Source organism: Oncorhynchus tshawytscha, linkage group LG16 (genome assembly GCF_018296145.1).
Source record: "Oncorhynchus tshawytscha isolate Ot180627B linkage group LG16, Otsh_v2.0, whole genome shotgun sequence".
Classification (NCBI taxonomy): domain Eukaryota; kingdom Metazoa; phylum Chordata; class Actinopteri; order Salmoniformes; family Salmonidae; genus Oncorhynchus; species Oncorhynchus tshawytscha.
In genome coordinates, this window is record NC_056444.1 from 16262007 (window position 1) to 16406185 (window position 144179).

At 45.1% G+C, this 144179-nt stretch overlaps 7 protein-coding genes and 1 pseudogene across 13 annotated transcripts in view; 7 read left to right on the forward strand and 1 right to left on the reverse strand.

Annotated features, from left to right (window-relative positions):
• Nucleotides 1-2793: 2793 nt before the first annotated feature.
• ythdf3 (YTH N(6)-methyladenosine RNA binding protein 3) lies at nt 2794-18792 on the reverse strand. Of its 2 annotated transcripts, none has more exons than XM_024374389.2 (5): nt 18327-18786; nt 17575-17599; nt 17080-17159; nt 14396-16096; nt 2794-4113 (listed from the first exon to the last, which is right to left on the reverse strand). In XM_024374389.2, the coding sequence occupies exons 1-5, from the start codon at nt 18348-18350 to the stop codon at nt 4090-4092; spliced, it is 1854 nt and encodes a 617-aa protein (XP_024230157.2). In that variant the 5' UTR covers nt 18351-18786; the 3' UTR covers nt 2794-4089. The 2 variants fall into 2 exon arrangements, 1 of the variants encoding a protein (XP_024230157.2); XR_006079029.1 differs by lacking the exon at nt 2794-4113 and adding an exon at nt 11897-13257 and having other exon boundaries at nt 13518-16096; nt 18327-18792.
• Nucleotides 18793-19801: 1009 nt separating this feature from the next.
• LOC112215392 (palmitoyl-protein thioesterase ABHD10, mitochondrial) lies at nt 19802-27489 on the forward strand. 2 transcript variants are annotated; one of them, XM_024374392.2, is made up of 5 exons: nt 19802-19958; nt 20960-21143; nt 21406-21517; nt 26350-26487; nt 26660-27489. In XM_024374392.2, exons 1-5 carry the CDS (start codon nt 19835-19837, stop codon nt 26999-27001), a joined length of 900 nt encoding a protein of 299 aa, XP_024230160.1. In that variant the 5' UTR covers nt 19802-19834; the 3' UTR covers nt 27002-27489. The 2 variants fall into 2 exon arrangements, with proteins under 2 accessions (XP_024230160.1, XP_024230159.1); XM_024374391.2 differs by lacking the exon at nt 19802-19958 and adding an exon at nt 20134-20433.
• A 2543-nt stretch (nt 27490-30032) lies between these two features.
• tagln3b (transgelin 3b) lies at nt 30033-33846 on the forward strand. 3 transcript variants are annotated; one of them, XM_024374393.2, is made up of 5 exons: nt 30033-30386; nt 31224-31574; nt 31806-31980; nt 32425-32527; nt 32640-33846. In XM_024374393.2, exons 2-5 carry the CDS (start codon nt 31395-31397, stop codon nt 32779-32781), a joined length of 600 nt encoding a protein of 199 aa, XP_024230161.1. In that variant the 5' UTR covers nt 30033-30386; nt 31224-31394; the 3' UTR covers nt 32782-33846. The 3 variants fall into 3 exon arrangements, with proteins under 3 accessions (XP_024230161.1, XP_024230163.1, XP_024230162.1); XM_024374395.2 differs by having other exon boundaries at nt 31227-31574; XM_024374394.2 differs by lacking the exon at nt 30033-30386 and adding an exon at nt 30586-30866.
• A 1089-nt stretch (nt 33847-34935) lies between these two features.
• On the forward strand, nt 34936-36124 carry LOC112216486 (annotated as a pseudogene).
• A 576-nt stretch (nt 36125-36700) lies between these two features.
• Nucleotides 36701-69514, forward strand: spata13 (spermatogenesis associated 13). Of its 3 annotated transcripts, none has more exons than XM_024374398.2 (14): nt 36701-37264; nt 48132-49775; nt 52390-52431; nt 54046-54489; nt 57278-57428; nt 59991-60121; nt 60540-60719; nt 63105-63302; nt 64082-64261; nt 64524-64756; nt 64881-65010; nt 65896-66274; nt 68585-68659; nt 68765-69514. In XM_024374398.2, exons 1-14 carry the CDS (start codon nt 37256-37258, stop codon nt 68950-68952), a joined length of 3984 nt encoding a protein of 1327 aa, XP_024230166.1. In that variant the 5' UTR covers nt 36701-37255; the 3' UTR covers nt 68953-69514. The 3 variants fall into 3 exon arrangements, with proteins under 3 accessions (XP_024230166.1, XP_024230164.1, XP_024230165.1); XM_024374396.2 differs by having other exon boundaries at nt 36702-37264; nt 52390-52449; XM_024374397.2 differs by having other exon boundaries at nt 36703-37264; nt 52390-52449; nt 59994-60121.
• Nucleotides 69515-69612: 98 nt separating this feature from the next.
• On the forward strand, nt 69613-85419 carry tmprss7 (transmembrane serine protease 7). Its single transcript, XM_042298838.1, has 18 exons — nt 69613-70101; nt 77327-77552; nt 77667-77797; nt 77941-78008; nt 78098-78288; nt 78363-78398; nt 78522-78750; nt 78858-78982; nt 79517-79623; nt 79708-79814; nt 80211-80347; nt 80781-80888; nt 80998-81105; nt 82317-82433; nt 83052-83244; nt 83500-83768; nt 83850-83986; nt 84156-85419. Exons 1-18 carry the CDS (start codon nt 70048-70050, stop codon nt 84321-84323), a joined length of 2511 nt encoding a protein of 836 aa, XP_042154772.1. The 5' UTR covers nt 69613-70047; the 3' UTR covers nt 84324-85419.
• A 28829-nt stretch (nt 85420-114248) lies between these two features.
• On the forward strand, nt 114249-132353 carry LOC112216487 (suppressor of tumorigenicity 14 protein). The gene is made up of 15 exons (XM_042298839.1): nt 114249-114381; nt 114914-115018; nt 115177-115396; nt 117493-117633; nt 118404-118503; nt 118694-118803; nt 119167-119300; nt 122495-122599; nt 122741-122851; nt 127144-127257; nt 127390-127509; nt 127884-128067; nt 130763-131034; nt 131307-131443; nt 131591-132353. The coding sequence occupies exons 1-15, from the start codon at nt 114255-114257 to the stop codon at nt 131756-131758; spliced, it is 2148 nt and encodes a 715-aa protein (XP_042154773.1). The 5' UTR covers nt 114249-114254; the 3' UTR covers nt 131759-132353.
• Nucleotides 132354-138926: 6573 nt separating this feature from the next.
• The window catches only part of LOC112216488 (vascular endothelial growth factor receptor 1-like), a 99242-nt gene continuing 93989 nt past the window's right edge, over nt 138927-144179 (forward strand). Inside the window, 1 exon segment of the mRNA XM_042298638.1 lies at nt 138927-139207. Within this exon segment, the coding sequence (XP_042154572.1) occupies nt 139150-139207 (58 nt within the window). The 5' untranslated portion in view covers nt 138927-139149.

A 144179-nucleotide genomic window follows, 5' to 3' on the forward strand; every position in this document is an offset into this window, starting at 1 on the left:
AGAGGGTCCTCTCTCTCTCTCTCCCTCTCTCTTTTCCCTCTCTCTGCCTCTCTCTCCCTCACCCTCTCTCTCTCTCTTTTCCCTCTCTCTTTTCCCTCTCTCTGCCTCTCTCTCTCTCTCTCCCTCTCTCTTTTCCCTCTCTCTGCCTCTCTCTCTCTCTCTCTCTCTCCCCCTCCCTCCCTCCCCCTCCCTCCCTCCCTCCCCCTCTGCAAAGATCACCCTTGGCAAGCCGACATTAATTGCTCAGACAAAGGTGTCGTTTGCACAACAAGTGTCTGTACTCTCTATATAATCGCTTGTGGAGGGGTTGGAGAAGCTGTTGAGTAACAAGGTGCTATTGTGCCTTTGATACAAGGAAGATAAATCACAGAATATAGAACCTACAGCATTACTACACATAGCATTACTACACACAAGAGCACTGCACATAGCACTGCACAAAGGAGTTAATGGGAGTTAAGTTGTAAATGATACAATGGCGCTATCTGGTGGCCATATACTGAAACACAACGTTCATGTACCTCATGGATAGCATAGTCCAGCAACATACTGTATATAATCCTGAAAATGGGGCAGATGTGATGCGGTTTGAAATAAATTATACTACTTCCTTATTACTTCCATAAATATAAATAATTATTGAAAGATTTTTATTGTGCTACTTCGTATTAGAGAATGCATTAGATAGTAGCAACTAAGAGATACAAGGTTTCAAGGAAATGAAACATTATGAAGAAGCGTCCAATGGCCGACTATTAATTCAATAGTCAAAGTGAGTGATTTACCAGGAACTCCAGATTAACCTACACATGCATGCTACCCAGACTATTTGAATTGCCCCCCAGCCCCTCTTCTACGCTGCTGCTACTCTCTGCTATTATCTATGCAGTCACTTCAATAACTCTACCTACATGTACATATTAAGTATCTGTATATATGCAGTGTGTATGTATATATGTATGTATAGTTTGTACTATTTGCAATGTCTCCCATGGATTAGCCTTAATTTCTGACGAGAAATTGACGAGTTTCACAGGAAAGTTATTTGTTTCTGGCCATTTTGAGCCTGTGATCGAACCCACAAATGCTGACGCTCCAGATACTCAACTAGTCTAAAGGACAGTTTTATTGCTTCTTTAATTAGCACAACAGTTTTCAGCTGTGCTAACATATTTGCGAAAGGGTTTTCTAATGATCAATTAGCCTTTTAATATGATAAACTTGGATTAGCTAACACAACGTGCCATTGGAACACAGAAGTGATGGTTGCTGATAATGGGCCTCTGTACACCTATGTAGATATTCCATAAAGTAATCTGCCGTTTCCAGCTACAATAGTCATTTACAACATTAACAATGTCTACACTGTATTTCTGATCAATTTGATGTTATTTTAATGGACAAAAAAATGCTTTCTTTCAAAAACAAGGACATTTCTAAGTGACCCCAAATTTTTGAACAGTAATATACAGTACCAAAAGTTTGGAATAACCTTCTCATTCAAGGGTTTTTTGTTCTTTTTTCTTTTTTCTACATTGTAGAATAATAGTGAAGACATCAAAACTACGAAATAACACAGATGGAATCAAGTACTAACCAGAAAGGGTTAAACAAATGAAAATATATTTTATATTTGAGATACTTCAACCAGGACAATGGCCCAAAGAGGGTGCTAGTGAAGATATCAGAACTAACATCAAGTAGCAACCAAAAACAACTCGAATGAACTTATCCTCTGGTAACAGCAGAGGTAACTCTGGTAACAGCAGAGGTAACTCTGTGGTGGTGCTCATGAGAGCCAGTTTCGTCAAAGCGCTTGATGGTTTTTCGATAGATTGACTGATGTCTTAAAGTAATGAGGGACTGTTGTTTCTCTTTGCTTATTTGAGCTGTTCCAGCCATAATATGGACTTGGTCTTTTACCAAATAGGGCTTTCTTCTGTTTACCTCTGCTACCTTGTCACATCACAACTGATTGGCTCAACTGATTGGCTCTGATTGGCTCATTAAAGGAAAGACATCCCACAAATGAACGAGACACACCTGTTAATTGAAATGCATTCTAGGTGACAAAGGGTGGCTACATTGAAGAATCTCAAATATATTTTGATTTGTTTAACACTTTCTGCTTACTACATGATTCCATGTGTTATTTCGTAGTTTTGATGTCTTCACTATTATTCTACAATGTAGAAAATAGTAAAAATAAAGAAAAACCCTTGAATGGCTAGGTGTGTCCAAACTTTTGACTGGTACTGTACATATTCAAACAATGATACAGTACATATACATTATTTTCATTGTTGGACATAAAAGACATAAATCACCAGGAAATCAGCTAAAAGTTATTTTAATTTAGGAAATATGTTCCCAAGTATTCCCACGCATAATAGAGACGTGAATGTATACAAATGTAAGCAAGGTTTAAAATGATTATGTTTAAGTCAAATATTATATCTGTTTGGGCTTCTTGCCATCAATTTGCAGTCTACATATTATTTGTAATTATGTTCCAGCCCACCAACCATCTGCTCAAAAAAAGAATTGTCCCGCAGTTGAATCTAGCTGATGATCCCTGCCCTACAGTATCAATCTTGATGGAGTGGAGGAAGCCATGCTAGAGTGTTGGGGCACAGCCTGTGATGTGTCTTGGTGTCAGTAAAATTGATTAGGATCATCCAAGTGCAGAAACAGAAAATGGATGACAGAATGTATGACAGGGTTATTGCTCACACATTGATACAATCACATACACACAACAGACCGCAAGAAGACACATCGCAGAAGCGTTTGTTATGCTAAACATGGGTAATGTTTATTTTTCGCTAGTGAATCACCTTGAGGAGAAACGCTCACTTCCTTGGTGATGTTCAGCTTTTGGGATACCCCTCTGTAACCAAGCAGCAATCGGCAGTAGGCAAAAATCACTCCTAACCACTGATCCAGGACCAGATATATTTTCATACCCCTAATGGTTTAGGTTAGGAGATGGGGTAGAGCATCTGGTCCCAGATCTGTGGTTAACAGTAACTTATACCTGGACCCAGGAACACCAGGGAGGGTCATCCCAAAAGCATTACAGAGTTCTTCAGAGACAGAGAGCCTGAAGCTTGTTCAGTCAGGTGAAACATTGCACAACACTGCTGATAGAAACGTAATGTTTAAAGCTAAAACAATTTCCTGTTCTCATCTACATGACAGAGAATCATATCTATTGGACACATTTTCTATCTGAATGGTGTGTAACATTGCAACCTCCTGAACAGGCCCCAGCTTTAGCCTGAAGATACTGACAGCTACCAAGGCAACCGTTACCGTGGAGCAGATTTCTCCTCAGACAAATGGACTTCAGAATGACATAATAATCAGGAGAGAAAAAACAAACATGTGCATTAACTGGCATTCACCCAGCCCAGCTCACTACATCATCCACCTCATCTTTTGGTACACAGAAACAAAGGGGCGGGAGTAAGGGGGGTCCATCTAATGATTGGCATGATTATGGCCGTTTCCTGTCGTTCCCCTCACCTGTCAATCAATCACAAGCTGAGTGTAGATTCAAGTAAAATATTTTGTTATACATGTTATATGTTTGAATCTCTTCTGAGGGCGCTAACGCTCATCGAGGGGGAGGGGAGAACACATTTTCTTCCCCAATATTTTGGAGGCATTAAAAAAAAACGAAACAAAAAACTACAAGTCTGGTAAAATCCTCAGAAAAACTAACTACACTGGTTAGTCAGTTATTACAAACAGAAGTCCAGAAAGAGAGATATAAGTGAGATATAAGAGTTATTAGAGAGTAAAGGGTATTGGTAGAGGCTGCTTTAGGTGGACTGAAAGTGCTTAAAGAGAGACTTTAAAGTGAGTAATGGTCTTTATGTTTCTTCAGAGACAGGAACACTGGGGTAGATTGATGCACCAGAGAACTGACACAGGTGAGTCCATCGTCGTGTTCACATCGTGAGATATGGCCTCTGTGTCTTCAGCAGAAAAGATGACAGGACCCTTTCTTCTGCGTAGTTAGGCTAAGTATTTAAGGTCATACGTCGTTAGTGTTGTACCTCTAGCAAGGAGTTCTCTCTAAAGTTACTGTTGATTTCTATTCCGCTCCTGTGGAGAGGGAGAGAGGGGGAGGGACAAAATTAGAGGATATTTAAGTGGGAGAAAAAACAAATGGAATGGTGTTACAAAACATACTCAGGGAAATGTATTTTTTTGACTCCGTTCATGTGATGAAAGCTCTGTGATAGGATTTGGCCCTTGGATGTAAACTAACGGAAGAAATGCTTCGCTTCACAATTTGTCCCACAGTGGTGTCTACTGAAGATTTCCATAGAGTTGAGTTTCTGCATGTGGAACTCAAAACCTACTTTATTTCATCCTTATTAACACCAGCTGAAATGACCCCCCCCATCTCTGCCCTTCCTCCCCCACTTCCAATCTCCATCTCTGCCCCCTCCTCCTCCCCTCCAATCTCCATCTCTGCCCCCTCCTCCTCCCCTCCAATCTCCATCTCTGCCCCCTCCTCCTCCCCTCCAATCTCCATCTCTGCCCCCTCCTCCCCCTTCCAATCTCCATCTCTACCTCCTCCTCCAATCCCCATCCTTGCCCCCTTCCAATCTCCAACTCCACCCCTCTCCAATCCCCATCTCTGCCACCTCCAATCCCCATCTCTGCCCTTCCAATCCCCATTTCTGCACCCTCCTCCCCCACTTCCAGTCCCCATCTCTGCTCCTCCCCCCAATTCCCATCTCCATCTCTCCGCCCCCTCCTCCCCCCCTCCAATCCCCATCTCTGCCCCTCCTCCCCAACTTCCTCCAATCTCCATCTCCCATCTCCATCCCCCCCCTCCCCTCCCCTCCAATCCCCATCTCTGCCCCTCCTCCCGTCCAATCCCCAACTCTGCCCTTCCAGTCCCCCCAACTCTGCCCTTCCAGTCCCCAACTCTGCCCTTCCAGTCCCCAACTCTGCCCTTCCCCCCAACTCTGCCCCTCCTTCCAATCCCCATCCCCCCTTCCAGTCCCCATCTCTGCCCCCTCCCCCCAATCCCCATCTCTCCATCCTCCCCTGTCCATCTCTCCTCCTCCAATCTCCATCTCTGCCCCCTTCCAATCTCCCTCCACCCCTCTCCAATCCCCATCTCTGCCACCTCCAATCCCCATCTCTGCCCTTCCAATCCCCATTTCTGCACCCTCCTCCCCCACTTCCAGTCCCCATCTCTGCTCCCCCCCCCCAATTCCCATCTCCATCCCGTCCCCCCCTCCTCCTCCTCTCCAATCTCCATCCCCCCCTCCTCCTCCCCTCCAATCTCCGCCCCCTCCTCCTCCTCCCCTCCAATCTCCTCCCCCCCCCTCCTCCCCTCCAATCTCCATCTCTGTCCCCTCCTCCTCCCCTCCAATCCCCATCTCTGCCCCTCCTCCCCAACTTCCAATCCCCATCTCTGACCCCCAATTCCCATCTCCATCCCGGCCCCCTCCTCCTCCCCCTCCAATCTCCATCTCTGCCCCCTCCTCCCGTCCAATCCCCAACTCTGCCCTTCCAGTCCCCAACTCTGCCCTTCCAGTCCCCAACTCTGCCCTTCCAGTCCCCAACTCTGCCCTTCCAGTCCCCAACTCTGCCCTTCCAGTCCCCAACTCTGCCCTTCCAGTCCCCAACTCTGCCCTTCCAATCCCCAACTCTTCCCTTCCAATCCCTAACTCTGCCCTTCCAGTCCCCATCTCTGCCCCTCCAATCCCCATCTCTGCCCCCTCCTCCCCCACTTCCAATCCCCATCTCTGCCCCCCCCCCATATTCCCATCTCCATCTCTGCCCCCCCCAATTCCCATCTCCATCCCGGCCCCCTCCTCCTCCTCCCCTCCAATCTCCATCTCTGCCCCCTCCTCCTCCCCTCCAATCTCCATCTCTGCCCCCTCCTCCTCCCCTCCAATCCCCATCTCTGCCCCCCTCCCCCCAATTCCTATCTCCGCCCCCCAATTCCCATCTCCATCCCGGCCCCCTCCTCCTCCCCTCCAATCTCCATCTCTGCCCACTCCTCCTCCCCTCCAATCGCCATCTCTGCCCCCTCCTCCTCCCCTCCAATCTCCATCTCTGCCCCCTCCTCCTCCCCTCCATTCCCCATCTCTGCCCCCTCCTCCCAATCCCCAACTCTGCCCCTCCTCCCAATCCCCATCTCTGCCCCTCCTCCCCCAATTCCTATCTCCGCCCCTCCTCCCCCCAATTCCCATCTCCATCCCGGCCCCCTCCTCCTCCCCTCCAATCGCCATCTCTGCCCCCTCCTCCTCCCCTCCAATCTCCATCTCTGCCCCCTCTTCCCAACTTCCAATCCCCATCCCTGCCCCTCCTCCCCCAAAACCCATCTCCATCTCTGCCCGTCCCTACCCTCTCCCCTCCAATCTCCATCTCTGCCACCTCCCCTCCAATCTCCATCTCTGCCCCTCCTTCCTCTCCAATTCCCATCCCTGCCCCTCCTCCCCACTTCCAAACCCCATCTCTGCCCCTCCTCCCCCCTTCCAATCTCCATCTCTGCCCCCTCCTCCTCCCCTCCAATCTCCATCCCTGCCCCTCCTCCCCACTTCCAAACCCCATCTCTACCTCCTCCTCCAATCCCCATCTCTGCCCCCTCCAATCCCCATCTCTGCCCCCTCCTCCCCAACTTCCAACCCCCATCTCTGCCCCCTCCTCCTCCCCTCCAATCTCCATCTCTGCCCCCTCGTCCTCCCCTCCAATCTCCAACTTCCAATCCCCATCTCTGCCCCCTCCTCCTCCCCTCCAATCTCCATCTCTGCCCCCTCCTCCTCCCCTCCAATCTCCATCTCTCTGCCCCCTCCGCCTCCCCTCCAATCTCCATCTCTGCCCCTCCTTCCTCTCCAATTCCCATCCCTGCCCCTTCTCCCCACTTCCAAACCCCATCTCTACCTCCTCCTCCAATCCCCATCCTTGCCCCCTCTTCCAATCTCCAACTCCACCCCCTCCAATCCCCATCTCTGCCCCCTCCTCCCCAATTCTCATCTCCATCTCTGCCCCTCCTACCCCCAATTCCCATCTCCATCCCGGCCCCCTCCTCCTCCTCCCCTCCAATCTCCATCTCTGTCCCCCTCCTCCCCAACTTCCAATCCCCATCTCTGCCCCCTCCTCCCCAACTTCCAATCCCCATCTCTGCCCCTTCTCATCTCCATCGCTGCCCCTCCTACACCCCAATTCCCATCTCCATCCCGGCCCCCTCCTCCCCTCCAATCTCCATCTCTGCCCCCTCCTCCTCCCCATCTCTGCCCCCTCCCCCTCCCCTCCAATCCCCATCTCTGCCCCCTCCTCCCCAACTTCCAATCCCCATCTCTGACCCTCCAATCCCCATCTCTGCCCCCTCCCATCCCCATCTCCACCCCCTCCAATCCCCACCGCCACTCCCTCCAATCCCCATCTCCACCCCCTCCAATCCCCATCGCCACTCCCTCGTCCCCATCTCTACCCCATCCTCCCCCTCCAATCCCCATCTCTACCCCCTCCAATCTCCATCTGTACCCCCCCTCCCTTCCTCCCCCCTCTCTCCATCTACCAGAAGGTCTGTCTGGTTGTAGTCATTTTTATGAGCAGGCAGGAAGGCCAATAAATCATGGCACAGTTAATCACTATGATGAAGAGGGGGAGATGGAGGAAAGAGATGAGGAGAAAGAAAGAGAGAGAGAGAGAGTAGGAGAGAGAAAGAGGGAGTAGGAGAGAGAGAGAAAGAGGGAGTAGGAGAGGGAGAAAGAGAAAGAAAGAAAGAGAGTAGGAGAGGGAGAAAGAGTGAGAAAGAGAAAGAAAGAGGGAGAAAGAGAGATAGAGAGAGAGAGAGTAGGAGAGCGAGAGGGATAGATAGATAGAGAGCGAAAGAGGGGGATATATATACACACAGTTGAAGTCAGGAGTTTACATACACCTTAGCCAAATACATTTAAACTCAGTTTTTCACATTTCCTGACATTTAATCCTAGTAAAAATTCCCTGTTTTAGGTCAGTTAGGCTCCCCACTTTATTTTAAGAATGTGAAATGTCAGAATAATAGTAGAGAGAATTCATCACATTCCCAGCAGGTCAGAAGTTTACATACACTCAATTAGTATTTGGTAGCATTGCCTTTAAAGTGGGTCAAACGGTTCAGGTAGCCTTCCACAAGCTTCCCACAATAAGTTCCTCCTGACAGAGCTTGTGTAAATGAGACAGGTTTGTGGGCCTCATTGCTCACACACGCCTTTTCTGTTCTGCCCACATATTTTCAATGGGATTGAGGTCAGGGCTTTGTGATGACCACTCCAATACCTTGACTTTGTTGACCGTAGGCCATTTTGCCACAACTTTGGAAATATGCTTGGGGCCATTGTCCATTTGGAAGACCCATTTGTGACCAAGCTTTAACTTTCTGACTGATGTCTTGAGATCTTGCTTCAGTATATCCACATAATTTACCTCCTCATGATGCCATCTCTTTTGTGAAGTGCACCAGTCCCTCCTGCAGCAAAGCACCCCCACAATACGATGCTGCCACCCCCGTGCTTCACGGTTGGGATGGTGTTCTTCAGCTTGCAAGCCTCCCCCTTTTCCTCCAAACATAACGATGGTCATTATGGCCAAACAGTTCTATTTTGGTTTCATCAGACCAGAGGATATTTCTCCAAAAAGTACGATCTTTGTCCCCATGTGCAGTTGCAAACCGTAGTCTGGCTTTTTTATGGCAGTTTTGGAGCAGTGGCTTCTTCCTGGCTGAGCAGCCTTTCAAGTTATGTCGATATAAGACTTATTTTACTGTGGACATAGATATGTTTGTACCTGTTTCCTCCAGCATCTTCACAAGGTCCTTTGCTGTTGTTCTGGGATTGATTTGCACTTTTCACACCAAAGTACGTTCATCTCTAAGAGACAAAATGCTTCTCCTTCCTGAGCGGTATGACGACTGCTTTATCCCATGGTGTTTATACTTGCGTACTATTGTTTGTACAGATGAACGTGGTACCTTTAGGCATTTGGAAATTGCTCCCAAGGATGAACCAGACTTGTGGAGGTCTACAATGTTTTTCTGAGGTCTTGGTTGATTTTCCCATGATGTCAAGCAAAGAGGCACTGAGTTTGAAGGTAGGCTTTGAAATACATCCACGGGTAAACCTCCAATTGACTCAAATTATGTCAATTAGCCTATCAGAAGCTTCTAAAGCCATGACATCATTTTCTGGAATTTTCCAAGTTGTTTAAAGGCACAGTCAACTTAGTGTCTAAACTTCTGACCTACTGGAATTGTGATACAGTGAATTATAAGTGAAATAATCTGTCTGTAAACAATTGTTGGAAATATTACTTGTGTCATGCCCAAAGTAGATGTTAACAAACTATGGTTTTGGCAAGTTGGTTAGGACAAGAAATTTGTGGAGTGGTTGAAAAACGAGTTTTAATGACTCCACCCTAAGTGTACGTAAACTTCCGACTTCAACTGTGTGTGTGTGTGTGTGGGTATATATATATATATATATGTATAAATAAAAGAGAGCGAGATCAGGAGGACTGGAATGGTCGTGCTCTATTAACTCCTTAAAACCATGAGAAAAGCAGGTCTTTCAGTTTACTCCCCAACTGTTCATTTATTGACATACACAAATACAGGCCTGGCTGCACAGTGCATTCTAATACTCACACACACAACAACACACACATCACTTCCAAAATTCGTTGTCAAGCAAAGTTTGTACACAAAGTTGTGCTTATCCAAGCTATAAAAACACAGTAAAACTCAAAACAATGTACGGACTTGACAAACTTCAGGGCTTTATATAGACTAATTCTCCCATTTCCCAGGGAAAACAGTGGTCCCTTTGAGGGAAGGAAGGTGTCAGTGTCAGTGGACACAGCAAGGGAACGCCCCAGTGAGACCTGGGCCTCCAGAGTAACTCTATCCCCAGTAGGGATACTCTGTCTGGTGCTGGGGCTGAAGCCTGACCTGGGTGGCTGGGGAAACAAAGGCCTCCTCAGTGTGTCTGTGCCCACAGAGACCATCCTTTATTCACTCACCTGAGGCTACCACATCCACCCACGCACATCCACCCACGCACGCACATCCACCCACTCACGCACATCCACCCACGCACGCACATCCACCCACGCACGCACATCCACCCACTCACGCACATCCACCCACTCACGCACATCCACCCACTCACGCACATCCACCCACGCACGCACATCCACCCACGCACGCACACCCACTCACGCACATCCACCCACTCACGCACAACCACCCACGCACGCACACCCACCCACGCACGCACACCCACTCACGCACATCCACCCACTCACGCACATCCACCCACTCACGCACATCCACTCACGCACATCCACCCACTCACATCCACCCACTCACATCCACCCACCTACTGAAGGGTTTATTATGACGTATTTGTTATTACTTTTCTTTTCTTTTATTTCTCTATTTTCTTTCTCTCTGCATTGCTGGGAAGGGCCCGTAGGTAAGCATCATTGTTAGTCTACACCTGTTGTTTACGAAGCATGTGACAAATCAAAATTGATTTGACTGCCATATTGCCACATTGACACACACATGACCCTGACAAACACACCTCTGCAAATATTCCAATCCACTGATCTATATTGAACAAAAATATTAACACAACATGTAAAGTGTTGATCCCATGCTTCATGAGCTGAAATTAAAAGATCCCAGTAATGTTCCATCTGCACAAAATGCTTATTTCTCTCAAATTTGTTTACATCCCTGTTAGAAAGCATTTCTCCTTTGCCAAGATAATCCATCCTCCCGACAGGTGTGGCATATCAAGAAGCTGATTCAACAGCATGATCATGACAGGGTTGCACCTTGTGCTGGGGACAATAAAAGGCCACTCTAAAATGAGCAGTTTTTTCACAACGCCAGTTTTGAGGGAGCATGCAATTGGCATGCTGACTGCAGGAATGTCCACCAGTGTTGTTGCCAAATAATCTAATGTTAATTGCTCTACCATAAGCCACCATGAACTTCATTTTAGAGAATTTGGCAATACATCCAACAGGCCTCACAACAGCAGACCACGTGTACCCACGCCAGCACAGGACCTCCACTTCCAGCTTCTTCACCTTGATGGTCTGAGACCAGCCACCCAGACAGCTGATGAAGGAAGAGTATTTATGTCTGTAGTAAAGCCCTTTTGTGGGGAAAAACTAATTCTGATTGGCTGGACCTGGCTCCCAAGTGTGTGGGCCTATGCCTTCCCAGGCCCACCCATGGCTAAGTCCCCTTCCCATGTGAAATCCATAGATTAGGGCCAAATTTTGTTCAGTATCGGTCTTTATCCTCAACCCTGTATACAACCTCAGTCTCTACAGTTAGCATCAACCCTCTGTCTGGGACAACATACTGCAGACCGCTCCACCTGACAGCCCCTCAAAGTGAGAGAAGAGAGGCCTAACAATGGAGGTCAATTAACCTTGTCAGGATGGGGAGGGTGAGGTGAGGGAGGAGGATGGGTTCTATCAGGTCCTGGGCTGTCATGTAGAGGGGTCAGGGCTACAAAAGCAGCGCCAGCCGCTTGCCCCACGCTAGGCTACACAACGCTACCTTGGCTTCAGTCAAAACACATTTCCTACTGACAGGTTGTTTTCAGTGCTCCTGAAAACATGGACTTGAAATATTTATGAGTGTTACCCGGTAAATATTAACAAGGTCAGGAACCAAGAGTCAGTACACCAGCATCAATATAGAGCCAGAGAGGGAGAAGGACAGAGGGAAGGAGAGATAGATAGATGGGGAGATAAAGGGAGAAGGAGAGCAAGGGGGAGGGAAATGGAGAGACGGACAGAGAGTAGGAAGAAGAAAAATAAAAGGTTGTGTGTGGGGGGGGGGTTCTTAATGGTCCAATCCTGCCATTTTTTTTTATCTCAATATCAAATAATTTCTGGGTAACAATGAAGTACCTTAATGTGATTGTTTTCAAAAAGAAACAAAAATATCTTCTTTGCAAGGAGTAATTTCTAAAGCAAGAATTATGCTAGGACTATCTGGGAGTGGTCTGAGTGGGGAGGGGAAAACAGAAAACTGGCTGTTATTGGCCGAGAGGTTTGGAACTCCTTATTGGTTTATTAACTCATTTACCACCTGGTGATGTCATCAGGCAGGCCAAAACTCCACCCCACCAAAACAGGCTGACATTTCAGTTGGTCTTTTCAAACAGCTCTTACACTAAAAGGGCATTATCATCATTTTCACAATTTCACAGTACTATTCCAACCTCAGTGTAGAAATATACATAAAACACAGGGATATCACATTTTGACTGCACTGGGCCTTTAATATAATGAGATTAGAATATGTATTTTTAATTAAGAATGTGTTTCCTAGATTTCCTAGCTGGTCCATCCTATAACAATGATAATAATTAGCTGGGTGCTTATATTTGTCTTATTTCACACATGTACAAGTGTGTATTATACTCATGTGTGAATTGGAATTGTCTCAGTTCTCTGCCTTCAATAGGTTGTATGTATATTATTGCTCAAAGTGTGTCGGCTTGCGTAAGTAAGAACCAGTGAATAATGTAATTGTTTCCCAAAACATTGTGGAATAACCCCGAAATATAAACAATGTTAAAACGGAACCCATAGAAACCCAGTGATATACATTAGGCATATAGAGTGGGGCTGTACAGCTAATGAAGCAAGAGGAGCCCGTCTCTGCCAGAGGCCTGGTGTTCAAAGGTAGATCAGAGCCACTTCTGCCTTTGTCTGAGAGGAGGTATGTGAGGAATGCGGCCAATTTCAGGAAACCCCTGCGTGTCCCACTCTCCAGTTCCGTGGGCGAATCATCACTCTAATAGAAGCACACAGTCACACAAAATGGCTGCCAGATCAGATAGTGTTTCCTGGTTGGACCAATGCAGAGATGGTCAGGCCTGAGGGATGAGCTGCTAATTCAACACATGAACCTACCTCACCACCTTAGAGTAATGGCACTAGTAGAACCCACCACCTTGGACTAGAGTAATGGCACTAGTAGAACCCACCACCTTGGACTAGAGTAATGGCACTAGTAGAACCCACCACCTTGGACTAGAGTAATGGCACTAGTAGAACCCACCACCTTGGACTAATGTAGTGACACTGGTAGAACCCACCACCTTGGACTAATGTAATGACACTGGTAGAACCCACCACCTTGGACTAATGTCACTAGTAGAACCCACCACCTTGGACTAATGTAGTGACACTGGTAGAACCCACCACCTTGGACTAATGTCACTGGTAGAACCCACCACCTTGGACTAATGTCACTGGTAAACCCACCACCTTGGACAAATGTCACTGGTAGAACCCACCACCTTGGACTAATGACACTGGTAGAACCCACCACCTTGGACTAATGACACTGGTAGAACCCACCACCTTGGACTAATGACACTGGTAGAACCCACCACCTTGGACTAATGTCACTAGTAGAACCCACCACCTTGGACTAATGTAGTGACACTGGTAGAACCCACCACCTTGGACTAATGTAATGACACTGGTAGAACCCACCACCTTGGACTAATGTCACTGGTAGAACCCACCACCTTGGACTAATGTCACTGGTAAACCCACCACCTTGGACAAATGTCACTGGTAGAACCCACCACCTTGGACTAATGACACTGGTAGAACCCACCACCTTGGACTAATGACACTGGTAGAACCCACCACCTTGGACTAATGACACTGGTAGAACCCACCACCTTGGACTAATGACACTGGTAGAACCCACCACCTTGGACTAGTGACACTGGTAGAACCCACCACCTTGGACTAGTGACACTGGTAGAACCCACTACCATGGACTAGTGACACTGGTAGAACCCACTACCATGGACTAGTGACACTGGTAGAACCCACTACCATGGACTAGTGACACTGGTAGAACCCACTACCATGGACTAATGACACTGGTAGAACCCACCACCTTGGACTAATGACACTGGTAGAACCCACCACCTTGGACTAATGACACTGGTAGAACCCACCACCTTGGACTAATGACACTGATAGAACCCACCATCTTGGACTAATGACACTGGTAGAAATGGATTGTTCGAGTAGACAAGAAGCCTACAAACTAAGAGAGCCCAGATGATAACCGCTGTTGACCACTGACCAGTATTACACTGTATGTCTGAGTGACCATCTCACACACATACACACTCTGCTGCCAGCTGATACAATAGGGCTGTGTTTGTGTGTGTGTGTGTGTGTGTGTGGTTTTACTATCCTTGTGGGGACCAGAAGTCCTCACAAGGATCGTAAAACAAGGAAAATTCAGACAAGTGCGGCCACTTCGCCGGTCCCCAAAAGGAAAAGGCTGTGTGTGTCAGCAGCACGGTTCTCTCACCCTCCGCAGGGCCTCTTCCTCCTCCTGGCGCTTCTCGTAATGTGCAAAGTCATCAAAGATTGAGGTGGTATGCTTGAAAGTGGCAATAATTTTAAGCACTTGCTTGGCCTTTTCCAGCGGCACCTCTTGAGTGTCCCTGGAGTTGGTGACGGGCTTGTTGTCATTGTTCTCCAGTCTGATGTGCCTCAGCTGGCTGTTGGGCACGTCCTTCACAAATGCCCACTTCACCTCAAACTTGCCCTTCCACTTATCCTGAGACCAGACGCCTGCGTAGGCGTTGTAATCCACGGGCGAGCGCATCTCTGCCACGCCGCAGAAATGACCGCTGCCGTTGACGCTGAACAACAGGTAGAGGGGCCCCTTGGCCCCCAGCGAACGGTAGGCGCCGTCCAGGCGCTTGTTGCCGTGCTCGGTGCTGCACCAGATGGAGTACTTGATGGAGCGGTGGATGTCGTCCTCAGAGTAGCTCTTGATGATGAACACGCGGCCGTTCTTCAGGTTCCAGTCAAAGTCTTTGGGGTTGTAGTTGTTGAGGGCCCGCAGTTTCTCTAACACCGGGTGCACCTCCCCGGAGCTGGGAGAGGCACTGAGGGGGACCCCACCAACACCCATCCCAAAGCCTTCCGCCCCTCCTTGGTTGAAGGTGCCCCTGTTCCGGGGTGCCACCCAGCGGTTCTGGGGTGGGGGTTGGGGATGTTGGTGTTGATGCATAGGTTGAGGGGGGCCAGGCTGGGAGGAAAAGTTCTGGTGGGTGTGTTGGTGGTGGTGAGGGGGGCCTGGAGGCATCTGCTGGGGGTGTTGGGGAGACTGGAGGGACTGCAGCTGAAAGGGTTGGTGGTGCTGCTGGTGCTGATGTTGGTGCTGGTGTTGGTGCTGGTGGGGCAGAGGGCTCTGCAGCAGGGGCTGGGGCTGGCCCATCAGGGTCTGCTGCACCATGGTCTGAGGTTGCATCATGGCCTGAGCTAAGGGGGGCTTGTTGACGGAGCCCTTATCGTCCCAGGTGCCAATGTTCATGTTGTGCTTTATGGGCGGCGGGGGAATGGCAGGGGCTCCCATCCCCATGTTGGCTTTGGGCTTGACCTTGGGTTGGGGCTTGGCCGGCTTCCTGGCAATGGCTGCCCAGGACGTGGGTTTGGGGGCAGAGGAACTAACCAATGGAGGGATGTTATTGGCCGCCATGCTACTCATGCCCAACGTGCCCCCAAGGGGCGAGCCGACAGTCTTGGTGACGGCGGCGCCCATGTCCAGTTTTAACCCAGTCATGCCCTGCTCGATGCTGCTCAGTACCGGGACCTTACTGATCTGGGCGTCACTGCTGAAGCCTGCCTGTCCATCAGCTATAGCCCTCCCCAGGGAACTAGGGGTGTAACCATAACTATTACTATAGGCATTGCTCTGTGTGGACTGGCCCTGAGAGACACTGGTGCCCCAGGTGGAATAGTCTGCGTTTCCAGGGAAGAAGTTGAAGCCGTGCTGGCTGAGGAATGGAGGGGTGTTGCCCAGGGCGCCCGGCTGGCTGAACACCCCGTCGGGGATAAAGTGGTGCTCGCCATTGCTCATCTGTCCATAGGTGGTCAGGTAGGGCATGGGGGGGTCCCCCGCAGTGGACCAGGGGGCCTCCCCCAGGGAGTAAGGGAAGCCGATGGAAGGAGCATAGTAGCTGGGTATGTAGGGGTCGGACATTGGTGGGTAGCTGTTATTCTGTAGATGGGGAGAACAGTGGTCAGTTAATGGATGACCTTAGTGATAGAAGCTAAGACTAACCTAATCTTGCCCATCTCTGCTCAAAAGCGTAACTAAGAAATAAATTAGCGTTTCTTCAAAGGAGCCAGACTGGCTTTCAGAGGAAAAAATGGATGCTAGCTCTATAAAATGTCTGTTTCCCTTAACAAGAAGTGAAGACAGGAACAGTATTCAAATAATCTGTCAGTTGTTGTTGTAATAATTGTCTGAGTTTGTATAGATTAATTTCACAAGTAAATTGGCATGGCCAATGGTGGGTTTGTTTTTGGCTACATTTCACTAGTCTTTTTAATCAACAATAATTTCCCTCACAGCTCATTTTTTAAATGGAAAAGTTTTTTTTTTAAAGAGCTGTGAGTTAGTTATCTATCAATGGCTTCTTAATTACATAGACTTACTATACAGTGTTTTCATTCAGAGGTAATACTCTATACACCAGACATCCTCAATAGGCAGACAGTAGTCCGTATCCAGACACAGAACAGGGTCAACACAAAATAATAATTAAAAAATAACATTAAAATTATTTCAGGGTAACAAGTAAGTACCTTCCTATAATATATTTCCATTCAAATGGGCAAAAATGGCTATTTTAGTAAAAAAAAAAAATCTCAAGCAAGAATTTTGCTATGACTGTCTGGGAGGGGAAAACTAGCTGTTATTGGCAGAGGTTTGAAGCTCTCTTTGTTCACATGGGTCGCGAGATGGGGGTTGGTTACTATGCCGATAAATGACACCTTTGCCACCTAGGAAATCTGTGTGACCGGACCTTGTCAAGTAGTATTTGAGTACCCCTGCTATACACCCTCATATGAAGCCTGACCCTGTATCACTATCAGACACAATTATGAGGGTCCATACAGATCATAAGGCTAACCCTCTATACACTATGAAATGTCAAGCTGCATGGCTGATAGGCTAGAATTGGAATTCACACACACCTGATTTGTCTGGCTGCTTAGGTAAGGTTCAAAGTCTTCATCGTTTACTCCCTCCTTCTGATGCATTGATCCGTTTTGTACTGGAGAGGGAAAATGTTTTTCTTAGGTTATTCTTTAGATGTGATAGAACCATAAAGGTCCCTCAGCTAAATTCAACTATTGTGTTTTTACAGATCTACAAACCAATAATGAACAATTGATAAACTACTTATAAACCCCCTTACATTCCCATTACGTAGTTGGGGTATGACAATATAGATGATAACATCACCCAAGAATATGACAAGAACAGTGGTGAATGGTTATAGGGCTAAGTGAGTTAGTTTACCTACTTTTGGCTGATGACACCAGGTCACCAGATCAAAACAAAGGTGGTTGAAAGGTAATCAGAGCAGTTATTTAATTACACTCTTTAGTTAGTACAGCAGTTCGTTTGACTGTCATCAAACTCCACAACAACCATGCCATCGTAGAAGAATAAGGTGACAAACATACCTTTATTTCCTTGTCCTTTGGGTCTCTGACATCAGAATGGATGAGTGCAAACGTGATAGGGAAGAGAGATTTATCAGATTGTGCATGGGCCTATTAGGGAACTGTTTGATAGGAAGAAGAGTGATGGTAGCAAACATGCGAGGTGAGCTAGGCCTAAGCTACTGAAATACATGCAATGATTCCATAACAGTGGCTGTATATCACCGACATATTCAAGCGCATTCAGTCCTAGCCTATCGATCCAAGGCTTCCTTTGCATTATTTTCAAACGCACCTAACATCCAGTAAACGTGCCGCATAGACAAGTACAAAATACAGCAACCGGCTCAAGCTGGAGTTTGTTGCAGCCGGTACGCTACTTCAAGGTTCGGCCTACATAGCAGCTAGCTATCATATATCAAATACTTTTGTCTGTGTTATTTAGCATGACCACCGCTCTGAATGATAGCAGTTTGTTGCAGCCGGTACGCTACTTCAAGGTTCGGCCTACATAGCAGCTAGCTATCATATATCAAATACTTTTCTCTGTGTTATTTAGCATGACCACCGCTCTGAATGATAGCAGTTTGTTGCAGCCGGTACGCTACTTCAAGGTTCGGCCTACATAGCAGCTAGCTATCATATATCAAATACTTTTCTCTGTGTTATTTAGCATGACCACCGCTCTGAATGATAGCAGCTGGCGAAAGTGTTGACAAAGTTCATATTGCAACGACACACGTCACGACAGTGGGTTGTCCAAAAATACGCACCTGATCGACGGTGGTTCCAGACATCCTCCAGGAGCCGAAACGGAATGCGGTTTGTGACTGTCCACGGTTTCTCCTGCTTCTGCACTCCGATATTTTTTTCTCGGCTCGTCTCGGGTTATCCAATCTCTCTGTGTATGTAGAGGCGGTGTTTTTCTCCAGTCGTCAGATCGCTACAATCTTTTCTCGAGCGCCGAGGATTGCTTCTTTGTATCTGCCTTTGTATAGCCTATATGTTTCCAATCTAATTGACGTTCGGCTAAAATATATCACTCACTCTGAAACTGCCTAATGCCCGATTGGAATACACTATTCCACAACGGCGGATGTGCTATTACTCTCGCTTCCGTTCTATTGCTCCATGACCTTCCGCCTGTGACGTTCTGAGTCATGTTACAGACTTACAGTCATATTTCACATGACATGTCTCAGAAGATTTCCTCTTTATTCTAGTCTACACAACAGACGATTGTTTCACATGTTGAAATAAATGTGTTCCCTGTGTTGTGACAAACTGTGTAACTTCAGGCAGATCTGTCTCTGTCTGTTCAATTTAATTTGAATATGTCTCTCTCCAGATCTATGCCTCGGCTAAATAAAGATTACATGACATTTTTATTGCATATGACATTCATGAAAGGCTTAATTGAACCATTTGCCTACCAGTACATACAGGTCTCCTCGTGGACTTGGATGGCATCCTGTATATACCATTCTACAGGATTCTACATGTAGTCATTTTCCTGAATTATAAATTGTAGGCTATTGTGGATTTATGGACAGGTGCAATAGCCTATCTCAAGCTCTTATACCAAACCCAAAGACCCAGAGATGAACGTTTACCACATAACAGAGAGATTGGGAGATGTCCTTAAAACAGAAAAATTAACCCAGGGTGCATGTACAACACACACAGGCGGTGTCAGAGGAAGGCCCTACAAATTGTCAAAGACTCCAGCCGACCTAGTCATAGACTGTTCTCTCTGCTACCGCACGGCAAGTGGTACCGGAGCACCAAGTCTAGGTCCAACAGGTTTCTTAACAGCTTCTACCCCCAAGCCATAAGACTCCTGAAAAGCTAATCAAATGGCTACCAAGACTATTTGCACTGTCCCACCCCATTTTTTTAGGCTGCTGCTATTCTCTGATTATTATCTATGCATAGTCACTTTAACTCGACCTACATGTACATATTACCTCAATTACCTCAATTAACCTGTGCCCTGCACATTGACTCTGTACTTATACCCCTTGTATGTAGACTCGCTACTGTTATTTTACTGCTTCTCTTTAACTATTTGTTCTTTTTATGTTTTACTTATCTATTTTTTTAAACTTAATACTTATTTTTCTTAAAACTACATTGTTGGTTAAGGGCTTGTAAGTAAGCATTCACTGTAAGGTCTGCGCCTGTTGTATTCGGTGAATGTGACTATTACAATTTGATTTGATTAGGGACCTCCGTTGTAAAAGAATAACGATCCGTCTGGCAACATTGGTATTCTCGCGATATGTTCTCAGTGGGTGGGAAAGCCAGAAATATGGCAGCCGTCGTGCTGAGGTCCTGCCGCAATGGACTTTCTCACATTTTGAAGAATGGAGGAGTCGCTACTATCTTGCCAAAGACTTTGGGAGGTGAGTATGATACTGCAGTTCACAATGTAACGATTTCACTGGCAAATGTATAGGCTACGGAATTATGCCGCGTTCAAAACAACTGGGAACTCGGAAAAATACGAGGTCAAATCATTACATCAGTGATGTTCAGCTTGGAAAGTCGGAGCTCTAGAAAGAGGCTCGAGTTATCGAGTTGGAGTTCTGAGTTGGATGACCGTTCAAAATATTTTTCCCAGTTGGAGGTCGTTGTTTTCGAGGTCCCAGTTGTTTGTACGCTCGGAAGTCAAATGTTTCCAGTTGTTTTGAACGCGGCATTAAAAGGTACAGGTGGGGGGAGTGGCAGACGCAGGACCCGTCATCTGAATGTATTGGTTAGCTCGTGCGCACATAAACTGCGCAGCATCTGCGCATATTCTAAGATCTCGCACATTGGTGGTAGGAATACTCTTCCGAGCGGCGCTATACCGGACTGTTCATATGTTGTTGAGATTTGGTAAGGCGCACTCACAACAAAAAAACGGATTATTCAACATGAGCGTGTTTGCAGGGAACAGTTTTCCAGTTTTAAAAGGAAGGGTAGCCTAGTTTTTAGACCATACAATTAATGCAAATGCTGGTAAATTAAGTATAGCTTTTATCAAACCATTTCGTTTTAATGTTCTAGATGGTAATGGTATCCTAATGTTCTCTTTCTTGTATTGAGGTAAGTAACACAATTTTGTACTTGCATTGCATCATAGGCTACTCCATATCTGTCTCTGTTCAGTCGGTTTGACTCACTGGTTATGATGTCAACAATGCCTTGCCCCACAGCACTGGCCCAGTTCTATTTTCAAAATATTACATAAGACTGCCATAGCTGATCATTCCTTGCCTTGACTTCATGTTGATTTTATCCTTCAAGAGTATTGCATGAATCACCCATATAAAACCTACAATTTTACAAGACACACTCCATTCTCATCTTTTGCATTAAATAACTGTTTATACATGTGTGTGTGTGTGTGTGTGTCCAACAGGGGTGAGACAGAAGTCCTATGTGCAGTATGTGACAAGGCCAGAGCTCCCTAAGCTGGCCTACCGCAGGGTAAAGGGGAAGAGTCCAGGCGTGGTCTTCCTGCCTGGGTATGGATCCAACATGAACGGCCTGAAAGCTGAGGCCCTGGAGGAGTTCTGCAGGTCACTAGGACATTCATACCTAAGGTACTGTACATTACACGGTCTCCTTAAGGCCATGCAAATGTAATTTAAGACCCTAAGGCCATACACATGAGGTTCATTACCTGAATAGACTCCCTAGCCTATACGTTAGGAATGTTATGCAAATAGACGACCCTCTAACGTATGTTACTCAGATTCTGTACTCTCTCTGAATTATTATGCTAGCATAGTACATATTGTCATGTGTTTAGTTGTATTTCTAACAGTGGTCCTCCAGGCTCATGTTGTGTTTGTGTTTCCCCAGGTTTGACTACACTGGCCATGGGTTATCAGAGGGGGTGTTAACTGACGGGACCATCGGCACCTGGAAGAAAGACGTTCTCTTTGTGTTGGATGAATTAGCAGAGGGCCCACAGGTGAACTAATTCTCCACTGGTGGATCTATAATCATTTCTATACTAGCCTTTTGATAACCCTCATATCCATATGCATGTATTTATGTATGCATTTATTGTGATTACAATTCGTATTTGATAGGATTTTTGGGACATTTTTCATGTATGTGTTTAAGAGCTAAAATAATAGTTTGACTTTATAACCCAGTTATAGACCGTCCCATTATAGACCGTCCCGTTATGACCTAGTTATAGACCGTCCCGTTATAACCCAGGTATAGACCGTCCCGTTATAACCCAGGTATAGACCGTCCCGTTAAAACCCAGTTATAGACCGTCCCGTTATAACCCAGTTATAGACCGTCCCGTTATAGACCGTCCCGTTGTAACCCAGGTATAGACCGTCCCGTTATAACCCAGGTATAGACCGTCCCGTTATAACCCAGTTATAGACCGTCCCGTTATAGACCGTCCCGTTACAACCCAGGTATAGACCGTACCGTTATAACCCAGGTATAGACCGTCCCGTTATAACCCAGTTATAGACCGTCCCGTTATAACCCAGGTATAGGCCGTCCCGTTATAACCAGTTATAGACCGTTCCGTTATAACCCAGTTATAGACCATTCCGCTATAACCCAGTTATAGACCGTCCCGTTATAACCCAGTTATAGACCGTCCCGTTATAACCCAGTTATAGACCGTCCCGTTATAGACCGTCCCGATATAGACCGCCCCGATATAACCTAGTTATAGACCGTCCCGTTATAGACCGTCCCATTATAACCATTATAGACCATCCCGTTATAACCCAGTTATAGACCGTCCCGTTATAACCCAGTTATAGACCGTCCCGTTATAGACCGTCCCGATATAACCTAGTTATAGACCGTCCCGTTATAGACCGTCCCATTATAACCATTATAGACCATCCCGTTATAACCCAGTTATAGACCGTCCCGTTATAACCCAGTTATAGACCGTCCCGTTATAGACCGTCCCGTTATAACCCAGGTATAGACCGTCCCGTTATAACCCAGGTATAGACCATCCCGTTATAACCCAGTTATAGACCGTCCCATTATAGACCGTCCCGATATAACCTAGTTATAGACCGTCCCGTTATAGACCGTCCCATTATAACCATTATAGACCATCCCGTTATAACCCAGTTATAGACCGTCCCGTTATAGACCGTCCCGTTATAACCCAGGTATAGACCGTCCCGTTATAACCCAGGTATAGACCATCCCGTTATAACCCAGTTATAGACAGTCCTGTTATAACCAGTTATAGACCGTCCCGTTATAACCAGTTATAGACCGCCCCATTATAACCCAGGTGTAGACCGTCCTGTTATAACCAGTTATAGACCATCCCGTTATAACCCAGTTATAGACCGTCCCGTTATAGACCGTGCCGTTATAACCAGTTATAGACCGTCCCGTCATAACCAGTTATAGACCGTCCCGTTATAACCAGTTATAGACCGTCCCGTTATAACTCAGTTATAGACCGTCCCGTTATAACCCAGTTATAGACCGTCCCGTTATAACCCAGTTATAGACCGTCCCGTTATAACCCAGGTATAGACCGTCCCGTTATAACCCAGTTATAGACCATCCCGTTATAGACCGTCCCGTTATAACCCAGTTATAGACCATCCCGTTATAACCCAGTTATAGACCGTCCCGTTATAGACCGTCCCGTTATAACCCAGGTATAGACCGTCCCGTTATAACCCAGGTATAGACCATCCCGTTATAACCCAGTTATAGACAGTCCCGTTATAACCAGTTATAGACCGTACCGTTATAACCAGTTATAGACCGTCCCATTATAACCCAGGTGTAGACCGTCCCGTTATAACCAGTTATAGACCATCCCGTTATAACCCAGTTATAGACCGTCTCGTCATAACCAGTTATAGACCGTCTCGTCATAACCAGTTATAGACCGTCCCGTCATAACCAGTTATAGACCGTCCCGTCATAACCAGTTATAGACCGTCCCGTTATAACCAGTTATAGACCGTCCCGTTATAACCAGTTATAGACCGTCCCGTTATAACCAGTTATAGACCGTCCCGTCATAACTCAGTTATAGACCGTCCCGTCATAACCAGTTATAGACCATCCCGTCATAACCAGTTATAGACCGTCCCGTTATAACTCAGTTATAGACCATCCCGTTATAACCCAGGTATAGACGTCCCGTTATAACCCAGGTATAGACCGTCCCGTTATAACCCAGGTATAGACCGTCCCGTTATAACCCAGGTATAGACCATCCCGTTATAACCAGTTATAGACCGTCCCGTTATAACCAGGTATAGACGCCCCGTTATAACCAGTTATAGACCGTCCCATTATAACCCAGGTATAGACCGTCCCGTTATAACCAGTTATAGACCATCCCCGTCATAACCAGTTATAGACCGTCCATAACCCAGGTATAGACGCCCCGTTATAACCAGTTATAGACCGCCCCGTTATAACCCAGGTATAGACCGCCCCGTTATAACCAGGTATAGACCGTCCCGTTATAACCAGTTATAGACCGTCCCGTTATAACCAGTTATAGACGCCCCGTTATAACCAGTTATAGACCGCCCCGTTATAACCAGGTATAGACCGCCCCGTCATAACCAGTTATAGACCGTCCCGTCATAACCAGTTATAGACCGTCCCGTTATAACTCAGTTATAGACCGTCCCGTTATAACCCAGTTATAGACGTCCCGTTATAACCCAGGTATAGACCGTCCCGTTATAACCCAGGTATAGACCGTCCCGTTATAACCCAGGTATAGACCGTCCCGTTATAACCCAGTTATAGACCGTCCCGTTATAACCCAGTTATAGACCGTCCCTGTTATAACCCAGGTATAGACCGTCCTGTTATAACCCAGTTATAGACCGTCCTGTTATAACCCAGTTATAGACCGTCCCTGTTATAGACCGTCCTGTTATAACCCAGTTATAGACCGTCCCGTTATAGACCGTCCTGTTATAACCCAGGTATAGACCGTCCCGTTATAACCCAGTTATAGACCGTCCTGTTATAGACCCTCCTGTTATAACCCAGTTATAGACCGTTCCTTCAATGACATTGATATGTAAAAATATGTTCTGTCAGTTTTACCTTCCATAATAGTTAATACATTTGTGGTGGGGGAGAGAGATTCTCTCTGAATGCTCCAAGACTGCCACTTCTCCTCAGTAGTCATAATTGATGCTTCCACCTTGTGCTATTTTTTGGCGGGATAGTTTTCAAAACCTATGAAGATGTCCAGTGAAAGCAGAAATGCAATTTGTTGACAACACCGTACATTATCCCGAATGCTCATCAATAAAAATATCTGTTAAATTCGCTGCTCTGTTTAGCTTGTTTACAGTGGGTTATTTAATAGGGAACTGTCGGAGGCGCTCTCATATTGTTACATCATTTAATTCAGATAATTAAGGCTTGGTTTCATCAGAGGAGAGAATCTAGTTTCTCATGGTCTGAGAGTCCTTTAGGTGCCTTCTGGCAAACTCCATGCGGGCTGTCATGTGCCTTTTACTGAGGAGTGGCTTCCGTCTGGCCACTCTGCCCTAAAGGCCTGATATGGTGGAGTTCTGCAGAGATGGTGGTCCTTCTGGAAGGTTCTCCAATCTCCACAGAGGAACTCTAGAGCTCTGTCGGAGTGACCATTGGGTTCTTGGTCACCTCGCTGACCAAGGCCCTTCTCCCCCAGTTGCTCAGTTTGGCCCGGCGGCCAGCTCTAGGAAGAGTCTGGGTGGTTCCAAACTTCTTCCACTTAAGAATGATGGAGGCCAAAGTGTTCTTGTGAACCTTCATTGCTGCAGACATTTTTTGGTACCCTTCCCCAGAGCTGTGCCTCGACACAATCCTGTCTCCGATCTCTACAGACAATTCCTTTAAACTCATGGCTTGGTTTTTGCTTTGACAGGCACTGTCAACTATGGGACCTTATATAGACAGGTGTGTGCCTTTCCAAATCATGTCCAATCAATTGAATTTACCACAGGCGGACTCCAATCAAGTTGTAGAAACATCTCAAGGATGATCAATGGAAACAGGATGCACATGAGCTCAATTTTGAATCCCATAGCAAAGGGTCTGAATGCTTATGTAAATAATGTATTTCTCCTATTTTTAATACATTTGCGAACCTTTCTAAAAAACTTTTTTTACTTTGTCATTCTGTGGTATTGTGTGTAGATTAATGAGGACTTCATTTGATTTGATCTATTTTAGAATAAGGCTGTAATGTAACAAAATGGGTAATAGGTCAAGGCGTCTGAATATTTCTGTAAGCACTGTATATGCTGTATTTGACTCTGCTGTGGTGTTTTTAGTGACACATGTTTCCACAAGGGGGCACTGTGTCACACAAATGTAAGAGCATCTCACCACCATGTAAAGTTCACACCATTCAATCATTATGAGAGTATCATAGCCTCCATGCCAGGATTCAAAGCTGTCTTAGACATTAATCAGGCACACAGCTAGTGAATGACACCATTAGCAGGGCCAGACTCACCAATGGATGATATTACTCCCAATGTGCCTGTGATGATGATTTACAGTCAAGGTTAGGACTATATGTTGTTGTTACGATTAGTGGTTAGAATCACATTTGTGTTTACAAACTGCTGTTCTTCTCTCCATTGTAGCGATTGCTAGATACTGTCACACATGGTGCTTCTCTACGGAGTCAGTTCAAATGGAAGAGAGGAGACAGGCGAAACAATCCATATTAAACTATTGGTATTTCTATGTACCATTGCTCCCTATCTTAGGTCTAGGCATCTTTAATGTAATCATGTCTTTCCCCTCTCTGTTTAGATCATGGTGGGGTCCAGTATGGGCAGCTGGCTCATGCTGTTGGCAGCTATCGCCAGGCCGGAGAAGATTGCGGCTCTGGTGGGGATCTCCACGGCAGCAGACCATGTCGTCACAGCCTTCAAGTCAATGTCTCTAGAGGTGAGAGAGGACATCATGAAATAAACCCTGGATTACTATGAATGACATTAACTAATGTGAATTCCATTTCTATTCAGGCAATTCAGGCGTGTTGTTAATTGAAATTCAATCATCTGTGTGAATGTCAATTCATTTTTAGATTTAAAATATATTTGATCCCATTTCACCACAGGTGCGTAAGGAGATTGAAGAGAAGGGCGTGCTGACGATGCCCAGCAAGCACAGAGAGGAGGGCGTCTACACATTCACCATGGACTTCCTGAAGGAGGCGGAGAACCACTGTGTCCTCCAGAGCCCCATCCCCATCACCTGCCCCGTGAGGCTCATCCACGGCCTGAAGGATGACGACGTGCCCTGGCACATCTCCCTGCAAGTGGCCCAGCGCGTCCTCAGCCCAGACGTGGACGTCATCCTCCGCCGCCACGGTCAGCACCGCATGGCCGAGAAGGACGACATCAAGCTCATGGTCTACACCATTGACGACCTCATAGACAAGCTGACCACGCTCGTTTGAGTCGGTGGAAGGGTTAGGGAAGGGGGGGTGAGTTGGAACCCCCCCCCCATTGGAGCTGCTCCTACCTCCCAGCCATATAAGATCCCTTTATCCCAGCTCTCCCACTCTCCCCTTACCCTTCCTCCCACTCTGCCCCTGGTCAGTTTATCCTAATTATGCTGTTACAAAGAGAAGGAGAGAAACGAGGATCACCGAAAGTACAAACTGATGGAACGAGGAGCACGTCTGTCAATAACCTCAGCCAGGTTCTTGATGCGTGCCTTGGGGAGGGAGTGTGACTTTTACTAGTTCCAGTTTACTCTGTGCAGTGTTGTTTTGGTCAAGCTTTCTATGGGCCATGCTGCCACTGCTGCTGCTGTTTGGTTGACAGAACATGCTGGTCCTTTTGCCAGACCCCAGTAGTTTTCCTGTGCCTTTTTACCATGTCTCACCCCGTTGGGCCAATAAAGCCTCTGCACACCAGAGTGGAGTGCAGGTCTTGTCTGTTACTGTGCATGCAGATATATGAGCTGTTATTGAGTTAATACAATCCACACAAACGACAAGCTCCGTCAAACTGCCTCCTATGCAGATGCACTGTGACATCGTCTTTTCGTTAGGACTGAGCATCACACTATCTCAAAATAGCAAAAGAAAACCCTTCAAGTTAAGCGGAAACTTCAAATAAAGGTTAATACTATGAACACCACATCCCAGAGGCCCCATAGAATGTTCAACTAACCACCAAAGATTGCCTTGTTTCATTTATTTTCATAATATACATCCCATTGGTTTGGTGTAATGAAATGCCTGGCCCTGTTGGAGCCAATGGGCTGTTGATTAGCATGTTGTTGGTCATTGGACTGTGTTCAATGGGGCAGAAAGCCAGACCTGCTGCAGCAGACGCAGTAACTCTCTCTGACCCTCTAACTGCTGCTCTGACCTTTCACTCTTAGGCAGAATATATGCAATCAGTCACCTCCGCATCACAACACCAACTGGGTGACATCACTCAAACATATGCATGCATCAGGGGGTAAGAAAATCCTGCCTGGGTTATGTTTAATATAGATCACTGAGTAACTGACTAATATGTAGAGACAAGGGCTGGAAATGCCAACACAAAGACACAGTGATGGTGAGAATACTACTGATGTTATTTTAGCCTGACAGTCAAAGGGGACAGTAGTATAGCAAAGATATGTTCAAAACCTTTTCTGATATTCAGACATTCTAGAAAAGCACGAATCTCTATTTCCTGTATTTCAATGTTGTCTAGGGACTTTTTCCAGTCTGTGACGCATGTTGTCATATCAGTACTGTGGAGGACACCGCACCCAGCCTCTCTTTCCAGATCTATCTGGTGTCCACTTCTGTAACTGTAACCCAATTAAAGCAGAGCAATGGCTTTCATTATTGAAACTGAGAGGCAACAGCCACTAACAGGCTGTTCTGTGCCTTCCAAATCTGCAGAAACATTTAAGATAGCTGTAAAGGTGAAAATATTTTGTTTTCTTCTGTAAATATTGATTCTGCACACCATCAGGTGTATTGTTGTAGCAGCAACTAGTGAGGATCCTAATAAAATACTACATATGTGAGTAGTAAGGCCAAATACATCAACAATGAGAAGTGAACACTTTATGTCATGCACCTTTTGGAAATCACCCACCTTAACTGGGCTGGGGCCAGGACCCACCTTAACTGGGGCCAGGACCCACCTTAACTGGGCTGGGGCCAGGACCCACCTTAACTGGGGCCAGGACCCACCTTAACTGGGCTGGGGCCAGGACCCACCTTAACTGGGGCCAGGACCCACCTTAACTGGGGCCAGGACCCACCTTAACTGGGGCCAGGACCCACCTTAGCTGGGCTGGGGCCATGGGGGGGGGACATGCCCTGCCTTAACTGGGGCCAGGACCCACCTTAACTGGGCTGCAGGGGGACCCACCTTAACTGGGGCCAGGACCCACCTTAGCTGGGCTGGGGGCTGGGGCCACTGGGCTTGCTGGGCTGGGGATGGGGGGGGGACATGCCCCCACCTTAGCTGGGGCCAGGACCCACCTTAGCTGGGCTGGGGGAGGGGGACATGCCCTGGGGCCAGGACCCACCTTAGCTGGGGCCAGGACCCCCTTAGCCTGGGGATGGGGGAGGGGAACTGCCTTAACTGGGGCCAGGGCTGGGGCCATGGCCTTAACTGGGGCCAGCTGGGCTGGGGATGGGGGAGGGGACATGCCCTGCCTTAACTGGGGCCAGGACCCACCTTAGCTGGGCTGGGGATGGGGGAGGGGACATGCCCTGCCTTAACTGGGGCCAGGACCCACCTTAGCCCACTGGGGCCAGGACCCACCTTAGCCTTAACTGGGGCCAGGACCCACCTTAGCTGGGCTGGGGATGGGGGAGGGGGACCCTGCCTTAACTGGGGCCAGGACCCACCTTAGCTGGGCTGGGGATGGGACATGCCCTGCCTTAACTGGGGCCAGGACCCACCTTAGCTGGGCTGGGGATGGGGGAGGGGACATGCCCTGCCTTAACTGGGGCCAGGACCCACCTTAGCTGGGCTGGGGATGGGGGAGGGGGACATGCCCTGCCTTAACTGGGGCCAGGACCCACCTTAGCTGGGCTGGGGATGGGGGAGGGGACATGCCCTGCCTTAACTGGGGCCAGGACCCACCTTAGCTGGGCTGGGGATGGGGGGGATGGGGGGGACATGCCCTGCCTTAACTGGGGCCAGGACCCACCTTAGCTGGGCTGGGGATGGGGGGGGGGGAGGGGGACATGCCCTGCCTTAACTGGGGCCAGGACCCACCTAACTGGGGCCAGGACCCACCTTAGCTGGGCTGGGGATGGGGGATGCCCTGGGGGACATGCCCTGCCTGCCCTAACTGGGGCCAGGACCCACCTTAGCTGGCTGGGGCCTGGGGCCTGGGGACTCAGGCCTTGCCTTAGCTGGCTGGGGCCTGGGGACTGCCCGCCTTTGCCTTAGCTGGCTGGGGCCGAGGGGGACTCGCCTTGCCTTAGCTGGCTGGGGCCGAGGGACTCGCCTTGCCTTAGCTGGCTGGGGCCGAGGGACTCGCCTTGCCTTAGCTGGCTGGGGCCTGGGGGCTCGCCTTGCCTTAGCTGGCTGGGGCCTGGGGACTCGCCTTGCCTTGCCTTGCTGTCCACATCCTCTTGTTTCTGCTGTCCTGTCTCATTCTGAATGAGACATCTCGAGGGAGCCTCCTCGTGGCGCCCGCACATATAAAACCAGTGGTTTGCAACTCCCGGACACTGAGTCCAGCCTCGCCCCACGCACGCGTCACCGCTTAATGCATGCTTCAGCAGTTCAGCATCCTCTGCCCCGACCAGCTCAGCGGAATTAACGGCACAACAGCTACCGGACAAAATAACTCTCCTCTTCTTTATAGTAAGTGTGCCCAGAGCTTTTATTCATCATTATTTATTCAGAGCATGAAACGTTCGTTTCAATATATATATATATATATGTGGATTAATAATTAAACGCCACTGCTAGTTTATTCAATTTCAAAGGGGCTATTACGAAAATGTGCATGATTTAAAAAATATCATCTGCCTTCCTAATTTCTAAATCGGTTTTATTGTGAAAAAAGTTCAGCTTTTTTTCGCGTTCATAGTTGGCTACACAATCAATGCAATGCGATTCTTTTCGATTTTATGCTCATCCCGCACACAGTCTAGGCTACCATAGGCTACCTCATTAGAATGTGCGTGTCCCTGTGCAGGACGGGTGCCAAGGACCACACCCATTCCGGCAAGTGCTCTGGTTCTCTGGGGATGTGCCCGTCCTGTAAGGGACACAGTTGCCATTAGGGAGAAAGCAGAGGATGGAGTGTGCGGAAAGGACGTGAAATTAGGAAACCAACAGGTGATCCAGTTTATGATAGAACAACGACGACAGGTAGACTAGACTAATGGTTAAAAGCGTTGAGCCAGTAAGCAAAAAGTTCGAATCCTGAGCCGATTAGGTGAAAAACCTTTCATTTGAGCAAGGCACTAAACCTAATTTATCATATAAGTCGGTCTGGATAAGAGTGTCTTTTAAATGACTAAAATGTACAAAAAAATTAAAACAATTAAGAAATGCTGGCTCAGAATGAACAAAGTGACTACTATGAAGCCTATGCATTATTTATGGCTCTGATGTCAATAACTGGACTTTAATACAAACATTATATTGCTTGACAATGTTCAGTTTTCTACATGATGTATTGTTTTTGTATAGCAGGTGCAGGCTGCCAGTGCTGAAACTGCTCCAGGGTGTTGGTCAGCAGAGCTGCAGACTACTTGTCCGTCTGTCTGTCTGTCTGTCTGTCTGTCTGTCTGTCTGTCTGTCTGTCTGTCTGTCTGTCTGTCTGTCTGTCTGTCTGTCTGGGTGAACAGGACAGAAGGAGCAATGGCTAACAGGGGACCCAGTTACGGGCTGAGCAAGGAGGTGCAGGAGAAGATAGAGCTGAAGTATAATCTAGACTTGGAGGCCCGGCTGGTGGACTGGATCGTAGCTCAGTGTGGGGGGAACCTGGAGAGACCACAGCCAGGCAGACAGAACTTCCAGACATGGCTGATGGATGGAACAGTGAGTCTGCATGACAATGAACAAGCTCAATAAGATTGATTGGACTGCAGTCATTGATAGAGGACGATCGCTTATACAAGCTAACAATGAGACCAATTTATGCTTACCTCTGCTTTGTTTCTCTCTCCCTCTTTTCATTGACGAATCTCTTCCTTTCTCCCTCTCTACTTACCTTCTTTATCCATGTATCTGTATTCCTCTTACTCCCCCGTTCTCTCCTCCTCCCTGTAGATTCTCTGTAGACTCATCAATAGCTTGTACCCGCGTGGTAAGGAGCCCATCAAGAAGATTCTGGAGACCCAGATGGCCTTTAAGCAGATGGAGAAGATCTCCCAGTTCCTGCAGGCAGCAGAGGTCTACGGAGTCATCACCACAGACATCTTCCAGACCGTGGACCTGTGGGAAGGTGGGCTGCACGTTCACTGACACATATCATGTCTCCATACATCCATGTGACATTGACATGCATGTCCAATTACAGGGACTCTCACAGTCTTGTCTCTGTGGAGCTCTTTCTGCCTGTACAGTACCTTCAATACTCACATTACATTTACAAGAGCCTGTATAGTCTGGGAGCCAGTCTGTTTCTGCTAACATTCCGCTCATTGTACTCCGTGTCATATGACACAGAGTGGCAGGAAGTGGAATGATAGCTAAACAGACTGGTTGGTACCCAGGCTATTTATAGTCCATTATATGGGTGATACTCCATGGAGACATTGAAATACTTTTTGACATATGACTCAAGAGGTAGCTGTGTTTAAAGTTTGTTTTATTTGGAACCTGTTTGCCTGTTCTTTGCTCTCTGGGTGTGATCCAGTGTTTGTGAGGACTGTTGCTATGGTTACAGGGAAGGATATGGCCGCAGTGCAGAGAACCCTGATGGCCCTAGGTAGTGTCGCCCTCACCAAGGACGATGGACATTACCGTGGCGACCGCGACTGGTTCCACAGGTAATGGACTGGCCACGACCCCTTACTTGGAAAACTCTGTGGCAGTGTTATCTTAATGTTGTGTGAGTGTTGTTCTATGTCTCAACTGTCCTGTCTGTCCTGGCCTGTGTAGGAAAGCTCAGGGTTACCGGCGGGAGTTCTCTGAGGACCAGCTTCGTCAAGGCCAGAGTCTGATTGGTCTGCAGATGGGAAGCAACCGCGGGGCCTCTCAGTCCGGCATGACAGGCTACGGATCGCACCGCCAGATCATGTAGAGACACCAGCCAGCCGCTCAGCCAGCTGCCAGCCGCTCCCTCTGCATGGCTGTGTACTCCAGAAGAAAGCTCCATCACGCCCCTGGAACCTCATGATATGACCCAACCACTTTTCCCCCTTCCCCAGAAGCACTAGCAAATCACACGAGCACACACACACACACTTTTACTGTTCATCCTCAACCCAAACAGAGTGCTCCTTATACCCCAACCACAATTCTATAGACCTCAGTGCTTTCTGCTTCCCCCAGCCCCGCTCTCCATCCAAATGGTCCCACTCTCTCCATCCATATGGTCCCACTCTCTCCATCCATATGGTCCCACTCTCTCCATCCATATAGTCCTGCTAGCCATTCCCTTCAGTGAATGAAGTCTTCGTAATTCAGTCGGTACAGAGAACCCAAGATTGAAGTCATCCCTCTACAAAACAAGCAAATAGTATTTTACACTTCTAACAAATATTATAGCACGAAACGTTATAGCATGTTACATATTTTAATTAACTGTTTGTTTGTATGTACAGTAGGTGTGTCTGAGTCATTGTATAGTCATTTGGGAGGGTTTGCTATACCTCATGAAAAGTTTAATGTGTAACCGAATGGAACTCAGTGAATGATGATGCCTCGGATGTCTTGTGTCAATATGTGAAGACTTTGCGGTAACTTCTGTAACCAAATGACCATCACATTGTGCCTGGTTAATATAGCAAAGGGACCATAAACTATGCCTTGTATAAGAGATGCCACCCACCCTAATGCAGAGGAATTCATAGACCTAAATTCAGTTCTGTTTTTGTACTAACATTCTGTGCTGTGCATTTATTACTTATGTATAATTGATGTAATGTACTTGTATGTGCCCACTGTCCATGTGTGTTTCAGCCAATCCCATGATTGTTAAAGACCCACAGTATGAAAGTGACAGTAGGATCATTTTGTTCCAGACCTGATATTGCTTGAATGTATTTTTTTCCCCTTCAATGTAATTTGTCATGTTTACATAAACAAATATGTTTATATCTGAATCATTGTGTGTAGAAAACATAATAAATTAGGTGAAAACTGATTCTGGAATCGTATTGTTTTTCTGATCTGTGAAATATACTAAAGTCATTGCTCTTGGACATCTATATCTTTGGTTTTCTAATATATATCCCAATGGATTTCCAGTATCAGGAAAATATACCAGACTTCTAAGGAATGCTATCTGTGAAGATAGGAGAATGTTGTTTAAAACAATCACTCTTCCTAGGCATTCCGATGGGGGTAGGGACGGATGTAAAGGTTCTAGAACACTAGCTGGATAGGTCAGAGTTTATGGCAATGGTCTAATTTATGGGGGCAAACATTTGAACAACATTGTTCTATTGATGTTTCAGATATAGAAGATAAACACACGAGGTAACATCTCCCCATCCAGAGTGTCCCTACTATTGTGTTCTGTTGCTAATGATTTCAGGCGCTAGCTAGGGGACGTTTTATCCTACTTTGACATTAAAAATGAAATCGATTAGGACAAATTAGGCATCTGATATTAATCTTGCTCTTTATCCCTGATACTCCCTGCACATTTTCGTTTGATGACCTCATTCAAGAGGAGCTAGACAGCCACTCAAATGACTGTGCGGATGTAATAACCACAGGCCAGAATTACATGTATTGCTACAGGGAAGCAATACGGAACACCACCATTTTGTTGCCTTACTAACATCCCTATGGTGATAGATACTGTACTCCCAGCACAGTCCAAGCTGGTCTTTACAAATCCAGAGAATGGGGAACGCTCTAGAAGGGGACAGGTGATATGGAACGGTGAGGGCTGGACAGACAGAATAAGTAACCTAAAATAGCCGTTATCCTTGTCGAACCAATGAGGCGGCTGGCTTGGTGATTTCACTAGCTTTTCAGTCCTTGGTAAAGTTTGTGGCCTTCTTTTGTGTCTTGGCTCTCCAAACATTCAGCTGTCTCCACCTCTCAGTTCATATGCATGTGTGTGTCTGTGCATGTATATGTGTGTGAATGTATATGTGTGTGAATGTGTGGGTGTGCGTTGGACATAATGCGTTGCGCTGGATTACCCCACTCTTCTGTCTTGTGCATCTAGTGCTGAGAATACTCAATTGGAAGTCTTTGAAGCATTGGCCCTTGAGGGCCCATGATAGGGGTTAGACTCAGAGTCACTCTCTTGCTCCTCCTGCTGGCTGTGAGGTGCATAGCACATGAAGAATTCAAGAAGAACTGATGTGTTTGTGGATACCCAGGAATACCAGGAGACCCAGGCGACAACGGAATGCCAGGCCGAGATGGACGAGACGGGTTCAGAGGTGACAAGGGAGACCGAGGTAAGACAATGGCACAACCTCCTCTGTTAGATAAGTCTCAATTGAAATCAGCTTTTCTGGTCCCATGCTGATACATTTTTGAAAGTTCTTGGTCATTTTATTCATTAAAGGGGAAATCAGCATCACCGGACAAACAGGACAGAGTGGCCCCAAAGAAGACAAGGGGAGCTGGGTGAGACTGTATTTTATTTTATAATGAAAATACATTGTACAGTTATCACCACTGGCTTTCTCTGACAAGCAGTATTAACATAATTCTATTATCCTTGTATCTGCAGGTACGGCTGGCCTGGCAGGAATAAAGGGAAAATGGGGTGAGAATGGAGAGAAGGGGCCACCGGGGAAGATGGGGCCCCAAGGAGTCTCAGGGCACATGGACCTCAAGGAGATCAGGTTACCTGAGCGAGGCATCCAAGGGCCCTTGGGACCCCCAGGACGACCAGGTCCAAAGGGAGATCTCGGCCCCCCAGGGTTCAAAGGCAACATTGGTTACGACGGAGAGCAAGGGAATCAGGCGGCGAGACAGGGGACAAGGGGGAGAAGGGGGACACATCCCTCATCCCAAAAAGTGCGTTCTCAGCCGGTTTAACCGAATACACCAAACTCCCACCGGAGAACATGCCGATCAGGTCCGACAAGGTGATCTACAACAGGCAGAACCATTACGACGCACAGACCGGACGGTTCACCTGCTCTCTGGCTGGGGCCTACTACTTCACCTACCACATCACTGTGTTCTACCGTAATGTAAAAGTAGCATTAGTGAGAAACGGGTTGAAGGATAACTACACGAGCAGTGAGTAGTTATCCACACCATGGATAACTACACAAGCAGTGAGGACCAGGCAGCAGGCAGGGCTGTCCTGCACCTGGAGAAGGGGGACAAAGTGTGGCAGCAGGTGGCTGGAGGAGAGCTCTTTAAATGGGCTGTTTGCTGATGAAGATGACTCAGTGAATTTGCTTATGGGATGTTACGTGGGAAGTTATTACCACCTGTTATAGATTAATGTAATAGCCTACAGTAATAAAACATGTTTTAATCAAATATGAATATAAATTAAGTTTTTGTAATATGTTTATGCTACAGCTGACATAGCCTATTATTTAAGATCATATCTCCTCTGATAATTCACCAATCTGACAGATTTCATGTGACAAGTGTTATTGTATCTTGTTTGATTTCAATACCATAATATACAATGTAAAATCCCATTGACTGTCTTTAATGTACTACTCCTGTGTACAATGTAATATGCTGGCTACAATATTCATAAATCAATGTGTGGCAATAGGCTGTATCAACTGGTGCAATGTCATGACTTCCTGGGTGCGGGAATGATTAGAAAACAGGATGAGCTTCGCAATACCACAAACTGGAAGATTATGTAATTGTTTTAAAGGCATTCCAAATGTTGGTGCCAGAAATGACGTCCAAAGACGTTAGCACTTATATATATAATACACGGCTGTTTTTTCTCAATGGAGCGCAACCTGCTATGGGCGTGCTTTACTGCAGTGTTCACGTTCTGTTTAACTTGGCTCTCGGCGGTGAGGGCCTCTTGCGGTCAGACCACAAAATAATCAGTGCAAAACGTCCTTTGAGTAAATGTGGAACTCAAACTCCGCCCCCAAGCAATCACTGCAACAAGTGCACCGACGCCGTCCAGTAACGACAGCTCGAGCTCCAAAGAATCGACCAGCCTCTCACACTTGAGTACCAACGGATTTCTGAGTTTGTTTGAACCACTTTTATCATTTATCCACTGGCATACCCAACGGCAGATGCTTACTTGCCCGAAACCTTTCACAATTGAGTTTTCCGTTTTGTGAATATTTTAGAACTTCCCAGGTAGCTAACTAATGTTAGCCTACTGTTTCATGTTGCAAGGAGCGAAGTTAGCCATTTGTCTCGACATCTTGCAAGCCAGTTTAACCAGCAGCAGTAGCCTGCTACTTCCGACATGTTTTCGTGTGTAATCATCGATTGCAGGACCCGGCCGACCTTTGGACTTAAGTAGCTAGCTTGCTAACTAACCATTTTAGTGAAGCGTTGACCGAGAATGGCTAACTAATCAACAAAAACAGCTGCTACTCTGTTGATGACAAATATCGGTGGCACAGAACAACACGACTATGAGAAGGGTAAGCAAATGTGACCAACTTGCAGTTCAATGCCATATCAATTGTTCCATTGTAAAAAAATGTATGGCTTACATCAAACTGGTTAACTATTTTTATTTTTAGGATTTAAAAGTGTCAATTCAGTCTATTGATCAAATTCGTTTGGGTTCTAGTATTGGTTTGTTTCTGTAACGTTAACGAAGAAAATAGGGGGGTTGTTGTAGTGCATTACTCCCCCGGTTGTTCTAGTGATGTGGGGGATGCCAGGCACTTCTATAGAGGTGGAGAGGAGGGGTGGGGGCTCGGTCAACTACAAAGTAAGAGGTTTATGGCGAAAACACAAGTTCAATTAAAGCACAAATTAATAAGCACCTTTTCCTCGGGGGTGTTTTGCTGGCTTACGCGGAAGAACTGTAACATAATCGCCTTTATCATGTCATTCTCCAGCTCTTTTTCATTTGAAAAATTCCCTGTTACTTATACTTCCTTTTCAGTATGGATTTGTAACAGTAGTAGATTGTTTCCCACTGAATGACATCTTTGTAGACTCGCAAACCCAACTGTCACGCGCCCGTACACCAGGGAGATGGAACCACAGAACAGTTCGACCTGTATAGATGGAGAGTTTTATTTAACTAGGCAAGTCAGGTTCTATCCTGCATCAGGGGAGAACTCTCATATCTATCTGAACACATCACACAAACTTTGCTTTTTCATTCCAGTGTTCCAGTATCCATATATTAACACTGGTGTATATAGGAGACAGGTTCTGTTTTACACACTTGTAAATCCACCATGTCACAGCAGTGGGACTTATATGGATCTTTGTGATTGTCCAACTTTGTTTGAACTTTACCTCATAAATGCTCATGTCCATGGTCTCAGAGAAGCTTATGGGTAATTCCGTGGGAAAGTCAACCTGAGCATCCACAAGTAAATTTAGTCATTTCTGAATGAAACCATAATTCTTCATATTAAGTTTAGACTTTATTTGAAACATTTAAGTTGGAAATTGTATGAATTTTGACCATTACAAAGTATTGTAAGCATACCAAATCTCAAATGCTTTTCAGTCAAACATATTTCATGGCTTTTAGAACTGTTTTTCCACTCACAGCTGTCCCCCAGCTTTAGTTGTGAAGATCAGCTGTTAATGAAGCAATTACAAACCTTCTTGAGCGCAATGCAGAGTGCATGTATACAGCCCTTAGCCGTGGTATTAGAGGTCGACCGATTAATCGGAATGGGCGATTAATTAGGGCCGATTTCAAGTTTTCATAACAATCGGAAATCGGTATTTTTGGGCGCCGATTTTATTTTTTTTTTTTCAAATTAAATTTAATTACACCTTTTATTTAACTAGTTAAGTCAGTTAAGAACACATTCTTATTTATTTTCAATGACGGCCTAGGAACGGTGGGTTAACTGCCTTGTTCAGGGGCAGAACGACAGATTTTCACCTTGTCAGCTCAGGGATCCAATCTTGCAACCTTACTGTTAACTAGTCCAACGCAATAATGACCTGCCTCTCTCTCGTTGCATTCCACAAGGAGACTGACTGCCTGTTACACGAATACAGTAACATTTAGTATGGTTGTAATTGTCATTATTACAAATAAATAAATCAAAATGGTCCGATTAATCGGTACCGGGCTTTCGGTTCTCCAATAATCGGTATCGGCATTGAAAAATCATAATCGGTCGACCTCTACGTGGCATTTTAGCCATATACCACAAGCCCCCGAGGTGCCTTATTGCTATTATAAACTGGTTACCAACATAATTGGAACAGTAGAAATAAATGTTTTGTTATACCCGTGGTATACGGTCTGATATACCATGGCTTTCAATATACCACGGCTTTCCAATCAGCATTCAGGAACCAGTTTATTATTGTATATAGCCCACTCCTGTAGAATGCTGCTACTGTCTTGTTAGGTCAGATATGTATGCGTTTAGCATTCCTACATGTCCTAGTGTTCATATTAGCGTTTTGTCCTCTGAGCTTGGTGTTGGATTTCCCATTCAGTTCTGACAGACCACAGACAGTAGCATATCAGGTGCATGTGTGAACGAGACGGAGAAAGTGGGTGACACCCTCTACCCAATACCTGGCTTCCCACGATCAAGAGGGGGAGGGGCGTGGTCTTGCTCTCGGTATGCCCTCTGTCATAAGAAAAGGAATTGGGTCATTGTGAGATGACTTCAATAAGCAACATGTGCTTATTTAGGAAGGTGCAGTGTTACAGAACATTCAGACAGAAATGGGCTATATTGTGTAGATAAAATAAAAATTGAACTTTGCTACAGAGAATAGTCAGTTGTGTCAGCTGTTCTATACTGGACATTTCTATCGGCAGCATCTTGGAACATTTAGGAGTAGGCTACTGCTTGTATGCAGGCCTGAGCTAGTCAGATTCCATAAATCACCCCAAATGGCAAACAACTGGGCAATAAGAGATTGTGCCTTGTATATAGAGATTAGTGAATCTGCCCTGTGCCAGGCTTAGGATGATTCTTGTGAACAAGCACACAGACAAGGCTGCCAGTGCCCTATCTTTGGAAATCACTTCCTCAGAATTTAGATGTGATTCTATATAGGATAAAAGATGACTTAAAGACATTTTAACAGTTATGAAGGGCAGACTGTGATGGGAGGAAAGTGAAATATTTTTATCTTCCTCTTTCCCTCCCTGATAGTAGCTAGAGCAGTCTACTATATACACAATTAGCAGGCGCTCTCTGTGATCTAGATTCCATCGGATTCCTTGTATAGATGGCATCCAAAGATATCGTTTTCTGAGTATACTTTAAATAGCCTAGAAACACATGGTTCTAAATTCCATATGATTTTACATGGATCCACCAATATGGCGGAATATTTAAACGATCCATTCCAATAAGCTGGAGTCTAGAGTTGTTTTTCAGTAGCTGTAGAGTGCAGTACTCCCTCTGGTTGTAAAAACTGATAAGGTTTTTAGGCAAAGGACTGTATTGAAGGTTGGTTTGTTGTTGGTATGGGCTTAAGAAACAGATTGTAATTTTGGTGCGCATAGTAAGGAGTCATGAGTGCATTCAGGTGTGTTCCGCGCCAAATCTTCCTCACAATAGACAAACGGGCTTGTTCTGTTCCGGAAAACCCAGGGTATGACGCAATGTCATCTTGTAGTGTACATCAAACATAGTGATTATAAACGTTGACACTGTATATGACATGAGTTTTATGATGTGGAAATGTGAAGTGCACATTTGAACTCACGGGTGTTTGGCTTGCTTGTATGACATCAAAGCTGTGTTATTATAATCCTCAACATCGCATCTTTTAAAATACATAGAGTTCTCTTCATTTACAGCATTTCCTCACCAAGACAACAAAGAACATCTGTCAGTCAAAACTCATACAGCGCTGTGAAGCGCAGAGCCTGAGCTCTGATGTCATTTATGGCATGTTACTGTACAGCCACTGTGCTCCAATTTAGGAGCTTATCAATGCCCAAATCTGCCATTTTTGAACTTGTATATGGGTACGAGTGTAAAGGGTTAATAGATCAATAAGAAAATGTTCCAAACCTCTCTGCTAAAAACAGCTAGTTTTCAGTTTGCTCTTTGCTATGAAGCTATTTTTGTTTCTTTTTGACCATTTTTAATTTAAAGCAACCACAGAAAGGTACTTAAAAACCTCTTAAGGATTGAACCCTTTTTTTCCATTTTGGCCTAAAGTGACATACCCACATCTAACTGGCTGTAGCTGAGGACCTGAGCAAGGATATGCATATTCTTGATATCATTTGAAAGGAATCTCTGAAGTTTGTGGAAATGTGAAATGAATGTAGGAGAATATAACACATTAGATCTGGTAAAAGATAATACAAATATATATGTATATATTTTTTGTACCATCTTTGAAATGCAGGAGAAAGACCATAATGTATTATTCCAGCCCAGGTGCAATTTAGATTTTGGCTACTATATGGTGGCAGTGTATGTGCAAAGTTTTAGACTGATTCAATTAACCATTGCATTTCTGTTCAAAATGTTGTATCAAGACTGCCCAAATGTGCCTAATTGGTTTAATACATTTTCAAGTTCATGACTGTGCACTCTCCTCAAACAATAGCATGGTATTCTTTCACTGTAATAGCCACTGTAAAATGGAGAGTGCAGTTAGATTAACATGAATTTAAGTTTTCTGCCAATATCAGATATGTCTATGTCTAATTGTCTTGTTACTTAGAACCTCATGCTAATCGCATTAGTCTACGTTAGCTCAACTGTCCCGCAGGGGGACCCGCCAATCCTGTAGAGGTTTTGTTGCCCAGAAATGATTTGATATGAAGATAAAAACAGCTGCATTGGACCTTTTAAGGCAAACCAATGAGCACATGGTACACAACGGGGGCAATTAAACAATACTGTGCTCAAAGGAACAATATAACAGAAACAGAAAACATCCATAGTGAGGGGAAAGGTAAGAAATAACTGAACTGATACTAACACGGAATATGACAGGTAGGTTTGTCAGGCTACCATTTAAAGGTAGAGTGGGTGTGGCAGAAGTCCCGCCTCTGGAACAGGAAGTGGATGGGTTGGTGGGAAAGTCTGAGTGGGTGGAATTTCCCAAACTGGTCGAAAGTATTCACACCCCTGGACTTTGTCTATATTTTGTTGTTTTACAGCCTAAATTGATTAAATGTAGATGTTTATTTTCTTCAATTTCCTACACACACTACCCCATAATGTCAAAATGGAATCATGTTTTGTTTTTTTACAAATTAATAGAAAATGAAAAGCTGAAATGTCTTGAGTCAATAAATATTCTACCCTTTTGTTATGGCAAGCCTAAATAATTTCAAGAGTAAATTTGCTTAAGTCACAAGTTGTGCACTAGTTGTACAATAATAAGGTGTAAGATGAAGTTATTACACTTTGGATGGTGTCATTACAAAGATAGTGTCCTTTAATGGCTTTGATAGGAGAACTGAGGATGGATCAACAACATTGTAGTTACTCCACAATACTAACCTAATTGACAAAGTGAAAAGAAGGAAGGAAGCCTGTGCAGAATAAAAAATATATATATTTTTAAATGCATACTTTTTGTAAAACTGCTAAAAATGTTGCTTGGGGCCAACAACACATCACTGAGTACCACTCTTCATTTTTTTCTAGCATGGTTGTGGCTGCATCATGTTATCGGTATGTTTGTCATCGGCAAGGACTACATAGTTTTTTGTGATAAGTAACGAATAGAGCTAAGCACAGGGAAAAGCTGGTTGTCTGCTTTCAGACTGGGAGACAAATTCACATTTCAGCAGGACAATAACCTAAAATTCTAGGCTAAATCTACATTGGAGTTGCCTTCCAAGACGACATTGAATGCTCCTGAGTGGCCTAGTTACAATTTTGCTAGCATGTTTTCACCTTGTCACTATGGGATATTGTGTATAGTTGGGGGGTGTGTAACACAACAAAATGTGGAATTAATCAAGAGGTATGAATAGTTTCTGAAGGCATTAAGTATTATATATGACCAACTCATAGTGTGTGTTGCTTTTTGACTGTGCCATAGAGGAAACAAGTGCTGCACAGACTGGTCTCCTACATGTGTATCAGCGTGGCTAACATGAAAGGTCTCCTACATGTGTATCAGCCTGGCTAACATGGAAGGTCTCCTACATGTGTATCAGCCTGGCTAACATGGAAGGGCTCCTACATGTTTATCAGCCTGGCTAACATGGAAGGTCTCCTACATGCGTATCAGCGTGGCTAACATGGAAGGTCTCCTACATGCGTATCAGCCTGGCTAACATGGAAGGTCTCCTACATGCGTATCAGCCTGGCTAACATGGAAGGTCTCCTACATGCGTATCAGCCTGGCTCAGCCTGGCTAACATGGAAGGTCTCCTACATGCGTATCAGCCTGGCTAACATGGAAGGCTAACATGGAAGGTCTCCTACATCTCAGCCTGGCTAACATGGAAGGCGTATCAGCCTGGCTAACATGGAAGGTCTCCTACATGCGTATCAGCCTGGCTAACATGGAAGGTCTCCTACATGCGTATCAGCCTGGCTAACATGGAAGGTCTCCTACATGCGTATCAGCCTGGCTAACATGGAAGGTCTCCTACATGTGTATCAGCCTGGCTAACATGGAAGGCATACAAAGAATAAACCATTTGCATACTTTCACTAGTTGTTGGTTTTTAGTGTTTTATGAAGTAATTTTTCCTGAACATGTTTTTCTCTGGTCAGGACAGCACTGATGAGCCTGGCTAGCTAGATTCAATCACTCAGCCAAGCAGAGAACCAGTAAAATGAGCAGCTTACCAAAGAATGGCTGTGCTAGTGCTTTTGGCCAATTCTGTCTGGGTCCCATGGCTTAGCTACCAAAATGAGAGAAACCGCTAGAGAAGTGGCTTTCCCTTGTCTAGACAGAGAATATCGTCTATTTAGTTTAACTCTCCGCTCATCTCTGCCCAATTAGCTTGAACTTGGCCTGGGGCAGGAAGTACGTTGGTTCTGTGAAGCTGAATTGGGGGCTGGAGTTCATTAATGATTATATGTTTATGACTCCTTACATAAGGCTGTGACTTCATCAGCCCAAAGGGAAGGGAGTTGATGACCAAGAGAATGCCTGCCTAAGTGCCCGTCCCCCCCCGTGTGTGTGGGGGGGCACATGTATACTGAGTTGGCCTTGACAGTGTCTTCTGAAGTATGTGTAAATGTGCATGTCTTTCAGTTTGTGTGACCCCAGCCCTCCTCTCTCTGGGAGTCTAATCTGAGGCTGGCTCCAGCTGGCAGTCGTGTGGGGGGCTACTCTTCTCTCCTCTCTCTTAATTAACTCTGTACCTGAGAGCCAGAGCACCACTAGCTCCCAGGCTTCACCTGCAACCACACAGGAACCCTGACCTGGAAAGGTAACCCCAGAGAACCACTCACATTCAGCTTCCATATTGTTCAAGCATATCTTAAATGGCCTGCATAGTGCTGTAGTACAGTTGAAGTCAGAAGTTTACATACACTTAGGTTGGAGTCATTAAAACTTGTTTTCCAACCACTCCACAGATTTCTTGTTAAACTATAGTTTTGGCAAGTTGGTTAGGACATCTACTTTGTGCATGACACAAGTAATTTTCCCAACGATTGTTTACAAACTGATTATTTCACTTATAATTCACTGTATGACAATTCCAGTGGGTCAGAAGTTTACATACACTAAGTTGACTGTGCCTTTAAACAGCTTAGAAAATTCCAGAAAATTATGTCATGGCTTTAGAAGCTTCTGATAGGCTAATTGACATCATTTGAGTGAATTGGAGGTGTTCCTGTGGATGTATTTCAAGGCCTACTTTCAAACTCAGTACCTCCTTTGCTTGACATCATGGGAAAATCTAAAGAAATAAGCCAAGACATCAGATTTTTTTTTTGAGACCTCCACAAGTCTGGTTCATTCTTGGGAGCAATTTCCAAACGTCTAAAGGTACCATGTTCATCTGTACAAACAATAGTACGCAAGTATAAACACCATGGGACCACGCAGCCATGATACCGCTCAGGAGGGAGACGCATTCTGTTTCCTAGAGATGAAGGTAGTTTGGTGCGAAAAGTGCAAATCAATCCCAGAACAACAGCAAAGGACCTTGTGAAGATGCTGGAGGAAACGGGTACAAAAGTATCTATATCCACAGTAAAACGAGTCCTATATCGACTTAACCTGAAAGGCCGCTCAGCAAGGAAGAAGCCACTGCTCCAAAATGGCCATAAAGCCAGACTACGTTTTGCAAATGGACAATGACCCCAAGCATACATCCAAAGTTGTGGCAAAATGGCTTAAGGACAACAAAGTCAAGGTATTGGAGTGGCCATCACAAAGCACTGACGTCAATCCCACAGAAAATGTGTGGGCAGAACTGAAAAAGCTTGTGCGAGCAAGGAGGCCTACACACCTGACTCCGTTATACCAGCTCTGTCGGGAGGAATGGGCCAAAATTCACCCAACTTAGTGGGAAGATTCTGGAAGGCTACCTGAAGCGTTTGACCCAAGTTAAACAATTTAAAGGCAATGCTACAAAATACTAATTGAGTATATGTAAACCTCGGACCCACTGGGAATGTGATGAAAGAAATAGAAAGCTGAAATCATTCTCTCCACTATTCTACTATTCTGACATTTCACATTCTTAAAATAAAGTGGGGATCCTAACTGACCTAAAACAGGGAATTTTTACTAGCATTAAATGTCAGGAATTGTCAAACTGAGTTTAAATGTAATTGGCTAAGGTGTATGTAAACTTCTGACTTCAACTGTATGTACTAGTTGTACTAAGAGGGTAGAGTAGCACCTAGTACGGTAGGAGGTTCCACTGTCCTACGCAGCATATTGTGCTGGCCAGGGCAAAACTACACACAATAAATTGGCTGATCTCTAGATTTTAAGTACTGGCAGTAACTCCAACTCCTTTGAAACAGAACCCTATGATGTATCGTGCCAAATAAACAGGTCCCAACTGGGCTGTGGATGTTGGCACCAGGTTGAGAGAGAAGCCATAGGGGTAGTGTGCATTGTGCAAGGTAGTAGAGCGGGTGGTAGAATAGGAAGATAAGGTGAGTATGAGGTAATGCATTGATAGAGGACTGCCTTGGTGTCCCCTTTCAGTGCTAGAGCAGTCTCTTTCATTCCCCAACCTTGTCTTACTTAGGGCTGCCGATATGGACAAAATGTCATGTCACGATATTTGTCACATTTTTGGCGGTATTTCATGTTTTTGAATAATACATGTTCTAAATATGCTTTCTCATTAGTTCATGACCCTAGTGGGACAACGCATACATTATAAGGGATTTCAATGGGGCTTTCTCCATTTATACTGTTCAATCCAACTCCAAACAAAAATCATTTTCAGCATTTCCTTCAATTTTACTATCATTTCCCACACTGTTTCACACAGCATGATATGGGCAAAAACATTTAAGCCTAGTTAATTGAACTGTTAGAATAATCACCATTTGTCCATGATTCCATGGTTTGAACATAGTGGGTAGCACCTAGAATACATTGTTTGACATGACGACAAATGATTAAACCGGGGAGGAATTATTGACAGGGTGGGAACCAAAGTGTTGGTCAGTGTTTCCTAATTAGAGGTTACATTACATGTTTTAGCCAACATATTCATACATCGCATATTCCTCTCTGATAGGATAGCGTTGCACAAACATGCTTATCTAGGCCTACACCAGCACTGGTACCAGGCTGTATTAGCTAGCTAGTTACATTTGCTGTCACTCTTAGTACATTTAGCATGTTGGCCAGCTAACTGGCGATTAGCATTAGCGGCTAACACAAATAATTTTAACAAGACCTTGCTAAGAAAAGACAAACTAGCAAACAGTAGTTTACAGACCGTAAGATACACAAACAAATAAGTTAGCGGCATGCAGCAGCAAATGGAGTAAACTATAAAAAACGGACATTATACGTGCCGGAGTTGCGTATCACATTTAACAAACCAAGCATTGAAATACCGTTATAGAAGGTAGAGTAAAAATCCAAACCAGTCCGTGCATCAATTCCAGTATATAGTCAAATACGGTACACATTCCAGCCCTAGTATTACTGGAGAGGGGGAGAGAGGAGGGGCGTGTGGAGAGGGGGAGAGAGGAGGGGCGTGTGGAGAGGGGGAGAGGAGTGGAGAGAAGGGGAGTCAATTGGAGAGAGTCAAGTGGAGAGAGAGTGAGACGTGTAGTGGGGAGAGACGGGGAGGGAGGTAGGTAGAGTGAGGCAAACAGATGTAGAGAGCGTTAAACTGCACAGATCCCAGGATGGAAGCACAGGCAGGGGTCACACCAGCTTTCCCACTCTCCATCAGCCAAATCTGGAGAAAATGGGCAATTTGTGGCATTAATCACAATGGATTAGTGATTCTCATTGCTCAGTCATGCTCACAAAGCCTTTCATCGAAGACTGGCCTGCATTAACCTCTGCGCTCGCGCACACACACTCATCCCTGCGTTGGGGCCGACTGCTCCTTGCCCATAGAAAATATACATTGCCAAGGAGATTCACATGGCATCCCACAGTGAGGGACACGCGATATCTTTCTCTCATCCTCTCTCACTCAAAGCTGAGAAACACATGCTGTAGAGACAAAGCAGAGGAATCTCATGCCCTCTCTTTTTCTTGCACTCACATACACACTAAGGTATAGGTTACTGTAAGAGATTCAATTCACTCTTCACAGCGACATGCCGTTCGCACACTCATAAATGCATAGTATTATTGGCTAAACATTATACTGACAGTGGCACTCGTTCTTCATTTGTCGGAACAGATAATTAGTCCTTCTTTACATCTGTTACTTGAATAATGTGTATTTTCTCTGTTTCTCTGAATGACATTCTGAATTCGCAGTGTGTTTTTATGTGCCTCAGGTGTAAAATACTTAATGAAAGGTCTTTAGACTTGACGGTGTACACCTGCTGTCTTGTTCCACGTTGAGGGCTGTGTGTAAGGAGACGGCAGGTAGGCTAGCGGTTAAGAGCACTGGGCCAGTAACCGAAAGGTCGCTGGTTTGAATCCCCAAGCTGACTAGGTTTGGGGGGGGAATTCTGTCTGTGTCCTTGAGCAAGGCACTCTTAACCCTAATTGCCCTTGTAAGTGGCTCTGAATAAGACCTGTTTTAGATCTGCTAAATGACGTTAATATAAAAGGCCTAGCGTTAATGCTAGTTAAAGGCTACTGGTACTAGGGGGCTAACCTGCTCTTATTTTCATTGTGTTTAGCGTTGTAATAAGGGATAATAAAACATTGAAATCGAAGTGTCTTCAAGGACACTGTACATAGTAAGAGTGATAAAACAATGATATAACATGTCTATTGTTTCTTTAGGCATGGCAGAGCGATGGAACCCCGTCCACCAGCGAGGACTCTCTCTCCTACCGCCGTGGCTCCACATCCGACCCTGACCTTCGACCTCCAGCCCGACCACGACCCCTCAGCGACTTTTACCCCTTGAAGGCTCATGTTTCGATGGCAGTGCCCCCGTCTCTGCTGTCTGGGTGTGATGCTCAGGTACAGCCCATGACCTGTGACTTTAACAGTGAAGAGAGTAGACTGAATGGGTTCAACACAGCCACCTGGTCCAGCCCTGTGATAGGCCACCCCTCCAGGATCATGAGGCTCTTCTCTACCCAGAAGAAGTGCACTGTTCCTGGGGACAGTCAGGGCTCCACCAGGCCCCTCTCTTTCCAGGGCCCTCCATCCAGTGCCGGGGTCCCGCAGGTTTGGCCAGGCCTGTCAGGGCTGACCGTCATGGGCTCCTTTAAGAAGCTACGCTCCTCAGTGCTCCAGGGTATCCAGAACCGAGGGACAGCCAATCAGGATGACGAGTACACCTCGGAAGCCATCCAGGGTGGAGATAATGTAATGGTCACAACCAATCAGAGCCCTAGACTTAGATATGGGAAGGGCTATAGAGTCTCCAATGGGGTGTCTATTGGCCAACAGATGGCTGGGTTGAGCCCTTATGGTTCTGACAATGAAGATGAGGAGGAGGTAGTAGATGAGGAAGATGGACTACAGAGAAACACATGGTTCTCCAGGAGTATCCGGAGAGCGTACGGGGCGGGGCGCATCTCACTGCTGGACGCTGGGGAGGGGAAACGAGGGGAGGGTCCAGGACTGGGTGTTTCAACCAATCAGAGGCCAGGCTCCGGTTCAGTGTCAGAGGTGAACCTCCATTTGGAGGAGAGTGTGAATGAAAACGTGAATGCGCTAAGCAGACTGAGCAAGAGTGCAGACAACCTACACCTCTTCAAGGGCCCTTTCAGACACAAAGTCCCCTGTCCCTCTCCTCAGACAGACTCTCCGGGTGCCAATGGGGACCCCAGCATCCAGAGAACAGCCAGTGCCTCATCCGGTGACCTTAGGGACCGCAGCCAGAGCCCTGTTCACTTTAGGAATCCAGTGGGGGCCAAGGGCCACATGTTGAAGCTAGTGGGCAGTATAACTGACCTGACCGTGAGACGCAGACCTAACCCGCCTCCTGTCACCTCCCCGGGCTCCCCCGTGACCCCCTTGTCACCCCTCAGCCGTCTCCATGACGACTACTCACGCCGCACGCCCTGCCTGCCCGCCAGCGACCGCCAACGCCGGCCCTCGCCCGCCAGAACGAGAGCTGCAGCGGAGAGGAAGAGGAATAGCACTTCAGTACGACTGGAACACACGCCTACCATCCACCCCCAGCCCCAGTCTGAGTGCCACCCAGCCCTGTTCCCCATAGAGCCCCAGGAGGGACCAGACCATGTCTTCGCTTTTCCCAGCATTAACCAGCCTTTCACTACAACCTCATTTTCCCTGAGTGCTCGTGCTCAGAGGAGCAGCCTGTGTGAGGGGGACAGGCCTCAGGAGAGACAGGGAGATGGGTGGAGAGCACGGTGTGATTCCGCTCCACACCCCCAGCGGGAGCCCTGTGGGAGTCACAGCAAACACCAGCCAGACGTCAACGCAGAGGGAAAGACGGAACCAAAGCAGGTAAGAGAATACTTTGATAGTCCAAAATGCTACACTGGCTCTGTCCTGTAGTGCTTTGGAATGGCTTGCCTACTGATCTGAAAGGTGTTATCAGGTGAAAGTGATGTGCTGGTAGTGACCCCATCCTCTACATATTGTTGTTGATCAGCGGGCTCAAAGGGATCAGTGATTTGATCATAGAAAGCTTGTGGATTTATATTAAGAAGTAAAGTGGAAACACTGTCGTTGTCGTCAACATTGTTACGTGTGCTGCATTGACCGTGCAGACTGAAAGCAAATGGCTTGTGGTCAAGCAACAAAAATGTGAAGCTTGAGTGACAGAAGGCGGGGCTAGGTCTGTGAGGAACACTGCATGGAGAGAGAGAAGAGGTATTACGGTGTAAACAATAAAAATGGACGTGCCACACGGCATATCATATTTAACAAACTATACATTCAAATACCGTTAGAGAAGGTAAAGTATAAACCCAAACCGGTCTGAGCATCAATACCGGTATATAGTCAAATCCGGTTTCCCGCCTAGCCCTACTGATAACGCGAACTTGGTTCCCAAGTTTCTAAACCGTACCAAACCATCTTTGGTATAGTGTCACCATAATATTTGAATTGAGGAAGTGTGATCATAGTCATTAGGATATGTTGGCAACCCGCAATACGTCCTGAATGCCCCCCAGCCTTCAGGTGGGAGCTGAACAGTATATCCTGAATGCCCCCCGGCCTTCAGGTGGGAGCTGAACAGTATGTCCTGAATGCCCCCCGGCCTTCAGGTGGGAGCTGAACAGTATGTCCTGAATGCCCCCCAGCCTTCAGGTGGGAGCTGAACAGTACATCCTGAATGCCCCCCAGCCTTCAGGTGGGAGCTGAACAGTATATCCTGAATGCCCCCGGCCTTCAGGTGGGAGCTGAACCGTACATCCTGAATGCCCCCAGCCTTCAGGTGGGAGCTGAACAGTATGTCCTGAATGCCCCCAGCCTTCAGGTGGGAGCTGAACAGTACATCCTGAATGCCCCCAGCCTTCAGGTGGGAGCTGAACAGTATGTCCTGAATGCCCCCAGCCTTCAGGTGGGAGCTGAACAGTACATCCTGAATGCCCCCAGCCCCTGAACAGTACATCCTGAATGCCCCCAGGTCAGGGGAGCTGAACAGTACATCCTGAATGCCCCCCAGCCTTCAGGTGGGAGCTGAACAGTACATCCTGAATGCCCCCCAGCCTTCAGGTGGGAGCTGAACAGTACACTTGATGTATTTTAAAGCTATTGGATGAAAAAGTTGTCATTTCCCAACATTTAGGTCAGTTGTATGCTGCTGCTTTGTGATCTATTAACAGCAAGGGTTCCATTAAATAGGCATCATATTTTTGACTGATGCATTTGGCAATATTCAATTCATACACAAAACATATAAACAAAAGTATTCACTGTGAAACTGAATACATGCAGGCCATTCATATAAAGCTTTATGCACAGCACTTTGTTGAAGTTATTGTTTTCTTGCTGAAACTGCAAGCAACACCTGTCAAACTCAGACAATTCTCTCAAAACACACCGACTAGTATTATCAGTATGTTGTTCTGGTTGAAATTGTTACTCTCCTGCCTTGTAATGATTACTGACATGGCAGATTCAGATGGGGCTAAAATGACACGTGGTGTGTTGTGCTTGTGTACATAATTACATTACCCGACCACCACCAGTAAAACTCATCCTGTCTGAATAGGGCTTAAGAGTAGTACTGTTGACCAGTCACTGATGAAGGGGCGTAGACTTCGGCCCCCGAGCTTCGACTTGCCTCAATGTGTGTGAACGAACAGCCAGGAAAAAGAACCTGCCGAACACCAAAACTATACCAAATGTTCATGTTTACGTGAACTGTTTTGACTAGGAAGCATGCGACAGGCTTAACATCACTCAAACCTAGCTACCCTAATTGGTCAAGTCAATTGCCAATCAAGCTCTACAGCCCAGCTGATTGGCTCCAGCCCCGTGTCGTATCTACTGTCACTCTACTCTCTGTGTCTCTGCGTTGGCAGTGTATTTGTCCCCACTTTGATTGTGTGACTGTAGAGGCCAGCTGTGGAGCCCAACCACTCTGAAGGAGTAGAACAGGAACAGTTAATTATTAGGATTTGTTTATGATTGGTGGTGGTGGGATTGCGTAAGCAAGCAGTGTTCCCGTTCCAGTGTGCTGTGGCTGGTTGGCTGTGTGGTTATCAGTAAATGCACTGCTGTCCCCTCCCTTACCCCCCCAGCCAGCCCCTCTCTGCCCTCAAAGGCAGGCAGGCCACGGGGACAAAGGCCACTAGTCACACTGAGCCTGGGAGAGTTTACTGAGGGAGTTGTAGGAAAACGCTACAGACACAACCAGGAATAATACACTAGGGTTGTTAGAGGACTAGAGGTCGATCAGAAGACTGGTTTATTTGATCGAGGACCATGATGGCAGATTTTAGCTGATAAGATGAGGGGAAGGAGCACATTTACTTTGGTTGAAGAGCGAGAAGCAGGGGAACGTACAGTAGAGGACTAAAGGAGAGGGAGACCCAGGCCTCGGGACAGAGGCCTGCCAGTGGGTTGTCATTTGACCATGATGCTGATCCACTGTGTACATTTTCAGTGCGTATGGACCAGACCAGACCAAGATCAGGAGGACCAGCAGGTAAAAGGACATCTCTGGGTAAATACAATTGAATTCAATCACTATTTGACACCATCCCTTTTGATTTAAACAAAGTTACATAAATTGCATGGACTCACTCTGTGCAATAAGTGTTTTAAAATTATTTTGGAATTGCTCCCTCGTCTCTCTACCCCAAACATACAATTATCTGTAAGGTCCCTTAGTCGAGCAGGGAATTTCAAACATAGATTCAACCACAAAGACCATGGAGGTTTTCCAATGCCTCGCAAAGATCATCACCTATTTGTAGATGGGTAAAAAAAAAAAAAAACATTTAAAAGCAGACATTGAATATCCCTTTGAGCATGGAGAAGTTATCAATTATACTTTGGATGGTGTATCAATACACCCAGTCACTATGAAGATGGTCTTTCTTCCTAACTTATTTGCCGGAGAGGCCAATGGTGACTTTAAAACGGTTACGGAGTTTAATGGCTGTTATAGGAGAAAACTGAGGATGTATCAACAACATTGTAGTTACTCAACAACACTAACCTAATTGACAGTGAAAAGAAGGAATCCTAACAGAATAAAACTATTCCACAATATGCATCCTGTTTGCAAGAAGGCACTAAAGTAATACTGCAAAAAATTGGCAAAGTAATTCACTTTTTGTCCTGAATACATACAATGTTAGGTTTGGGGCAAATCCAATACAACACATTACTGAGTACCGTTCCATTTTTTCAAGCATGGTGGTTGCTGCATCATGTTATGGGTATGCTTGTAATCTTTAAGAACTGGGTGTTTTTCAGTATGAAACGGAATTGAGCTAAGCATAGGCAAAATCCTAGAGGAAAATCTGGTTCAGTCTGCTTTCCACCAGCCACTGGAAGATGAATTCACCTTTCAGCAGGACAATAACCTAAAACAGAAGGCCAAATCTACTTTGGAGTTGCTTACCAAGAAGATTGTGAATGTTCCTGAGTTACAGTTTTGACTTAAACCTGCTTGAAAAATCTATGGCTAGACTTAAATGGTTGTCTGGGGCCTCCTGGGTGGCGCAGTGGTCTAAGGCACTGTATCGCAGTGCTAGTTGTGCCACCAGAGACTCTGGTTCGAGTCCATGCTCTGTTGCAGCCGGCCGCAACCGGGAAGTCCATGGGGCAACGCACAATTGGCCTAGCGTGGTCCGGGTTAGGGATGGTTTGGCCGGTAGAGTTCAAATGAGTTTACCCCTCTCTCTTTGGGGGGAAAAAAACAATACTAATGTCAAACTAGCCTTAAACAGAACAGAACACATGACAGTAGTAAGCTTTCTGGTCAGTTACAGATTAAACATTGCTTGATTTTTCAAATGACCAGTAACCTAAATAGGAATAAATGTGTACTCTGCTATCGCTCCTACTTGTGTGTACACATATAATTTGATAAGACCTTTTTATTTCTTGAGGTTATGTGATATGGGGAAAAGAATGTGCAAATATATATTAGAGTCCAAAGATATATTAGTAATAACTTTCCACATTAATGACACGTGAACTAAATGGCATGCTCTGTTTTTTGATTCAGACCTTCCTTCCTGCAGATGTTTGTTAGAAGCAAACATTGTGGGGCATCTCATTAACCTTTCATCTTTGCTCTCACCTTCAGTGTACGTTAGACGAACAGGGCAGAGAGGCACTATTAGGGGGTGAAGAGACGCCCCCTCCTTCAGCCACCAGTACCCCTTCTCTCACACCAACATGGCCCCCAGAGTCTCCAACTTCACCCATGTCACCGACGAAAATAGGTTCCACAGAAACGTCCACGTCCTTCATCCCCAGGCAAAGGGCGGGCCGATCGAGGCCTCGACCAATCTCTGACTACGCTCAGCTGGTAGCCAGGAAGTACGCCATCCCCGAGGAGGAGACGGAGCTACATTCTAAGGAGAGGACTACAAATGCAACTCTCTATCAAGACGGCAAAAGCAATGGAGGCTCGCAGGACAGTGACAGCACCGAGAACTACAATATGAATGGAGATCTCCCGTGCCGGAGGAGACAGCCAATGTCTGTTATTGGAGGAGCTGAGGAGAGAGAGGACCGTCTGCCTTCTGTAAGAACCTCACCTCTAAACAATGGCTAGATAGATACTGAACAGAAATATAAACGCAACATGTAAAGTGTTGGTCCCATGTTTCATGAGCTGAAATTAAAGATCCCAGAAATTTTCCATATGAACCAAAAGCTTGTTTCTCCCATTTTGTGCAGATTTTTTTACATCCCTGTTAGTGAGCAGTTCTCCTTTGCCAAGATAACCCATCCACCTGACAGGTGTGGCATATCAAGAATCGGATTAAACAGCACGATCATTACACAGGTGCACCTTGTGCTGGGGGCAATAAAAGGCCCCTCTAACGTGCAGTTTTGTCACAACACCATGCCACAGATGTCTTAAGTTGTTGTCAGAATTGAATGTTAATTTCTCTACCATAAGCCACCTCCATCATTTTAGAGAATTTCGCAGTGCGACCAGCTGGCCTCACAACCGCAGACCACATGTAACCACGCCAGCCCAGGACATCCACATCTTCACCTGCGGGATTGTCTGAGACCAGCCACCTGGACAGCTGATGAAACTGTGGGTTTGTTTAACTGAAGAATTTCTGCACAAACTGTCAGAAACGTCTCAGGGAAGCTCATCTGGCTGCTTGTCGTCTTCACCAGGGACTTGACTGCAGTTCGGCGTCGTTAACTGACTTTAGTGGAAAAATGCTCACCTTCGATTGCCACTGGCACGTTAGATAAGTGTTTTCTTCACGGGCAAATGGCTGGCAGCATGCGTATATGGTGTTGTGTGAGCGAACGGTTTGCTGATGTCAACGTTGTGAACAGAGTCCCCCATGGTGGCGGTAAGGTTATGGTATGGGCAGGCAAAAGTTACAGACAACAAACACATTTAGCATTTTACCGATGGCATTTTGAATGCACAGCTATACGGTGACGGGATTCTGAGGCCCGTTGTCGTGCCATTCATCTGCCACCATCACCTCATGTTTCAGCATGATGATGCACGGCCCCAAGTCGCAATAATCTGTAAGTAATTACCTGAAGCTGAACATGTCCCAGTTCTTCAATGCATGCATACTCACCAGACATGTCACCCATTGAGCATGTTTGGGATTCTCTGGATCGACATGTATGACAGTGGTCCGGTTCCCTCCAATATCAAGCAACTTCACACAGCCATGGAAGAGGAGTGGGACAGCATTCCACAGGCCACGATCAACAGCCTGATCAACTCTATGCGATGTGTCGCGCTGCATGAGTCAAATGGTGATCACACCAAATACTGCCTGGTTTTAGGATCCATGCCTCTCCCTTTTTTTAAATGTATCTGTGACCAACAGATACAGTACCAGTCAAAAGTTTGGACACACCTACTCATTCAAGGGTTTTTCTTTATTTTTACTATTTTATACATTGTAGAATAATATTGAAGACATCAAAACTATGAAATAACACATGCAATCTTGTAGTAACTAAAAAAGTGTTAAACAAATCAAGATATATTTTAGATTCTTCAAAGTAGCTACTCTCTGCCTTTGATAGCTTTGCACACTATTGGCATTCTCTCAACCAGCTTCATGAGGAATGTTTTTCCAACAGTCTTGAAGGAGTTCCCACATATGTGTATCACTGCAGAATGCTGTGGTAACCATGCTGGTTGTGTGCCTTGAATTCTAAATAAATTACAGACAGTGTCACCAGCAAAGCACCCCCACACAATCACACCACCTCCTCCATGCTTCACGGTGGGAACCACACATGCAGAGATAATCCATTCACCTACTCTACGTCTCACAAAGACACGGCGGTTGGAACCAAAAATCTAATTCGGACTCATCAGACCAAAGGACAGATTTCCACCGGTCTAATGTCCATTGCTTGTGTTTCTTGGCCCAAGCAAGTCTCTTCTTATTGGTTTCCTTTAGTAGTGGTTTCTTTGCAGCAATTCAACCATTAAGGCCTGATTCACGTAGTCTCCTCTGAACAGTTGAGATGTATCTGTTACTTAAACTCTGAAGCATTTGCAGCCCAAATAATCTGAGGTGCAGTTTAATAATGAACTTATCCTCTGCAGCAGAGGTGACTCTGGGCATTCCTTTCCTGTGGCTGTCCTCATGAGAGCCAGTTTCATCATAGCACTTGATGGTTTCTGCGACTGCACTTGAAGAAACTTTTAAAGTTCTTGAAATGTTCCGTGTTGACTGACCTTCATGTCTTAAAGTAATGGACTGTCGTTCCTACCATAATATGGACTTGGTATTTTACCAAATAGGGCTTTCTTCTGTATACCACCCCTACCTTGTCACAACACAATTGATTAGCTCATTAAGAAGGAAAGAAATTCCACAAATTAACTTTTAACATGTCACACATGTTAATTGAAATACATTCCAGGTGACTTACTCATGAAGCTGGTTGAGAGAATGCCAAGAGTGTGCAAAGCTGTCATCAAGGCAAAGGTTGGCTACTTTGAAGAATCTCAAATATAAAATGTATTTTGATTTAGTTAACACTTTTTGGGAGTTTTTACATGATTCCATGTGTTATTTCATAGTTTTCACATCTTCACTATTATTCTACAATGTAAAAAATTAAGAAAAACCCTGGTATGAGTAGGGTGTCTGAACTTTTGGCTGGTAATGTACATATCTGTATTTCCAGTCGTGAAATCCATAGATTCGGGCCTAATGAATTAACTGATTTCCTTATGAACTGTAACTCAGTGAAATCATTTACACCATCTGTATTCCAGAGGAAATGCCCAGTATGTATCATAATGCCCTGTTTGATTTGTTCCCAAAGGCCCTAACACTGTCCTCTCCATGTCCCTCTAGCCCCTGTCGCGCCCCCCTGTCCCGTCCCACCAAGTGCCCCCCTACAAAGCGGTGTCGGCCAGGTTCCGCCCCTCCACCTTCTCCCAGAGCACCCCCATCGGACTGGACCGCCTCGGACGACGCAAACTACACAGAGTCCTCAGTGTTGAGGGTGTGTATGTGTGTGTGTGTGTGTGTGTGTGTGTGAGTGTGTGTGTGAAAGAGAGGAATAAAGATGGAGAGAGCTTGTCTGTGAGAATGAGGCAGAGTGGGGTTGAGTGGTGAGGGTGTGTGAGAATGGGGCAGAGGGGGTTGAGTGGTGAGGGGTGTGAGACTGGGGCAGAGGGGGTTGAGTGGTGAGGGTGTGTGAGAATGGGGTTGAGTGGTGAGGGTGTGTGAGAATGGGGTTGAGTGGTGAGGGTGTGTGAGAATGGGGTTGAGTGGTGAGGGTGTGTGAAAATGGGGCTGAGTGGTGAGGGTGTGTGAGAATGGGGTTGAGTGGTGAGGGTGTGTGAGAATGGGGCTGAGTGGTGAGGGTGTGTGAAAATGGGGCTGAGTGGTGAGGGTGTGTGAAAATGGGGCTGAGTGGTGAGGGTGTGTGAAAATGGGGCTGAGTGGTGAGGGTGTGTGAAAATGGGGCTGAGTGGTGAGGGTGTGTGAAAATGGGGCTGAGTGGTGAGGGTGTGTGAAAATGGGGCTGAGTGGTGAGGGTGTGTGAAAATGGGGCTGAGTGGTGAGGGTGTGTGAAAATGGGGCTGAGTGGTGAGGGTGTGTGAAAATGGGGCTGAGTGGTGAGGGTGTGTGAAAATGGGGCTGAGTGGTGAGGGTGTGTGAAAATGGGGCTGAGTGGTGAGGGTGTGTGAAAATGGGGCTGAGTGGTGAGGGTGTGTGAAAATGGGGCTGAGTGGTGAGGGTGTGTGAAAATGGGGCTGAGTGGTGAGGGTGTGTGAAAATGGGGCTGAGTGGTGAGGGTGTGTGAAAATGGGGCTGAGTGGTGAGGGTGTGTGAAAATGGGGCTGAGTGGTGAGGGTGTGTGAAAATGGGGCTGAGTGGTGAGGGTGTGTGAAAATGGGGCTGAGTGGTGAGGGTGTGTGAAAATGGGGCTGAGTGGTGAGGGTGTGTGAAAATGGGGCTGAGTGGTGAGGGTGTGTGAAAATGGGGCTGAGTGGTGAGGGTGTGTGAAAATGGGGCTGAGTGGTGAGGGTGTGTGAAAATGGGGCTGAGTGGTGAGGGTGTGTGAAAATGGGGCTGAGTGGTGAGGGTGTGTGAAAATGGGGCTGAGTGGTGAGGGTGTGTGAAAATGGGGCTGAGTGGTGAGGGTGTGTGAAAATGGGGCTGAGTGGTGAGGGTGTGTGAAAATGGGGCTGAGTGGTGAGGGTGTGTGAAAATGGGGCTGAGTGGTGAGGGTGTGTGAAAATGGGGCTGAGTGGTGAGGGTGTGTGAAAATGGGGCTGAGTGGTGAGGGTGTGTGAAAATGGGGCTGAGTGGTGAGGGTGTGTGAAAATGGGGCTGAGTGGTGAGGGTGTGTGAAAATGGGGCTGAGTGGTGAGGGTGTGTGAAAATGGGGCTGAGTGGTGAGGGTGTGTGAAAATGGGGCTGAGTGGTGAGGGTGTGTGAAAATGGGGCTGAGTGGTGAGGGTGTGTGAAAATGGGGCTGAGTGGTGAGGGTGTGTGAAAATGGGGCTGAGTGGTGAGGGTGTGTGAAAATGGGGCTGAGTGGTGAGGGTGTGTGAAAATGGGGCTGAGTGGTGAGGGTGTGTGAAAATGGGGCTGAGTGGTGAGGGTGTGTGAAAATGGGGCTGAGTGGTGAGGGTGTGTGAAAATGGGGCTGAGTGGTGAGGGTGTGTGAAAATGGGGCTGAGTGGTGAGGGTGTGTGAAAATGGGGCTGAGTGGTGAGGGTGTGTGAAAATGGGGCTGAGTGGTGAGGGTGTGTGAAAATGGGGCTGAGTGGTGAGGGTGTGTGAAAATGGGGCTGAGTGGTGAGGGTGTGTGAAAATGGGGCTGAGTGGTGAGGGTGTGTGAAAATGGGGCTGAGTGGTGAGGGTGTGTGAAAATGGGGCTGAGTGGTGAGGGTGTGTGAAAATGGGGCTGAGTGGTGAGGGTGTGTGAAAATGGGGCTGAGTGGTGAGGGTGTGTGAAAATGGGGCTGAGTGGTGAGGGTGTGTGAAAATGGGGCTGAGTGGTGAGGGTGTGTGAAAATGGGGCTGAGTGGTGAGGGTGTGTGAAAATGGGGCTGAGTGGTGAGGGTGTGTGAAAATGGGGCTGAGTGGTGAGGGTGTGTGAAAATGGGGCTGAGTGGTGAGGGTGTGTGAAAATGGGGCTGAGTGGTGAGGGTGTGTGAAAATGGGGCTGAGTGGTGAGGGTGTGTGAAAATGGGGCTGAGTGGTGAGGGTGTGTGAAAATGGGGCTGAGTGGTGAGGGTGTGTGAAAATGGGGCTGAGTGGTGAGGGTGTGTGAAAATGGGGCTGAGTGGTGAGGGTGTGTGAAAATGGGGCTGAGTGGTGAGGGTGTGTGAAAATGGGGCTGAGTGGTGAGGGTGTGTGAAAATGGGGCTGAGTGGTGAGGGTGTGTGAAAATGGGGCTGAGTGGTGAGGGTGTGTGAAAATGGGGCTGAGTGGTGAGGGTGTGTGAAAATGGGGCTGAGTGGTGTCTGTAAATTAACAGCAAAACAGACAAGCTCTTTCACTGTGTGTGTGTGAGCATGTGTAATGTTTAACTGTATTCTCCCCAAAGCAGACGCCGGCTCAGAGCGTTCTGCAGCGGTGGATGGTGACAGTGTGAGTGAGGAGGAGGGGAGCTTCGATGAGCTCAGCGACGTCACAACGTACCTGCAGCCTGGGGTGGAGCTGTCTGCTCTCAGCCAGGTGAGCTGCCCACCTGGGTGTTGACCTGCAGAGTGTGTTCTGTTACCTGGCAACAGACGTAACGTCTCTCCGAGTCAACATGCCGTTTCTGCCAAGTCGTCTCTGATGTTTCTATTTCTATGTGATTGTGTGTGATCTGTTTTGGTCCAAATTTGGACACGGCTGTGGTGTCCAAGTCCAAGCATAATCTGTGTGTCGGACATGAGTGTGCTGTGCATGTAATCTGTATTTATCTGTGTGTGTCTGTCATTACATGAAACTCTGTATCTCTGACTCTAACTCTTGAGTACAGAGAAACATCAGGGGAATAATGTGACTTCTCATTTCTTTAACTGGAAAATCTTCAGCCATCAGACAGTCTGATGTATGTAATAGTTTTTTATATATATCTCTGTGTGTGTGTGTGTGTGTGTGTCAGTGGATAAGCCAGGGTCAAGCGGTGTATGCGGAGGCCCTGTGGGACCATGTGACAATGGAGGAGCAGGAGCTGGCGTTCAAGGCGGGGGATGTGATCCGGGTGCTGGAGGCCCCTCACAAGGACTGGTGGTGGGGCATGGGGGCAGACAGGGAGGCCTGGTTCCCCTCTAGCTTCGTCAGGGTAAAACTACTCTAATCACTTTTCCATCCACAGTTTTTATGTGAGTAAAGTCATACCGTATAAATCCTGTTAAAGATAGGGCTGATTACTGCCCCCTTTGGAGGAATTGCGTGCCCATAGTAAACAGAAAAAAAATCTGTCAAAAATTGCTAATATATGCATATAAAAATTATTATTGAATAGAAAACACTCTAAAGCTTCTAAAACCGTTTAAATTATGTCTCTATGTAAAGCAGAACTCTCAGGGCACTCATTCTCCCAAACTCTCTCTTGTCATCATAAAAGTTGGCCCAACTTTGACGTCATCGCCCCCACCCTTCCCAAGCACCTACAGTCCTGGGAACAGTTTCTATGTCTTCAGCGCGATGTCTGCTTTCAATGGGGCTTCTCATTGTGAGAATCGCGCGCTCACGAGAGTTTTGTCGGGCCGAAACCTTTCGGTCACGCGAGAAAACAGGTTACTCTCATGCGCGTTCTGCTCCGGTGATGTCTTTCTTCCAAGATTGATTAAACGACTCGTGTGTTTCTGATCGTCCTGAGAATTGCTGTGAAGCTATATAACATGCTAATGCTGTGTTCTGAACATAGTTTGACAAGTTTAGTCGACATGTAATTTCGACGTTTTGGTGCGCATCCACTCGACTTTTTGGCCGCATTTCAACCGGAATATGTCGTGTTTGATCACCGAAAGACAGACTTCCAAACTAAAGCTGTTTTTGGTAAGTATAAACCCTTCCACGTCTTCTGATGGAAGAACAGCAAAGGTAAGGGAATATTTATGTGTTTATTATGGGTTTCTGTGGACTCCGAGATAGAGGAGCCAAAATGCTAATTCCTGAGCGCCGACTCATATTATAGCCTAGTGAACGAAATCTGTAACGTTAAAAATAAATGTAACACAGCGATTGCATTTAGAAGAAGTGTATCTTTCTATATATATATGTAGAACATGCATATTTAGTCTAAGTTTATGTTGTGTATTCCATGTTAGCTGCCGGCATCTGCCGGAGCTATCGCATTTCTCCGGACATTCGAGTAGCATTTTTTGAACATGGCGTCATTGTAAACAGAGATTTATGGATATATATATATAGCATATTATTGAAAAAAACATAAATGTACTGTGTAACATGTTATATTACTGTCATCTGATGAAGATTTCAAAAGGTTAGTGGAATTATTTTTCTTTTAATCCTGTGTTTGGTGATTGCATATTTTGTTCAATTTGGCTATGGAAATTAGCTTGGTCTGCGGTGTGTCTTCGGTGGTGGTTTGACATAAATATGTGCTATGTTTTCGCCGTAAAACATTTTAGAAATCTGACTTGCTGGGTAGATAAACAAGTTGTTTATCTTTCATTTGAGCTATTGGACTTGTTAATGTGTGGAGGTTAAATATTTTTAAGAATATTTTTTGCGTTCCATGCGCCACATTCCAGCTGACGGTGGGAGGGCTGGTTCCCAGTTGGGACTCAAGATCCTTAACACGTCAGCTGTGATGGAATCAGGAAGTTTTGGTACAATTTTATAAATGCCGACAGATCATTTGTTTGTTCGACATGGTGGGATCATTTTGTGTCGGTAAAATGTATTATGCAAGAAATTTCCAAAGACCAGAGTAGGCACATTTGCTATTTAACTCAACAGTTTTGTCACAAAAACTATCGGAGTTGAAATGCGATGCAAACACATTGAACTTTAGAATTTTATTCGGTACATGAAAAGTACATTTTGTGTGCACTGTGTCATCAAGTCCTTATGGTGCACTAACCCTGATTTTTCTTACATTTTCAATTTCAATCAGTCTTTTATTCACCATTTCTTCATGTTTTTATTTATATTTTTACACAAAAACAAGATATAGCTCAGGCCATAAAGCAAAAAACTAAACAGTGCCACAAACAAAACTGTCTGTACAAGACATGATGGTTGGGTTGTTGAAATATAAGAAGTGTCCATGTTTTGTCTGGGTGGACATTGACCTCCCTGTGTAATTGATGTTTACTGTAGACCCTCCCAGCCAAAGGCTCTGAAACTGGCTTAGCGCCAACCACGCCCCTTAGTAGTGTGTGTTCAAGAGCTGAGGGGTTCAGAGGTTTCAGTGGTTTCCCTGGTGACTTGTGTTGATTGACAGTTCTGTCTTAGTAAGGCAAGCTATGGTAACCATGGCGAGGCCAGTTAATTGATAGGTGGGTGACCTTTTGGTAATTTCCCTTATTGGTGATTGTTATTGACGGACAGGGGCTTGTTTACCATACATGGTGTTTCCAATGTTACCATAGGGATGTAGGTTGGGTTAAGTTTCATTTATAGATGCTAGTTAACTAGGTGGACTGTGTGACTCAGGTTTCCCTGGTAACGTGGGGGAGTGTGTTTTGATTGACAGGTTCGTGTGAACCAGGAGGAGGACTCAGGAGCAGAAAGTGTAGAGAGTTGTGCTCTGGACCAAGAGGACCCACACACTGACACCCGGGACACTCACACACACAGCGCCGAGCACCGTGAGCAGATGAGGACTAACGTGGTCAAAGAGATCATGAATACTGAACGCATCTACATCAAACATCTCCGGGACATCTGTGAGGTGGGTGGAGGCTCGACCACAACCACCAACATTAACCGGCCCTAACCCATCTCTTTCCACCATCACTGATATTACAATCACTCTGGATTGCCACCAGCTTTTCTGCCCATTGGCTCCCCCTGCTGGTCAAACCTTAGCATTGAACACAACATCTGTCTGTTTTTTTCTGCATAGAAAAGTCTTGGGTGGGCCACCTGTTTTTTTTCAGGGGCCTATATCCAAATAGATACATTTTTATTAGTGTTATTTATTTTTATTTAAATTATTTTCAGGATAGACTTTTTTTTCCAGTGTTAACTTAAAAGACTAAAACCAGATATAAAGTATGTAGAAAAGATAACATACTAGTGTATTTTGTGATAAGATCATCTTTGAGAACTAACAATCACAAAAATTAAAGCTAGACAGTCAGGGGGGCCCCTGTTTGATTTTGTTTGTGTTGCTCAGATAGCATAAGCTATGGTGAAATGTGTAGAATTGCAGGACATTTGCTTTAAAACTGCACATTTTCTGTCTCATGTAAAATGTGTATAAATGTACACATTAGCTTTAAAACAGCTACATTTAGAGCTACTGCGCCCAACAGGAGGGCCTCTAAAATGTTTGATCGGAGACCACACCATTGTGGTCAGGTCGCCAGGTCGCAATTGTAAATGAGAACTTGTTCTCAACTTGCCTACCTGGTTAAATAAAGGTGAAATAAATAAATAAAAAATTGGCCGCGCCCCACCACTTAAGCCTCATTTTGACCCAGACAAAATGTCTAATGCTTTTCCCAGGGCTATATCCGTCAGTGTGGTAAACACCCGGGCATGTTCACTGAGCTGCAGCTAAAGACCATCTTCAGTAACATCGAGGACATCTACAAGTTCCAGAGACAGTTCCTCAAAGACCTGGAGAGGAAGTACAACACAGACCAGCCTCACCTCAGTGAGATAGGAGCCTGTTTCCTCTTACAGGTACGCTATACCCTTTGTGTACACACTTTCTTTACACACACACTTTTTTTCAGAATTGGATCCAGCGTTTTTCCATACCATCTTTTTGCTCTGTGAGTACATTACAGTTATACATTTCAACACTGTCATATCCCCGTTTGGCTCTATTGAACTATTTTGCCTCTCTCCCTCCTGGCTTTTCCACCCCCCACACTCTTTCCTTCCTTACCCACTCTCTCACCCTCTTCACTCACCCCCCCCATCCTGTTATCCTCTCTCTCAGGGGGAGGGTTTTTCCATCTACTCTGAGTACTGTAACACCCACCCTGCAGCGTGTGGGGAGCTGCAGCGCCTCATGAAGCTGGGCAGGTACAAGCACTTCTTTGAGGCCTGCCGGCTGCTGCAGCAGATGATTGACATCTCCATCGCCGGCTTCCTGCTCACGCCTGTCCAGAAGATCTGCAAGTACCCCCTGCAGCTGGGAGAGCTGCTCAAATACACCCCCAAAGACCACAGGTAGGCCACAACACACACTGGACACTTTTTTTCCTTTACGAACTTCACAACATATACCCACTCACACGAATACACACACAAACCTTTTCACACTCTCCAATGCTGTTGATGTTGTGTTCTGTAGTGACTATGGTGGAGTTAGTGACGCGTACGAGGCGATGAAGAATGTGGCGAGCCTGATCAACGAGGGGAAAAGGAGGCTGGAGAGTGTTGACGCCATAGCTCACTGGCAGGTGGCCATCCTACGCTGGGAGGTGAGGCTCCTCACAACTTGTTTACATTGTTACTGTAGGAGGAACCTGTTACCACCATACTATTACATGGCTACTACAGTGTTTATGTTAAGGCTTTGCATCAAAACCCATTTCAACCTTGTGCTCGTCTCCTGTACTTAGTCTGGGAAATAAGGTGTCGTTTATCATGGGTCCATGCTATCCGGGGTCCTTGGGGCATCCCTACCCCATTTGAAGTTGAAATGTAAAAAAGTTCAGGGTTATGGTAAGGTTAGGGTAGAGACTTCCCATGGATCCCAGCTAGCACTAACAATAAGATGTAGACAATGACTCAAACAATGATCTGACAAATGCAACCCCCTCTCTGAACCAGTATCTGGGCAGAGGAGGAGACAATGAATGACTAGTCTCAAATCACCTCTTCGGTACCGCCAATAAAATCCCTCATTACTACCACGTACATGTCGGCTGATCCAGCAGCAGTACACTAACCAATCATCAATCAACCTGTAATCATATTTAATGCAAGTAGATTAAGTAGACCATGTTAATAGAGACCAAGTAGGTTAAGTAGACCATGTTAATAGAGATCAAGTAGGTTAAGTAGACCGAATGGGGTATGTTTTTAGAGAGCTTTCCGAAGAGGTGGATTTGGCACGTACATTTTTATGTAGACTTTTTTTGGGATGTACATACCTGGTGTGACGGCAGTAAATGACGATAGTTGCTCAGCGAAACATATTTTGTGAGTAACTGATGTATTTTGACATAATGCTTGCATAGCTGTCTAATGGGAAAATGAATGGTAGCAAACTGGGCTAGAGATGAGACTAGTCATATTCATTGTCTCCTCCTCTGCCCAGATACTGGTTCACCCCCTCTCTCTCTCTGTGTGCTCTCTCCCAGGGAGCGGATGTTCTGGAGTGCAGCTCGGAGCTGATCCACTCTGGGGAACTCACCCGGATTGTCCGGCAGGGCAACAAGACACAGCAGCGCAGCTTCTTCCTGTTCGACCACCAGCTGGTGTTCTGTAAGAAGGACGTATTGCGCCGCGACCTGCTGCACTACCGTGGTCGCCTGGACATGGACAACACATCGGTGCTGCAGATGCCCGATGGCAGGGACCCCGAGCTGGGCATCTTGCTGAGGAACGCCTTGCGGCTCCGGAACAGCTCTACCCTGGAGACCCTGTGTTACCTCTGCTGCAGGAAACCCCAGGATAGACAACGCTGGCTGCAGGCCTTCGCCAGGGAGAGACAGAGGGTACAGGAGGACCAGGAGATGGGTGAGAAGGAGTGGGATGGAGAGACTGATGAGGGAAGTGGAAAGGGATGGAGAGACTGATGAGGGAAGTGGAAAGGGATGGAGAGACTGATGAGGGAAGTGGAAAGGGATGGAGAGACTGATGAGGGAAGTGGAAAGGGATGGAGAGACTGATGAGGGAAGTGGAAAGGGATGGAGAGACTGATGAGGGAAGTGGAAAGGGATGGAGAGACTGATGAGGGAAGTGGAAAGGGATGGAGAGACTGATGGAAGTGGAAAGGGATGGAGAGACTGATGAGGGAAGTGGAAAGGGATGGAGAGACTGAGGGATGGAGAGGAGGGAAGTGGAAAGGGATGGAGAGACTGATGGAAGTGGAAAGGGATGGAGAGACTGAGGGAAGTGGAAAGGGATGGAGAGACTGATGAGGGAAGTGGAAAGGGATGGAGAGACTGATGAGGGAAGTGGAAAGGGATGGAGAGACTGATGAGGGAAGTGGAAAGGGATGGAGAGACTGATGAGGGAAGTGGAAAGGGATGGAGAGACTGATGAGGGAAGTGGAAAGGGATGGAGAGACTGATGAGGGAAGTGGAAAGGGATGGAGAGACTGATGAGGGAAGTGGAAAGGGATGGAGAGACTGATGAGGGAAGTGGAAAGGGATGGAGAGACTGATGAGGGGTTGATGGGAAAGGTGTTTCCCATGTCTCCTTCATGTAGCCTAACTCTTAAACACACACATTCATGCACGTTTTTTTTTGTATACTGACTATCATGTTCAGCTGTAATTAGTATGCTGTAACTGATTAAATACAAATATTGCCATTCAAAAGTTTGGGGACACTTAGAAATGTCCTTGTTTTTGAAAGAAAATCACTTTTTTTTTGGTCCATTAAAATAACATCAAATTGATCAGAAATAGAGTGTAGACATTTCTAATGGTGTAAATGACTATTGCAGCTGGAAACGGCAGATTTTTTATGGGATATCTACATAGGTGTACAGAGGCCCATTATCAGCAACCATCACTTCTGTGTTCCAATGGCATGTTGTGTTATCTAATCCAAGTTTATCATTTTAAATGGCTAATTGATCATTAGATAACCCTTTTGCAAATATGTTAGTGTAGCGTGGTTTGTTCTGCGTTGTGTACTTTTAATTACGACGCTGCCACAACTGGAGGTCTGCTAGTTGAATTATTTTTATTTGCCCTGCGCACGAAGAGACAACACACATTATGTTAGCCCTTGGCGCAGTCATAGCTCTCAGGCACCTTGCTATGCCGAAGGTCAGGCGAAAGAGAACAATAAAGGGGGTACGGAAATACAGATAACCCGCGATGGGCCAAACCAAAATATACAAACTTTTACAATCACATGTATGTACAATGTTGATATGAAAAGGTGTTTGTACACCAAAGAATAACATTAGCTATGCAGCTGTAATTCAATTTAAAAAACACTGAATTATTATTATCAAATTATTAACATCCCCCCTTGACCTGGCCTATTTGAATTGGTCCTTGTGTGCAACTTGGTGCATAATCTAGGGGAACAACATCACACTGCTACATCACAGCTGAAAACTGTTGTTCTGCTTAAAGAAGCAATAAAACTGGCCTTTAGACTAATTGAGTATCTGTAGCATCAGAATTTGGGAGATTACAGGCTCAAAATGGCAAGAAACAAATAACTTTTTCTGAAACTCATCACTTTTCTTGTTCTGAGAAATAAAGGCTAGAGAAATTGCCAAGACTCTGAAGATCTCGTACAACGCTGTATACTACTCCCTTCACAGAACAGCACAAACTGGCTTAAACCAACATAATTGCGAAAGGGTTTTCTAATGATCAATTAGCCTTTTTAAAATGATAAACTTGGATTAGATAACACAACATGCCATTGGAACACAGAAGTGATGGTTGCTGATAATGGGCCTCTGTACACCTATGTAGATATTCCATAAGAAATCTGCCGTTTCCAGCTACAATAGTCATTTACAACATGAACAATGTCTACACTGTATTTCTGATCAATTTTATGTTATTTTAATGGACAAAAAATGTGCTTTTCTTTCAAAAACAAGGACATTTCTAAGTGACCCCAAACGTCTGAACGGTAGTGTATATATTTTTTTCTGTTTTTTTTGTGTGGTTATTGTAGAGGTTGTTGTTTTCAACCTCACCTGCAAACTGTTTTCTGTACTGTTTTGTCTTTCACTTTTCTTCTTTGGTTTCGAATAAATAAAATCTAAAACCATCCACAAGAGGAGAACGTGTAAGTAAGTCCATGTTGAATGACATTGGGTTGACTGGCATTTTTTAAATTTCATGACAGGAATGAAGATCAGTGAAACGCAGAGAAAACAAGCAATCTTCAATGCAAGAAGATCCAAACAAGGGAAAATGAAGTGTAAGCAAGCAATCATACTTCTGTGTTCTTACAATTACTGTGGTGTTGGATTTAGTGAAATACTCTTATTGCAAATAATGTTTTAAAAACGTTGTTTATTCTCAGCCATAGGCTACTCTGGCTCTGTCCCGCCCCACCACCACCACCACCAACCCCTGCATCCAATTCACCAGCGCCATGTTACTGTGCCAACCAGTGTGCCTCAGCAGCAGGTGTTCACATTGGCCGAGCCCAAGCGAAAGCCCGCCCACCTGTGGTACACCTTCACCCGACATGCCTTGTTCAGGAAGTGAGGATCTCACCCTGAGGACTCAGAGAAAAACATAATTATGGACCTACATATTTCAGCATAGTATCTGTGCATGTACTACTTTGTGTGTTTTATCAATGTGTTTGTGTGCCTCTTAAAGTGTATGTATATTTTGTTGTGGTCTTGTGTGCATTATGGCTGTTCGGTTTCTATTTGTGTCTATTCAAATCTGTGCCTGCAAATTGGGAGAGATTTCCCGTAAGTGTTAATATGCATACAGACTGACTCCCTCCATGTGCTGGTGTGGTAAAGATGCTGCTTTTTGTAGGTCTGAGGTTCCCAACCGCCCAACACAAACCTGTATTCGTGTAATTATGACCATGATATGCAGCACATTTTAGCTTTTCATTTAGGAGTTGAGTACTTACCTGCTACCTTGGTTTTAGTTCATTTCTCTGAGGCTGGTCCCTGTTGGAGTTGGACTGCTAGTGAAGGCACAAGTGGCTCTTCTGAGAGCTGAATGCCCAGAGGACAGTCTACACATGCATTTGCACATTCAGTATCCCTGTTAACACTGTTGTAAATAAACTCTTTTACAAAAAGTACCAAATACAAGTAGTGTATTTAACAATTTTATTGGTTGGTTGTGAGAAATGTATCTCTCAAAGATATGTAACATCTGCTGTGATATGAATTATATCATAGAATTCTGTCAACATGAATGTGGGTCGTCACTAGTTACCACAGCCACAAAGTTATAAACCCGCAAATTTCTACAATTTTTCCTATACCTAACCTTAAATTAAGACCAAAAAGCAAATGTTTGTTAATATACTTTCTTTACGATATAACCTATGTATACTTTGTGGCTGTGGTAACTAGTGGAAACCCTGAAGGAGCCCCAGCTAGTCGCTGCTTCCTCACCTGTGCGGTCGGATCTGGTTACATTCACCTGGCGGCTCAGGGTAGATAGCGAGACGCCCCACAGCAGCACGGTTTAACCAGTACACAGGGGTGCTGCTTTTTCCATCTTTATATTTTACATCTTAGAGTGGAACAGTAGAAATGACCGATCTCACTCAGAAGCGAACAATCGGATGATATGAGAGGCGCGAAGTAATGTCCCTTTGCCGGTGTCATGGGGACAGAGCGCGAGCTGACGAGCGGAGATGACAGAGATGACACTGCCAGTGTAAGTATAGCATATTATTGGAATATTATTACCTGCTATTGGTGAATGGGAATAATTCGATTTTTTAATTAACAACCAAAACAAGTGACGAGTAAAACTAATTTTGTTGTCATATCACCCGAGAAGCCTATGAGTTGGAATGATTACGCACTTTTCGTCTCCATAAAATTAGGTACTTTAATAGAGAACGTAGGTTTTAGGCATACACTAAAATAAAAACGTGTACAGTGTGTGACTGACTATGTGACCACTTGGTTACAGCGACACCGTTCTTCTGAGGACACCCAAACCAGTGTCCACAGTAATGCCCAAGAGCCTTTGCTGTAGCCCTGCTTGGGATCTTTAGCCTATATTGACTATTGGTTGAGACTCAGGACCCGTTAGGGAAGACTGTCAGGGTGGGAAATTGGACATGTGAATTGGGCCAAGTTGGAGGTAGTAATGTATTTAGGATATAGTTTATTGAGTGGCATGAATACATCACACCAAAAGCTTGCTTTTATGGCTATTTTCAAACAAATTTCCTGGAATTATGTGTGGTAATGATTTATCTTCACTACTTGGACAATTGATTTAATTATTAAATCTATGCAAATAAATTATATGAATTGATAGTTCAGCCCTTTGTTTTCTTTTATTCTGTAATAGGAATATTTTAACCATGTGTTCAAGCTAACAACGAAGGGCGCGCCAATCTTTTAAAATAACCCTCATATGTTACCTAATATTCCTACTCATCACATTATTATAAATAGTAAATTATCACTTCTCACAATGGTTTTCGTTTAGTGAAGGTAGATCAAAGCTGAGTCAATGTCTTGCAAGGTCACACAACGATTAATTCGGATTTTATATAACAGAACCTAATAGCATAGCAGGCCAATAACACCACTGTTACACCAAAAACACCTAATTTCTAATGAGATTTTAAGATGGTTAGCTGAAGCTGAATAGTCTAAAAAATATAGAATGCGCCAAAACTCAGAGCCACTATGCAGGATATATGGTTTAATTGAAACAAAATGCAAGAAAGGCTAATAGTTAACATCATCCGCTCTAATTGTCTCACGAAACAGTAACTCGGGAAGATGGAAATGCTGATTCCCATGAAACTTTGGCATGGAGATGCAGTTTCACCGGTAAAACGTGAATATTTAGCATTCACAATTGCCAGTGATAATGGGTATTAAAAATATAAAAATTTCTTGAGGCAATATGTGTAGGCATAGGTAGACGCATTTTATGCAGATTTTTGTCTACATCTGCATTTTTACTACATCTGTCCTTACAAACTTTGAGAGAATGGTGACGTCATATACATATTTTTTGCGCTACACCACTGCAAGTAAGATTTATGGTAGGTCTGTAGACAGGGGTGTCTGTGTGCTGCATGTGTTCCCCGCAAACTGCAACCATCACGTGCTCATTATGAACAGGGTTTCTTCTCCATTTACATTGTGTCATAGCCTACACTTGGATTAGCCTACACTGTAATTCATTAAACTGGATCATTTTACCGCACCAGCATTGCAATCCAATGCATGCACGATTTATGGAATAAACCGAGATATATTGCGGGGCTGTAAAACATTTTGGGGCTGTGCTGCAGAAGGCTATAATCGGTCCACTAATACAGGACTGAAGGCCCAGTGTACTACTTTTGTAAGATTGTTTTTTTCTCGCGCTACAGACCGCTATATATGACTAGTAAAGGCCCGTTGTACTATTTTTGTGAGGATTTAAAAAAACAATTTTAATTAATATACTTTTTTTAAATTCAGATTTTTCAGGGGTGCTGCAGCACTCCTACTTCCCGCGGCTATGGTCGTTTCCATGGAGAGAATCTACACCCCCATTTATCTCATGGTGGATTAAGTTCCACGCACAGGATGGGATGACGCCACATGAATAATGCAGAGCATGAGCGTTTTGGAGCCGATGGGGTTACTTGGCACCTCGCCAAGACCTGAGACATTAAAACAGAATACATACCAGTGCCACCTTATGCAACCTGTTACATATGGTTTTCCCATGTGATCCAGCCTAAGGATGGATCAACATTTACATAATGAGTACCTGGAGGAAATGGGGAAGGGTCATGCTTTTTCAATTTCAGTCAAGGAGGCTTTAGTCTTTTTAAAAATCTAGTCCAGGGAAGGGTCATGCAATTTGTAATTGATTGAATATGTCTATATGTCTCAGTGTTTTAGTATTAGTTGCTTATTAGACTATACATCGATGGGTGCCTGATGCCGCACCTCATCTGACTCTCCGCTGGGCGCACAATGTCAAGTGCGCCTATAGGCTATTTAGTGTGGCCTCAATCAAATGATCCAAAGCCTATAGGCTATTTAGTGTGGCCTCAATCAAATGATCCAAAGCCTATAGGTTATGAAGTGCATGCTCGGAGAAGCACAGAGCAAAGTTATATTTCTAAGAGAGCTGCTGGGATGGTGTAAATAAAACTAGGCTGCATTACACATAACAATGGATGTTCCAACCCTGAGCCTTGGTCTGCTCTGCTCTTGCTGATCAAAAACTGTTTTGTGGGCTGCCTAACCAATGGCTGTGCTCCTTCTGAATTTATTTTTGATTAAGTCTAGTCTAGAAAATGCATGCGGACTAGCTTTCCTACTACTATAATTGATTTTTATTATAAACAATATGTTTCTTGCCTGTGATGTAGGCCTATTTATCAGAGTTATTGACCTCACAATAAACGAGATTTGAGTCATTTACTTTGGTGCTGAAACCTGAAGCAGCAGCTGTGGCACAATCAATCAGAAATGGACAGCTTGTGGTGCTGAAAGTACTCAAATTCGACTAAGCATAATTCATTTTAACTGTCTTCATTTTAATTACACTTTACTAACAACAAGAGGGCTTTGTGTTGCAGCCTATTTCTTTCTATTTAAAAAATATGGGGTAGGCCTACCTGTTTGACAGATTAAATTAGGCTATAGGCTTCTATAGCCATAGATTTGTAGGTTACCAACATAATTAGAGCAGTAAAAATAAGTGTTTAGTCATACCCGTGGTATACGGTCTGATATATTACGGCTGCCAACCAATCAGCATTCAGGGCTCGACCCACACAGTTGACAAAAAGTTATCTGTAACAGCCCTTTGGTCCGCAATGTTTTATGCTAGAAACAAGCTGGAAAATACCTGAAAATATGTGATTCTGATGCATATGGGGATGTCTTGGTTTCGTTTCTTTAATATTCAGAGAATTTGCTCATTTTTATTAGGATCCCCATTAGCTAACGCCATAACGTTAGCTAATCTTCCTGGGAACCAACACCAGTTTAGTGAGACATTACAAACAATTACCAAATAGACAATACAGACAATTAAATTACCTGACAGGAAGCACATTTAACATTCAGTTGATGCTTTCTATTTCCTGTCCAATCATATGGTTAGATGTCTTTTAAAAAATTATTGAAGGTGGATTTAGTTTTTGCCTGAGAAATATGCATTGATTTAGAGTTCCATTCAACTATGGCTCTATATAAAACTGTAGATTTAAGTCGATTTGTCCTTGGCTTGGGTTGTCCTAGATGCCCTGAACTTACCTGTCTGGTTTGGTGGTTATGCATGTTGCTATTATGTACTAACTGGCCTGAAAAATACTGTGTGTATACCATTCCTAACGAAAATGAGAAGACTGGATAGTAATTCGTTTCACAATGTGAATCCATGAGAGATTCTGATGCATTCATTTGGATAGAGCAATGAAGAGCTAATATGGCAGCCCTGTTCTGAGTGATTTCTCCCCCCCCGAAAGAAATTCCACAAATGAACTTTTAACAAGGCACACCTGTTAATTGAAATGCATTCCAGGGGACTACCTGATGAAGATGGTTTAGAGAATGACAAGTGTGTGCAAAGCTGTCATCAAGGCAAAGGGTGGCTATTTGAAGAATCACAAATATAAAATATATTTAGATTTGTTTAACACTTTTTTTGGTTTCTACATGATTCCATATGTGTTATTTCATAGTTTTGATGTCTTCACTATTATTCTACAATGTAGAAAATAGTAAAAAATGAAGAAAAATCCTTGAATAGTAGGTGTTCTAAAACTTTTGACCAGTAGTGTGTGTTCTGACCATGATAAAGCTGTGTCCAACATGACGCCTATAGTAGTTTTTTTCACTTGCTCTACATACGTTCTATTCATCAACAAATTAAATTGGGGATCATCAACAAGCATATATCTTGAACCAAATACAATACATTTAGTTTTAGAAATGTTCAACATCAATTTGTTCATATCAACCCATTCAGAGACCATTCTTTGTTCACTACTCAGTACATCTGTTAGCTCATTACATTCTGATGCTGCGCCATACATTGTAGAGTCATCAGCATACATTACCACTCTTGCTTTGTTCATTACTGAAGCTAAATCATTAGTAAAGAGAGTAGAGAAGTGGGCCTAGGCAGCTTCCTTGAGGAACACCACATTGTTTATATTTACTGTTTAAAAAGACACTTTTTGCCTTCTCCTGGATAGATAGCTTTCCATCCTGGATAGAGCTGCAGACTTAAAACCATCAAATCAAATCAAATTTATTTATATAGCCCTTCGTACATCAGCTGATATCTCAAAGTGCTGTACAGAAACCCAGCCTAAAACCCCAAACAGCAAGCAATGCAGGTGTAGAAGCACGGTGGCTAGGAAAAACTCCCTAGAAAGGCCAAAACCTAGGAAGAAACCTGGCTATGTGGGGTGGCCAGTCCTCTTCTGGCTGTGCCGGGTGGAGATTATAACAGAACATGGCCAAGATGTTCAAATGTTCATAAATGACCAGCATGGTCAAATAATAGTAAGGCAGAACAGTTGAAACTGGAGCAGCAGCACAGTCAGGTGGACTGGGGACAGCAAGGAGTCATCATGTCAGGTAGTCCTGGGGCACGGTCCTAGGGCTCAGGTCCTCCGAGAGAGAGAAAGAAAGAGAGAATTAGAGAAACCATAAAACCATAACATTTGAGTTTACCTGATAACAGTTCATGATCATTTACATCAAAATAAGCACTGAAATCCAGCAACACTGCACCAACTAACTTCCTGTCATCCATGCTCTTTAACCAATCATCTGTCATTTGTTTAAAGGCCGTACTCGTAGAATGCCCTTCTTGTATGCATGCCGGAAACCTGTTATCAGATCATTATATTATAACACAGGCAGCAAGCTTATAGGATGACTATTAGAACCAGTGAATGCAGATCTTTTTCCCTTAGGTAGTGGAATAACCTTTGACTTCTGGGCACACCCCATACATCAACCACTTATTAAAAATGTGAGAGATTGGGGTAGATATGTGGGGTTGAGGCTGAGGTTGGATGAGGCTGAGCTACAGCCTTCTATAGCCGAGGAGACAAAAAATGGACTTTGCTCGGGACTGTACAATACATGTTTAAACCCAGACACCTTTTAGGGAAACACTGGTGACCTGTCGTTGGGTTAACCACAGAAGAATAACCAGCAGTTAAAACTTGAATGTTTCTGTGTCGGTAGTTCTACACTGTCTCGGGTGGAAAAGTAGGCCTAATTTTTGAAAGTACTATGCTCAGATCCCTAATAATATCTCAGATTTAATTATTTGCAAACAGGGACAGTTTTTGTTGCAAACAAGACACACTGATTTGATATTGGAGAAATATGATAAGAAAGGCACGTAGGCCTATCTCTGTTCATTCTGCAATTTCGATAATGTGTGGTATTAAAAAATATTCTGGTAATATGTAAAATGACGTAGAATTGCATGAAATGTTTATAAAAAATATATATATCTGACCTGCAAATACGATCATAGATTCACTCAATGTTTTAACTATAAAAGGTCTCTCCACCCCTACTCTTGTCCACGGTGGTCTGCAAACCAACAACCTTCTGGCCTGCAGCCCTGTGTGCTATCACAATTCCTTCGTTGCCATATAATGCTTACAGGACAAAGAACAGTTTCTAAAACTGCATATCTAAGGCTCTGGTCTGTACAAGAATTGAGGGTAGACATGTTCTCTGCTAATTATTATTTGGGATATAGGGTAGGGTCACTTTTTAGTTTTAAGCGTTCATGGAGGGTTTAGGTCAAATATATTTAGCTGAAGGGAGGGCCATTCATTTTCTCAATGTAACCCTTATTATAAATAACATTCACTCCCCTGCTACTTTCAACAGTCGACTCCAGTTTTCCCTACACCGCCATTAAGCACAGGTAAAAATGGAAATGGTTCTGAACATAGGCCATTTGACCAGTCCTTCCTTCCCCACCGTACCCATTGGTTTCCGACCCTCCAGTCCCCAAGAACAGTACTAGTCACAGTGCCTGTTTAGTACGCCTTCCGTGAGAAAAAAAGGTCATATCTATTTGATCGCCAAGTGTCAGGATGACCTAATTGGAGCCATGCCAATTTAATTTGAATATCTGTGTTGTATTGTATCATCAACAGAGCACAGACTGTTTAATATATGCAGTATGTACGTAGAGTTGAAGTCGTAAGTTTACATACACCTTACCCAAATGCATTTAAAACTCTGTTTTTCACAATTCCTGACATTTAATCCTAGTAAAAAGTCCGTGTCTTAGGTCAGTTAGGATCACCACTTTATTTGAAGAATGTGAAATGTCAGAATAATAGTAGAGAGAGTGATTTATTTCAGCTTTTATTTCTTTCATCACATTCCCAGTGGGTCAGAAGTTTACATACACTCAATTAGTATTTGGCAGCATTGCCTTTAAATTGTTTAACAATTGTTGGAAAAATGACTTGTGTCATGCACTAAGTACATGGCCTAAACGACTTGCCAAAACTATAGTTTGTTAACAAGAAATTTGTGGAGTGGTTGAAAAACGAGTTTTAATGACTCCAACCCAAGTGTATGTAAACCTCCGACTTCAACTGTATGTACACTTGCTTATCAAACACAGATATCATAGCAACAAACGGTGCCATGATATCTGCAAATAAAGTGTCACTGTAAATGTAATTAAACACCATTTGTTACCATGATATCTGTGGTTGATAAGCAACAGTGTACATACATACTGCGTATATTAAAGAGTCTGCGCTCCGTTGATGATACGATTGAGAGTGTTGGTGACTTACAGTATACTGGCCCACAAAGACAGTGGCACTTTATGCCCTATTTGTTCTGCTGTCTTGCAGTGTGGGGAGATGCTGCTACGTGTTGATATGCTGTATGATCTCCAGGTTAAGGATGTGACTGTGGAGGTGGCCACGGTTGACCACACCCTCCAGAGGCTGTGTACGAGGTACAACGGCCGCAGCAGAGCCAGACGTATGTCACGCATCAGGACCCAGCTGCCCAGAAAGAGCTGGGCTCCTCTGTGGAACCTCCAGAACCTGACCATCCTCATCACCGTGGTTGTGTTTGTGGTCGTGGTCATCGTGTGGTCACTGCTCTGGGTCTTCATATGTGAGTTAACTTACATGGAGATTCAAACGCAATGTCTTTCTCACATGTACACACAAACATTTTAGTTATCTAAATCTTCTTGAATAGTTCCTTACATTGTATATTTATTCCCAGTTCGCAGGGAGAGCAACAGCGGAGTGTATTTTGCCGGAATGTTCCGTGTTGCCAACGTAGATTTCATCCCCGAATACCGCCAGGCAGAGTCCCATGAGTTTGTTTCCATGGCAAACAAGATACAGCACGTGGTGAGTGTGAGACGATTTACTGTTTTCTGCAGGGGTCAAATACACTGAGCAAACACACACCCTAAGCTTGGAGCACTATATCTATAGCGTAGAAATAAAGGTCCTTCATTATGTTAACGGTTACTAAAAGTATCCCCCCACAGGTGAGCAGTGTGTACAGAATGTCCTCAGTGTCCAAACTCTACAAACTCACCGCCATATCAGACCTCAGGTACACTGTGAATCAGTCAGTGATTGGTTGAATAAAATGTTATAGTGCTTGGTTGGAACAAACCCCTGTACACACATACATCTCCTCAGTGATAACAAGGGTGGTCTGCTGGTGCATTTCTGGATGGTGTTTGTGGTGCCGAGACTGAAGACCCCAGCCGTGTGTGAGGAGTGTGTAGGAGCTATCCTCAGAGACTCAGTCCTCACCAGCCTGAGGAACAGGTCTTCTGTAGGGTACCTACTGGGCCTGCCCGTAGACATAGATTCCATACTCGTTAATGGTGAGTGTGTGTGTGTGTGTAGGTTTTTGTGATCTCTATATATCCTTTGTTGATGTTCTTTTTGTTCTCCTCAGCTGCTCTACGATCAGATTATACATCAATTGCAGCGGGTGAGTTAACTCAATTCATCTGTTTTATTGCCACATTATGTTGAGTATTTTCCTACTTACTAGCATGGCTGTGGTAGAGTAAGAGTACAAGCCAAATCCCTAGTCTCTCTCTCTGTGCTACAGGCTCTCAGTGTGTGGACAAGCTGTATGCCAGCCTGCCAGGCTCCAGTGTTCCCCTAAACGTCTACTCGTCATGGGGAGGTCTGAGCTGCTACATCAAGCTGACGTCTACCCCTGGTTCTCTGATCCGCCTCACCATTACCTCCCTGCACATTGAGCCCAGCGACTGTGTCAGTGATGCCCTCACCATGTACGACGCCCTGCTGCCCATGAGGGGGCGTACTCTCTACAGGTGAGTCAGTGTGACTCTGGATGGATCTACGGATGAAGTTGAATAGACAGACAGACTGACAGAACCCCCGACCGACCGAACAGTCTAACTCTGCCCATACCCTGCAGGGTGTGTGAGCCCGTGTCCCAGTCCCTGTCTCTGGTCTCCACGTCCAACGTCATGCTGCTGTCCCTCAGGATGACCCAGGGCAACAAGCACTTCAGAGGACACTTCCAGGCCATCGCTGAGGAACGTAAGACAGATTCTCTGACAATAATACTATACTACTGACAGACTGGTATTTTGTCTCCCTACCAGAGCATGTGACTGTTGCAGGAATTAAATTGCTCTGTTTTAACACCTAATTAAAATTAGACACTCTGTCAATTCATAAGATTTTATTCACGAGAGTACTACTCCTTACACATTTTACCACAGGTTATAAACTTAAAATGACGTCATTAGCTCCAGTACCAACCCGTGCCATCTCCATTCTAATACAAAGGCTGCATGGTTCTCACATCGTCTTTCCCTATTAAGATAATATACGACCGAGCCAAGGACATGCTTCTGAAGATAAGCCTTCTGGTGATATAGTTCATTCATTTCTACCAAGGAACAGACAGTCATTGTTCTAATTCTTGAGTATATTTACACACATTATATTCAGTACTAAGATTAAAAAGAAAATTCATACATATACAGTAACATAATAGTATTCTGATTAGTCAGTTCTGATTGAAATGTATACATAATTAGTCATCATCGATAAAAATTCCCTTAACAGTGACTTACGTAGAGATCCAGGCAGAGCCAGATTTCTCCGGTCAGATCACCAGTCCCTTCTACCCCAGCCTGCTGCCTCCTCAGTGCTCCTTCATATGGAGGTTTCAGGTATTTAAGTCTATTTGGCACACATTCACCCCACTGACTAATATTGATGAAATGTCAACAGACGTCATGTGTTGTTGTCCACAGACCCCCCACATTGCTCTGGGAGTGGCTCTGAAGTTCCAGAATTATGTGCTGAAGCTGAAGGACATAGCGGCCTGTGAGCACGGCTGGTGGAAGGTCAAGGAAATCATGTAAGAGTGTGTGTGTGTGTGTGACTGTCTGTTTTAACCTCAAATCTAAATCAAACTTTATTTGTCACATGCCCCGTATACAACAGGTGTAGACCTTACAGTGAAATACTTACTTACAAGCCCCTAACCAACAATGCAGTTCAAGAAAGAGTTAAGAAAATATTTACCAAATAAAATAAAGTAAAGAATTATAAAAAGTAACAGAATTAAATAACAATAAGGCTGTGTACAGGGGGTACTGAGTCAACGTGCAGGGGTAGAGGTTAGTCGAGATCATTTGTAGATGTAGGTAGGGGTAAAATGACTGTGTATGCTGTGTTCCATATCCAGAACCGATGGACAGATTGATTTCCAGATTGGTTTGTTATTTGATTGATTGTGTGCTGATGTCCATAGATACTGTGGAAGCTACATAGGCCACACCACAGTGTTCCGTATCCCTGACACCACCGCTGAGGTGGAGTTTCGCAGCAGCTCCCGGAGCTCTGACCAACCCTTCCAGGCCGAATCTAGTAGCTTCAACATCAGCCAACGTAACAACTTCACAAGGACCTTTTTCTCTGTCTTCCTTCTCTCACTACTTCCTTACCCATCACCTTCACTGAATCTGCATCTTGTTCATTTATAGATAAATTTTAATTTCACTACCATAGTCCTGAGACAGTAGAAGAACCACACTGCTCACTCACCTCTCTTCTACTATACACTGTTCCCACACCCCTGTCTCCCCCTTCCCTCTCCGCTGTCTCCCTCTCCGCTGTCTCCCCCGTCTCCCCCTTCCCTCTCCGCTGTCTCCCCCTTCCCTCTCCGCTGTCTCCCTCTCCGCTGTCTCCCTCTCCGCTGTCTCCCTCTCCGCTGTCTCCCCTGTCTCCCCCTTCCCTCTCCGCTGTCTCCCTCTCCGCTGTCTCCCCATCTCCCCCTTCCCTCTCCGCTGTCTCCCCCTTCCCTCTCCGCTGTCTCCCCCAGCATGTGCAGAGGGCCATTTCCTGTGCTCCACAGGGCTGTGTGTGGAGAAGACCCGACGCTGTGACGGCCTGGACGACTGTCAGGACGAGAGTGATGAGGTCTTCTGCGGTATGTAAACAGGAATTAACAACAGCATCATACATGCTAGAACTTCAGTATTGACAAACATTTTGTTAAGAACTGATATATTCCTTTGAATTTATATTTTCCTGTTCAGCAAGGCCTAGTAAGAACTGTGGAGGCTCCAGTCCTCTTCACCCACTGTACATGTGCAACGGAGAGAGAGACTGCAATGACGGCAGGGACGAAACCAACTGCACTCTGGGTAGAAAGGAATCCTATCCTGTTTTTATATGTGTGTACACTATATATACAAAAGTGTGTGTACATCCCTTCAAATGAGTGCATTTGGATATTTCTGCCACAACCGTTGCTGACAGGTGTATAAAATTAAGCACAAGGCCATAACATTTTCATAGACAAACATTGGCAGTAGAATGGCCTTACTGAAGAGCTCAGTGGCTTTCAACGTGGCACTGTCATAGGATGCCACCTTTCCAACAAGTCAATCAGTCAAATATCTGCTCTACTAGAGCATCTCCAATCAACTGTAAATTCTGTTATTGTGAAGTGGAAACGTCTAGGAGCAACAATGGATTAGTTGCAAAGTGGTAGTCCACACAAGCTCACAAAACTTTGCAACACTCTACCGAGTTCCAAACTGCCTCTGGAAGCAATGTCAGCACAATAACTGTTCGTCGGGAGCTTCATGAAGTGGGTTTCCATGGTCGAGTAGCCGCACACAAGCCTAAGATCACCATTGGCAATGCCTAGCGTCGGCTGGAGTGGTATAAAGCTCGCCACCATTGGACTATGGAGCAGTGGAAAGACGTCCTCTGGAGTGATGAATCATATTTCAGCATCTGGCAGTCCGACAGACAAATCTGGGTTTGGCGGATGTCAGGAGAATGCTGCCTGTCTGAATGTATAGTGCCAACTGTAAAGTTTGGTGGAGGAGGAATAATGGTCTGGGGCTGTTTTTCATGGATCGGGCTAGGTCCCTTAGTTCCAATGAAGGGAAATCTTAACGCTACAGCATACGATGACATTCTTCACGATTCTGTGCTTCTAACTTTGTGGCAAGGTAGGTAGCCTAGTGGTTAGAGCGTTGGGCCAGTAACCAAAAGGTTGCTGGATCAAATCCCCGAGTTGTACCACTGACTAAATGTTTGGTGAAGACCCTTTCCTGTTTCAGCCTCCGTGCACAAAGCTGTTATAGCAGCAAAAGGGGGACCAACTCCATATTAATTCCCATGATTTTGGAATGAGATGTTTGACGAGCAGGTGTTCACATACTTTTGGTCATGTAGTGTATGAGAAAAAAGAAGAAACCGGCACACTGCTCTTGCTAGCATCACTGCTCTTTAATAAGCTTTACGGTATGTATGTATGTATGTCTCTGTCCATATGTGTGTGTACCACTAATCTGCAATTGTGGATGAGTATACTGAGTGTGTGTTCCCTGGTGCTGTACAGAGACGAGCTGCTCTGACATCAGGTACAGGTGTAACAGTGGGTCCTGCATCCTGAAGAAGAACGCCAGGTGTGATGGAGTCACCGACTGCTCAGACCACAGTGACGAGAGGGACTGTGGTGAGTCCTCAACCGGAACAACCATTCATTTGGTTCATCTCAACCACAACATAACCATTCATTTGGTTCATCTCAACCACAACGTGAACATATTCCATTTATGGCAACTAAACCTCAATATAAAAACACACAAACAAATGATCCAACCTTGTGTCTCAACCACTTTAATCACAACCATTTATCTACAGTTTCAATCAGTCTAGCCAGACCCAAAGAATCCCCACGTGGCTTTGTGTGAGCCTTCCTCTGATTATGTGTATTTACTATGCTGCAGTTATTTAGTGGGGTACTGCAGCTGCTTCCCTGTAGCTCTGTTCTGCCCCCACTGTAATGGCTCTCTGTGTTTGCTGGTAATATGCTGTGATTGGAGCGGCCGAGGCTTTGATCACACACACACCTCATAGAGCGATCGTTTTAAATCAGGCTGCGGCAGACCAGTTTGTCACAGAAGTGACTCAGCACACGTGTACCGTACTTTACACACACACCAACATACATTTATATACACACACAGACAGAGATATTCATACAAAACACACAAAAACACATAATGTACACATAAGAGACATGCACACACACACACACTTTCCAAAGTTTTATTAACGATCTGCATCACAGCCTGTGGCCGGTCCTCTACTGTGAAGAAAGTAGACTCGACCTCGGGTCTTCGGGTGGTCGGTGGAATCAATGCCCTGGAGGGGGAGTGGCCATGGCAGGTCAGCTTGCACTTCTCTGGCTACCTGTACTGTGGAGCCTCTGTCCTCTCTTCTGATTGGCTCATCTCAGCAGCACACTGCTTCAGCAGGGACAGGTGTGTATGCAGTCTACAGACTGACTGACCACATTATGATCCTGTTATAACTACTGTACTGAATAGAAGTGGACCAGGTACACACTGATACCAGATTGACCCCAGCCCAACATCATCATCCACATGCAACTTTTCTCTGGCAATGACAGTAATGAACCAAATCAGCTTTTCACTTCATTGAATAAAGTTTATTTACATGATCCCTGTTCAGCCATAACCTTTGACCTCTAACCACTTTCTCTTGACACTCCCCAGGCTGTCAGACCCGCGCCAGTGGAGTGCCCATCTGGGTATGCTGTACCAGGGTAGTGCCAGGCACGTGGCAGAGATCCAGCGCATCGTTGTGCACGAGTACTACAACAGGCTGACCTTTGACTATGACATCGCCCTGCTGCAGCTGAGGAGCCCCTGGCCTCCCTCCCTCAGCTTCCTCATCCAGCCCGTGTGTCTGCCGGCCACCTCACAGACCCTCACACATGCACACCGCTGCTGGGTCACAGGATGGGGGTACCGCTCTGAGGAGGGTGAGAGACAGAACCATGGATATACAGAGTTTGGTGTACAATAATCTCACATACAGAGATTATGTTCCCTTCTATCCTCAGATAAGACCCTTCCCACAGTGTTACAGAAGGCAGAGGTTTCTGTCCTGGATCAGAGTGAGTGTAAGAGGAGGTACGGCCCCGTCTCGCCCCGCATGCTGTGTGCCGGAGTCCCCTCTGGACAGCGGGACGCCTGCAGGGTGAGTGGCCCACAATCACCCTCAGACTTAGTGTGCTCCTATTCTCCTATGCCCTTTACATTAAGTGTACCATTTAGCCCTCTTTCTTAGTATGTCCTTATCGTCTATTGCCCTTATCCCCTTTACCCATAGGCCCTAATCCTTACTGTGCCCTTTTCGCCCTCCCCAGGGGGACTCAGGGGGTCCTCTGTCGTGCTGGGCCCCAGGCTCAGAGGGGCGATGGTTCCTCACAGGAATCGTGAGTTGGGGGGCGGGGTGTGGCAGACCCAACCTACCAGGCGTCTACACCCGTGTCAACAAGTTCACCACCTGGATCCAGAGCCACATCGTCACCTGAGTCAATTTCAACACCCTTTATTTCATAGTCCTATTTCAACTGGTATTTACTACGAAATTACAATGTGTACTTTCTGGTGTCTACTTCAATGAATCCCATATAAAATGTAATTACTATCCATACCATCTATAACATCTTCGAAAATACCAGGTAATGAGTGGACAGTATGTAAAGCTGTTACAGGAATGAAGATCAGGAGAGATTGACACAAGTTAGACGCAGCACTGGTCCCCTTCAGCCAATCAACCCTAACCACAAACATACAGTGTAAAAAAATAGATATATGTTTGGTTGACCCAAATGTTGCATTAGATCTAGCTGAAAGCCACATCCCTTATAAGCCACACCTCCTGAAAATAGCATCAAAAATACCCAGCTGTTAAATCAACCCAGCATGAGAGTATAAAATACCCAATTGATGGTTAAATTAACCCATGTTTGAGTAATCCCAACAACCCAACTTGTTGTGTTATTCACACAACCCAGCTGTCTGGGTCAAAGTAACCCAGCATGTGTTCTGTCCAATATTTACCCAGCGCTTGGTTACCAAATTGGGTTGTTTTTAACCTAGACATTTTTAGAGCGTAGACCTAAACCCTATGGCCTCCAAATCTCTCCGTCTCTGTATGTCTAGCTCTATACTGGCTCTAGCCTAGGCTGCCTGCACTATCATTTAGGTACTATGTCCATTCCTGGTAATACACTTGAGTCCCCTGTGGAACTGCTCATACGTAAAGCATCCTCCATTCAGGCTGTGAGGGCATCATTTTCCTCCTTAACTACCTTTTTTAACTGCCTGTTCAGGGGCAGAACGACAGATTTGTATCTTGTCAGCTCGGGGGTTTGAACTTGCAACCTTCCGGTTACTAGTCCAACGATCTAACCACTAGGCTACCCTGCTGCCCCTTTAATGACGAGAAGGCAGAGAAAACGGGGGAAATATGCATACTTTCGTCATGAAACAATTTTCCACCACTTTCCACCATTTTTGCATTTTCTGACAATTTAGGATGTTGCACATCCATGGCTGCAGCCTGGGCTACACTGGCTCAGCTATATACTGTACTCTATGTAACAGTAACTGATGTTGTCGAGTCATCACTTTCAACAATAAATATTCCATGAAAAAACTGCTTCTCGGAGACTAAATTTCCCCCTTAATGTAGAGTACGCTATTTGTCATTTATAAGGCTACAACTTTGTAACTCATAAATCCTTAGAGGTTCTAAGGGACAGTTCAAAATGTACTGGGGTGGGGGGGGGCTGGTCCAAAATAGGGGAGGGTTGTCTAGCTTACTTTTTGGTTTTGAGGAGGGATGTGTGATTTATTTTTATTCCTTCCTGTTTATAAACAAAAGCTCAAACAGGATGTACCAGTGATGCACGGAAGTGGTCGAACGAAGCAGACGCGAGGCTACAAGACTGTTTTGCTAGTACAGACTGGGATATGTTCCGGGATTCATTCGATAACATTGAGGAGTTTATCACAACAGTCACAGGCTTCATCAATAAGTGCATAGATGATGTCCCCACAGTTACTGTACGAACATATCCAATGACATGGACGCACACAAGAAGTTCCGCTACAAACATGCAAAAGGACAGTATAGGAGGAAGGTGGAATCCTATGACACCGGCTACGACGCTCGTTGTATATGGCAGGGCTTGCAGACGATACCAGATTACAAAGGGAAACCCAGCCATGAGTTGCCCAGCAATAAAGAACTCCCAAACGAGCTAAATGCCTTTTATGCTCTCTTTGAGGAATATAGCACTCTGCCTTGTGTGAAAGCCCCTGTTTTTCCAGATTACTCTGTGGTCTCGCTCTCTGTGGCCGATGTGAGCAAAGCGTTTAACCTGTTATGGCTGCAATCCCGATACCGGGATCGATATGTCAACTACAAGTGAAAATAGAGGGCGCCAAAATTCAAACCACAGAAATCTCGTAATTACAATTCTTAAAACATACATGTGTCTATGTGTCTAAATCTATTTTCGTTGTTAATCCCACCAAACTGTCCGATTTCAAATAGGCTTTTCAGCGAAAGCACTACAAGCGATTATGTTAGGTCTCCACCAAACCACAATAAGCACAGACATTTTCCAGCAAAATATAGCATTCAGAAAAAAACAGAAATATAGATCAAATTAATCACTAACCTTGATTTATCTTCATCAGATGACACTCATAGGACTTCATGTTACACAATACATGCATGTTTTGTTTGATAAAGTTCATATTTATGTCAAAAAAAATCGGAGTTTACATTGGCGCGTTAGATTCACCAGTTCCAAATACATCAAGTGATTTTGCATAGCCACATCATTCAACAGAAATACTCGTCATAAATGTAGATGATAATATAGGTATACACATGGAATTATAGATATACCTCTCCTTAATGCAACCGCTGTGTCAGATTTCAAAAAAACTTTGTGGAAAAAGAAATGCATGCAATAATCTGAGACGGTGCTCAATTTAAAAACACCACAGCAGCAAAGATGGCGTCAACATAAACAAGAAATTACATGATAAATATTCCCTTACCTTTGATGATCTACATCAGAAAGCACTCCAGGAATCCCAGGTCCACAACACGTTTGTTTTGTTCGAAAATGTCCGTTATTTATGTCCAAATACCTTCTTTTGTTAGAGCGTTTGGTATACATATCCAAACGCTAATTCTGGTCAGCATTATATCGGACAAAAACTTCAAAAAGTGATATTAGCGGTTGAAGAAACATTTCAAAATAAGTACAGAATCAATCATTAGGATGTTTTTAACATATAGCTTCAATAAAGTTCCAACCGGAGTATTCCTTCTAGTCTTCGTGAGCCATTGAACGCAAGTGGGTACCATGAGGAAAAAGCGCAATCACAAAATGGCTGCTTGATGGACAGCTGATATATTCTGCTCTCATTCACTCCCACAACAACATAGAAGCTTCATTATAATTTCTATTGATGGTTGACATCTAGTGGAACCCCTAGGCAGTGCAACATCATTCATATCTCAAGGGGATTTCATTATCTCACTTCCTGTTTTGATTTCTCCTCAGGATTTTGCTTGTCATATGAGTTCTGTTATACTCACAGACATCATTCAAACAGTTTTAGAAACTTTATAGTGTTTTCTATCCAACACTAATAATAATATACATATATTAGCAACTGAGACTGAGGAGTAGGCCGTTTATATTGGGAACCTTATTCATCCAAGCTACTCAATACTGCCCCCCAGCCACAAAAAGTTAAACAGGTTAACAGGCCAGACAAAATACTAGGGCACGCTCTCAAAGCATGCACAGACCAGCTGGCAGGTGTCTTCAGACATTTACAATCTCTCCTTGTCCCTGTCTGTAATCCCAAAATGTTTCAAGATGATCAGCATTGACCTCCAAGGTAAACTGCCTAAATAACTATCGCCCTGTAGCACTCACAACTGTAATTATGAAGTGCTTTGAAAGGCTGGTCATGACACACATCAACACCATCATCTAGACATCCTAGACCCACTCCAATTCACATATCGTCCCGACAGATCCACAGATGACACAATCTCAGTTGCACTTCATACTGCCCTCTCCCACCTGGACAAAAGAGGAAAAAACTATGTGAGAATGGTGTTCATAGACTACAGCTCAACTTTCAACACCCTGTTCCCCGAAAAGCTCATCACCAAGCTATGGACCCTGGGAATGAACCCCTCCCTCTGCGACTGGATCCTAGACATCCTGAAAGGCTGGCCCCAGGTGGTGAGTGTAGGCAATAACACTTCCGCCACAGTGTACCTCAACAAGGGGAACCCTCGGGGGTTTGGGCTTAGTCCCCTCCTGTACTCCCTGTTCACCCACACTGCATGGCTGCAAACGACTCCAACACCATCAAGTTTCCTGTTGACACGACATGGTAGGCCTGATCACTGACGGCGATGAGTCAGCCTACAGGGAAGTCAGAGACTTAGCAGTGTTGTGCCAGGACAACAACCTCCCTCAACTTCAGTAAGACCAAAAGGCTGTAGGACTATAGGAGAAAGAGGGGAGAGCACACCCCCATCCACATCGATATAGTTTTCTGTTCCCAAAACTAGAATCTGTTACGGACAGAGTGGACTAAGTTTTGTAGACTTTACCCTTTTCCAAAGTAAAAGAAATTGCGTTGTTTAGGAGTGCAAAAACTAATTGAGTTATTACACACGTATACTAAAACCAACTAGCAAGACCCTACTGGCATGCTACAAATGTGCCAATAGGATCTTGCTAGCTCGTGCTTGGTTCTGCCCACCTGCTTGCTTGATCTGCCCACTATGACTCATTTGTTTCCATTTGAAACGATGGGCTGTGCTCTATCTTGGTTAAGTTCAAAACATCTAGCCGCTACAGAGGTTGGTGCGGACAGCCCAGTACATCACTGGGGCCGAGCTCCAGTTCTTTGTTTCTGGCCATTTTAAGCCTGTAATCGAACCCACAAATGCTGATGCTCCAGATACTCAACTTGTCTAAAGAAGGCCAGTTTTATTGCTTCTTTAATCAGTACCACAGTTTTCAGCTGTGCTAACATAAAATGATAAACTTGGATTAGCTAACACAAAGTGCCATTGGAACACAGGAGTGATGGTTGCTGATAATGGGCTTCTGTACGCCTATGTAGATATTCCATTTGTCATTTAATTTATGTGTGGCATAAACACAACCAGTCACAATGTGTTCATCTGATCAGGCTACTTCAAAAGTCTCCTGTAGGCTACCTGCACATGTTCATCTACGACACTCTTATATTTTTTCCAGGGTCCAAACTGCCCACCTGCCATGCGATGAATGGAAAGAGACATCTATTACAAAACAATAAAAAGTTTAATGACATTTGGAGATTGTCAAGCCAAACCTTCGTATATGAGTAGGGAGGGATGTTATTTCTGTTTGTCAAGATCGACATGCTCTATTTGATTGTGATGTGGAAAATGCAAACCATGATTAAATGCTCCAAGTCGGTAATATGTATGCAGGGTTGCTTATTGGTTGTGTGGTGCATTGACACAGAAACCTGTTTGTGAAATTCATTGCATGTATTTGATATAATTACAAATATGGCATCAGAATGTTAATCTGATTTCCTCCTAGCTGATTACTGTCTGCAACCCGCTCTGATTGTGAAGTAATGAAACAGACAGGGAGAAGAGAGCTCCTCAACCTTCTGGGCTGTAAGCCCAGCGTGGCATCGACTGTGCCACAAAACCATGCTGAAGTGGTCAAGTGATCCACATAAACACCAAGTTGCTAAAGTCATTACTTGTGGTGCTAATCATTTTTTGGTAAATTCTATGACTGGGGAGGATGTGCACATTTTTATTTACAGTACAAAGGGAGGGTCATGTGATAATATTTGTAACGTTGGGGGAGGGCGATTTATTTTTATGACACCGCGAGTTGGACCTGGCTCCTAAACCCCCAGTAAATTTCGATCTGTCTTGTTACACTGTCTGGCCAATAATTACAGGTTATTGTGGTTTCACAGAGCCCTATGTAACACCCACAGACATGGCAGCCAAGTTTCCATTTTTGTAATACCTTACACACAGTGGCATCAAACATTCTTTTGTCCAGCCAGGCACGCGGGGGAGCAAGTTTGCCCCCAATTTCTGTCGCACGGATGGTTGTGTGGATTGTACTCTTTCATAGTGGTCCCATTGTGCCGCATTGCATGCTGGGGCTCCGTGTGACACCTGCTCGCACAGGTATATGGGGGAGTGAGTGAGTGAATGCTCCCGCCGCATCCGACCCGCTCAGGTCCGGTTTCTGCGCTTTTTCAAAGGAACTTTAGGGTCGCAAAAAGGATCTCCTCCCTCTGTAATTTCTATGCCTGGGGTATCATTGCATATCGCCGCCACGGAGCCAAACGGGACAGTGCCATGAGGACTTTCCCTAAAAGCAGAACTTGTGAGGTTTACAGTGTCTCGGGATATGGACATTGTTCTGCTGTTGGTTCACCTGCACAGGTAAGAGAGATGGCTTCAGCACTCACTGCACTTTTCACCCTGTTCGCACAGACAAGGGGAGACAAAGGGATGCTGTTCAGGCTGCACAATCAAAGCAACAGTCTTCTCAGGTATAGGTTTTTATCAATTTACTTTTCATCATATTAGGTCTACTTTTAGCTGTTATAAATTGTTTCAATTGGATGTGCTGTTATAATTGGATGTGCTGGCTCACCGGTAATGGTTTTGAGTCGGTCGCCAACTTTCCCCACTTAGTTCTGGTTCATCTTAATTGTAAAATCAGTCTCTAGGGATATCTGGTTCTCACTCTCATGAATGTCCGTCAGAGGACGCCGCTTGATTCAGTGCTGACACTGCTGCGCAAGGCCGTGGGAAAGCAGACCCCTGGAGCCACGCTTTGTGTGCCCCCTTGGGGGATCCTGCCAAGACGCCAAATGTTTTACTTCAATTCCTTCAGAAACAAAGGACGGTTCGCTGCTGTTGTCGCTCTCGGTAACTTGATTTAGGTATGTGTTTAGTGTTTGCCCTACTGCGCTAAGTAAACAGTAGGCTACATGGTGGAATGGAAAGGTGGGTACAGGGTAGGCCTACATGTAAGATAAATTAAGTTTTTAATTATTATTTTTATTGACTATGTGGCCTGTTAAACCTTTGTAATGCTGACCCATCACTTGAATATGCTCTAACCTAATATAGCAGGCATAAAATAAATGGCTGAAACTAGATCCCCCTACATACTGATCTTGATGAGAATAAATAAAAAACGGGGGTGGAGGTTCACTTCTGCACTGTTCAACCAATCCTGTAAATGTAGAGGAGTTAAGATGGAGTGTGGCCAGGGAGGAAGAGGTAAAGAGAGAGGCCCAACTGTCTCCCACCAACCAAGCAAGGAGTTTTTCTATGGAGGTCTATAGGCTACCACAGTATGAGTTATAATACCCATAAAACCTAGCGGTCAAACAAGGAAATTATTCCAATAATTTTTCCACCATTCATTTTTCCCATTGGGGATTTAATAAACTTCAAATAATGGCTGTGTTTCGTGTAGGCTTACCCTGGCGTGACATTTTGATAACTGTGTAAATCTCTCTAGGACAAGGTATTTACCCCTCAAAAATGAAGTGCTTAGTAGCAGCTAATGTCGCTATCATCAAATCAAATCAAATCAAATTTATTTATATAGCCCTTCATACATCAGCTGATATCTCAAAGTGCTGTACAGAAACCCAGCCTAAAACCCCAAACAGCAAGCAATGTAGGTGTAGAAGCACGGTGGCTAGGAAAAACTCCCTAGAAAGGCCAAAACCTAGGAAGAAACCTAGAGAGGAACCAGGCTATGTGGGATGTGGGCTATCATAAAGAACTACAAATGCCATGATGATCTGGATGAGACTGCCGAATCAAGGCAAAGGGAAGAATCTCTGGATTAGCTATCTAATGTTAGCTAAATTTAGTAATGAATAAATTAGCTAAATTTAGTCATGAATAAATTAGCTACATTTCTTTAAATTGACAATTCGGTAAATTGTCTTGTGCAAGTTTTAAATTGACACAATAGCTGTAAGAAAAGGTCTCAGCTAGAGATGGCGTGTAGGAGCTAGCAGGGAGTTGTAGTCTTGCATGATGTCTACTTTTATGCTAATTCGCATTTTCGAATCCAAAAGTAGATAGAGACGAATATATTGATAAAAGTCACCTTGTCCGGGAGAGATTTACACAGTTATCAAACATCATTACAAGGTCAGCCTACATAAAACACAGCCAAATTCAAAAACTTAATGGTGGAAAAACTATTGGAGCACTTTCCCTGTTTGACCACTTGGTTTTATGGGTATTATGACACATCCACTGTGGGGCTCTATGAGAGAGTGTCGAATTTGGTCAACAAAAACATTTATGGCTTTTTGCTACAGAGGTTTATTTGATTTAATATACGTTTCGTAATTCTTACGTTGTTATGAGTGTACTGATATGACATCCCCACAACTTTGAGGAAAAATACTTCATATCGAAGTTGTCTCCAGATGGCTATGCATGTTCATGGCATGAGGCTAGTAGCATAGCATCTCTCTCTATTGAATACAGGCAGTTGACGTCAACAAACCTCATCGAATAGTGCAAAAAGTAACGAGATGTATTCACCAATCCAAAGAAAAGATAGGTGGGAGTTAGACAGTCCGCCGTGCCGCTTTGTGGACAACGACTACCATTGTTAGAGCGGATAGAAAAGTATCTTGTCAGTATATCCATGATCTTTGGTGTCACCTTGTTATTAATGTCCAAAAGAGGAACTTGTGTTATGGGTTCTATTTCCATTTTCCCTGAAAACCGGCACATTCGGTGGTTGGGGACTGGCAGAAACTAAATATGCTGAGACAGAGAGGGAGTGCGAGAGAGACCATACAGACATATTTTGTTATTTTCTAGGCAAGTCAGTTAAGAACAAATTCTTATTTATAATGATGGCCTTGGAACAGTGGGTTAACTGCCTTGTTCAGGGGCAGAACGACAGATTTTTACCTTGTCGGCTCGAGGATTCAATCTAGCAACCTTTTGGTTACTGGCCTAACGCTCTAACCACTAGGCTACCTGCTACCTGACATAGCCTACTCGCACACAAAGAGAGAGGCCTACTCACACACAAAGAGAGAGGTCTACTCACACAAAGAGAGAGGTCTACTCACACACAAAGAGAGAGGTCTACTCACACACAAAGAGAGAGGTCTACTCACACACAAAGAGAGAGGTCTACTCACACACAAAGAGAGAGGTCTACTCACACACAAAGAGAGAGGCCTACTCACACACAAAGAGAGAGGTCTACTCACACACAAAGAGAGAGGTCTACTCACACACAAAGAGAGAGGTCTACTCACACAAAGAGAGAGAGGCCTACTCACACACAAAGAGAGAGGTCTACTCACATACAAAGAGAGAGGTCTACTCACACACAAAGAGAGAGGTCTACTCACACACAAAGAGAGAGGCCTACTCACACACAAAGAGAGAGGTCTACTCACACACAAAGAGAGAGGTCTACTCACACACAAAGAGAGAGGTCTACTCACACACAAAGAGAGAGGTCTACTCACACAAAGAGAGAAGCCTACTCACACACAAAGAGAGAGGTCTACTCACACAAAGAGAGAGGTCTACTCACACACAAAGAGAGAGGCCTACTCACACACAAAGAGAGAGGTCTACTCACACACAAAGAGAGAGGTCTACTCACACACAAAGAGAGAGGTCTACTCACACACAAAGAGAGAGGTCTACTCACACACAAAGAGAGAGGCCTACTCACACACAAAGAGAGAGGTCTACTCACACAAAGAGAGAGGTCTACTCACACACAAAGAGAGAGGTCTACTCACACACAAAGAGAGAGGCCTACTCACACACAAAGAGAGAGGTCTACTCACATACAAAGAGAGAGGTCTACTCACACAAAGAGAGAGGTCTACTCACACACAAAGAGAGAGGTCTACTCACACACAAAGAGAGAGGTCTACTCACACACAAAGAGAGAGGTCTACTCACACACAAAGAGAGCGGTCTACTCACACACAAAGAGAGAGGTCTACTCACACACAAAGAGAGAGGTCTACTCACACACAATGAGAGAGGTCTACTCACACAAAGAGAGAGGTCTACTCACACAAAGAGAGAGGTCTACTCACACAAAGAGAGAGGTCTACTCACACACAAAGAGAGAGGTCTACTCACACAAAGAGAGAGGCCTACTCACACACAAAGAGAGAGGTCTGCTCACACACAAAGAGAGAGGCCTACTCACACACAAAGAGAGAGGTCTACTCACACACAAAAGAGAGGTCTACTCACACACAAAGAGAGAGGTCTACTCACACACAAAGAGAGAGGTCTACTCACACAAAGAGAGAAGCCTACTCACACACAAAGAGAGAGGTCTACTCACACAAAGAGAGAGGTCTACTCACACACAAAGAGAGAGGCCTACTCACACACAAAGAGAGAGGTCTACTCACATACAAAGAGAGAAGCCTACTCACACACAAAGAGAGAGGTCTACTCACACACAAAGAGAGAGGCCTACTCACACACAAAGAGAGAGGTCTACTCACACACAAAGAGAGAGGTCTACTCACACACAAAGAGAGAGGTCTACTCACACACAAAGAGAGAGGTCTACTCACACAAAGAGAGAAGCCTACTCACACACAAAGAGAGAGGTCTACTCACACAAAGAGAGAGGTCTACTCACACACAAAGAGAGAGGCCTACTCACACACAAAGAGAGAGGTCTACTCACACACAAAGAGAGAGGTCTACTCACACACAAAGAGAGAGGTCTACTCACACACAAAGAGAGAGGTCTACTCACACACAAAGAGAGAGGTCTACTCACACACAAAGAGAGAGGTCTACTCACACAAAGAGAGAGGTCTACTCACACACAAAGAGAGAGGTCTACTCACACACAAAGAGAGAGGTCTACTCACACACAAAGAGAGAGGTCTACTCACACACAAAGAGAGAGGTCTACTCACACACAAAGAGAGAGGTCTACTCACACAAAAGAGAGGTCTACTCACACACAAAGAGAGAGGTCTACTCACACACAAAGAGAGAGGTCTACTCACACACAAAGAGAGAGGTCTACTCACACACAAAGAGAGCGGTCTACTCACACACAAAGAGAGAGGTCTACTCACACACAAAGAGAGAGGTCTACTCACACACAATGAGAGAGGTCTACTCACACAAAGAGAGAGGTCTACTCACACAAAGAGAGAGGTCTACTCACACAAAGAGAGAGGTCTACTCACACACAAAGAGAGAGGTCTACTCACACAAAGAGAGAGGCCTACTCACACACAAAGAGAGAGGTCTGCTCACACACAAAGAGAGAGGCCTACTCACACACAAAGAGAGAGGTCTACTCACACACAAAGAGAGAGGTCTACTCACACACAAAGAGAGAGGTCTACTCACACACAAAGAGAGAGGTCTACTCACACAAAGAGAGAAGCCTACTCACACACAAAGAGAGAGGTCTACTCACACAAAGAGAGAGGTCTACTCACACACAAAGAGAGAGGCCTACTCACACACAAAGAGAGAGGTCTACTCACACACAAAGAGAGAGGTCTACTCACACACAAAGAGAGAGGTCTACTCACACACAAAGAGAGAGATCTACTCACACACAAAGAGAGAGGTCTACTCACACAAAGAGAGAGGTCTACTCACACACAAAGAGAGAGGTCTACTCACACACAAAGAGAGAGGTCTACTCACACACAAAGAGAGAGGTCTACTCACACAAAGAGAGAGGTCTACTCACACACAAAGAGAGAGGTCTACTCACATACAAAGAGAGAAGCCTACTCACACACAAAGAGAGAGGTCTACTCACACAAAGAGAGAGGCCTACTCACACACAAAGAGAGAGGTCTACTCACATACAAAGAGAGAAGCCTACTCACACACAAAGAGAGAGGTCTACTCACACACAAAGAGAGAGGCCTACTCACACACAAAGAGAGAGGTCTACTCACACACAAAGAGAGAGGTCTACTCACACACAAAGAGAGAGGTCTACTCACACACAAAGAGAGAGGTCTACTCACACAAAGAGAGAAGCCTACTCACACACAAAGAGAGAGGTCTACTCACACAAAGAGAGAGGTCTACTCACACACAAAGAGAGAGGCCTACTCACACACAAAGAGAGAGGTCTACTCACACACAAAGAGAGAGGTCTACTCACACACAAAGAGAGAGGTCTACTCACACACAAAGAGAGAGGTCTACTCACACACAAAGAGAGAGGTCTACTCACACACAAAGAGAGAGGTCTACTCACACAAAGAGAGAGGTCTACTCACACACAAAGAGAGAGGTCTACTCACACACAAAGAGAGAGGTCTACTCACACACAAAGAGAGAGGTCTACTCACACACAAAGAGAGAGGTCTACTCACACACAAAGAGAGAGGTCTACTCACACAAAGAGAGAGGTCTACTCACACACAAAGAGAGAGGTCTACTCACACACAAAGAGAGAGGTCTACTCACACACAAAGAGAGAGGTCTACTCACACACAAAGAGAGCGGTCTACTCACACACAAAGAGAGAGGTCTACTCACACACAAAGAGAGAGGTCTACTCACACACAATGAGAGAGGTCTACTCACACAAAGAGAGAGGTCTACTCACACAAAGAGAGAGGTCTACTCACACAAAGAGAGAGGTCTACTCACACACAAAGAGAGAGGTCTACTCACACAAAGAGAGAGGCCTACTCACACACAAAGAGAGAGGTCTGCTCACACACAAAGAGAGAGGCCTACTCACACACAAAGAGAGAGGTCTACTCACACACAAAGAGAGAGGTCTACTCACACACAAAGAGAGAGGTCTACTCACACACAAAGAGAGAGGTCTACTCACACACAAAGAGAAGCCTACTCACACACAAAGAGAGAGGTCTACTCACACAAAGAGAGAGGTCTACTCACACACAAAGAGAGAGGCCTACTCACACACAAAGAGAGAGGTCTACTCACATACAAAGAGAGAAGCCTACTCACACACAAAGAGAGAGGTCTACTCACACACAAAGAGAGAGGCCTACTCACACACAAAGAGAGAGGTCTACTCACACACAAAAGAGAGGTCTACTCACACACAAAGAGAGAGGTCTACTCACACACAAAGAGAGAGGTCTACTCACACAAAGAGAGAAGCCTACTCACACACAAAGAGAGAGGTCTACTCACACAAAGAGAGAGGTCTACTCACACACAAAGAGAGAGGCCTACTCACACACAAAGAGAGAGGTCTACTCACACACAAAGAGAGAGGTCTACTCACACACAAAGAGAGAGGTCTACTCACACACAAAAGAGAGGTCTACTCACACACAAAGAGAGAGGTCTACTCACACACAAAGAGAGAGGTCTACTCACACAAAGAGAGAGGTCTACTCACACACAAAGAGAGAGGTCTACTCACACACAAAGAGAGAGGTCTACTCACACACAAAGAGAGAGGTCTACTCACACACAAAGAGAGAGGTCTACTCACACACAAAGAGAGAGGTCTACTCACACAAAGAGAGAGGTCTACTCACACACAAAGAGAGAGGTCTACTCACACACAAAGAGAGAGGTCTACTCACACACAAAGAGAGAGGTCTACTCACACACAAAGAGAGCGGTCTACTCACACACAAAGAGAGAGGTCTACTCACACACAAAGAGAGAGGTCTACTCACACACAATGAGAGAGGTCTACTCACACAAAGAGAGAGGTCTACTCACACAAAGAGAGAGGTCTACTCACACAAAGTCTACTCACACACAAAGAGAGAGGTCTACTCACACAGGCCTACTCACACACAAAGAGAGGTCTACTCACACAAGAGAGAGGCCTACTCACACACAAAGAGAGAGGTCTACTCACACACAAAGAGAGAGGTCTACTCACACACAAAGAGAGAGGTCTACTCACACACAAAGAGAGAGGTCTCTACACACAAAGAGAGGTCACTCACACAAAGAGAGAGGTCTACTCACACACAAAAAGAGAGGTCTACTCACACACAAAGAGAGAGGTCTACTCACACACAAAGAGAGAGGTCTACTCACACAAAGAGAGAAGTCTACTCACACACAAAGAGAGAGGTCTACTCACACACAAAGAGAGAGGCCTACTCACACACAAAGAGAGAGGTCTACTCACACACAAAGAGAGAGGTCTACTCACACACAAAGAGAGAGGGCCTACTCACACAAAAAGAGAGAGGTCTACTCACACAAAGAGAGAGGTCTACTCACACACAAAGAGAGAGGTCTACTCACACACAAAGAGAGAGGTCTACTCACACACAAAGAGAGAGGTCTACTCACACACAAAGAGAGAAGCCTACTCACACACAAAGAGAGAGGTCTACTCACACACAAAGAGAGAGGTCTACTCTACTCACACACAAAGAGAGAGTTCTACTCACACAAAGAGAGAGGCCTACTCACACACAAAGAGAGAGGTCTACTCACACACAAAGAGAGAGGTCTACTCACACACAAAGAGAGAGGTCTACTCACACACAAAGAGAGAGGTCTACTCACACACAAAGAGAGAGGTCTACTCACACAAAGAGAGAGGTCTACTCACACACAAAGAGAGAGGCCTACTCACACACAAAGAGAGAGGTCTACTCACACAAAGAGAGAGGCCTACTCACACACAAAGAGAGAGGTCTACTCACACACAAAGAGAGAGGTCTACTCACACACAAAGAGAGAGGTCTACTCACACACAAAGAGAGAGAAGCCTACTCACACACAAAGAGAGAGGTCTACTCACACAAAGAGAGAGGTCTACTCACACACAAAGAGAGAGGTCTACTCACACAAAGAGAGAGGTCTACTCACACACAAAGAGAGAGGTCTACTCACACACAAAGAGAGAGGTCTACTCACACACAAAGAGAGAGGTCTACTCACACACAAAGAGAGCGGTCTACTCACACACAAAGAGAGAGGTCTACTCACACACAAAGAGAGAGGTCTACTCACACACAAAGAGAGAGGTCTACTCACACACAAAGAGAGAGGTCTCACACACAAGAGAGAGGTCTACTCACACAAAGAGAGAGGTCTACTCACACACAAAGAGAGAGGTCTACTCACACAAAGAGAGAGGTCTACTCACACACAAAGAGAGAGGTCTACTCACACACAAAGAGAGAGGTCTACTCACACACACAAAGAGAGAGGTCTACTCACACACAAAGAGAGAGGTCTACTCACACACAAAGAGAGAGGTCTACTCACACACAAAGAGAGAGGTCTACTCACACAAAGAGAGAAGGTCTACTCACACACAAAGAGAGAGGTCTACTCACACAAAGAGAGAGGTCTACTCACACACAAAGAGAGAGGCCTACTCACACACAAAGAGAGAGGTCTACTCACACACAAAGAGAGAGGTCTACTCACACACAAAGAGAGAGGTCTACTCACACACAAAGAGAGAGGTCTACTCACACACAAAGAGAGAGGTCTACTCACACAAAGAGAGAGGTCTACTCACACACAAAGAGAGAGGTCTACTCACACACAAAGAGAGAGGTCTACTCACACACAAAGAGAGAGGTCTACTCACACACAAAGAGAGAGGTCTACTCACACACAAAGAGAGAGGTCTACTCACACAAAGAGAGAGGTCTACTCACACACAAAGAGAGAGGTCTACTCACACACAAAGAGAGAGGTCTACTCACACACAAAGAGAGAGGTCTACTCACACACAAAGAGAGCGGTCTACTCACACACAAAGAGAGAGGTCTACTCACACACAAAGAGAGAGGTCTACTCACACACAATGAGAGAGGTCTACTCACAAAGAGAGAGGTCTACTCACACAAAGAGAGAGGTCTACTCACACAAAAGAGAGGTCTACTCACACACAAAGAGAGAGGTCTACTCACACAAAGAGAGAGGCCTACTCACACACAAAGAGAGAGGTCTGCTCACACACAAAGAGAGAGGCCTACTCACACACAAAGAGAGAGGTCTACTCACACACAAAGAGAGAGGTCTACTCACACACAAAGAGAGAGGCCTACTCACACACAAAGAGAGAAGCCTACACACACACAAAGAGAGAGGTCTACTCACACACAAAGAGAGAGGCCTACTCACACACAAAGAGAGAGGTCTACTCACACAAAGAGAGAGGTCTACTCACACACAAAGAGAGAGGCCTACTCACACACAAAGAGAGAGGTCTACTCACACAAAGAGAGAGGCCTACTCACACACAAAGAGAGAGGTCTACTCACACACAAAGAGAGAGGTCTACTCACACACAAAGAGAGAGGTCTACTCACACACAAAGAGAGAAGCCTACTCACACACAAAGAGAGAGGTCTACTCACACAAAGAGAGAGGTCTACTCACACACAAAGAGAGAGTTCTACTCACACAAAGAGAGAGGCCTACTCACACACAAAGAGAGAGGTCTACTCACATACAAAGAGAGAGGTCTACTCACACAAAGAGAGAGGTCTACTCACACACAAAGAGAGAGGCCTACTCACATACAAAGAGAGAGGTCTACTCACACAAAGAGAGAGGTCTACTCACACACAAAGAGAGAGGTCTACTCACATACAAAGAGAGAGGTCTACTCACACACAAAGAGAGAGGTCTACTCACACAAAGAGAGAGGTCTACTCACACACAAAGAGAGAAGCCTACTCACACACAAAGAGAGAGGTCTACTCACACAAAGAGAGAGGTCTACTCACACACAAAGAGAGAGTTCTACTCACACAAAGAGAGAGGCCTACTCACACACAAAGAGAGAGGTCTACTCACATACAAAGAGAGAGGTCTACTCACACAAAGAGAGAGGTCTACTCACACACAAAGAGAGAGGCCTACTCACATACAAAGAGAGAGGTCTACTCACACAAAGAGAGAGGTCTACTCACACACAAAGAGAGAGGTCTACTCACATACAAAGAGAGAGGTCTACTCACACAAAGAGAGAGGCCTACTCACACACAAAGAGAGAGGTCTACTCACATACAAAAGAGAGGTCTACTCACACAAAGAGAGAGGTCTACTCACACACAAAGAGAGAGGTCTACTCACATACAAAGAGAGAGGCCTACTCACACACAAAGAGAGAGGTCTACTCACACACAAAGAGAGAGGTCTACTCACACACAAAGAGATAGTTCTACTCACACAAAGAGAGAGGCCTACTCACACACAAAGAGAGAGGTCTACTCACACAAAGAGAGGGTCTACTCACACACAAAGAGAGAGGTCTACTCACACAAAGAGAGAGGTCTACTCACACACAAAGAGAGAGGTCTACTCACACACAAAGAGAGAGGTCTACTCACACACAAAGAGAGAGGTCTACTCACACACAAAGAGAGCGGTCTACTCACACACAAAGAGAGAGGTCTACTCACACACAAAGAGAGAGGTCTACTCACACACAATGAGAGAGGTCTACTCACACAAAGAGAGAGGTCTACTCACACAAAGAGAGAGGTCTACTCACACAAAGAGAGAGGTCTACTCACACACAAAGAGAGAGGTCTACTCACACAAAGAGAGAGGCCTACTCACACACAAAGAGAGAGGTCTGCTCACACACAAAGAGAGAGGCCTACTCACACACAAAGAGAGAGGTCTACTCACACACAAAGAGAGAGGTCTACTCACACACAAAGAGAGAGGTCTACTCACACACAAAGAGAGAGGTCTACTCACACAAAGAGAGAAGCCTACTCACACACAAAGAGAGAGGTCTACTCACACAAAGAGAGAGGTCTACTCACACACAAAGAGAGAGGCCTACTCACACACAAAGAGAGAGGTCTACTCACACACAAAGAGAGAGGTCTACTCACACACAAAGAGAGAGGTCTACTCACACACAAAGAGAGAGGTCTACTCACACACAAAGAGAGAGGTCTACTCACACAAAGAGAGAGGTCTACTCACACACAAAGAGAGAGGTCTACTCACACACAAAGAGAGAGGTCTACTCACACACAAAGAGAGAGGTCTACTCACACACAAAGAGAGAGGTCTACTCACACACAAAGAGAGAGGTCTACTCACACAAAGAGAGAGGTCTACTCACACACAAAGAGAGAGGTCTACTCACACACAAAGAGAGAGGTCTACTCACACACAAAGAGAGAGGTCTACTCACACACAAAGAGAGCGGTCTACTCACACACAAAGAGAGAGGTCTACTCACACACAAAGAGAGAGGTCTACTCACACACAATGAGAGAGGTCTACTCACACAAAGAGAGAGGTCTACTCACACAAAGAGAGAGGTCTACTCACACAAAGAGAGAGGTCTACTCACACACAAAGAGAGAGGTCTACTCACACAAAGAGAGAGGCCTACTCACACACAAAGAGAGAGGTCTGCTCACACACAAAGAGAGAGGCCTACTCACACACAAAGAGAGAGGTCTACTCACACACAAAGAGAGAGGTCTACTCACACACAAAGAGAGAGGCCTACTCACACACAAAGAGAGAAGCCTACTCACACACAAAGAGAGAGGTCTACTCACACACAAAGAGAGAGGCCTACTCACACACAAAGAGAGAGGTCTACTCACACACAAAGAGAGAGGTCTACTCACACACAAAGAGAGAGGCCTACTCACACACAAAGAGAGAGGTCTACTCACACAAAGAGAGAGGCCTACTCACACACAAAGAGAGAGGTCTACTCACACACAAAGAGAGAGGTCTACTCACACACAAAGAGAGAGGTCTACTCACACACAAAGAGAGAAGCCTACTCACACACAAAGAGAGAGGTCTACTCACACAAAGAGAGAGGTCTACTCACACACAAAAGAGAGTTCTACTCACACAAAGAGAGAGGCCTACTCACACACAAAGAGAGAGGTCTACTCACATACAAAGAGAGAGGTCTACTCACACAAAGAGAGAGGTCTACTCACACACAAAGAGAGAGGCCTACTCACATACAAAGAGAGAGGTCTACTCACACAAAGAGAGAGGTCTACTCACACACAAAGAGAGAGGTCTACTCACATACAAAGAGAGAGGTCTACTCACACACAAAGAGAGAGGTCTACTCACACACAAAGAGAGAGGTCTACTCACACACAAAGAGAGAAGCCTACTCACACACAAAGAGAGAGGTCTACTCACACAAAGAGAGAGGTCTACTCACACACAAAGAGAGAGTTCTACTCACACAAAGAGAGAGGCCTACTCACACACAAAGAGAGAGGTCTACTCACATACAAAGAGAGAGGTCTACTCACACAAAGAGAGAGGTCTACTTCACACACAAAGAGAGAGGCCTACTCACATACAAAGAGAGAGGTCTACTCACACAAAGAGAGAGGTCTACTCACACACAAAGAGAGAGGTCTACTCACATACAAAGAGAGAGGTCTACTCACACAAAGAGAGAGGCCTACTCACACACAAAGAGAGAGGTCTACTCACATACAAAGAGAGAGGTCTACTCACACAAAGAGAGAGGTCTACTCACACACAAAGAGAGAGGTCTACTCACATACAAAGAGAGAGGCCTACTCACACACAAAGAGAGAGGTCTACTCACACACAAAGAGAGAGGTCTACTCACACACAAAGAGATAGTTCTACTCACACAAAGAGAGAGGCCTACTCACACACAAAGAGAGAGGTCTACTCACATACAAAGAGAGAGGTCTACTCACACAAAGAGAGAGATCTACTCACACACAAAGAGATAGTTCTACACACAAAGAGAGAGGCCTACTCACACACAAAGAGAGAGGTCTACTCACATACAAAGAGAGAGGTCTACTCACACAAAGAGAGAGGTCTACTCACACACAAAGAGAGAGGCCTACTCACATACAAAGAGAGAGGTCTACTCACACAAAGAGAGAGGTCTACTCACACACAAAGAGAGAGGTCTACTCACATACAAAGAGAGAGGTCTACTCACACACAAAGAGAGAGGTCTACTCACACACAAAGAGAGAGGTCTACTCACACACAAAGAGAGAAGCCTACTCACACACAAAGAGAGAGGTCTACTCACACAAAAGAGAGGTCTACTCACACACAAAGAGAGAGGTCTACTCACACAAAGAGAGAGGTCTACTCACACACAAAGAGAGAGTTCTACTCACACAAAGAGAGAGGCCTACTCACACACAAAGAGAGAGGTCTACTCACATACAAAGAGAGAGGTCTACTCACACAAAGAGAGAGGTCTACTCACACACAAAGAGAGAGGCCTACTCACATACAAAGAGAGAGGTCTACTCACACAAAGAGAGAGGTCTACTCACACACAAAGAGAGAGGTCTACTCACACACAAAGAGAGAGGCCTACTCACACACAAAGAGAGAGGTCTACTCACATACAAAGAGAGAGGTCTACTCACACAAAGAGAGAGGTCTACTCACACACAAAGAGAGAGGTCTACTCACATACAAAGAGAGAGGTCTACTCACATACAAAGAGAGAGGTCTACTCACACAAAGAGAGAGGTCTACTCACACACAAAGAGAGAGGTCTACTCACATACAAAGAGAGAGGTCTACTCACACAAAGAGAGAAGCCTACTCACACACAAAGAGAGAGGTCTACTCACACAAAGAGAGAGGTCTACTCACACACAAAGAGATAGGTCTACTCACACAAAGAGAGAGGTCTACTCACACAAAGAGAGATGTCTACTCACACAAAGAGAGAGGTCTACTCACCCACAAAGAGAGAGGTCTACTCACACAAAGAGAGAGGTCTACTCACACACAAAGAGAGAGGTCTACTCACACACAAAGAGAGAGGTCTACTCACACACAAAGAGAGAGGTCTACTCACACACAAAGAGAGAGGTCTACTCACCCACAAAGAGAGAGGTCTACTCACACACAAAGAGAGAGGTCTACTCACACACAAAGAGAGAGGCCTACTCACACACAAAGAGAGAAGCCTACTCACACACAAAGAGAGAGGTCTACTCACACACAAAGAGAGAGGCCTACTCACACACAAAGAGAGAGGTCTACTCACACACAAAGAGAGAGGTCTACTCACACACAAAGAGAGAGGCCTACTCACACACAAAGAGAGAGGTCTACTCACACAAAGAGAGAGGCCTACTCACACACAAAGAGAGAGGTCTACTCACACACAAAGAGAGAGGTCTACTCACACACAAAGAGAGAGGTCTACTCACACACAAAGAGAGAAGCCTACTCACACACAAAGAGAGAGGTCTACTCACACAAAGAGAGAGGTCTACTCACACACAAAGAGAGAGTTCTACTCACACAAAGAGAGAGGCCTACTCACACACAAAGAGAGAGGTCTACTCACATACAAAGAGAGAGGTCTACTCACACAAAGAGAGAGGTCTACTCACACACAAAGAGAGAGGCCTACTCACATACAAAGAGAGAGGTCTACTCACACAAAGAGAGAGGTCTACTCACACACAAAGAGAGAGGTCTACTCACATACAAAGAGAGAGGTCTACTCACACACAAAGAGAGAGGTCTACTCACACACAAAAGAGAGGTCTACTCACACACAAAGAGAGAAGCCTACTCACACACAAAGAGAGAGGTCTACTCACACAAAGAGAGAGGTCTACTCACACACAAAGAGAGAGTTCTACTCACACAAAGAGAGAGGCCTACTCACACACAAAGAGAGAGGTCTACTCACATACAAAGAGAGAGGTCTACTCACACAAAGAGAGAGGTCTACTCACACACAAAGAGAGAGGCCTACTCACATACAAAGAGAGAGGTCTACTCACACAAAGAGAGAGGTCTACTCACACACAAAGAGAGAGGTCTACTCACATACAAAGAGAGAGGTCTACTCACACAAAGAGAGAGGCCTACTCACACACAAAGAGAGAGGTCTACTCACATACAAAGAGAGAGGTCTACTCACACAAAGAGAGAGGTCTACTCACACACAAAGAGAGAGGTCTACTCACATACAAAGAGAGAGGCCTACTCACACACAAAGAGAGAGGTCTACTCACACACAAAGAGAGAGGTCTACTCACACACAAAGAGAGAGGTCTACTCACACACAAAGAGAGAGGTCTACTCACACAAAGAGAGAGGCCTACTCACACACAAAGAGAGAGGTCTACTCACACAAAGAGAGAGGTCTACTCACATACAAAGAGAGAGGTCTACTCACACACAAAGAGAGAGGTCTACTCACACACAAAGAGAGAGGTCTACTCACACACAAAGAGAGAGGTCTACTCACACACAAAGAGAGAGGTCTACTCACACACAAAGAGAGAGGTCTACTCACACACAAAGAGAGATGGGGGTGTTGTGATGTGAATAAGTGAAGCAGGTTTGTATCTGATATAGGGGGTCATTACAGAGCCCACCCAGTCACTTAGCCCCCCCGCGGAGTCCAAGGCTCAGAGCGACTGGAAGGACCAGGGGGACAAGGGAGGCAGAGGACCTGTCTGTGTGGGAAGGAGGAGGTGGGCTCTGGGGGTCCTACCCCTCCTGCCCTTCACTGCCGCCATTGCACTGAGTCTCCATTTCTTTACATGTAAGTAAGCAGTATCACGTGTGTGTGTGTGTGTGTGTGTGTGTGTGCGCGCGCAGACTCTGGGTTTTGACACAAACCCTCCCTTTTGTATATATTGTCTTAGAAATTATGCTTAAATTATTTAAAGACATGCTCCGGATCTTTGGTGACTAGTATTTTTAAACCTCCCGCTTTGTGCTTGGTGTGCATAATCTGTGAACAGAATTACTGTCTTACCTCAATTAGCCGTGAAATCCTTAGTTTGAAAGCAACTGTTTATTTGGAAGCTGTGCCACCTAGCAATTCAAGTTCAATCAGTGAGCTTCGAACCCCTCGCCATATAAGCGACAGCTAGCAAGAGACACATGATGCACCCACAGCAGAGAGAGAGTGAGAGCAGTGATGTGGTGCCTACATATGCACATATGTCACGCAGTATGCAATTTTCAAGGGACCATTTTTGGCTCGTGAGCGCTACTTTCAGGACTACTGGCTAAAAAGCATAACAATAATGTGTTTGCCTTCAAGCTCCACCCCCTTCAGTGTTCTACCTTGGTGGCAGCGTGGAGTTTCCCAACATTAGCTTCTCATTGGACCTGACTGACCCCGCCTCTCCACAGTTCCGCCTTCAGGCTCAGGCTCTAAGCCTTTATGTAAGTGTTATGGTCTATTTGCCCTGTCCTGTCTTTTGCTGTCCTGTCCTGTGATGCTCTGAGATGATACTTCTCTCTTTTTCTCCTCTCTCTCATAAATACACTGATGGTACAAAACATTAGGAACACGTTTCTAATATTGAGTTGCACCCCGTTTTGCCCACAGAACAGTTTAAATTCATTGGGGCATGGACTACAAGGTATCGAAAGCGTTCCACAGTGCTGCTAGCCCATGTTGACTCCAATGCTTCCCACAGTTGTGTCAAGTTGGCCGGATATTCTTTGGGTGGTGGACCATTCTTGATACACGCAGGAAACTGTTGAGCGTTGCAGTTCTTGACAGACTCAAACCAGTGTGCCAGGCACCTACTACCATACCCTGTTCAAAGGCACTTCAGTCTTTTGTCTTGTCCATTCACCCTCTGAATGACACACATACACAATCCATGTCTCAATTGTCTCAAGGCTTAAAAATCCTTATTTAACCTGTCTCCTCCCCTTCATCTACACTGATTGAAATGGATTTAACAAGTGACATAAATAAGGGACCATAGCGTTCACCTGGAAAGTGTAGGTGTTCCTAATGTTTTGTACACTCAGATTAGAACATATCAAGTCTAGAACCCTGGTGTTTCTAGAACCTCCCTCCCTGTGTCATTTTAGAGCATACTCCTGAATGATATGCATCTATTTGGCACTTTAAAGAATGCTGTGGTACTAATTCTACTCCTGAAGGCTGCTGGTCTCTCTCTCCCCTCTTCCTTCTTCCCTTCTCTCCCGTCTCTCTCTCCCCTTGTACATGTGTGAAACAGGACAAATATAAGCACCCAGCTTCTCTCCCCATATCCCTTCCTCCCTTTCTCCCCCTCCTTCTCTGTGTCTCAGTGTTAAATGTAAAGCGGGTGTGTAACAGGAGCCCAGGTCTGTGTGTGTGTGTGAGTCCTGGGGCACTGAGGTCTGAGGCCCCTAGAGACCAGGCCCTTTTCAGCAGCGAGGACAAGCCCAGCGTTTGTGAGAACCGCAGGGCCCAAGTAGCTGGAGTGAGAGGAAGAGCAGGCCCTCAATAAAAACATTGTCTATCTGGCTTTCACACAATCAGCTACTCTGTGTCTCACTACCGCCACACCACACAGAAAGAGAGAGAGAGAGAGAACTGAGCTGCACTTCCTAACCTCCTGCCAAATGTATGACCACATTAGAGATACATATTTCTCACAGATCACATAGACCCGCAAAGAATTTGAAAACAAATCGAACATTGATAAATTCCCATATCTGTTAGGCGAAATACCAAGATTTGTGGCCGTTATCTGTTCATTTATTTTCCCTTTTTTACTGCAACTACTTGCACATTGTTACAACACTGCACATAGCCAATTACAGTGCCTTGCGAAAGTATTCGGCCCCCTTGAACTTTGCAACCTTTTGCCACATTTCAGGCTTCAAACATAAAGATATAAAACTGTATTTTTTTGTGAAGAATCAACAACAAGTGGGACACAATCATGAAGTGGAACGACATTTATTGGATATTTCAAACTTTCTTAACAAATCAAAAACTGAAAAATTGGGCGTGCAAAATTATTCAGCCCCCTTAAGTTAATACTTTGTAGCGCCCCCTTTTGCTGTGATTATAACTGTAAGTCGCTTGGGGTATGTCTCTATCAGTTTTGCACATCGAGAGACTGAAATTTTTTCCCATTCCTCCTTGCAAAACAGCTCGGGCTCAGTGAGGTTGGATGGAGAGCATTTGTGAACAGCAGTTTTCAGTTCTTTCCACAGATTCTCGATTGGATTCAGGTCTTGACTTTGACTTGGCCATTCTAACACCTGGATATGTTTATTTTTGAACCATTCCATTGTAGATTTTGCTTTATGTTTTGGATCATTGTCTTGTTGGAAGACAAATCTCCATCCCAGTCTCAGGTCTTTTGCAGACTCCATCAGGTTTTCTTCCAGAATGGTCCTGTATTTGGCTCTATCCATCTTCCCATCAATTTTAACCATCTTCCCTGTCCCTGCTGAAGAAAAGCAGGCCCAAACCATGATGCTGCCACCACCATGTTTGACAGTAGGGATGGTGTGTTCAGGTTGATGAGCTGTGTTGCTTTTACGCCAAACATAACGTTTTGCATTGTTGCCAAAAAGTTCAATTTTGGTTTCATCTGACCAGAGCACCTTCTTCCACATGTTTGGTGTGTCTCCCAGGTGGCTTGTGGCAAACTTTAAACTACACTTTTTATGGATATCTTTAAGAAATGGCTTTCTTCTTGCCACTCTTCCATAAAGGCCAGATTTGTGCAATATACGACAGATTGTTGTCCTATGGACAGAGTCTCCCACCTCAGCTGTAGATCTCTGCAGTTCATCCAGAGTGATCATGGGCCTCTTGGCTGCATCTCTGATCAGTCTTCTCCTTGTATGAGCTGAAAGTTTAGAGGGACGGCCAGGTCTTGGTAGATTTGCAGTGGTCTGATACTCCTTCCATTTCAATATTATCGCTTGCACAGTGCTCCTTGGGATGTTTAAAGCTTGGGAAATCTTTTTGTATCCAAATCCGGCTTTAAACTTCTTCACAACAGTATCTCGGACCTGCCTGGTGTGTTCCTTGTTCTTCATGATGCTCTCTGCGCTTTTAACGGACCTCTGAGACTATCACAGTGCAGGTGCATTTATACGGAGACTTGATTACACACAGGTGGATTGTATTTATCATCATTAGTCATTTAGGTCAACATTGGATCATTCAGAGATCCTCACTGAACTTCTGGAGAGAGTTTGCTGCACTGAAAGTAAAGGGGCTGAATAATTTTGCACGCCCAATTTTTCAGTTTTTGATTTGTTAAAAAAGTTTGAAATATCCAATAAATGTCGTTCCACTTCATGATTGTGTCCCACTTGTGGTTGATTCTTCACAAAAAAATACAGTTTTATATCTTTATGTTTGAAGCCTGAAATGTGGCAAAAGGTCGCAAAGTTCAAGGGGGCCGAATACTTTCGCAAGGCACTGTATATAACATTTGAAATGTCAATACTCTTTTCATGTTTCCCTTGTTTATTGTCTATTCCATTTGCTTTGGCAGAGAGAGAGAGAGAGAGAGACCAAAACAAAGACAAATAAAAATTGTGCAGTTAAAATGGGCAAAAAACACACACATTTCATTCCACAAGGCCGTGGGGTGAGACAGGGATACAGCTTAAGCCACACACTCTTCAACATATATATCAATGAATTCGCGAGGGCACAAGAACAGTCTGCAGCACCCGGCCTCACCCTACTACAATCTGAAGTCAAATGTCTACTGTTTGCTGATGATCTGGTGCTTCTGTCACCAACCAAGGAGGGCCTACAGCAGCACCTAGATCTTCTGCACAGACTCTGTCAGACCTGGGCCCTGACAGTACATCTCAGTAAGACAAAAATAATGGTGTTCCAAAAAAGGTTCAGCTGCCATGAGCACAAATACAAATTCCATCTAGACGCTGTTGCCCTAGAGCACACAAAAAACTATACATACCTGGGCCTAAACATCAACGCCACAGGTAACTTCCACAAAGCTATGAACGATCTGAGAGACAAGGCAAGAAGGTTCTTCTACTCCATCAAAAGGAACATAAAATTCAACATACCAATTTAGGATCAGTTATAGAACCCATTACCCTTTACGGTTGTGAGGTCTGAGGTCCGCTCACCAATCAAGAATTCACAAAATGGGACAAACACCAAATTGAGACTCTGCATGCAGAATTCTGCCAAAATATCCTCCAAATAATGCATGCAGAGCAGAATTAGGCCGATACCCACTAATTTTCAAACTCCAGAAAAGAGACATTCAATTCTACAACCACCTAAAAGGAAGCGATTCCCAAACCTTCCATAACAAAGCCATCACCTACAGAGAGATGAACCTGGAGAAGATTCCCCTAAGCAAGCTGGTCCTGGGGCTCTGTTCACAAACGCAAACAGACCCCACAGAGCCTCAGGACAACAACACAATTAGACCCAACCAAATCATGACAAAACAAAAAGATAATTACTTGACACATTGGAAAGAATTGACGAAAAAACTGAGCAAACTAGAATGCTATTTGGCCTTAAACAGAGAGTACACAGTGGCAGAATACCTAACCACTGTGACTGACCCAAACTTAAGGAAAGCTTTGACTATGTACAGACTCAGTGAGCAGGGAGGGGTGATAGAGTAAGAGATGAAGAGAGAGGAAGACAAAAGGAGGATTCGAGGGAAGGGGTGAGGAGTGAGAGAGAGAGATCGGGTTGGGATAGGGTGAGGAAGGAGAGAGAGAGAGATCAGGTTGGGATAGGGTGAGGAGTGAGAGAGAGATAGAGATCAGGTTGGGACAGGGTGAGGAAGGAGAGAGAGAGAGAGAGATCAGGTTGGGACAGGGTGATGAAGAGAGAGAGAGAGATCAGGTTGGGACAGGGTGAGGAAGGAGAGAGAGAGAGATCAGGTTGGGACAGGGTGGGAAGGAAGGAGAGAGAGAGAGAGAGAGATCAGGTTTGGACAGGGTGAGGACGGAGAGAGAGAGAGAGAGATCAGGTTAGGACAGGGTGAGAGAGAGAGAGAGAGAGAGAGAGAGAGAGAGAGAGAGAGAGAGAGAGAGAGAGAGAGAGAGAGAGATCAGGTTGGGACAGGGTGAGGAGAGAGAGAGAGAGAGAGAGAGAGAGAGAGAGAGAGAGAGAGAGAGAGAGAGAGAGAGAGATCAGGTTGGGACAGGGTGAGGAGTGAGAGAGAGAGAGAGAGAGAGAGAGAGAGAGAGAGAGAGAGAGATCAGGTTGGGACAGGGTGAGGAGGAGAGAGAGAGAGATCAGGTTGGGACAGGGTGTGGAGAGAGAGAGAGAGAGAGAGAGAGAGAGAGAGAGAGAGAGAGAGAGAAAGTAATCAGATTGGGACAGGGTGAAGGAGAGAGAGAGATCACGTTGGGATAGGGTGAGGAAGGAGAGAGAGAGAGATCAGGTTGGGATAGGGTGAGGAGTGAGAGAGAGATAGAGATCAGGTTGGGACAGGGTGAGGAGTGATAGAGAGAGAGAGATCAGGTTGGGACAGGGTGAGGAAGGAGGGAGAGAGAGAGATCAAGTTGGGACAGGGTGAGGAGTGGGAGAGAGAGAGATCAGGTTGGGATAGGGTGAGGAAGGAGAGAGAGAGATCAGGTTGGGATAGGGTGAGGAGAGAGAGAGAGAGATCAGGTTGGGACAGGGTGAGGAAGGAGAGAGAGAGAGAGAGAGAGATCAGGTTGGGACAGGGTGAGGAGTGAGAGAGAGATCGATCAGGTTGGGATAGGGTGAGGAAGGAGAGAGAGCGAGAGATCAGGTTGGGATAGGGTGAGGAGAGAGAGAGAGAGAGATCAGGTTGGGACAGGGTGAGGAAGGAGAGAGAGATCAGGTTGGGACAGGGTGAGGAAGGAGAGAGAGAGAGATCAGGTTGGGACAGGGTGAGGAAGGAGAGAGAGAGAGATCAGGTTGGGACAGGGTGAGGAAGGAGAGCGAGAGAGATCAGGTTGGGACAGGGTGAGGAAGGAGAGAGAGAGAGATCAGGTTGGGACAGGGTGAGGAAGGAGAGAGAGAGCTCAGGTTGGGACAGGGTGAGGAGAGAGAGAGAGAGAGAGAGAGAGAGAGAGAGAGAGAGAGAGATCAGGTTGGGATAGGGTGAGAGAGAGAGAGAGATCAGGTTGGGACAGGGTGAGGAGAGAGAGAGAGAGAGAGAGAGAGATCAGGTTGGGATAGGGTGAGGAAGGAGAGAGAGAGAGATCAGGTTGGGACAGGGTGAGGAGAGAGAGAGAGAGAGAGAGAGAGATCAGGTTGGGATAGGGTGAGGAAGGAGAGAGAGAGAGATCAGGTTGGGACAGGGTGAGGAAGGAGAGAGAGAGATCAGTTTGGGATAGGGTGAGGAGAGAGAGATCAGGTTGGGATAGGGTGAGGAAGGAGAGAGAGAGAGATCAGGTTGGGATAGGGTGAGGAGAAAGAGATCAGGTTGGGATGGGTGAGGAGAGAGAGAGAGAGATCAGGTTGGGATAGGGTGAGGAAGGAGAGAGAGAGATCAGGTTGGGACAGGGTGAGGAGATAGAGAGAGAGAGATCAGGTTGGGACAGGGTGAGGAGATAGAGAGAGAGAGATCAGGTTGGGACAGGGTGAGGAAGGAGATGGATTTAGGTGCAGCGGTGGAGACAAAGAGAGAGGGAAACTGCGGAGACTGATTGAAAGGAAGGATCAGGACTCACAGAGATAGTGTAAGGAGAGAGTGAAAAGCATTGAAAGACAAGAGAAGAGATGGATACACTCTTTAGACAGAGAAAGGTTAATATACATGGTAGAGTTAATTGATAGGGTTGAAAGTCCTAATAGGTCTGCAGTAATTGCTGTAATTTGGCTATACTGGTCTCTGTTACCATATTAGGTCTCTGTTGATTAAACCCGGGGCCACAGACCCATACCACCAAGGATATACATTACCTCTACATGGCTGACTGGGATGTATGGAGACAATGGAGCTCTGTGCTGCACAAAACCAGTCACACACACAGATGGGCACAGACAGACACACACAGACACACATGCACACATCCACATGCACACAGACATCCACATGCCCCCCCCCCACACACACACACACACACACACACACACACACACAAAAAAGAGAAGGGCTTTTGTTCTCAGGTTGCAGGTTCCGCCAGGTGCGCTGGTGTCACATATACACAGACATACTCAAAAACACTCACATATGCACACACACACAGTTGTGACCTCAGTCTTGGTGCTGTGATGTCACTCTGTGTGATGTCACTCTGTGACATCACATTCAGTGGAACATTTCCTCAGTTAAAAGTTTATCCCATTGTATGTTTTCCAATGTGTGTTTTTTTCTCAACGTTGGGATGGAATTATAACAATGTTGTGATCAGTTCTCAGAGCTGTATGAGTCCTCTCCCTGGAGCGCCTACTACCTACGCTCAGGAATTACTGCCTTCAGGTGAGCCCTGGATGTGAGCCTACACCAGGAAACCAGATAATCACTGTTAGTAATGTAGTCCCTTTTTAACGGTGTTTGCTTCCGTGTGTGTGTGTGTGTGTGTGTGTGTGTGTGTGTGTGTGTGTGTGTGTGTTGACAGTGAAGGAGCAGATGGACTGAACGTGTTCTACTGGAGTAAGTTCTCGGGCCCTGGGGGCGTTGCCATGGAGATCCAGCGGTGGAGTACAAAGCGTGTACAGCGCCGTCTCCCTGGCACCAATAAGCTGCTGTACAGCCAGAACGAGGAGCGCTATTACATGGAGAGAGACGACGAATCACTCAACCTGCTGGGTACTGTAACTTCTCTCGCTCGCTCTCTCTCTCTCTCTCTCTCTCTATCTCTCTTTCTGTATCCCTCTCTCTCTCTTTCTGTATCCTTCTCTCTCTCCCTCTCTCACCCTCACCCTCACCCTCTCCCGCTCTCTCTCTCTCTCTCTCTCTCTCTCTCTCTCTCTCTCTCTCTTTCTCTCTCTCTCTTTCTCTGTCTCTCTCTTTATCTCTTTATCTCTCTCTCTCTCTCTCCCTCTCTGCCTCTCTCTCTCTCTCTCTCTCTCTCTCTCTCTCTCTCTCTCTCTCTCTCTCTCTCTCCCTCTCTGCCTCTCTCTCTCTCTCTCTTTCTCTCTCTCTCTTTCTCTGTCTCTCTCTTTATCTCTTTATCTCTCTCTCTCTCTCCCTCTCTGCCTCTCTCTCTCTCTCTCACTCACGCTCTGTCTTCTCTCTGTGACTACAGCTCCCAGAATCCTTTCTTTAGTGTGTATTCTTGCTTCTCATGCCATTTAAAACTCAATTTTGTACCTACCATATTGTATGGATTTGTGTACAGGTTTAGACTATGACTATGATTCAGATGACAAGGCAGATAAAATCAAGAACCCCAACTCCCTGCAGAACTCTCTACAGAGCGGCAAGTGGCAGCTGGGATTCCAAGGTGAGGAATCATTGTCTTTCTTAGAACATAAACATACAGATATGATCACTCCAAAGACTCTTCACCCAAAGACACTTCCTGGTATGACCTATAAAGTATGAACCCACAACCTTGGTGACAGCAACCCCACACTTCCACCAATCTTTCCCTCTCCCTAGCAATGTCCTTTGACCTCTATGCGAAGTACGGTAACAACCGTACCCTGAGCTTGGTGAGTCCCAAGAAGCCATACTACCAGTGGCGCCTTCGTGTCCCGTCAGGTCATGTGGTGCGTCTGGTCGTCCTCACCCTGCACGGAGCCACACCCGGAAGCTGCTCCTCCCACAAACTGTCTGCCTATGACTTCCTGTTGCCACTACAGAACAAGATCATCGCCAGGTAGGACATATAACAATACATGAACTATAACAGCCTCCATTCCTCTGGGATGCCTTTCCATTAGATGTTGGAACATTGCTGCTTGGACTTGCTTCCATTCAGTCACAAAAGCATTAGTGAGGTCGGGCACTGATGTTGGATGATTAGGCCTGGCTCGCAGTCAGTGTTCCAATTCATCCCGAATGTGTTCGATGGGATTGAGGTCAGGGCTCTGTGCAGGCCAGTCAAGAAATTAAAAACAGAACAGAACAGAACATTATTCCTTCTCCACCAAATTTGTCAGTTGGCACGATGCATTGGGGCAGGTAGCGTTCTCCTGGCATCCGCCAAACCCAGATTCGTTGGTCAGACTGCCAGATGGTGAAGCATGATTCAACACTACAGAGAACACAATTACCCTGCTCCAGAGTAAAATGGCGGCAAGCTTTACACAACTCCAGCCGACGCTTGGCATTGCGCATGGTGATCTTAGGCTTGTGTGCGGCAGCTCTGCCACGGAAACCCATTTCATGAAGCTCCCGACGAACAGTTATTGTGCTGACGTTGCCTCCAGAGGCAGTTTGGAATTTGTTAGTGACAGTTGCAATGAGGACAGACAGTTTTTACGCACTTAAGTACTCGGCGGTCCTGTTCTGTGAGCTGGTGTGGCCTACCACTTTGGGGCTGAGCCATTGTTGCTCTTAGACGTTTCCACTTCACAATAACAGCACTTACAGTTGCCTGGGGCAGCTCTAGCAGTGCAGAAATTTGATGAACTGACTGCCACGTTGAAAGTCTGCGAGCTCTTCAGTAAGGCCATTCTACTGCCAATGCTTGTCTATCGATATTGCATGGCTGTGTGCTCGATTTTACAAACCTATCAGCAACAGGTGTGGCTGAAATAGCCACTTCCACTAAATTGAAGGGGTGTCCTTCACACTCTTGTGTATTTAGCGTGCATGCGTGGGTGCGTGGGTGGGTGCGTGGGTGGGCGGGTGCGTGGATGGGTGTGTGCGTGGGTGGGTACGTGCGTGCGTGGGTGCGTGCGTGGGTGGGTGGGTGCGTGCGTGGGTGGGTGCGTGCGTGGGTGTGTGCGTGGGTGGGTGCGTGGGTGCGTGCGTGCGTGGGTGCGTGCGTGCGTGCATGGGTGCATGCGCGGGTGACTGCGTGGGTGGGTGCTTGCGTGCGTGGGTGAGTGAGTGCGTGGGTGCATGCTTGCGTGCGTGGATGGGTGGGTGGGTGTGTGGGTGGGTGCGTGGATGGGTGCGTGGGTGGGTGCGTGGGTGAGTGCGTGGGTGAGTGTGTGGGTGGGTGGGTGCGTGGGTGGGTGCGTGCGTGGGTGGGTGCGTGCGTGGATGCGTGGGTGGGTGGGTGGGTGCGTGCGTGGGTGTGTGCGTGGGTGCATGCGTGGGTGCATGCGTGGGTGCATGCGTGGGTGCGTGGGTGGGTGCGTGCGTGCGTGGGTGGGTGCGTGGGTGGGTGCGTCCGTGGGTGGGTGGGTGCGTGCGTGCGTGCGTGGGTGCGTGGGTGGGTGGGTGCGTGGGTGTGTGCGTGGGTGCGTGGGTGGGTGCGTGCGTGGGTGGGTGCGTGCGTGGGTGGGTGCGTGGGTGTGTGGGTGCGTGCGTGCGTGGGTGTGTGCGTGGGTGTGTGGGTGGGTGCGTGCGTGGGTGGGTGCGTGCGTGGGTGCGTGGGTGTGTGGGTGGGTGGGTGCGTGCGTGGGTGGGTCCGTGCGTGGGTGGGTGCGTGGGTGGGTGGGTGCGTGCGTGCGTGGGTGGGTCCGTGCGTGGGTGGGTGCGTGGGTGGGTGCGTGCGTGCGTGCGTGGGTGGGTGGGTCCGTGCGTGGGTGCGTGCGTGGGATGCGTGGGTGGGTGCGTGCGTGCGTGCGTGGGTGGGTGGGTCCGTGCGTGGGTGCGTGCGTGGGTGCGTGGGTGGGTGCGTGCGTGCGTGGGTGGGTGAGTCCGTGCGTGGGTGGGTGGGTCCGTGCGTGGGTGGGTGGGTCCGTGCGTGGGTGCGTGCGTGGGTGCGTGGGTGGGTGTGTGCGTGCGTGGGTGGGTGGGTCCGTGCGTGGGTGCGTGCGCGCCTGTATGTATTGTGACATTTCAATCTGTCTATTTCAGGTGGTGTGGTCTCCCAGTGTCTGGCTCATCTCCTGTAATGAAGCTGACGTCGTCTGGTAACGTGATGCTGGTCACCTTCTCCTTCAGCAGACAGAGAGATGGAGCCATCTTCAAGGCCTACTTCCAGGCCATTCCCAAAGCAGGAAAGACACACTATTACCACAGACAGATATTTCACCAGATGTATAAATATGAAGCATCCGCTTGGCATTTCCTCTAGTGAGAGGAAGCCAAGTGCCGGCCGGCAGTGGGAGAAGATGGAACGAGATGGATTTTAACCGTCATTCTGCAAATTTTGATATCGATGAAACATCTCAATACAGTTTTCTGTTCCCAAAACTAGAATCTGCTATGAACAGAGTGGACTAAGTTTCGCAGAAAAAGTTTTCTAAAAATGTAGTTCTTTAGACAGAAGCAAAGGAGAATTCAGTTATTGCACACGTGCACTTCACAGACTAGACGTTACCTAACGGAAATGTGCAAATATATGCTAGAACGCGCCAATAGCATCTCGCTAGCTCCTGCTTGGCTCTGCCCACTATGACTCATTTGTTCCCGTTTGACATGACAGGCTGTGGTCCATCTTGGTTTAGTTATAAAAAATATTTTCTATTACCACACACTACAACCCTGGGGATGGCACTGCTTGCCGAAACGCTGGTTGTAAATTCAATTATTGGGTGCATATTTAGTGTGTTCAACTTTCTTTTGTTCTTTATTACACCTCTGTAACAGACATTCTAGAATAAAGACCATGTCAGTCCAATGCCTTGGCTCTGGGAGCTAACACAAGTCACCAAGATACCGTCTGTATTTTACAATAGGTCTTATGTCTTATGTAATAACTTGTCTATTACAGCTGTCCTATAGACTCCTGTTGATGTGTGGTCTGTGTCACCGTCGCCCCCTGTAGGTTGTGGAGGCTCTCTGTCCTCCTGGAATGGCTCTCTGTCCTCTCCGTACTACCCTGCCCACTATCCTCCAAACATCGACTGCAGCTGGACCATACGGGTGAGCTCACACCCCAGGAGACCCACAGTGTGTGTGTGTGTGTGTGTGTGTGTGTGTGTGTGTGTGTGTGTGTGTGTGTGTGTGTGTGTGTGTGTGTGTGTGTGTGTGTGTGTGTGTGTGTGTGTTGACAGTAGGTCTCTCCACATTCCTGCATCTGAACCACTAGTTCTCTCCGTTGTGTCTCTTTCAGGCGCCGTTGCCTGGATACCTGATCTCCATGACAATTGTGACGTTGAATATCCAGGACTCTTCGTCTTCGGACGGCTGTGAGAAAGACTGGCTGGACATTGGAGGGGTCAAGTAAGTGTTGCCATGGTAGCAGTACTGGTGACTGACCGGTGCCCTCGCACATTGACTCTGTACTGGTACCCCCTGTATATAGCCTCGCTATTGTTATTTTACTGCTGCTCTTTAATAATTTGTTACTTTTATTTCTTATTTTTGTAGGTATTTTTCTTAAAACTGCATTGTTGGTTTTAAGGGCTTGTAAGTAAGCGTTTCACTGTAAGGTGAAACAATTTGGTGTGTGTGTGTGTGTGTGTGTGTGTGTGTGTGTGTGTGTGTGTGTGTGTGTGTGTGTGTGTGTGTGTGTGTGTGTGTGTGCGTGTGTGTGTGTGTGTGTGCGTGTGTGTGTCATATTAACTGTGGTGTGTGTTGTCTCAGGCTGTGTAACCCCATGACTGACAGCAGCAGAAAGAAAACCTACTCCTCTCCCGTCTCTCTACACTTCCACTCTGATGAGTCTGTCACTCACAAGGGCTTCTACCTTCTCTACAGAGCATTCTCCCCTGAGAGCAGTATGTCTCACACACCTCTACCTCACACCTGTCTCACACACCTCTACCTCACACCTCTACCTCACACCTGTCTCACACACCTCAACCTCACACCTCTACCTCACACCAGTATCACTCATCTCTACCACACACCAGTATCACACACACTTGTCTCACACACCTCCACTACACATCTCTACCTCACACCTGTCTCACACACCTCTACCTCACACCTCAACCTCACACCTCTACCTCACACCTCTACCTCACACCAGTATCACTCATCTCTACCACACACCAGTATCACACACACTTGTCTCACACACCTCCACTACACACCTCTACCTCACATCTTTAACACCTCTATGTCACACCTGTGTCACACATCTCTACCTCACACCTGTATCACACACACCTGTATCACACATGTCTACCTCACACCTCTATCACACACACCTCTACCACACACCTCTACCTCACACCTGTATCAAACACCTCTACCACACACCTATACCACACACCTGTATCACACATCTCTACCACACACCTGTACCTCACACCTGTATCACATTTCTCTACCACACATCTCTACCACACACCTGTATCACACACCTCTATCACACATCTCTACCTCACACTTCTATCACACACACCTGTATCAATCACATCTACCACACCCCTCTACCTCACACCTGTATCATACTCCTCTACCACACACCTCTACCTGACACCTGTATCAAACACCTCTACCACACACCTATACCACACACCTGTATCACACATCTCTACCACACACCTGTACCTCACACCTGTATCACATTTCTCTACCACACATCTCTACCACACACCTGTATCACACACATCTATTACACATCTCTACCTCACACTTCTATCACACACACCTGTATCAATCACACCTACCACACACCTCTACCTCACAACTGTATCATACTCCTCTACCACACACCTCTACCTCACACCTGTATCGCACACACCTGTATCTATCACATCTACCACACACCTCTACCTCACACCTGTATCAAACACCTCTACCACACACCTCTACCAAACACCTCTACCACACACCTGTATCACACACCTCTATCACACACCTGTACCACGCTCCTGTATCACACACACACACCTGTATCACACACCTGTATCACACAACTCTACCACACACCTGTATCAAACACCTCTATCACACACCTGTACCACACACCTGTATCACACACCTCTATCACACACACCTGTATCAACCACCTCTACCACACACCTGTATCACACTCCTCTATCACACACCTCTACCACACACCTGTATCACACACCCCTACCACACACCTGTATCACACACCTCTATCACACACACCTGTATCACACACCTCTACCACACACCTGTATCACACATCTCTACCACACACACACCTGTATCACACACCTCTACCACACATCTGTATCACACATCTCTACCACACACACACCTGTATCACACACCTCTACCACACACCTGTATCACACACTTCTCTACCACACACACACACCTGTATCAAACAACTCTACCACACACCTGTATCACACTCTATCACACACTTGTACCACACACCTGTATTACACACACCTGTATCACACACCTGTATCACACACACCTGTATCACACACCTCTACCACACACCTGTATCATACACCTCTATCACAGACCTGTACCAAACAACTCTACCACACACACCTGTATCACACACATGTATCACACACCTCTACCACACACCTGTATCAAACACCTCTATCACACACCTGTACCGCACACCTGTATCACACACCTCTATCACACACCTGTATCACACACACCTCTATCACACACACCTGTATCAACCACCTCTACCACACACCTGTATCACACTCCTCTATCACACACCTCTACCACACACCTGTATCACACACCTCTACCACACTCCTGTATCACACACCTCTACCACACACGCACCTGTATCACACACCTCTACCACACACCTGTATCACACACCTGTACCACACACCTGTATCACACACCCCTACCACACACCTGTATCACACTTCTCTACCACACACCTGTATCACACAACTCTATCACACACCTGTATCACACATCTCTACCTCACACCTGTATCACACTCCTCTACCACACACCTGTATCACACAACTCTACCTGACACACCTGTTTCACACACCTTTACCAAACAACTCTACCACACACACCTGTATCACACTTCTCTACCACACACCTGTATCACACTTCTCTACCACACACACCTGTATCACACATCTCTACCACACACCTGTATCACACACCTTTATCACACACCTGTATCACACACCTGTATCACACACCACTATCACACACACCTGTATCACACACCTCTACCACACACACCTGTATCACACACCACTATCACACACACCTGTATCAAACACCTCTACCACACACCTGTATCACACACCTGTATCAAACACCTCTAACACACACCTCTATCACACACCTGTATCACACACCTGTATCACACACCTGTATCACACACCTGTATCACACACCTCTACCACAGACACCTGTATCACACACCTCTACCACACACCTGTATCAAACACCTCTACCACACACCTGTATCAAACACATCTACCACAGACACCTGTACCACACAACTCTACCACAGACACCTGTATCAAACACCTCTACCACAGACACCTGTATCACACATCTCTACCCCACACCTGTATCACACAACTCTACCTGACACACCTGTTTCACACACCTTTACCAAACAACTCTACCACACACCTCTACCTCACACTTCTACCACAAACTAGTAAGACAGCAAGTGTAGTTCATTTGGATGTGAAACTTACTCCTCAGACTGAAGTGTCGCCACCTGCGCCGCCAAATTGTTAACTTTCACTGGCGCCGACTGGTAAGAGGCTTCAAGAGGACTGTTAAATGTGCTAGCAAGGCAGAGGTGCTAGGTTCAAGACTAGGTGGAATCAGGAGGACGTGGTACTGGCTGAGCAAGCAGTGTGACGTCCTTTACACTAGCCTATACAGAGCTATACAACCGAAATACTCAACTCTACCATACAAACTGAGACAGACCTGTAGATTCCAGGTTCTCACCCATACAGAGATACTGTAGTCAGTCTCTCTTTCTCTCATCTCTCCCTTTCTCAACCCCCGCTCTCTCTCTCTCCAGCGTGTCCTCGCCAGTTCCACTGTGGGGATGGGAGGTGTGTTCCTCTCAGGAAGGTGTGTGACGGAGTCAGAGACTGTTCAGACGGACGGGACGAGGCTAAATGCTGTATGTTATCCTCAACACTCTAACTCCTCACATACTGTACATGTATTCAGTAAGGATGACGAAGATCACCATAAGTGATCTGCCTGTGCAATAAGTACTGTATTTCTTCAAAACAAGACCAGTATATTGTGTTGTGTGTAGCGACCTGTCGTCCAGGTGAGGTGTATTGTGGGAACGGTCAGTGCCGGCCTCACAGCAGCCAATGTAACAGCCAGAGTAAATGTGGAGATAGCAGCGAGGAGGCCGACTGTGGTGAGTACCATACACATGCCTGGACCACACACTTTATCTTAATTATAAACTACTTATAATCATTGCATTGTTTGTTCATCATAAGGTTGTGTGAGACCATTTGTTACTTGTCTTCATTATGCCAGCTGCATGGAGGACTGGTCTGTGGTAAGGATGGCCCCTCTCCCCATTTCTGGGTCTTGGTGCGTTTCTGTGGTGTGTGTGCGTGCGTGCGTGCGTGCCCTAGGTCAGGTGTTTACTCTGTAATAATAATGCCCCCGGGGGATGGCTGCCGTTTTATGTGCTCCTAACCAACTGTGCCGTTTTGTTTGTTTTTTTGCATTGTTTACAACTTATTTTGTACATAATGTTGCTGCTACCGTATCATATGACCAAACATAGCTTCTGGATATCAGAACAGCGATTACTCACCTGGAACTAACTTAATTTGCGTGAAGAAAAGACGGAAATACAGGGGGTAGAGATCGGGGTGCCTTGTGAGAATTCGTTGGCGAGTGGGTAACCCGCCTCTACCATCTGTTCTATTGGCCAACGTGCAATCACTGGAAAATAAACTGGATGATCTCCATTCGTGATGGTCCTAACAACGGGACATTAAAAACTGGAATATCTTATGTTTCACTGCGTCGTGGCTGAACGACGACACAGATAATATAGAGCTGGCTGCGTTTTCCGTGCATCGGCAGGACAGAACAGCTACGTCTGGTAAGACAAGGGGTGAGGGTGTGTGTCTATTTGTCAAGAACAGCTGGTGCATGATGTCTAACATTAAAGAAGTCTCGAGGTATTGCTCGCCTGAGGTAGAGTACCTCATGATAAGCTGGAGACTACATTATCTACCAAGAGAGTTTTCATCTATATTATTCATAGCCATCTGTTTACCACCACAAACCGATGCTGGCACTAAGTGTAACGGTTGTCGTCTGGAGATAGAGAGGACCAAAGCGCAGCGTGGTTAGTGTTCATCATTTTAATGGAAAACTGAACACTTCAAAAACACAAAACAACAAAGTGACAACCGAAACAGTTCTATCTGGTGCAGACACACAAAGACTGAAAATAACCACCCAGAAACCCCAACAGAAAACAGGCTACCTAAATATGGTTCCCAATCAGAGACAATGACTAACACCTGCCTCTGATTGAGAACCATATCAGGCCAAACAAGAAACCCAATCCCAGAAACACAAAACATAGAATACCCACCCAACTCACGTCCTGACCAACTAAAACAAAGAAATAACACAAGAACTAGGGTCAGAATGTGACACTAAGACTGAACTGAATGAGCTGTATAAGGTCATAAGCACAACAAGAAAATTCTCATCCAGAAGCGGCACTCCTAGTGGCCGGGGACTTTAATGCAGGCAAACTTAAATCCGTTTTACCTCATTTCTACCAGCATGTCACATGTGCAACCAATGGAAAAAGCTCTAGACCACCTTTACTCCACACAAGAGAGATGCATACAAAGCTCTCCCTCACCCTCCATTTGGCAAATCTGTCCATAATTATATCCTCCTGATTCCTGCTAACAAGCAAAAACTAAAGCAGGATGTACCAGGGACTCGCTCAATATGGAAGAGGTCAGATAATAAGGATGCTATGCTACAGGACTGTTTTGCTAGCACAGACTGGAATATGTTCCGGGATTCATCCAATTGCATTGAGGAGTATATCACCTCAGTCACCGACGTCATCAATAAGTGCATTGACGACGTCCCCCCACAGTGACCATGTGTACATATTTGAACCAGAAGCCATAGATTACAGGCAACATCATCACCAAGCTAAAGGCTAGAGCTGCTGCGTTCAAGGAGTGGGACTCTAATCCGGACGCTTATAAGAAATTCCATTACGCCCTCAAGACAAACAATCAAACAGAAAAACCGTCAATACAAGTCTAATATTGAATCCTACTACACCGGCGATGGCGCTCGTCGGATGTGGCACGGCTTGCAAACTATTACGGAAACCCAGCTGGCGGCTGCCCAGGGAATCAAGCATACCAGACAAGCTAAATGCCTTTTATGTGTGCTTTGAGTCAAGCAACACTGAAGCATGCATGAGAGCACCAGCTGTTCTGGACGACTGTGTGATCACGCTCTCCTAGGGCCGATGTGAGACCTTTAACCAGGTCAACATTCACAAGGCCGCAGGGCCAGACGGATTACCAGGATGTGTACTCAGAGCATGCATGAACCAACTGTAATGTGTCTTCACTGACATTTTCAACCTTTCCCTGGACGAATCTGTAATACCTACATGTTTCAAGCAGATCACCATAGTCCCTGTGCCCAAGAAAGCGAAGGTAACCTGAATAAATGACTACCGCCCTGTAGCACTCACATCGGTAGCCATGAAGTGCTTTGAAAGGCTGGTCATGATTCACATCAACACCATCATCCTGGACACCCTAGACACACTCAAATTCGCACACCGCCCGTACAGATCTACAGATGACACAATCTCAATCGCACTCCACACTTCCCTTTCCCACCTGGACAAAAGGAACACCTATGTGAGAATGCTGTTCATTGACGACAGCTCAGCGTTCAACTCCATAGTGCCCACAATGCTCATCAGTAAGCTAAGGACACTGGGACTAAACACCTCCCTCTGCAACTTGATCCTGGAATTCCTGACGTGCCGCCCCCAGGTGGTAAGAGTAGTCAACAACACATCTGCCAGGCTGATCCTCAACACGGGGCCCCTCAGGGGTGTGTGCTTATTCCTCTGCTGTACTCCCTGTTCACCCACGCCTACGTGGCCAAGCACAACTCCAACACCATCATTAAGATTGCTGACTACACAACAGTGTTGTTCTCTCTTTCTCTCTCTCGTGGACCTGAGCCCTAGGACCATGCCCCAGACTACCTGATGAATCCTTGCTGCCTCCAGTCCACCTGATCGTGCCGCTGCTCCAGTTTAAACTGTTCTGCCTGCGGCTATGGAATCCTGACCTGTTCACCGGACGTCCTACCTGTCCCAGACCTGCTGTTTTCAACTCTCTAGAGACAGCAGGAGCGGTAGAGATACTCTGAATGATGAACATTTGAACATCTTGGCCATGTTCTGTTATAATCTCAACCTCGCACAGCCAGAACAGGACTGGCCACACCTCATAGCCTGGTTCCTCTCTAGGTTTCTTCCTAGGTTCTGGCCTTTCTAGGGAGTTTTTCCTAGCCACCGTGCTTCTACACCTGCATTGCTTGTTGTTTGATGCTTTAGACTGGGTTTCGGTACAGCACTTTGTAACATCGGCTGATGTGAGGGCTTTATAAATACATTTGATTTGATTTGATTTGGTAGATCTGATCACCGACAATGATGAGACAGCCTATAAGGAGGAGGTCAGAGACCTCTCCCTCAACGTGAGCAGGACAAAGGAGCTGATCGTGGACTACAGGAAAAGGAGGGCTAAACACTCCCCCATTCACACCAACAGGGCTGTAGTAGAGCAGTTCCTTGGTGTCCACATCATCAACAAACTGTCATGGTACAAACACACCAAGACAGTCGTGAATAGGGCACGACAACACCTTCTTCCCCTCAGGAGACTGAAAAGATTTGGCATGGGTACCCTGATCCTCAAAAAGTTCTACAGCTGCACCATCAAGAGCATCCTGACAGGTTGCATCACCACCTGGTATGGCAACTGCTCGGCATCTGACCGTAAGGCGCTACAGAGGGTCCTGTGTACGGCCCAGTACATCACTGGGGCCAAGCTTCCTGCCATCCAGGACCTCTATACCAGGCGGTGTCAGAGGAAGGCCCAAATAATTGTCAGAGACTCCAGTCACCCAAGTCATAGACTGTTCTCTCTACTACCGCATGGCAAGTGGTACTGGAGCACCAACTCTAGGTCCAAAAGTTTCCATAACAGCTTCTACCCACAATCCATAAGACTGCTGAACAATTAATCAACTGGCCACTCGGACTATTTACATTGACCCCCCCTCACCTTTTGTTTTACACTGCTGCTACTCGCTGTTTGTTATCTATGCATAGTCACTTTACCCCTACCTACATGTACAAAATACCTCGACTAACCTGTACCCCTGCACATTGACTAACCGGTACCCCCTGTTTATAGCCTCGTTATTGTTATTTTATTGTGTTACTTTTTAGTTATTTTTTTACTTTCGTTTATTTAGCAAATATTTAGCAAATATTTTAATATCTCTATTTCTTGAACTGCCTTGTTGGTTGAGGGCTTATAAGTAAGCATTTAACGGTAAGGTTCGGGGCATGTGACAAATACATTTGATTTGATTTGTTGTCCCCCCCAGCAGGTCAATGCTACCACATGTGCCACAACAAGGTGTGTGTCTCCAAGTCCTCCGTTTGTGATGGTGTCATAGACTGCAAGGACCGCAGTGATGAGATCAACTGCACTAAAGCATGTGAGTCCGTCTGTCAATTGGTCCATCCGTCCTTCTATCAGTCTGCATCTTTCTTTGTTTATATTCATCCAATCCTCAATCCCTCTTTCTTTCTCTGTTTTTCCCTCCCTCCCTCTCTTTCTGTGTGTCCAGTCCATAAGGGCTGCTCTCCATCCTCCTATAAGTGTGCCAATGGGAAGTGTGTGAATAAGATCAACCCAGAGTGTGACGGCGTCAAAGACTGTTCTGATGGATCAGACGAGACGCGCTGCGGTGAGACTCATTACCACTTATAAAACACGTATGAACCTACACATAGCAGTTATAACACAAGCATGAACCTACATATACCAGTTATAATACATGTATGAACCTACATATACCAGTTATAACACATGTATGAACCTACATATACCAGTTATAACACATGTATGAACCTACATATACCAGTTATAACACATGTATGAACCTACATATACCAGTTATAATACATGTATGAACCTACATATACCAGTTATAACACATGTATGAACCTACATATACCAGTTATAATACATGTATGAACCTCCATATACTAGTTATAACATACGTATGAACCTACATACACCAGTTATAACACATTTTTACACCAGTTACTTTCCCCCCAGGTTGTGGCACCCGGCCCAGGAAGCGTGCTAAGATAGTGGGCGGGTCTGATGCGGGGACGGGGGCGTGGCCGTGGCAGGTCAGTCTACAGATGGAGCGCTATGGGCATGTGTGTGGAGCGACCCTGGTCACCAGCCGCTGGCTCATCTCTGCTGCACACTGCTTCCAGGACTCTGACACCATCAAGTGAGATGCTTAGTTATTGTAGTCAGCATTGCTGTGTTCATTCGTTTCTTCGTGATGATGATCATCGTCAACATCATCATAGTCCTCCTCATCATCATCATCATTATTGTCCTTATCATTATCATCATCATAATAGTCCTCATCCTAGTCCTTATCATCATCATCATCATCATCATCATAGTCCTTGTCATCATCATCATAGTCCTTATCATCATCATCATCATCATCATAGTCCTTATCATTATCATCATGGTCCTTATCATCATCATCATCATCATCATCATAATAGTCATCATCATGGTCCTTATCATCATCCTCACAGTCCTTATCATCATCATCATAGTCCTCTTCATTATCATCATCGTCATCATAGTCCTTATCATCATCATCATCATCATCATCATCATCATCATCATCATCATCATCATCATTATAGTCCTTATCATCATCATCATAGTCCTTATCATCATCATAATAGTCCTTCTCGTTATCGCCATCATCATCATAGTCCTTATCATCATCGTCATCATCATAGTCCTTATCATCATCATCATAGTCCTTATCATCATCATCATAGTCCTTATCGCCATCGCCATGGTCCCTATCATCACCATCATAGTCCTTTTCATTATCATCATCGTCATCATAGTCCTTATCATCATCGTCATAGTCCTTATCATCATCATCATAGTCCTTTTCATTATCATCATCGTCATCATAGTCCTTATCATCATCATAGCCCTTATCATTATCATCATCATCATAGTCCTTATCATCATCATCATAGTCCTTATCATCATCATCATCATCATCATTGTCCTTTTCATCATCATCATCATCATCACCATTGTCCTCCTCCTCATCATCATCATCATAGTCCTCCTCTTCCTTCTCATCATAGTCCTTATCATCATCATAGTCCGTATCATCATTATCATCATCATCATCATAATAATCCTCATCATCATATTCATTTTCATTATCATCATCATCATAGTCCTCATCATCATCATCATCATCGTCATTGTATTCATCATCATCATAGTCTGTATCATCATTATCATCATCATCATCATAATAATCCTCATCATCATATTCATTTTCATTATCATCATCATCATCATAGTCCTCATCATCGTCATTGTCCTCATCATCATCATCATAGTCCTTATCATCATCATCATAGTCCTTATAATCATCATCATAGTCCTTTTCATTATCGTCATCATCATCATAGTCTTTTTCGTTATCATCATCATCATCATCATAGTCCTCATCATCATCATCATCATCATCATTTTCTCCTCCCCATCATCACAGTCCTTATCATCATCATCATAGTTCTTATAATCATTATCGTAGTCCTTTTCATTATCATCAACGTCATCATAGTCCTTTTCATCATCATCATCATCATCATCATAGTCCTCATCATCATCATCATCATCATAGTAATCCTCCTCCTCCTCATCATAGTCCTTATCATCATCATCATCATCATTATAAATTGTATTTCAATGTTTAAGGACTCTTGGAAGATTAGTTCAAATGGGGACTAAAAGAGATCCAAATCATATCAAATCAAAAACATCATAGTCCTTATCATCGTTATCATCATCATCATCATCATAATAATAATCCTCATCATCATCATCATTACTGTAATAATGATTAGTGTGCCTGTGTACTTCAATATGTGTCCCTGCATGGCTGTGTGTGTAGGTACTCTGATGCGCGGTCTTGGCGTGCCTACATGGGCGTCATAGTCCTTTTCATTATCATCATCGTCATCATAGTCCTTATCATCATCGTCATAGTCCTTATCATCATCATCATAGTCCTTTTCATTATCATCATCGTCATCATAGTCCTTATCATCATCATCATAGTCCTTATCATCATCATCATAGTCCTTATCATCATCATCATCATCATCATTGTCCTTTTCATCATCATCATCATCATCATCACCATTGTCCTCCTCCTCATCATCATCATCATAGTCCTCCTCTTCCTCCTCATCATAGTCCTTATCATCATCATAGTCCGTATCATCATTATCATCATCATAATAATCCTCATCATCATATTCATTTTCATTATCATCATCATAGTCCTCATCATCATCATCATCATCATCGTCATTGTATTCATCATCATCATAGTCCGTATCATCATTATCATCATCATCATCATCATAATAATCCTCATCATCATATTCATTTTCATTATCATCATCATCATCATAGTCCTCATCATCGTCATTGTCCTCATCATCATCATCATAGTCCTTATCATCATCATCATAGTCCTTATAATCATCATCATAGTCCTTTTCATTATCGTCATCATCATCATAGTCTTTTTCGTTATCATCATCATCATCATCATAGTCCTCATCATCATCATCATCATCATTTTCTCCTCCTCATCATCACAGTCCTTATCATCATCATCATAGTCCTTATAATCATTATCGTAGTCCTTTTCATTATCATCAACGTCATCATAGTCCTTTTCAACATCATCATCATAGTCCTTATCATCGTCATCATAGTCCTCATCATCATCATCATTGTCCTCCTCATCATCATCATCATCATAATAATAATCCTCATCATCATCATCATTACTGTAATAATGATTAGTGTGCCTGTGTACTTCAATATGTGTCCCTGCATGGCTGTGTGTGTAGGTACTCTGATGCGCGGTCTTGGCGTGCCTACATGGGCGTGCGTGTGATGAACACGGCCAGCAACGCTGCAGCCACCAGACAGATCCGTCGTATCATCCTCCACTCCCAGTACGACCAGTTTACCTCTGACTACGACATCGCCCTGCTGGAGCTCAGCACCCCTGTCTACTTCAATGACTTGGTACAGCCCGTCTGTGTCCCCGCCTCTTCCCACGCCTTCACCACCGGGACCAGCTGCCACGTCACGGGCTGGGGGGTCCTGATGGAGGATGGTAAGAGCTGCCCAGGGATAACGGCTGATGTTGGATACCTGGCAGAAAACAGACAATGTGTCCAACATGACAACTGACACACTTTGGTCTCTTTGGAATCCTTGTATGATTTGGCAGCTAGTTATCGTTCATACAACATTCTATAAAGAATGTTCTGTTGAGTTCCAGGTGCTTGCACATATTTTTGTTGTTGTAAATACCAGGTAAATACTAACTCTAACAGAACTAGCTATGTAAAACGAAGTGTTACTGACTTCCTGTGTTTGTTCCAGGTGAGCTGGCATCTCTGCTGCAGGAGGCCACAGTGAAGATCATCAACAGGAACAACTGTAACAAGCTATATGAGGACGCTGTCACTCCCAGGATGCTGTGTGCTGGCAACCTGCAGGGAGGAGTGGATGCCTGTCAGGTGTGTGGTGTGTGTTTGTTTTGTCATTGTGTGTGTTAAAGTGCCTCTACAGTGTCTTTGCTGAGTTTTATCTGTGTGTATGTTTTCCTGTGGGTTTTCCTGTTTACGTGTCTGTCTGTGTTTAAACGTGTGTGTGTGTGTGTTTAGGGTGACTCAGGGGGTCCTCTGGTGTGTCTAGAGAGGGGTCGGCGGTGGTTCCTGGCGGGGATCGTGAGCTGGGGGGAGGGGTGCGCTCGGCAGAACCGCCCTGGAGTCTACACACAGGTCACCAAGTTCACGGACTGGATCCACCTGCAGACTAAAGGACAGATCTGACGGACTGGCAGACTGACAGACAGACGTCTGGATGACATCAGCATGTGAACAGACTCAGTGGCTGGCACCATGTCACTATAACGGGGGTAAAGAGACATCACCACGCAACCCCTGCTTTATGATTTATACCAGGCCCCATGTCACTGACATCATTATCAACTGTTACCCCCCACCCCATCATACCCACCCCCTCTTCATGTATGGCCAAGCACCTCTCTTTGTCTCCTCATGGTTTCCATTGTCCTCCTGACTGTTCCTTTCTCCCCACTTGTCCCTTATCATCCCAGTGGTTTGTCTGTCCTGACTGTTCCCCTCTCTCCACTTCCCCTGTCCCGACTCCTGATCCTCCCAGTGGTGTATTTGTTCTCTGTGAAGTGACCACTTGGAGATGATGATGTGCCTGGTTTATCCCATGTCCACACTGCACACAGCAATTGAAGTGGAATGAGTTCTCTATGTCGTAGTAGAATGTGCTGTAGCGAGTGTGTTATTATGTCTATTTACATTGTGTGTGCATGACTGTATTTGTGAACATATGTACTGTATCATTGTATGAATATGTACAGTACCAGCCAAAAGTTTGGACACACCTACTCATTCAAGGGTTTTGCTTTATTTTGACTATTTTCTACATTGTAGAATAATAGTGAAGATATCAAAACTATGAAATAACACATGAAATCATGTAGTAACCAAAAAAGTGTTAAACAAATCAAAATATATTTTAGATTTTAGATTCTTTAAAGTAGCCACCCTTTGCCTTGATGACACACTCTTGGAATTCTCTCAACCAGCTTCATGAGGAATGCTTTTCCAACAGTCTTGAAGGAGTTCCCACATATGCTGAGCACTCGTTGGCTGCTTTTCCTTCCCTCTGCGGTCCAGCTCATCCCAAACCATCTCAATTGGGTTGAGGTTGGGTGATTGTGGAGGTCAGGTCATGTGATGCAGCACTCCATCACTCTCCTACACAGTCTGGAGGTGTGTTGGGTCAATGTCCTGTTGAAAAACAAATGATAGTCCCACTAAGCGCAAACCAGATGGGATGGTGTATCGCTGCAAATGCCTCCTCCATGCTTCACGGTGTAAAACACACATGTGGAGATCCCCTACTCTGTGTCTCACAAAGACATGGCGGTTGGAACCAAAATTCTCAAATTGGGACTCATCAGACTAAAGATTATCTCCGGTCTAATGTTCATTGCTCATGTTTCTTGACCCAAGCAAGTCTCTTCTTATTGGTGTCCTTTAGTACTGGTTTCTTTGCAGCAATTCGACCATGAAGGCCTGATTCACGTAGTCTCCTCTGAACAGTTGATGTTGAGATGCGTCTGTTACTAGAACTCTGTGAAGTATTTATTTGGGCTGCAATCTGAGGTGCAGTTAACTCTAATAACCGTATCCTCTGCAGCAGAGGTACCTCTGGGTCTTCCTTTCCTGTGGCGGTCCTCAAAAAAGCCAGTTTCATCATAGCGCTTGATGGTTTTTTTCGACTGCACTTGAAGAAAATGTCGAAGCTCCTGAAATGTTCTGCATTGACTGACCTTCACGTCTTAAAGTAATGATGGACTGTCATTTTTCTCTTTGCTTACTTGAGCTGCTCTTGCCATTAAATGGACTTGGTCTTTTACCAGATCGTCTGTATACCACCCCTACCTTGTCACAACACAACTCATTGGCTCAAACGCATTAAGAACGAAATAAATTCCACAAATGAACTTTTAACAAGGAACACCTGGTAATTGGAATGCATTCATGAAGCTGGTTGAGGGAATGCCAAGAGTGTGCAAAGCTGTCATCAAGGCAAAGGTTGGCTACTTTGAAGAATCTCAAATATAAAATATATTTTGATTTGTTTAACACTCTTTTGGTTACTACATGATTCCATATGTGTTATTTTATAGTTTTGATGTCTTCACTATTATTCTATAATGTAGAAAATAGTAAAATAAAGGAAATCAATTGAATGAGTAGGTGTTTCCAAACTTTTGACTGGTGCTGTATATTATGAGCCTGTTTGATTTATAGGCAATATTCTATTTAGATTATATTTGTTTTGTGGTAAACGTTCCCTGTGTAGGGGATAATATCGTCTGTTTCAAATGTACACTGTTATCTTATACTAGTATGATATCCTTCATTGAGACTAGTGACTAAGGCTTCTTTTACTAATAGCCTCGGAACCTGAGTGAGGGTTGCTGCCCCCTCTTTCCAAGATACCAGCGGCTCACAGTGGCCATTGTATGACATCACACCTCAATCATCCAATTCCATTTCAACATGTTTTATTTCCTAACACTTTTTATTAAGATGTAAATGAAAAAAAACAATCCTGTTTATTCATTTGTATTTAGATTATTGAAGGAGTTAAATCCATATTAAACAGAGCGCTTATGTGATATGTTCAATGTGTGTGTTGTCTATTTGTGTCTGTACACTGTACACAGAAAAAAGGGTTTTAAAAGGATTCTTCGGCTGTCCCCATAGGCAAACCCTTTTTGGTTCCAGATATAACTCTTTTGGGTTCCATGTAGAACCCTCTGTGGTAAGGGCTTTACATGAAACCCAAAAGGGAACCAAAAGGAGGGTTCTACCTGGAACCAAACCAGGTTCTTTAAAGGGTTCTCCTATGGGGACAGCCGAATAGCCATTTTAGGTTCTAGATAGCACCTTTTTTTCTAAGTGTACCTTTTGTTTTGTTGCCTTTTGTAATGTTGTCTGTCTGCTCATTTGATCTTTGTATGGTGTACCGACAAAACGATTTTACTAGTAGGTTGTGTCGTAGGTTGTGAAGCTCAAACCATCATGCCATTGTATGAGTCTCTCTCTAGATGGCACTATTGTCTATATGTTGTCTATTGTTTATACATGTACACCTGCTGATTGGACTGTACATTTCACCAAGACTCACTAAACATGATAGATATCCTATTTATACTGAACAAAAATATAAATGCAACATGTGAAGTGTTGGTCCCATGTTTCATGAGCTGAAATAAAATATCCCAGAAATGTTCCATACGCACAAAAAGTTTATTTCTCTCAAATTTCCTGCACAAATTTGTTCACATCGCTGTAAGTGAGAATTTCTCCTTTGCCAAGATAATCCATCCTCCTGACAGGTGTGGCATATTAAGAAGCTGATTAAACAGCATGATCACTGCAAAGGTCCACCTTGTGCTGGGGACAATAAAGGCCACTCTAAAATGTGCAGTTTTGTCACATAACACAACACCACATATGTCCCAAGTGTTGAGGGAGTGTGCAATTGGCATGCTGACTGCAGGAATGTCCACCACAGCTTTTGCCTGAGAATGTAATGTTTATTTCTCTACCATAAGCCACCTCCAATGTTGTTTTAGAGAATTTGGCAATACATCCACATGTAACCACGCAGGCCCAGGACCACATCCAGCTTCTTCACCTGCGGGATCGTCTGAGACCACCTGGACAGCTGATGAAACTGTGGATTTGCACAACCAAATCATTTTTCACACAAACTGTCAAAAACCATCTCAGGGAAGCTCATCTGTGTGCTCATCGTCCTCACCAGGGTCTTGACCTGACTGCAGTTCATCAAAACTGACTTCAGTGGACAAATACTCATCTTCAATGGCCACTGACACCCTGGAGAAGAAGGCTTTTCACGGATGAAACCCAGTTTCAACTGTACTGGGCAGATGGTAGACAGTGTGTATGGAGCCATGTGGGTGAGCGGTTTGCTGATGTCAACGTTGTGAACATAGTGCCCCATCGTGGCGGTGGGGTTATAGTATGGGCAGGCATAAGCTATGGACAACGAACACATTGCATTTTATCGATGGAAATTTGAATGCACAGAGATACCGTGGTGAGGTCCTGATGCCCATTGTCGTGCCATTCATCCGCCGTCATCACCTCATGTTTCAGCATGATAATGCACAGCCCCATGTCGCAAGGATCTGTACACAATTCCTGGAAGCTGAAAATGTCCCAGTTCTTCCATGGCCTGCAAACTCACCAGACATATCACCCATTGAGCATGTTTGGGATGCTCTGGATCGATGTGTACGACAGCATGTTTCATTTCCCGCCAGTATTTGCCAGCAGCATACCATCCTGCATCCCACTGCTGGCTTGCCTCTGAAGCTAAGCAGGATTGGTCCCTGGATGGTAGACCAGATGCTGCTGGAAGTGGTGTTGGAGGGCCAGTAGGAGGCACTCTTTCCTTTGGTCTAAAAACATATCCCAATGCACTGAGGTAGTGGTTGGGCACACTTTTCATATGAGCACTCAAATCAAATCAAATTGTATTTGTCACATGCGCCAAATACAACAGGTGTTACCTTACAGTGAAATACTTACTTACAAGCCCTTAACCAACAATGCAGATTTAAGAAAAATACCTAAAAAAGTAAGAGATAAGAATAACAAATGATTAAAGAGCAGCAGTAAATAACAATAGCGGGGCTATATACAGGGGGTACGGGTACACAGTCAATGTGCAGGGGCACCGGTGTCGAGGTAACTGAGGTTATACGTACAAGTATGTGGAGTTCTTAAAGTGGCTATGCATAGATAATAACAGAGAATAGCAGCAATGGGGGGGGGGAAAAGCATTGAACCATTTTTAGGGCCTTCCTCTGACACCGCCTGGTATCAAGGCCCTGGATGGCAGGAATCTAGGCCCCGGTGATGTACTGGGCAGTACACACTACCCTCTTTAGTGCCTTGCGGTCAGAGGCCGAGCAGTTGCCATACCAGGCGGTGATGCAACCCGTCATGATCCTCTCAATGGTGCAGCTGCAAAACCTTTTGAGGATCTGAGGACCCATGCCAAATCTTTTCAGTCCCCTGAGAGGGAATAGGTTTTGTTGTCTTCACGACTGTCTTGGTGTGTTTGGACCATGATAGTTTGTTGGTGATGTGGCCGCCAAAAAACTTGAAGCTCTCAACCTGCTCCACTACAGCCCTGTTGATGAGAATGGGGGTGTGCTTGGTCCTCCTTTTCCTGTAGTCCACAGTCATCTCCTTTGTCTTGATCTCGTTGAGGGAGAGGTTGTTGTCCTTGCACCACACGGCCAGGTCTCTGACCTTCTCCCTATAGGCTCTCCCGTTGTTGTCAGTGATCAGGCCTACCAGTGTTGTGTCATCAGCAAACTTAATGATGGTGTTGGAGTCGTGCCTGGCCGTGCAGTCATGAGTGAACAGGGAGTACAGGAGGAGACTGAGCATTCACCCCTGAGGGGCCCCTGTGTTGAAGATCAGCATTGCTGATGTGTTGTTACCTACTCTTACCACCTGGGGGCTGACCGTCAGGAAGTCCAGGATCCAGTTGCAGAGGGAGATGTTTAGTCCCACGGTCCTTAGCTTAGTAATGAGCTTTGAGGGCACTATGGTGTTGAACGCTGAGCTGTAGTCAACGAATATCAAATCAAATCAAATGTATTTATATAGCCCTTCTTACATCAGCTGATATCTCAAAGTGCTGTACAGAAACCCAGGCTAAAACCCCAAACAGCAAGCAATGCAGGTGTTCCTTTTGTCCAGGTGTGAAAGGTCAGTGTGGAGTGCCATAGAGATTGCATCATCTGTGGATCTGTTGGAGTGCAAATTGGAGTGGGTCTAGTGTTTCTGGGATAATGGTGTTGATGTGAGCCATGACCAGCCTTTCAAGCATTTCATGGCTACAGACGTGAGTGCTACGGGTCTGTAGTTATTTAGGCAGGTTACCTTAGTGTTCTTGGGCACAGGGTCTATGGTGATCTCAGACAGGGAGAGGTTGAAAATATCAGTGAAGACACTTGCCAGTTGGTCAGCGCAAGCTCGGAGTACTTGTCCTGGTAATCCTGTTTAAAGGTCTTACTCACATCGGATGCAGAGAGCGTGATCACACAGTCGTCCGGAACAGCTGATGCTTTCATGCATGTTTCAGTGTTACCTGCCTCAAAGAGAGCATAGAAGTAATTTAGCCTGTCTGGCTCGTGGCACTGGGCAGCACTTGGCTGTGCTTCCCTTTGTAGTCTGTAATAGTTTGCAAGCCCTGTCACATCCGACGAGCGTTGGAGCCGGTGAAGTACGATTCGATCTTAGTCCTGTATTGACTCTTTGCCTGTTTGATGGTTCGTCGGAGGACATAGCGAGATTTCTTTTAAGCTTCCGGGTTAGAGTCCCGCTCCTTGAAAGCTGCAGCTCTACCCTTTAGCTCAGTGCGAATGCTGCCTGTTATCCATGGCTTCTGGTTGAGGTATGTACATACAGTCACTGTGGGGACAATGTCCTCGATGTACTTATTGATAATAAGCCAGTAACTGATGTGGTGTACTCCTCAATGCCATCGGAAGAATCACAGTACATATTCCAGTCTGTGCTCGCAAAACTGTCTTGTAGTTTAGCATCTGCTCAATCTGACCACTTTTTATAGACCAAGTGGTCAATTTGTGGCTTGATGGTGTTCAGCTATGGACGGAAGTGACTTTTCATAGCAGGTTAGGATAGCATTTTAGCCAGCCCTAACCACCCTAACCTTTTTCCTAACCTTAACCTAATTATCCTGACCGGCTAGGTTGATTATCCTAACCTGCAGCGTATGTTCTCATAACCTGATATGAAAGATCACTTCAGTCGGTAGCTGTGTACCATCTAGTCAAAACTCTTGCCACCCCTACTGTCATGCTGTTGCCATGAATAAGTGAATGAATTATGTGCGTCCCTGACACCAGGTAAGGTCATGCCATGGGCATACACCCACCACTGTCATGTGGGACCTGGGTAGATAGACATTGGTGGTGTTTTATAGGATAAAAGCTGGTAATTGTCTCAAGAAAGTCTCACCTGTTGGCGATATACCCTATTGCCTACGTGCCTCTTTTCCCGCAGCCACCCAGGTCACTGCGATTTAGGCAGCAGTGGCGCGTAATTGCTTGTGTATGCTTATGTTTACTCCCTGTTTTTGAATAAATCGTATGGTTATGTGATGTTTGTGGGTTAGACAGGGTATCAGTATCAGTACGTCATCTTCATTGTTTCAATTAGTCTAGAGTGACTGTGTAAGAATGGGTACTGTGCGGGTGGGACTCCGCTTTTACGCGCCATGGGTGTGGCGATGGGACGTCACGGGAAGGCCCGTTATCCGCTTGCTATGGGAACTGTATAAAACCGGTGCCCACGCTCACATTGGGAATAAAGTTTACTGGAGTTGATGCGCGGTGTTCTGTAGCGTCTCCCACGGTTCTCCTTTCCTCTATTCGGGAAACCTCTCCTACTCGTCAGAATCAATGCGAATCAGCAACGATAAGCGCGCTGATGCTGTGCGGTCTGTAGCTTTCTATTCTCTGGAGAATAAGGACTAAACCCTCTGTTACACGTTTCTTTTTGCATAGCTCTTCAGTGCAACGGGGAAGACAAACAACATGATTTGCTTTATCTTCGTGGTTCTATGTGGATTGTCTGGCAGTGCGCTTGCAAAAGGTAAGTAGAGAGTTCACTGATTGATGAAACTATCGGTCGCCTATGGACAATTCACACAAATCATTCCATATTCAAGTGTGCTTATATTTATGATTTAAAGAAGTATCAATATTTCTTCATCAATGTATTATGGACACATTGAGGCATGATGCGCAATTATTGTCTAAATCCTTGACCCAGGATGTGCGCATAGGTTGCCAACTTGCCATCTATTAGTAGTAGTCCTATTGTGCAATACCATGTAAGATGGATTGCCACCATAATCAGGAGGAACGTGCGTACTGTCACAGTAAAGAGATAGTATTGACGCCAGGGGAACATTCTTCAAACACTTGGCACTTGGCAGTCAGTTTAGCCAGCATCCCGAGCTTTGAACATAACGGGCCAAGTCTTCTTGGCGCTATTCCGTCGACTGTCTCATTAATCGGCCCATTGAGATATCAGTGTGGTCATATAGCACGGGTGGTTGAAGAAGTGCGCTTCTTTTACAGCTAACTGTTGTTTAGTAGATAAGCCTTGTCTTGTGGGATAGTTGTTTGGATAACGGAGACCTCTGTGGCCCTGCTTTGTATCCGCCTTTCTGAGCGCTCTTTGACCCGGGTTGAATCGGCACACACAGGGCGTTTGGCTACTTCCTGACGCTGATGAGTTTGTGAAATTGAAGTTCTAATATAAATGAGTGTGGGGTCATGACCAGCGCAAGGAAACTTTCTAGAGCGCAGGAACTGGCGCTAATCAGTGCTTATAGCTAAAACAGACCCACGGGGAGGAAACTGAGGTGAACTGGCTCGAACTGGCTCCTGTGTGCGTAAAGTATGGACGCAGCGCATATGGTTATTGGTCAACAACTTTGTACTATACTGAACAAAAATATAAACGCAACATGCAACAATTTAATTAATTGCAAAAATGTCAAAGATTCTACTGAGTTACAGTTCATATGAGGAAATCAGCCCTGATCTATGGATGTCACGTGACTCGGAATACAGAATGCAGATATGCAGATACCTTTAAAAAATGGGCCTCACAATGGGCCTTAGGATCTCGTTAAGGTATTTTTGTTCATTCAACTTGCCACCGATCAAATGCTATTGTGTTTGTCCTCTGTAGCTTATTTCTGCCCATACCATAACCCCAGTGCCACCGTAGGGCACTCTGTTCACAACGTTGATGACATCAGCAAACCGCTCACCCACATGACGCCATACATGTGGTCAGTGTTTGTGAGGCCAGTTGGATTTCCAAATTCTCCCAAACTATGTTGAAGGTGGCTTATGGTAGATAAATGAATATTCAATTTTTTGGCAACCGCTCTGGTGGACATTCCTGCAGTCAACATGCCAATTGTAGCGTCCTTAAAACTTGAGACATCTGTGGCATTGTGTTGTGTGACAAAACTACGCATGTAAAGTGGCCTTTTATTGTCCCCAGCACAAGGTGCACCTGTGTAATGATCATGCTGTTTAATCAGATTCTTGATATGCCACACCTGTCAGGTGGATAGATTATCTTGGCAAAGGAGAAATGCTCACTAACATGAATATAAACACATTTCTGCAAAACATTTTAGAGAAATAAGCTTTTTGTACGTATAGAACATTTCAGGGATTTTTTATTTCAGCTCATGAAACATGGGACCAACACTTTACATGTTGCGTTTATATTTTTGTTCAGTGTATATGGACCAAGTTTTCTTGTCTTGCATAACCTGATATATTGTTACTATTGTCCTCTTCCTGTATATATTTATTAGCATAATCAAGGAACAAAATAAGGTCCACAATGATTAAATCGCATTTGTTTTATCTAATTTAAATACACATTTTAATGCACAATATTTGAATGGGAATGGTGCAGGGTACCCACGTAGCATATAATGTTCTGAGAACTATATGTTTCTTAGGTGGGAATTTCACATAGAGAATGATTGAGGCCTCTGGTGCCCAAAAGGCCGTTTTAGCATGGGCTTCCACCAAGCTTCCACCATTTAAAAGTAGTCAACTAGGTGGGGATTCCTAAGGGTTGTAGCCTCAATGGCACTGCCCATGCTTTCACAGATGCTATAATGTCACAGATATAAAGATGAGTCCTCTATCTATCTCTATGGAATTCCAGTACTTAAGCATAGCGTTTCCTATAGGTTTCTTTATTGTTCTATTTAAAGTAAGGATCTCAAATTGTTCCAAGAATGTTAAGAAACAACGTTCTTCTGTGTGAATTTAAGCACTTCAGCATAATGTTTTCTACAAGTTTCCTCATGGATCTCTTTCAAGTCATGTTCTCAGAACATTAAGAAAACTTTCTATAAAAACCACAAGAAAACATTAGTAACATTCAAAGAATGTTCGAAGAATGTTATTTAAGAACATACATTCTGTTCTCAGCGGAGAAATACTCTCTCTTTTCTTCTGTTCACGTGTGTTGGTTTGAATCTCACTGACTTCATGCCACAATAGAAAGTAAATGTGTTTGCATAATTAATGCCTAAGCAAATTAGTTACCATGTGTCCTATCTGTGCTTGGAGTTCAAAACAGTTAACCCAAAGTAAGCTAGCCATGTTATTAGAAGTCTTCTTGCAACATGCTCTCTGAACTTTATTTAATTACATTCAAATAACCTATAATATCGTTTCTCAGAGCGCTGATAAAACTTCCCAAGAAAACTTTCAGGGAACCATAGAACGTTCAGTTTTTACAGGTAGGAAACAACATTTATGGCTTCGTTCCCAGAACCAATGGGGAACCAAAGACTTACGCTCCCACAACTTCCAAGGAACCAAATGTGCTAGTTGGGATTTACCATACTGTTTCCATTTCTAAATACTGTGTTATTTTGTGTGTCAGACTTTTTTCTTCTGTATTTAACTAGGCAAGTCAGTATTTAACTAGGTAAGTCAGTATTTAACTAGGTAAGTCAGTATTTAACTAGGTAAGTCAGTATTTAACTAGGCAAGTCAGTATTTAACTAGGTAAGTCAGTATTTAACTAGGTAAGTCAGTATTTAACTAGGCAAGTCAGTATTTAACTAGGTAAGTCAGTATTTAACTAGGTAAGTCAGTATTTAACTAGGTAAGTCAGTATATAACTAGGTAAGTCAGTATTTAACTAGGTAAGTCAGTATTTAACTAGGTAAGTCAGTATTTAACTAGGTAAGTCAGTATTTAACTAGGCAAGTCTGTATTTAACTAGGTAAGTCAGTATTTAACTAGGTAAGTCTGTATTTAACTAGGTAAGTCAGTATTTAACTAGGTAAGTCAGTATTTAACTAGGTAAGTCAGTATTTAACTAGGTAAGTCAGTATTTAACTAGGCAAGTCAGTATTTAACTAGGTAAGTCAGTATTTAACTAGGTAAGTCAGTATTTAACTAGGCAAGTCAGTATTTAACTAGGTAAGTCAGTATTTAACTAGGTAAGTCAGTATTTAACTAGGTAAGTCAGTATTTAACTAGGCAAGTCAGTATTTAACTAGGTAAGTCAGTATTTAACTAGGTAAGTCAGTATTTAACTAGGTAAGTCAGTATTTAACTAGGCAAGTCAGTATTTAACTAGGTAAGTCTGTATTTAACTAGGCAAGTCAGTATTTAACTAGGTAAGTCAGTATTTAACTAGGCAAGTCAGTATTTAACTAGGTAAGTCTGTATTTAACTAGGCAAGTCAGTATTTAACTAGGTAAGTCTGTACTTAACTAGGAAAGTCAGTATTTAACTAGGCAAGTCGGTATTTAACTAGGTAAGTCAGTATTTAACTAGGTAAGTCAGTATTTAACTAGGTAAGTCAGTATTTAACTAGGCAAGTCAGTATTTAACTAGGCAAGTCTGTATTTAACTAGGTAAGTCAGTATTTAACTAGGTAAGTCAGTATTTAACTAGGTAAGTCAGTATTTAACTAGGTAAGTCAGTATTTAACTAGGCAAGTCAGTATTTAACTAGGTAAGTCTGTACTTAACTAGGTAAGTCAGTATTTAACTAGGCAAGTCGGTATTTAACTAGGCAAGTCGGTATTTAACTAGGTAAGTCAGTATATAACTAGGTAAGTCAGTATTTAACTAGGCAAGTCAGTATTTAACTAGGCAAGTCTGTATTTAACTAAGTAGGTCTGTACTTAACTAGGCAAGTCAATATATAACTAGGTAAGTCTGTATTTAACTAGGTAAGTCAGTATTTAACTAGGCAAGTCAGTATTTAACTAGGTAAGTCAGTATTTAACTAGGCAAGTCAGTATTTAACTAGGTAAGTCAGTATTTAACTAGGTAAGTCAGTATTTAACTAGGCAAGTCAGTATTTAACTAGGTAAGTCTGTATTTAACTAGGCAAGTCAGTATTTAACTAGGTAAGTCTGTACTTAACTAGGAAAGTCAGTATTTAACTAGGCAAGTTATTTTTATTTACAATGACGGCCTACCGGGGAACAGTGGGTTAACCAACTTGTTCGGGGGCAGAATGACAGATTTTTACCTTGTCAGCTCAGAGATTCGATCCAGCAGACTTTCAGTTACTGGCCCAACGCTCTAACCACTAGGTTACCTGCCGCCCCAGATAAGGATCTGAAAAGAATGATTTGTACCATGTGAACACAAGATATCAAAGGTCAAGCATTATTATTTCCCTCTAATGATATGCAAGTGTCACCACACTATGTAAAATAACTTCTGTGGTTTACATAATTGGAATAATATGTACAACACATGAGGAAAACATGTCCATTTCAAAGAAATGGTCATCTACATTCAGCTCATGAACTTATTCCTGTCGTGCAGACACATTCTGGGGTTTCAAACGGCCATGTCCTTGAAGTGCATGAGATCCTACACTAGGGTTTGTTGGATGAAAGCTCCAGCTGTATTGAATGAAATGGGAAGCGCCTTTCTGTCCAATTCACAGCCTGTTGAAATGCCCCTTGGGTCCGTGCTGAGAGAGACTTGCCTTCCCTTCCTCCTTTAAACTATTTACCCCGACATATAGACTCTGCTGCA

What these genes read in the sequence shown, in the direction of transcription:
- LOC112215392 (XM_024374391.2), top strand. Translation starts at nt 20,304, where the DNA reads ATGTATTGGTTAGCTCGTGCGCACATAAACTGCGCAGCATCTGCGCAT. An exon ending in AATTAGCAGAGGGCCCACAG is followed by an intron (nt 21,518 to 26,349) that starts GTGAACTAATTC and finishes CTCTCTGTTTAG; the next exon opens with ATCATGGTGGGGTCCAGTAT. An exon ending in TCAAGTCAATGTCTCTAGAG is followed by an intron (nt 26,488 to 26,659) that starts GTGAGAGAGGAC and finishes ATTTCACCACAG; the next exon opens with GTGCGTAAGGAGATTGAAGA.
- spata13 (XM_024374396.2), top strand. An exon ending in GAGAGGACCGTCTGCCTTCT is followed by an intron (nt 54,490 to 57,277) that starts GTAAGAACCTCA and finishes ATGTCCCTCTAG; the next exon opens with CCCCTGTCGCGCCCCCCTGT. An exon ending in CAGAGTCCTCAGTGTTGAGG is followed by an intron (nt 57,429 to 59,990) that starts GTGTGTATGTGT and finishes TTCTCCCCAAAG; the next exon opens with CAGACGCCGGCTCAGAGCGT.
- LOC112216487 (XM_042298839.1), top strand. Translation starts at nt 114,255, where the DNA reads ATGGAGATCCAGCGGTGGAGTACAAAGCGTGTACAGCGCCGTCTCCCT. An exon ending in TTCCAGGCCATTCCCAAAGC is followed by an intron (nt 117,634 to 118,403) that starts AGGAAAGACACA and finishes GTCGCCCCCTGT; the next exon opens with AGGTTGTGGAGGCTCTCTGT. An exon ending in GGGGGTCCTGATGGAGGATG is followed by an intron (nt 131,035 to 131,306) that starts GTAAGAGCTGCC and finishes TGTTTGTTCCAG; the next exon opens with GTGAGCTGGCATCTCTGCTG.
- tmprss7 (XM_042298838.1), top strand. Translation starts at nt 70,048, where the DNA reads ATGGGGACAGAGCGCGAGCTGACGAGCGGAGATGACAGAGATGACACT. An exon ending in ACAGAGATGACACTGCCAGT is followed by an intron (nt 70,102 to 77,326) that starts GTAAGTATAGCA and finishes TATGATCTCCAG; the next exon opens with GTTAAGGATGTGACTGTGGA. An exon ending in CACTGCTTCAGCAGGGACAG is followed by an intron (nt 83,245 to 83,499) that starts GTGTGTATGCAG and finishes GACACTCCCCAG; the next exon opens with GCTGTCAGACCCGCGCCAGT.
- tagln3b (XM_024374393.2), top strand. Translation starts at nt 31,395, where the DNA reads ATGGCTAACAGGGGACCCAGTTACGGGCTGAGCAAGGAGGTGCAGGAG. An exon ending in CATGGCTGATGGATGGAACA is followed by an intron (nt 31,575 to 31,805) that starts GTGAGTCTGCAT and finishes TCCTCCCTGTAG; the next exon opens with ATTCTCTGTAGACTCATCAA. An exon ending in GACCGTGGACCTGTGGGAAG is followed by an intron (nt 31,981 to 32,424) that starts GTGGGCTGCACG and finishes CTATGGTTACAG; the next exon opens with GGAAGGATATGGCCGCAGTG.
- ythdf3 (XM_024374389.2), bottom strand. Translation starts at nt 18,350, where the DNA reads ATGTCTGGAACCACCGTCGATCAG. An exon ending in CAAAGGACAAGGAAATAAAG is followed by an intron (nt 17,160 to 17,574) that starts GTATGTTTGTCA and finishes TTCCCTCTCCAG; the next exon opens with TACAAAACGGATCAATGCAT. An exon ending in AGGAAGAGGCCCTGCGGAGG is followed by an intron (nt 4,114 to 14,395) that starts GTGAGAGAACCG and finishes CCCTCTCCACAG; the next exon opens with GAGCGGAATAGAAATCAACA.